General features: G+C 45.0%; 3 protein-coding genes across 6 annotated transcripts; 2 read left to right on the top strand and 1 right to left on the bottom strand.

Moving 5' to 3' along the window:
- Positions 1 to 31,132: 31,132 nt before the first annotated feature.
- Trip13 (thyroid hormone receptor interactor 13) lies at positions 31,133 to 71,419 on the bottom strand. Of its 2 annotated transcripts, none has more exons than XM_060380354.1 (13): positions 71,178 to 71,400; positions 70,088 to 70,253; positions 66,172 to 66,301; positions 63,747 to 63,802; positions 63,044 to 63,134; positions 61,324 to 61,396; positions 57,102 to 57,165; positions 56,258 to 56,344; positions 55,913 to 56,019; positions 54,802 to 54,955; positions 52,182 to 52,294; positions 51,306 to 51,375; positions 31,133 to 31,279 (listed from the first exon to the last, which is right to left on the bottom strand). In XM_060380354.1, exons 1-13 carry the CDS (start codon positions 71,267 to 71,269, stop codon positions 31,199 to 31,201), a joined length of 1,284 nt encoding a protein of 427 aa, XP_060236337.1. In that variant the 5' UTR covers positions 71,270 to 71,400; the 3' UTR covers positions 31,133 to 31,198. The 2 variants fall into 2 exon arrangements, with proteins under 2 accessions (XP_060236337.1, XP_021487072.1); XM_021631397.2 differs by lacking the exon at positions 31,133 to 31,279 and adding an exon at positions 46,743 to 50,187 and having other exon boundaries at positions 71,178 to 71,419.
- Positions 71,420 to 71,468: 49 nt separating this feature from the next.
- Brd9 (bromodomain containing 9) lies at positions 71,469 to 99,129 on the top strand. Of its 3 annotated transcripts, none has more exons than XM_021631415.2 (16): positions 71,469 to 71,626; positions 72,176 to 72,390; positions 72,591 to 72,723; positions 74,275 to 74,335; positions 74,838 to 74,982; positions 76,592 to 76,702; positions 77,340 to 77,452; positions 79,418 to 79,550; positions 82,097 to 82,172; positions 83,688 to 83,783; positions 85,987 to 86,119; positions 88,085 to 88,196; positions 92,069 to 92,107; positions 93,002 to 93,104; positions 95,529 to 95,696; positions 98,483 to 99,129. In XM_021631415.2, exons 1-16 carry the CDS (start codon positions 71,575 to 71,577, stop codon positions 98,581 to 98,583), a joined length of 1,791 nt encoding a protein of 596 aa, XP_021487090.1. In that variant the 5' UTR covers positions 71,469 to 71,574; the 3' UTR covers positions 98,584 to 99,129. The 3 variants fall into 3 exon arrangements, with proteins under 3 accessions (XP_021487090.1, XP_021487089.1, XP_021487088.1); XM_021631414.2 differs by having other exon boundaries at positions 77,337 to 77,452; XM_021631413.2 differs by having other exon boundaries at positions 77,277 to 77,452.
- Positions 99,130 to 100,435: 1,306 nt separating this feature from the next.
- On the top strand, positions 100,436 to 131,753 carry LOC110545380 (palmitoyltransferase ZDHHC11-like). The gene is made up of 9 exons (XM_021631441.2): positions 100,436 to 100,498; positions 104,697 to 104,918; positions 112,955 to 113,133; positions 113,870 to 113,971; positions 115,707 to 115,831; positions 117,768 to 117,923; positions 121,389 to 121,501; positions 123,942 to 123,982; positions 130,855 to 131,753. Exons 1-9 carry the CDS (start codon positions 100,436 to 100,438, stop codon positions 130,943 to 130,945), a joined length of 1,092 nt encoding a protein of 363 aa, XP_021487116.2. The 3' UTR covers positions 130,946 to 131,753.
- Positions 131,754 to 143,503: the final 11,750 nt, after the last annotated feature.

The following is a 143,503-nucleotide window of genomic DNA, read 5'->3' as shown; positions in this document are numbered from 1 at the left end:
CCCAGCACTTGGGAGAAGTATTAGGATCTCTGTGAGTTTGAGGCAGCCTGGTCTACACAGCTCTAGAACAGCCAGGGCTACAAGGAGAGAGACCTTGTCTCAACACTCCCTTGCGCTCCATCCCCACCACCCCACAAAAGGACAGGCTAACTGCCTATGCTCCACACTGTGAAGTAAGAGAGTGAGCTTGGAGCCAGCCCTGCTCCTGACTCACCAACCTTGTCACATGCACTATACTCAGCCTCAACCTACCCTCCAGAGCCCAGAGCACAGGGAAGGGGAGATGGCCTGTAAGTTCCTGTGGCCAGGGCTAGGAAACTCCGCAAATAGGATTCCTGTGGCCACCAAGACAAAGAACCACAGGCAGGCATCTCTAACAATGAACATTTATTGTCTTACAACCCCACCTTCAAGTCAAAGAACAAGGTGTGTGTGGGTCTGTCCCCTGAAGCCTGAGGATGTCTGGCCTCACCCTTCTCAGCTCCTCAGGCTTTTACAGCCCTTGAGGTCTTTGGCTTGTAGACCTTTAATTGACGTCAGTCTTCAAGCCCTGACCACTCTCCATCTGCAAGTCCATTTAACGGTATCCTTTTTACAAAGATACTAGTATACTAGACCGAGGTCACTCTAACCAGTTCACCTTGACTGAGCGTTCATTCTGAGATTCTGGGGGTGCATATCAGTCTATAACTCTCACACCATTGCTTTGTAGACCAGGCTGGCCTCTGCCTCCCCAAGTGCTGTGATTAAAGGAATGTGTCACCTCTGCCATTCTTGTTCTGTAAGACTCTTTCTTCTCCCTGTCTTGTCTTCCTTCTCTGTGTCTTTGTCTGTCTTTGACAGTTACTCTATCTTCTCTTTCTATCTCTTTGTCTTTCTGTGTCTTTTTCTGTCGCTGTCTCTCGGTCTCTCTGTCTCACCATATTTCCCTATCTCTGACTTTACATCTCTCTGCCTTTCCCCCCTCCCAACTCAAAATTTTGCTCCCTTGGAGGAAACAGGTATGGGCTTTCTCTAAACAGCCCTAAAGTGAAGGAAGTCACTCTGCTTCTGATGTCTCCCCAAGTTCAGGGGAGGGAGCCAGAGACATCCCTTTGTATAAAGAATGTTCATGAATTTCTGTTCCAGCATTTGTCAACTCTTGAGGACAACCGCCAAGCAGAGAGCAAGTAACCTTCCCTGCTGATCTCTCCTTCAGAGGTGTAAGAATGCTCTGAAGCCTAGGGCTGCCCCTAAAATAGGCTCTTGGCCTCATGAATACTGGTATTCATCTTCCTATAAACTGAGACAGCTTCATATGTGCTCTCTCACTGGCCCAAGAACAGTTTTTTTTTTTTGTTTTGTTTTGTTTTGTTTTGTTTTTGTGAGTCATTGGAGAACACTAGCTTCAGAAGCTGGAAATAAAAACAAAAAGACAGAAGCTACTTTTTCAAAATCCAGCACCTCACCCTGTCCCTTGTCTATGAACTGGAAATGATGAGCTATATTCAACATGTAGGTGGACTGCTAAAAGCTCCACATCTCTTTAGTACTGTCTACATATTACCTTTCCACCTCTCTGGCCAGTACCACCCAAAACTGTGATATGGACGGAATAGCAGTTTTCTTTTTCTGGGAGTATTTTTGGGAGATATTTGACTTGGAACAGATGACTTATAAGCTGAAGTGTCATGTGTGCTCACTGTAACCTGGTTTACAAATATATTTAAACACCAGAAACAGTAGATTTTCACCTGTGGAGAGTTGAATATGAACTGATCATGTCACTGGGACAGAATACTAATCAGCCTTTTAAAAATGGTCAGATCAAGATTGGTGTCTTAGTCACTGCTGTACTGCTGTGAAGAGACACCGTGACTGAAGCAGCTCTTATTATCAGTCAGTTAGGGGATGGCTTACAATGTCTGAGGTTTAGTCCATCATCATGGTAGAAAACATGGCAGCAGGCATGGCAGGCATGGTGCAGAACTAGTTGAGAGCTACATCCTGATTCACAGGCAGAGAGAAATAGAGAGAGAGACAGAGAGATACAGACATCTAGAGACAGAAAGACAGAGAGACAGACACACAAAAAGATAGATACATACACACAGAGACAAGACACACAGAGAAAGACAAACAGAGAGAGACAGAGTGTGAGTGAGAGAGACAGAGACAAACACAAACACACAGAGAGGCACAGAGAGAACACATAGGGAGAGAGGCACAGAGAGAGACAAATGGAGATAGAGGGACTGGGACTGGCATAGGTGTTTGAAATTCAAAGCACCTCCTCCCACAATACCACACCTCATAATCTCAAACAGTTCCACCATGTGGTAACTATACATTTGATTTTAAGAGACTACAGGCTTGCAGGGGCATCTCCATTCAAATCATCACACTCAGCATATCTAAATAACCATTTATTCTATCATGCAGTCAGTGACCAAAAAGATGCACATTGGACCATTAATGGAAGCTTATTTTAGAACTTGTTTTAGTTTTGAATTTGTAGTTATAGTAATACATCTTTTTAAAAGGTAAGAAGAAAAACCTCTTTAAAAATTAAAAGTCGTGTTTAATTTAATTTAAAAGACACACATCTTTAGCCCCAGCAATTGGGAGGCAGAAGCAGGAGAACCTATGTGAGTTCAGAGCCAGCATGTCTACATAGCAAATGCCTGGCCAGGCCAGATAGGGTTACATAGTGAGATCCTGTCTCAGGAAAAAAAAAAAAAAAAAAAAAAAAAAAAGAGTTGAAAGAAAGGCAGATGGCAAAGCATGCTGCTCACTCTGTGGAGTTGACCTGGGCAGAGCCCCAAGCCCTGCTCAGTCTGGTCAGATCCCTAGCTTGTGAGTCTTGGGCAGTTGCCTGAGTTCAGAGGTAAGAAAGATGGCTCCTTGTTTCCCAAAGGATGGGAAAGGCAGAGCTCTGCATCTTAGTTGTTTTCCTACTGCTGTGACAAAGCACCATGACCAGTTCAGAGACAGCAATCAATTTGGGGTTCATGGTTCTAGAGGGTAGTCTAGAGTCTATAATCACCAACAGGGAGCATAGCAGTAGGCAGATATAGCTCTGGAGCACTTGCTGAGCACTTACATCAGATCCACAAGCACAAGGCAAGGAGAGGAAGAGCGAGAACTAACTGGAATGGCATGGGCTTTTGAAACCTTGATGACTGCCTCTAATTACACACCTCCTCTAACAAGGCAATACCTCCTAATCCTTCTCAAACAGTTCCACCAACTGGATATCAAATATTCAAAATTATGAGCTTTATGGGAGACATTCTCATTCAAACCACTACAACCTGGAGGGCAAGGGATGCTTTGATCACCCGTCCATGGAATATGGGTGTTATGGCTGACATAATGTTCCTTTATCATTGATTCTGCTCTAAATGAATGAAGTAAGCACTCAGACTTACTTTTAAAAAGCCACATCAACATTTAGTTATATGATGTCATTACATTTATAGCACTGGAAACGAGGGACCTACCTATCTGGCCTTACTCAGCTGGACTTGAGGCTTCAGTTTTTCCTCTCTGCACCAAACCTGGACCCCACAGGCCAGCTGTTCTCATGGAAGGCACAGTGGGAAGGCGTGTGATGGGGGCAAGATCTCCAAAGCACAACCACTGGGCTTGGTCCTGGACATGGAGCTTCTGCAGCTGGAGTGGAGAGGAAAAGGGGCCTCGGGAAAGATTCTGGGCTGGGTTTCCAGGTGGTCCCATAAACCACCAGGAACAAAACACCTCCCTTTCTAAGCAAAATGTAGTGGGAAAAGTAGGTTTTTTTTTTTCCTTGTCAATAATGAAAAGGAAAAATAGTTTCTTTCTAACTTTGAAGATGTACATGGCACAGAGAAGAAAAGTGGAGGGAGAGGGAAAGAAAAAAAAAGCTTTTCTTTTGTTTCCTCTCCCTGGGATTTTCTTGTTTTCTATAGCTATGCGCTCAGAACCCAGGGCTGCTTTCCAGAAGGCTGATACAAGGACAAGTGCCCCAAAGAGAGACACTGTTTTTCCTGCTTGGCTTTGAAAGGAAGTTAATTAGAGACAGAAGAAAGAGGCTATGTCTAGTCTCTCAGACTTCTCAAGTCTCCAGGAAAAAAAAAGGCGCTTCCCCCCACCCTGGAAAATTTCAGAATAAAAACAGGGAAAACGAGTCTTCCAGTGCCAGTCTTGTCCTTCAGTAGTGGCTGCTCTTGCCGCCCTACTGTGGCAAGTGGCATGAGGGACACGGCTGGTGTCTAAGGACACAGCCCTTGGCCAACTGCTTTTTTTAGGCTTCCAGAAAGGTGTCTGACATCCCTAGAACCTTGTACTCATCAGCCAAAACAGTCTAGGGAAAATATACTGATGGAGTTCTCATGGAAGGAACTTCTTCCTCAGATATGTGAGATAGAATCTATCCCTCAAGGTTCCTCTGACAGCTGGGTACCAGCCAGTCCCCCTTTGTTCTCCCTCTTCGGGCTTCCCTTTCATCCTGATGGATGTGGCACTATAGATAGCCCACATGGCTGTGCTCTACCTTGACTGCCAGTGTCTCAGCCAGGAATGAGCAGTAACTGTGTCCTAAGACAGACATTGTATCAGTAACTTTTTCTTCATTGTGTCAGAATTACTCAGAGGAACCACTGAAAGGTTTATATTGGCTAAGAGGTGTTAGCCCATCATTGAGAAAGGAGTGGGAGAGCAGAGCAGAGAATGCCTGTACTCCCAGGCTTTCTCCTTTCTCCTCTTACTCTACCTGGACTCTGGTCTATGGATTAGTTCCACTAATATTTAGGCAGGTCTTTCCCTATCTTGGTTAATCCAATCTGGAAACAGCCTCACCAATACCTAGCGATGTGCTTTCCTAATCCCTAGGGCATCTCTCAATATGATAGTCAAGACAAACTAGAGTCTACACTCAGCACCCATGCATGCTACCCCCTGTTGCGGGAGCCACAGAATCTCCACGCCGCTGACTAGCCATGCGAACTATACCAGAGCAGGGCCTGCAGTCACAGCAATGCTTACATCATGTCAGTGGTGGGAGGATAGTGGCATGGCGCTATCCTGTGGCCCACAGAACTGCAAGAAGTTCCCTTAATCGTTAGGGGAGCTTGACTTAGGTAAAGCCACAATTTCAGAACAAGCAAAGTTGGGGTTTATTGAAAACAGAAAGGAGGGCACTCAGAGAACAGCAGAAAGAGACACGCTTGGCTGTTTCTATAAGAGTTATGTATAGGATGTTGGTGGATCCTGAAGCTGACATCTTTAAAGGGTGGCTAAGAAACCTAAATGAGATCACAGGATGACTTGGGAGGGTGAGGAGGTGCACTGACAAGGTTACAATTGAAATGGTAAAACTCTAGCTCAGAGAAAAGCAACAAGAGAGAATCTTCCACCGTACACAAGTTAATAATGATCTCCTACCTTAGATCATATACATTCAGGCCTTAAACCTGGGTCATTGCTTTTAAATATAAGATATCTACAGATAAAAGGAATATTGTCTGTATGACAGAAACTTTTACAGTGAATGCTAGTTGCGCTGGATTCTTTGATTTTCAGCTGGTAAAAAAGCTCAGCTGGACTTTGGAATGAGGACTCCTCCTCCTTCCAAATTTCTTGCAAATTTACTAGTCTCAGCCAACACTCAGAACCCCAACCTTCCTCCTGTCTACCCTACCCTTACTCCTTTTTTAGGGTACCCCACATGTAGCCTTGCCACACCTAGCCTCTTCTTCTGACCAGGCCTTCTGCCAAAGCCTTCCATCTCACAGCCTCCCACCCAAAATTACACCTATGCCTATTTGGCTCTTTCTTCCATCCACTCACAGTCTGTCTCACCCAAACCTCCAAGATGGGAAGGACTGAGTGGTAGTGAGGGTTCAAGAAATAGCATGATTCTACAGGACCATCATAGCAACTCCACAGTTCCACATGCATGTACATGAATGCAAATGTACATGTAGGTGCACACACATGCACATGCATACCCATAAATGCGCACACACACATACACTCCAAGCCCATACTTGTATACTATGCACAGTGAGTTTTCATAGTTCTGTTGGCAACCAGGAAGCAGTGGACACCTCCAAGCCTAAAAACGAGGACCCTACATTCTCCTCCCTAGACACTATATGGACAACTATCACACAAATCCAGCCCTCCTCACTCCCCAATCTCAAAAGCAAGAGCTGCTCCTGGTGACTAAGGAGTGAGACCCTGTCTACAGCCCAGGCGGAAGCATCAGTAACAGACAGCACAGCCCTGTTTTGTCTGGAGAGCACTGAACACCAGGTGTAGACAGGTCCCCAGAAGTCCAGACAAACCAGATTATTCCACATAGCATGCCTTCCAAGAAGCAAACACGGGCCTGTCCTAGAGCCTCTAGAGATCGCTCGGATTCCTGCATACTTACAGAGTCCCTGATGGGGCTTTCTGCTCAACATTGCTCTAGAAGGAGGAGACCTGCAGAGCAGTGCTCAGCAGGGCTATCGTTGGCTCAGGGATGGCCTTCTTTGTCCATAGCAGAAAGCATTATCCTAAGCCAGTTGGAAATGAGGTGTGGCCCCTGACCATGTAAGATCCTCAATGACAGTCTAGGCATCTCCACAGAAAGCACAGTCCCAACTCAGCCACACCTATAATTTCAAAAACAGGTCTTAGGATCTAGGGCCTGGGCACAGCACCAGTTTCTGGAAGGTTCCAGCCACCGAACACAGCCTTTCTGGGAGGTGCCCAGCAAGGACAGGGTTCCTCTGGCTCCAGCTCCCTGCTATCTCCCACTAGCTGTGAAGTTCCCTTAAGTAGATCAGACCTGATGAAAGACTTGATCCTGTTCCAGGCAGATGTATGAGCCAATGCCTGGCTTCTAACCCAGCGTTACTATGAGAGAGTATCCTGGAGTTTCTGTTACTCTCTCATCAGACCTTGATAATAATAATACCCTACAGACACCCTGAAAGGTGGCCTGGGCCTCGGGATGTGGACACGGGCCATGGCAAGGCTCTGGCCTTTCCCTGTGACTGGATATATGAAGCTATGCTTGAGACAAGGGAGAGTTGGGGTCTTGGGTCTGTCCTAGGGTTCTAAATGGCTAAGTCTCCACTATGGGACAACAAAGGAAGCCCGTGGGTGTGGTGATGTTTCCCTTCTAAAAAGGAAAGAGAATCAGTGTTCCACTTTTGGTTTTGACATGCTTCATATGTCCCAAGCTGTTCTTAAACTTAAACTTGATATATAACTAAGGATGGCCTTCACCTTCTGATTCTCCTGCCTCTACTACCCAAAGTACTGGAATTGTATGCATGCACCATCATACCCAGTTTATAAGCACTAGGAATTGAACTTTTAAAAACAGAACTTAAGCTAGGCCATTCTGTAGCAAGCAGACAGATCTCTTGAGATGTCTGAGCCAACCAGAAAAGACTAAAGTTGTTTAGGCAAGAATCCCAGTGAAAATGTCGAATCACAGTGGAGTGAGTGAGTCCTGAGCCTGGGTAGCTCAGCAACTTACAGTTTTACTCTCTTTCATCAAGGTTTATCCTTGATAGACTCTTAACACTGTATGTTCATTGTAAAGATAAATAAATAAATAAAGGGAAATGCTAGATGCCAACAAAAAGAAAATCACCTCATATCTTCATTCACTCAGACAAACAGTCTAGTGTCAAGTATTTGCTGCTCATCTTAACTCCCAGGCTGAGCTAGCCCTGAGCCCCCCCCTCTCTCTCTTTCTCTCTCTCTCTCTCTGTACTGGCTAGACTGATTGGCTAGACTGGGTGCCCAGTGAGGCCAGAGACCTTTCTTTCTCTGCTTTTTAGTGCTCAGATTACAGATATTAGCCACTGTGTTTGGGTTTTTGTTAGTTAATTTCAGCTGATGTTTAGAGTTTTAGCACTTTGATTTGATTAAAAAGTGATTTCAATGCTCCTGTGAAAATGTTGTTTTATTATCTACTGTGCATAAGTAAACCACAACAACTTAAAAACCATGTTTGGAGCATACAAGCTCTGTCCTTATTCAGTTTTACATCTAGAAGCTTATTTCCTCTTAGTGTTTTGGCCATTTGGTCGTGGCCTCATTGTAAAAGTCTGTATTTTGGGTGCTGTACATGGTTTTAGATGATGTCTCTCCCTTCAAAGGTGAGCAGATATACTTACAGGGCAAGACAAGCTCTTAGTAAAGGAAACTGCAACAAGAAATATAAACATCACACATGAACTAGAAGCTATGGCAGGTGAAGTGGCCATTCCGATAAAGGGACACAGGGTCCAGAAGAAGTGCATCACATTCCTCAAGGCGAGGTGAGGCTTAACAACATGAAAAAACGGGTACTCTAAAAAGAGAGCAACATGGAAATAGAGGGAGTAGACATATAAGAGTTAAAAGAAAGAACTATCTTAAGACACAATAAAAATATTCCCACAGGGCTTCAGAAGATCTGCCAGCAGAACCACAATGAAGCCTCCAAATAAAAAGAAAAATGAACACAGAAAAAGCTGTAAGACACGAGAAGAAAGGAAGAAAGATTAAAACAATATGAAGTTTGTTGTAGGCTTTGAAAAGGCCAAAACCACACACACGCAAACAAGGGTACCAGCCAGACTAACAAGCGGGTGGCAGGGAGTGGATAAGAGAATGGCCAAAAGTGGGTTTGGACCAGGGGGCCTCACAACCATGTCAGCCAAAGATGGAACACAAGAACAGGGAGGCAGGAAGGCAGAGCAAACCAGAGTTAAGGTGCAGAGAAAGTCCAGAGGCATTCAGCTTAGGACTGCTGGAGACCCCACAGGGACCACCTTAGAAGGAAAGGGCACCGATATAGGACAGGGCCTTTGTGGGGTTTGCAAGACACCTTTCATTCTGTCTCACATCTGCCCTCTGTGCTCCCAAGTCTTGTAGCCTGCTCTGCAATGTGGGTGTGGCTCAGAGGAAAGGCACTGCCCAGCTAGGTGAGGGCTTGTAGCCCTGGCAGTTTCCCTGGGACCCCAGATTTAAATGCGCAACTTCCCTGTGATATGCTTACACAGTCACAGAAAACACCTCCTGCCCCCACCTCCAGGGCTCTGCCCTTCTCAGGAACCATCAGCTGCCTCCAAGAGGGGATCCAGAAGAGCCCCATCCGTGCCTTGTTTTTACACTCCACACTGTGAGCTTATCCTTTGCCTCTGAGCCCTGAAGTATCCCATTGCAGAGCAGAGACTCCTGAACAAGTATGCTGTCTTAAACAGAAGGCCAAAATCGACCACTCCTTGCCCAATTACTCAGTACCTTCAGTCTCTCCCAGTAAGAGTCCTCCAGATTCCCTGATCCTCACTGGGCCCTGCAGGCCCAGGTCATCATGAAACCACTCAGTGTATGTTGTGTGTTATCATCAGGCTCCTGGTCCCATCAGCACTCACAGTTCTCACGTCTCACTACACAGCAGTATCTAGTGACATGAAAGTATGCTCCAACAAGGAGCCAAGCTGAAGTAAGTGGAACACTCTCCTGTTTCTGTACATTGTGAGACAATTCAAGGACCCCTACCCATCTCCCTTGGCCTTCCTTTCTGTTCCTGGGACCACCTTCCCAGATCCATTCTGTATCTAAGTCCTTGTCTTGGGATCAGTTAAAGATAGTCCCTGTCTCTCTGACCTGTACACATAGGTCAGCAATCCCATTTCCTCTTGAGACTTGGGACCTTAGTCACTCACTTCCAGAGGCTGGAGCTGCTGAGAAAGACTCTGTCTGCATATCCAGCACTCTGGTAGACAATGAGAAGGGAGAGAAGCAAGAAGAGAGAAGAGATGGAGGAGGATTCAGGGATGGGCCATGGGTTCTCTGATTTCGTGAAGGGCCAGATAGAAAGAAGGTCACAGTGGAGCTTGAGGCCAGGGTCATGTCTGCTGCTGCTGGAGTGTCTGGGGCTGCTGTTGCTGCGCCTACTGGACATGCCTGGAGGGAGGGTTTTCAGTTACTGTCCTGGCCCTAAGGTTCCAGAAACCCCAGGATGCTGGCTGGCTTTTAGATGACCAAGCACACAGGGTTGTGGAAACTTGTACCTAGGGTCCCATAGAAGGGCCCACAGCTGGGAGACTGGGGTTGAATTGGCTCCCACCATGACAACTCAACCCCAGCGGCTCCTTCATTTCTGCGTCCTCATATGGAAATGATATTAGCCTCATAAAAGATCCAGGTTCTTATTTCAAACTATGAAACAAACATTCTCCTCAGATAATACCATGTGGAGCCACGGTGAGGTTTTGAATTCCAGCTTCAAGGGGAACCTAAAATTAGTTCTAAGCCATAGCGTGTAAGTTTGTAATAAATCGGGGGCCATGCTCTGCTGCCAATTAAAAGTAACTGTTGGATCTATTTCTTCAAATGATTTGAATTTATGCTGATGGTATGCCCTTCAGAAACCCTTAAGTTGTGAACAAAAGTATAAGCTTCAAAAATAATTAATGCAATTTAGTGACAATAAATAAACTTCAAAGTCCTGAAAAAAGCAGTACTTCTTCATCAAAGCAGAAAAAACAACCATGCTTCCAGCTGCGATTTGGAGCCGGTAAATGCCTGGTGATTTTGTCTTGAGGGAAGGGATTGCGAAAGATTGTGGAATGAGGGTGTGTGGGCCTTGTTCAATGTCATTTTTTCCTCTGGACAATGAAACATTGTCATCTGCAGCCACCATGTCCCATCAAGTGCCACAGCTCTAATCTTCTAAAAGGGAAGTATGTTCTTCGACAAGGCCCCCCTGGGCCCTCCCAACACTTAGCTGTTTAAACTTTTGTTTTCACTGTTGCTATTTTTAAAAGCAACCAACTTCTCTGCTTTCAGAACTTTCTAGTAAACTTCAGCTCAGAGCCTTATGATTGACAACCACGCCTCCCTTGGCAGCCTTTGGAAACTGAAAACAAAAGATTCTCCAACCTGAGGAGTTTGTTAAAACACACAAAGATTAGTGTCAGGTGTTTACTTGAGCTTATGAAGCGTGAGCTTCATAAGGATAACAACCTCTCCATCCCATCTTGCAGCTTCCCACTATTCAAGAGATAATTTTATGTGTATAAATAAGAGCATTGTCCTATTTCTTTCGGTGACATCTGGCGCCAAAACCACCCAGCTTTCAGGCCCTCAGGATGTCTGTCTTCCTGACTTCTTTTTCCGGCCACAAATATGACTGCTCAAAACTGACCAAATAGAGTCTCCAGAGAGGAGAATAATGAAGCCTTTCTTGGAAATTTTTGTGTGTGAGCCCCTGACTGGAGGCCATTCTTGTGTGTCTCCATGACACCAACAAATGAAGTCAAATGAGGCAAAAATTGAATCATCGCCCCATTGTGTGTCTGTGAGGGGCTGACTAACTGGAGGCCTGCACACTGGTGGATGTGACATCACTGGGTAGGCATTCCCTTAACAGACTGTGGACCAAATTTGTTTCTCTGTCTTCCCTGGAGCTCAGGTACCCTGAGCCTTGGCACCCTAGTCCAGGAGGCCTGTGTTTCTCCAAGTCACTCAAGAAAGTGGACATACAGGCAGGTCTCAGTACATATGCTTGGATCCTGCAGGCCCCTACTCAGTTACCCCATTCTGGCCAAGGACAGTGTGGTGTAGTAAAGGGAATGGGAGCACGCTGAATTAGAAGACCCAGTTCCAGCTCCCAGAGACTGGGAGGTTCCAACAACACCATAAACATCCCTTACTCTGCCTCTTTTCCTTGCCATTCATCTATCCATCTCCATCCATTCATCTATTGATCTACCCATACCACCAGCACTTAATGAGTCCCTACTCTGTGCAGGTGACAGGGACTGAGAACTTCAGTTTGCTTGCTTCTGCTTTAAGAGAACCAGAAACTGAGGAAAAAAGAAAGTGACAAACAATAGCAGGATCCCTCACAGCCTCCATCCATTCTGTGGCCCTTTTGCCCATCTTCTTGGATAGGCCACCAGCTGAGATGCTGTCACTACCCACATCCCAGCATGGTTGCTGTTCCTACAGCCTCTTCTCCACGCACCAGGTGGAACAGACCTGCCGAGCGGACGGGAGCACCAAAACTTGATCCTTTTCGAGACAACTTTTTACACCAAGGAGACAGGAATGATTCTCTGTTGGCCAACTTTATTTCCAAATCAAAAGAACTTAAAAGTTGACAAAAGTAGGGAAGCAAGGTATGCAAGTCACGACTATGTGTGCATGTTTGTGCATGGATGGACATGGCCACTGCACTCATGCTTGCACATGTCTGAGTGTGAGTATGACTGGTATGTGCCTAGGGGGTGGATTTGTGTGCACATGGAGTATGCATGTATATGTGTATGGTGAGAGGGTGAGTACATGTGTATGTGGTTTTGGTGTTTGTTTTTATGTAAGCTTGTATTTGCAGATGTACAATTTTATAGTAAACCTGTTGTATTATTTTCATGAGACTTTCATCTGAGCACTACTTGATAAAGTTGCTGCCTTAAAAGCATGAGGACCTATGTTTGATACCCACCACACATGTAAAAAAGCCATGCGCTGTGGCACACATTTGTTATCTTGGTGCTGGGGAGGTTCAAACAGGTGTATCCTTGGGGCTCACTTGTCAGTCCATATAGTCGAAATGGTGAACTTAGAGTCAAGTGACAGACTGTGTCTCAAAAAACAAGGTAGACAGCTCCTGAAAAGTGACACCTTTGGCTGACCTCTGGCACACACACACACACATTTTCATCTAGACTTCATCTTCTCCCTTCATAATGGTAAGATATTCTGAGCCTTGGGCTTCTTGGCCCCTAGTAACATTAATCACTTGGCTACAGTCCCTTGGTGGCCCAAGACTGAGGTCACAGGCCCTATTACTCACATGGATTTGTGGAGCCTTTGGAACTCCTTCGTCTCTACACCCATCTGACTTTAGGGACTGCTTTTGATACCCGTGGTGCCCTGGGTTTCCACCCACTGCTGCCCATCAGTGTGGGCCCCTCTGCTTTCATTTCTCTGGGACCACAGAGGAGTATTGGTGTTCTGGAAGCGCTGAGGGATTACTGGCATTTGGAGGACATGGGGCATACAGCAGCGCTGCATGTAACAGTTACTACACTCATGTTTAAGACCTGGGAAGGTGAACTCTTGCAAAAGAATGTGGGATTTTTATTTAATAATTGTTTGAGAAAGTCTCTGAACCCACAGAATGATTTCACACTGAACCTGAGGGCAGCAGTAGGGAAGGGTGGAGCCAGTTTGCCAACTGCCTAGATCCCTTAAGGGTATATTCTGCCCAAGGCTCTAGGCCTGGTCTACTCCCAGTAACTAGTGACTATCTTGAGTCACAGAGGTACTGTTCTGCCCTCACTGTGTAGTACAAGGTCACCTTTAAAACTAGCACCATGAATCCCAGACCATCTGCTCAAACTTGAGGTCTTCAGGCCCCAGTGAGCTTCAAATTCTAGTCACATGGTCAGAGGTAAGTCTCTCAGTGATAGGCTTTCCAGCCTGGCAGGCACATCCATTTTGCAGAAGAGAAGATGGGAGTAGAGAAGGGAGCTACCGCCATGAATCATTGGCTTCTGCATGGCACTGTCCTTGGTTCAGAGGATAGTGGGATCTTTTGGTTGGAAAGATACAAGAGGACTCTCTGGCCCTGAAAAAATCATATTCCTGGCCATATAATTTTGAAGAATGTTCACTGGAAATGGGTGGGCATTCTATCCATATCCCCTGGTCATAGATCAGTCCTTCTTAAAAGTCCAGACCCAGCTGGTCATGGTGTACACCTTTAATCCCTGCATTTGGGAGGCAGAAGTGGGTGAATCTCTATGAGTTCCAGGACAGCCAGGGCTACACACCAACTAAGCAACCCAAGCAACCAGGCAACCAACCAAGCAACCAACCAACAAACAAACCCCACATAGAGGACATGGACACAGTTGGCAAGACTCAACCTAGCCTTTTTGCAGGTCTCAGCACCCTATGCTGCAGCTGCCCTATGTGAATCAGTAGAATTTGAAACTAAAAGGGTCTAACAGGTGCTAATATCTCCTTGTTCCCTTTTACTTGTCCCTGCTTTCCTCCTTCCTTCCTTCCTTCCTTCCTGCTTTGGCTCCCTCCTCCTTCTCTCCTTTCCTGTGACTGGGACCCCTCTAGGCCAGGCAACTTGCCAGAGGATCTACTTCTGTATCTCAAGATGTCTTGGCCACTACCAGGAGCCAAAATGCCAGCAACATTCCGGAGGGAACTGGGGGTGGGGATTCCCCGGTTGAGGTGGCGTGACAGCAGGCAGCCTGCAGCTTGAGAGACTTCCATGACTGTGTGGGACTCTGGGTCAGAACCCCTCAGTTGAGCTGCTCTTGAGCCCTGAGATGGCATTTGACAACTGAAGAAAATATCCATGTGCATGACTATTTATTAATTAAATACTTATTTGTTAGTAAGAATTAAATTCACCTTTCAGAACTACTCCAAGAAGCTGGCTAGAAGTCCCACCTGCATAACCCATTCTGACAGTTTTGCCCGTGGCAGCTCATTCTGCTCCAAGTTCATAGGTGTGGAATGTACAGGGTGGTTGGGGTGTCGATCCGCACTCATCCAGAGTCGCAAGGCTCTACCAGTTCTTAGCAAGCACCTCGCCTGCTGTGTACTCCCCAGCTCACAGGCTGCCTGGGGCTCCCCAAGTTGTTCTTCCTTGTTCCACCCCATTCTTTGGGATGCAGTGTGTCTGTCTGTGTGTGTGGTGGGGTGGGGCTCAGGACATGGGGTCCTTATTAGTGTGTCACTAGTCATTTACAGTTACTTTGCAAACCTAATGGGCCTGCGCCACATAAGTCAAAGTCTCTGGCCAGAGAAGGCTGAAAGGTGAGAAGAGGCATAAATTGGCTCAAACCACAGTCTGGAAGGTGCAGGATTTTCATAACTGAAACCTACTGGCCTCCTTGCTTTTCAGGTTGCTGTAATGCTCATGTGGATGTTTTCTTCAGTTCTAAAACACCGATAATCAGCATGGTGAATCTTTATTACCTCTTTCTTGTCATGATTACTTGTATTATTATTTGTTCCAATTGTTTTATTTGCTTTGTGCAGAGAACCTTGAGATCTTATTGAATTGCAGTGAGTTGAGGCCCTCAGGGTATAGAATAGGGTGAGTTGGTAGTTTCAAATACAGTAACCATAAAATCAGCTGCACATGGACACAAATCAAGTTTGCAGTTTGGTTGTACTTATGGCATATCCAGCCAAGGCAGTATAATCTGCTCACAGAACTGGAGGGGAAGAGGCTTTGTAGGGTAGCACCACTCTAAAAGGAAAGGCTCCCGGCTCCTCCAGAGATTCCTAGTTATGGAATGCCACCCACTGTTATTACATCGGCAGGCATTGTATTGGTTGGCTGGCATCAAATGCTTGCAACCACTTGAGCCCCAGAAGGCTAGGCATGTCCACTTTGATTATGTTGTAAATGTTCTGAGCTGGTTTTTGGCCATTGTCTGGGGCTGTACTCTGTCCCACATGCCACCATTACCTTGACTGGTGAAACAATAGGGTCAGATCTGCAGAGCAGCTGGTACCTGTAGGGTTCAAGAAGGCAAAGTTGGTTGTCTTACCAGAAAGCTGGGGCGCCCCTTAGGAGATTAGGAGTGTCCTGCTTATATTGTGAAACAGACTGATGTCTCTAACTTTCATCAAACACCTGTATAAAGATGGGTGGAGTCACCTGCCAAGCTATCTGAAGTCAGTTCTCCAAACTCTCAAGCTACACCAAGCAGACACTAGCGTAGACCAGGGCACAGGCAGGGACCCTGGAGCTGCCATATCCAGGCTCTGCTCTTGTTCTTGTTCCCCCTCTGCATGAACTGAACTTCCTAGAAAGGCCCCTTCGAAGCACAGGCTGCTTTGACGGAGATGAACCCAGGTGGTCTCTCATTTTATTAGGAGTATGGAACAGAGCCTGGGCTCTGCTTTCAGCTTTTTCCAAAGGGGAAACATTTACATCTGCTTTGTTCTTGCTACAGTGTATATATAACAAGAACCTTATGTCTGGCTGGCTGGACTACTTTCGTCTGGACACACTGGTCAGGGAGTAGCCATCTCCAGAAGGCCTTACTTGGGGCCAGGCCAGAGCTGCAGGCATCTGGATTTCTTCCCTGTAGCATGACAGCCCTTTTTCCTGTGGGAGTTTAGAAGTGGGAAGCTTGGAGAACAGCTGCCCTCTCTCTGGGAAGGTGATGTCAAGGTGCTGGGTCCACGTTGTCGGGTATGGCATATGTGGCAAGAGAGCAGGATGCTGTCTGGATGGAGTGTCCAGTGGACTGTATAGAGTCTTCTGGAGAGAACTATGTCCAAATAGCCACTATGCTACAGACAGGAAAGAGGGTGTGAGTCACTCCCATGGCAGGTAAGGCAACCAATGTCTCCATGAGATGTGGATATCAGGAGAGGTAGCTTTGTTTTCTTCAGTTTTGATCAGGTGTGTAGATGCTCTTAAGGTTTTCTCAATTTCTGACTAAAAAATAAGGGAATTTCTACTAGAAAATAAGGGATAGCACAAATGTTGAGTGTGTCCAGAACAGTGGTTCTCAACCTGAGTGTTGAGAGACCCTTTCACAGGAGTCACCAAAGACCATTGGAAAACACAGATATTTACATTATGATTCATAATAGCAAGATTAAAGTTATAAAGTAGCAACAAAAATAACTGTCTGGTTGCAGCACTGGGAAGACTGAGAAGCACTGGTCTAGAAGCCGTGTTAAAGCCGCAGAGAAGACTGGCTGGAGACTAACTCCTCACACAGAGCAGTGCTGACATAGCAGTAGGATATAGGAATTCATGGTCTGAACCACAACATCCCAGATAAGGATGAGAACGAGGATCCGGGGGAAGAAGAGACATTAAGGTGACTGTGCATAGGCTTATAGCAAATTCTTACAACAGAGAGGTGTCTGCCGGGCTCCATGAAATAAAGCAGCAACAGCCACACTGTTCAGTTATTTTAAAAATGACATGAGACAATGCAGATCAGAACCTGAGGGTAGCTGCAGATCCAGACAGATGTACGTGTCCTGGAAGCAGGAGCTGTCATTGAAGGGTGGGGGTGCAGAGCTGACCCTTCAGCTGATATCTCCTCTCCCATAAGGCCAATGGGGCCTTGGAAGTTTACCCCTTCAGCTGCAGGAGGGGTATGAAATGAGTGCAGCTTGCCATGGAGGTCTGGGTTCAAATGAACTCAAGTGAAACCAGAAATCCTCCTTGCTTCAGGAAGGCAGGAAGGAGGACCCCAAGACTGAAAGTACTAGGACACCCCAGTTAGACTCTGTATCCAGGCTTGTGGAGAAGAGGGAGCATCAGAGACTTAGGCAAAACCTTGAATTTACAGGGTGGCTGGCCATGATAGTGCATGAGATGTAAGCATCAAGGAGGCCTAGGGACAGTGATAGCCAGTGGCATTTCCTTAGAGCTAGGTGTGACCACAGAGCCCACAGTCACAGCCTGCCCTGGGGGCTTCATCAGGAAGTTGGTAGTGGAAGGTCTGGTACGGAAGTAGAAGAGCCTGAGCCAAGTGCTAGGCTCATACAGTAGACCTGCTATGCATGGCGGGAGAGGCTAGAAGGAAGGACACGGTAATCAGCTCAACAGTCCCTTACACCTGAGTTATAGTGCTGGCCAGAGGGCTAAGTGCTGCCCTTGGAAAAATGCCTGGCTAGTTATTCCAGGCTACTGTCCCTCCCCAATATGGAAACTCTTTGTCCACTAACTACATTTATCTAAATAAAATAAGTCTAGTCTATGTCATTTCCCTGAGTTGGGTCACCTGCCCACGGAGAAGGGTAGGGTATAGAACTCAACTGGACTTTGAGTACAGTACATGAGTTAGGTAGAAATGCAGCTGTGACTTGTCCCCTGTATTTTGAACACAGGACCCTTCAGATAGCAATGCTTTATGGTAACCAAGGGAGCCAAGATTACACTAGTCATGACAAAATGGTGGCTCAAGTTGCAGTGAGCTGCTTGGCAGCATGCTTCTGGCCACTGGCCCTCAGAAAGATTTACTTGTGGCCACAAAACACCTGGAGCCATGTTGCCAAGGCCAGCATAGCCTAAGTCATAACAAGCTGTCCAGACCTCAGCTACAGAGCTAAGCATGTACCTTCAACTATTTGGTTTATTTCATCATGAGTTTGGCTTTGGATTAAAGAGCATGTGACACCATCCTTGGCTTTGTGGTCCTTCCCTGCACAGGATCACATATTCCAGCAGCTGGGAAGTGTCCCCCAAGCCTAGTGAAGCCAGGTGTTGAGGACAGCAGTGGAAAATGCTTTATCAAGAAGGTTTCAGCAAACACAGAATAGTTGTTTTCTATTGTACAATGCCCTACCCCACAAAAACAAACTGTGTAGCTGATAGGAAGATGTTGAGCGGTAGGACCTTGGGTGGCTGAGATGTGATAAACTTTTGTGGTCTCCAAGAGATACCACTATGGTGTCACCCAGGTTAAGCCAGGGTGCCTGTCAAAGAAAGGCTCAGAGAAAGACAAACAGGTGAGCCTGCTGCAAACTATAGGGAGCCTCAACAGGGAATATTATCAATATTCCCTGAATAAACAGATACTCTGGAATAAGCAGAGGAATAGCCAGCATCCTGAAGCCATCCTCCGAGGGGTAAGACACTGAACAAGAGATCCCAGGGAAGACTTGTTTGTAGTACCCTATCGTGATATCAGCCCCAGGCCCCTATGGGGCTGCCCCAAGAGTGGGCATCATAGGACCAGGAAGCTTGTCTTATTTGGAGGGATCTGACAAGCGCCACAGTTCTATCATTTCATTCTAACATGCCACAGGAAAGAGGGATTGTGTAGCCCCAAATAAATGAAAAACATTCCAAGAATCTCAGCATCGCAGTTGTGTTTTCTCTTGGCTTTACAAAAGTTTGAGGAATGTGTAATTATTTACGAAATGCCATTGCACTGGCTGTGAGGGTACTGTTTGAAGGGATAGCAGGGTATAGTGGAGCCCCTCATGCTCCCAGGTCACAAGGGCTGTGGCTTTCTGCCTCACTGACCATGGGCAACAGCACCATCAAAGCACGCAGAGCTGGATCCACGCACTTGGTGCCTGATGTACATCAGTGCAGGCTGATGATGGCTCTCCTCCATGATGCCCCTGGTGCCCTCTGGGAACCCCACCCCAATGCATTACCTGCAGTCTTGAGCTAAGACTGGCAGACCTCAGCACTACTGAGCTTCAGTTGGGGTGGGCAGCGCTGGTTTCAAAGGATATTGGGTTTTTACAGGCAAGTCCAAAGATGTGTGGCTCTCTTCTGCCAGACCTCTGGGAGGCTCCTTCAGAGGCAGCTGCTCAGGGTTGTGACCCAGATGCAGCTGGAGGGAGCCATCCTGGGGTGAGCCAAGAGTGAGGCTAGGTGAGAAGCTCCTCAGCCGGTTTACCTCCTGTCCCTCCTGTCCCTCTCAAACCCTGGCATCATGTTAGCTTGACCTAACAAAGGCAACCTTGGCTTTCCATCCATGGTCACTGAGGGGACCCATTTTCCTGATGAGAAAGTGGAGATACAGAAAGAGTGGATGCAAAAGGCACTTTGTAACCATACCCATCTGAGTGGTGAGGGCTGCAGTGGGGTCACAGAATGACCTACTTCCTGGGGCCCACATTCACAAAAGGAAGAAGGAAAGCACATGACCACCCTAATAGACACAGGCCCACATCTGGGAACACTCAGCTTTCATTCATGAAAAAACAAAAAAACAACAAACCCTCAGCCAACTAAGAATAGAAAGGAATTTCCTTAGCTGAATACGAGTCTCTTCAAAAGGCCTTCCGCAAACACAGTATTAAGTGGGGAAGCAGCAAATGTTCCTATGTGACCAGGGCATGGTGAGGGCGGTTTCCTTCTGACATTTCAGGAAAGGCTACTCAGACTGTCATGCTAGTCAGAGAGGTGGTGAGGAGTGCTCAGGAGGACCCTGATGTCATACTTGGAAAAGATAAAAAGAAAAATGTTGTTTGGAAGTGGTATCAGTATACAATTAAGAAAATGAAGACAATGAGAGGAAATAATAAATATAAGAAAAATAGATTACCTGATGGAAAATCTAAATGAAATCACACAGATCTGGCACTGCCTCCTTTGAAGACTGCTGGATCCCGCACACATACACATCATGGCATATTTGTGCCAGTGACCCAGCATTGCGGCCAGGAAGCATGAGGGACTCAAGAACCTTCTTGAGGTAATACATACATTATCAGAGGCAACAAGGAGCACTAAAGAAGGAAGATGATTCAGCAGGTAAAGGAATTTGCTACCAAAATCTGGAGAACAGATTTGTTCTCGAGGACTACAAAAGTAGAGAACCAATTCTATAAAATTGTTTTTCAATCTACATGACCCCATGGCATGTGCATGCCCCTCCCCTCAACTCTATATACATCCAATGATAATACATAAAGTTTAAAAGAAGTAGCAGTAGCAGGATGTGGTGGTTCATACTTTGTACTCTAGTACTTGGGAGGCAGGGGCAGAGGCCAGTGGATTTCTGTGACTTCAAGGCCAGGAGGAAGAGGAGGAGGAAGAGGAAAAGAATACTGAATGCAAATCCAGTACACAGAGTCAACTCAAGTTTTATATTCCAGGAAAAATGTTCTGAAAATTAAAATTTTACTGAAAATAACAATATTGAAGGTAAACTTGTATGAACTCACTGAGCTAAGACTTAAAGAGGAGCTTTTTCTATAAAGACAGTCACACAACTCTCACCCCAATAATCATCGTTATAGAAAAATGACTGTAAAGTCCACATGGAGAAGCTAAGGTGAGGGCAAACCCCAGGAGGAAAAGTGACTGACTGGAGACAGGCCTACCTCAAAAGGATAGTGCAAAGAGACTCAAAGAACCAAATGAGCCAAAGGAATGAAGTGAGGCTGAGACAGACACACGTCCCTCAGACAGTAGCAGGTCATAAGTCTTGCTGTGGACAGAATTTACAATGACAGCTGAGAGAAAGTTAGTCATCTGTTAAAAAAAAATTAAGTTGTGTTTCTACTTCTTACCTTGGGAACACTAAAGGCCCAAATGATGCACAAGAAATTAAATAAATTAGAGATGACATGGGATGAAATGTCATATCCCTTGGAGGAATTTCTTAACTGGAAAAAAAAAAAAAAGCACAAACTATTAAAGAAGGATTGAAACATTCAGTCTCATTAAAATTGAGGCAGTCTGTACATCCAAAAACATCACAGGTGCTGGGGAGATAACTCAAGCAAGAATGAAGACCTGAGTTCAATCTCCAGCACTTACATTAAAGATAGATAGATAGATAGATAGATAGATAGATAGATAGATAGATAGATAAAATGCTGAGAATTTTGTCCTGTGCTTATAATAATCCCAAGCACTGGGGAGGCAGAAACAGGAAGGAAGATCCCTGGGGCTTACTGGCCACCCAGTACAGCCTCAAAACTAGTTTGAATGAGACTAGCCCTGACAGGCTCATATATTTAGATGTTTTGTTACTCATTGGTGGATTATTTGGGAAGGACTGGGAGCTTTGGCCTTGTTAGAAGTATGGCACTATGGAGATAACCTATGGAGAAGGTTTCAAAAGTCCATACTAAGCTGAGTTTCTTTGTCTCTATTGCCCTCTGTTTCCTGCTACTGGAGCAGATAGATGTAAGCTCTCAGTACTGCTCTAGCACCATGCCTGCCTACCTGCTGCCATGTTCTCTGCCATGATGGTCATAGACTTACCCTCTGACCTGAAACTATAAGCCCCAATAAACTCTTTCTTCTATAAGTTGCCTTGGAAATGGTATCTCTTTATAGCAATAGAAAAGTAACTATGACATAAAAATTAAGTTCCAAGGCCCACTGAAAGAGGGTTCTTTTGTTGTTTGTTTTTTAAAAGAGGAATAGAAGAGGTAGGAGAGATTGTTCAGTGGTTAAGAGCACTGGCTGCTCATCCTGAGGACCAAGGCTTGGTTCTCAGCACCCTCATGGCAGTTCATGCTGCATCCTATGCAGTTTGATCCTGGGAATCTGACTGGGTTGGCAAGGGAATGAAGAAAGAACAGATACACATACAGAAAAGCCATGGTCATGTGGGTTGTGTTCAGTCTGACGGAACAGCACTAACTACATAACAGTCTTTCCCAAAACTCAGCTCTTTGATTATGTGCAGCCCTGGGAGGAGAGCTTAGCTATTAATAGGAGGAGATCTGTGTAGGTGAGCAGTCTCAGGTTGCAATCACCTAGAAGAAGGAAACTGTGGCTTATTATTCTTACATACACTACCAACATTTGCAGTCAGATTACTCTGTTGTTTCTCTGAGCCTCACCCAGAGAAAGGCTTTTCCTTTCCCCAGGTTGGAGGCATTGGTGTCCTTGACACAGCTCTTGGCAAAGAGTATACAGTCATTTAGGAAACCTGCTCTTTATACATTCACTCAGGGGTTACCTGGCTCTCCAGAAACTCACACTCCAGGTCCAGGGAATCCAACACACCCTCTTCTGGCTTCTGTGAGCACCAGACATGCAAGTCACGCACAAACGTGTAGGCAAAATACCCACGCACATAAAATAAAATAAAATAAAATAAAACAAAACAAAATAAAATCAAGAGGGATGGCTCCAGTGAAATAAGACATTAAGCTGGCTTCTGGCCTCCTTCTATAAGCATCTGCACACACACATACATGTGAAACTGCACATTAACATATATACAAACGCACCACAGAGAGAAAAGAGCCAACCATAAAATAAAAAAGGGAAATGTGAAGCTTGCTATATTCAGAGTATGATAAGATGCTCAGCAAAAATGGCAAGCAATCCAGGATACATAAAATCTCCAACATTATTAGCAGTAACCAACTGAGAACAGTGGTTTTCAATCTATGAGTTGTAACCCCTTTGGGGGCCAAATAACCCTCTCACAGCGGTTGCCTAATATCATCAGAAAACACAGATATTTACATTATAATTTATAACAGTAGCAAAATTACAGTTATAAAGTAGTAACAAAATTAATTTTATGGTTGATGTCACCATAACATGAGGAATTGTATTAAGGGTTGCAGTATTAGAAAGATTGAGAACAAACGGACTCGAACATTGTATATAAACTACTTTTGTAAATAAATAAATAAAACAAACAATTCCAATTGCTTGAGGTGAGGTGGACCAGGCAGAGATGAAACTATTATAGCTGCTTCACAAAACCCCTAGTCACTGTGGGGTTGAGTATGGTGTGCTTTGTGGCCACGGCCCACTGTGATCAGAATACCACAGAGCCTTCCTGGCATGCAGAATTAAGCCCCTACCACAAGCTACACACACACCCCATTCAGTGGATGGGTCTCAAAATCATGATAAAAGTCACCACAGAGTTTAATTTCACATGTAGAGCAAAGTAAAGCAACACCTGTCTGCAGAAGTTTTTGATGTCCTGATGAGCCTCACCCAGAGGAACACTTTCCCACTCCCACGGGTCCGAGGCATGGTCACGTTCATGTCAAACAACGCAAGGTCAATAGGACTTCTATGCTCTTTACACCTTCACTCAGGGATCGCTTGACTTCCTTGATTAAACTGTGCCATTCGAAAGGTGTTTATTTTTACTTCAAGACAGAGGAGCTCCTGGAGAGGGCCACCTGACTCCAGGTGTGGCTCTGGTACCTTAGACACTGCCACTCTCTAAACTGTACACTCACATCTACACAGCTCTGTCAGAATGTTTTGCTCCATAATTCTAAAACCTCAGAGTGAACCTGGCACTCTGGCACCTGTTCCTGTCCTGACTCTGCTCTCTAGTCACTCTCCTTGGCCTCAAGTGGGCTAGCATGCACCCCCAAGTGTGAAGATTTAATGTCCCAAAGAAGTCTCACTTCCCTTCCAGGGTATCCCACTACCACCACCAGCCTACTCCCCCAGGACATCGGTCCCACCACCCTGGAATTCTGCTGGAAGCACAAGTCTGTTACTCCTCTCTGAAAATGTACAGGTCCGGGCTAGATGCAAAGCCAGATTCCAGCTCAAAGCTGCTGCCTGGCTCCCCCTTCCAATCCAATGATGAGGGCTTTGCAAGAATCACAGCATTTAACACGTGAACCAGCCATACCACTGCATACTACTTGCTCTGCACTAGGAATTGTTCCACATCTGTTCAGCATACTGCGCTGGCAGGAGGGGACATTTTCACGTTGATCGGAGTATCTGCTGTGCAAGCTGTTTTCAAGACTTTTCTTCCTGGGCTGTTCAGAAACTTTTAAGTGGCCAACTCACACAGCTGGCTCTTGATGAGCTTGTAGTCTCCTGACATCCTCATCTCTTTTCCCCAGACACTATCCATCTTGTCCTTCTTGTTCTTCAACTTTTCACTCAAACGTGTGGCTGGTGTTTCTCTACACCATACCTTGTTAAGCTAAGTCTTATACCCAGGAAGAATCTCAGCCAGACGTGATCTCCCTGTGCATCCATCAGTTCTTCCTCCTAGCTTCAGTTCACTTGCATATGTAGTCAGTGGGATTCTTGGATATTTACCCAAGTGTGCATAAATGGCCATATCGTGTGGACTTCCTAAGGCCTCACTGGGGAGCTGTTGTTAGGTAGCCATTTGGGTCTCAAAGACTCCAGGCTGCTGTGCTGGTGATGCCTGGGAGTGGGGGTGAGGGACAGTGAGGGGCACCCCAGGGGAAAGCTGGAAGGCTGATTCTCACAATTAAGGGGAAGGTGAGAGTGTCTTCTCCTACCAAGCTATCCAACAGAACAAGGAGGTCCTGGGGCTGGGGTGGGCAATTGGGCAACAGAAAGGGATTACATGTATTAGCAGGGAAGAAATAAAACACTTTGCAGATGATATGATCTTTTAGGCAGAACATATTATGGAACCCAATGAATCTGGCAGAACTTAAGCAAACGTTTGTTTGCTTTGAGTGAACAAATTTGTATGTGAACTATGTATCAGGAGCTTCATTAAATCCAAGTGTTCTGGAATGCCAACATGACTCAGCATGCAGGGTAAATTTCCACTACGTTCCTTCTCTTATACTCACATGATAGAAAGCGAATCAACTCTCAAAAGTTGTCTTCTGACCTCTGCACATGCACCATGGCATGAAGTTACTCAACCCCCACAAAATAAACAAATAGGCAGGCAGCTGACCCAAATGTCTAATGTCCTGGGCCATTGGCTGTTGCTAGTACCCACAGAGCTTGGGCTTAAGGTCAAGGGTCATGTTTGTGGCCCAAGGGCATGGGCAGGCACTCCTGAGCTTGGAGTGACTTGGAGCTTAGGATGACTGTGTCCCAGAAGCATAAGGTGATCTGGGGGTAGACAGACTATTGATGAGGAATATAGAAGTCGGTTTACCCAGTCTCCTTGCTACACCAAAGTAAGGGTACTTCAGAGAGTCTGATGGTTCTAATGAGAATGTCCCTTTGTCTTTGGTCTCCAGTTGGTGGCACTGCTTCGGTAGGTTTAGGAGGGGTTGCCTTGACAATGGAAGTATGTCCATACATCACCGAGGATAGGCTTTGAGGTTTGAAAACCATTCCCAGTTTTCTCTCTTTGAGCTTACAGTTCAAGATGTAAACCCTCAGCCTCTGCTTGGTCATTAGGGAGTGCACTGTCAGGAAGTGTGGCCTTGTTGGAGGAAGGTGTGTCACTGGGGTAAGCTTTGAGGTTTCAAATGTTCAAGCCAGGCCCAATGTCTCTCTCTGCTGCCTGAGGATCTGGATGTAGAACTTTCTTATCCATCTCCAGCACCATGTCTGCCTGTATGCCACCATGCTTCCTGCCATTCTGACAATGGACTAAACCTCTGAACTGTGAGACAGCCCCAAATAAATGCTTTCCTTTAAAAGAGTTGCTGTGGTTATGGTGTCTCTTCATAGCAATAGAAACCCTAACTAAAACAGATAGTAAAGGAAAGAAATGCCTAATTTATTTACAAAAGAAAGAACAGAAGATTGGCTCCAAGTACTTTAATAACAATCTTTTACTAGAAAACAGTGGAGAAACAGCTTAGAGACTCCAGGGAAGAAACTTTGAGCCAAGAATATTGTGTGCAACCAAGCCATTTATCAAGAACAAAGTCATAAGCAGTCATAAATATACAACCACTCAGGGAATACTGCCCCTACAAGTCATTCTTGAAAAATTTGCTAAAATCTAAACTTCTTTCAACCACAAAATAACCAGAAAAGCTACAGAACTATCTCTGGGGACCAGCCCAAGATATATCTAGTTGTAGGACTGAAACCAGTGAATATGCATTGGATGATAAAACAAAACATAAATAATACATGCTTTGAAATGTAAAGCTGATGCAGGGAACAAATATCAAATTAAGCATTGCAATCACCACATGAACACGACTAGGGAGGTCTCATGTACTAGGCACATCTGAGGCAGAAGTACAAGTTGCTTTAAGGGTACACTGGGTAACAGTGAAATGGCAATGCCTGAGCCCAAACAGTGAAATTTGTTAAACTAAAGTGAACAACCACACGCCATGGTTTGGACTGGCACCCTGTATGAATTTCCAGGGAGTTGTTAAACAAATGCCTACCTCAAAACTGGGACAGAACCAAAAGACCAGAATGACTCAAACCAGTTCAGCAGAGCACTGGATGGCTTGCAGGCATCTGTACTCACCAAAGTTGCCTTCCTTCCCTATTTAATAGAGCTCTAAGTTTGTGTGGTACTCAGGAGAGGGCATAAGAAAACAAGGCCTATGAAGAAATTGTATTTAGGTGTACTCCATCCATATTCTTATTAGAAAGTCCAGGGTCTCGGGGAATCATTGTCAGAGAGGGAAGGACGGCCTTGTTTTATTGCAGTCTGTCACACAGCCTTAGTGTACAGAACAACTAAATGGAGGCTTCTCAAAATGACATTGTGTGGCTAGGATTGAGAGGCCCGTTTCCCTACCCATCCTTAAAGGTCCCTACCCATGCTTGGTCCCTAGAGCATGCTAATGGGAGGTTGTAGACCCTTTCAGAAGTAGTGGAAGGTCTTTAAGTCACTGGAGTTCTGGGTCCATCATCATTCTCTTTTCCTTCCTGGCCACACCATGAGCAATTTGATGCACCATGGGTGCCTTGTCTTTGCCATCTGACATCCCCACCTGCTGATCTTGAGCTAAAAAGGTTTTGAGCCAAAACAACCTTTTTTTTCTTTATATGTTAATTACCTGAAATATTTCATTATAGAGATGGGAAGCTCATTACCACACTAGGAAATGACTAAATAACTGAAAAAGAGGTAGGAAATAAGAAGGAAGACAATAAAAAATAAAGAGGAAAAAAATAAACCAAATAACAAAATGGTGTCCTATGTCCCAATATATGAACAATTAAGTCAAATTTAAATACTCTTAAAAATCCAATGATTAATAGAAGTGCTGAAAATGGACTTCGAAAAATTACCCAATACATGCTATGCCAAAAAACTTAATTGATGCTGGGCAGTGGTAGTACCCACCTTTAAAACTAGGACCCAGGAGGCAGAGGCAGGCAGATCTCTATGAGTTTGAGGCCAGTTTGGTTTACAGAGCAAGTTCCAGGACAGCTAGGGCTACAACAGAGAAACCCTGTCTCAAAAATTTAAAACCAAACCAAACCAAACAAACAAAATGGAAAACTCTCACTTGAAATTATAGTAATAGAGGAGATTTAAAATTATTAAAGAGACATACACTAAGAATACAAATCAAATAAATGTTGGAGTGAATGTGTTAAAATCAAACAAAGACATTCTCACTAATAAAGATGGACAATACATCATGACCAACAAAGAGAAGAAAAATAATTTAACAAGAAGACATAATCCTAAGCAAGAGAGATTCAAAGCACACGAGGCAAAAATGAATAAGCCAAAAAGAAAAACAGACAAAGTCATAAATGTGGTTGATGTGTCAATACCACACTCTCAAAAATTGGTAGAAACAGTGAGAAGAAAGCCAGCCAAGATAGAATAATAAACATCATCAACGGACTGGATCTCACGGGCACTTGTGGCCACTCCATGCTACAACTACAGAAAGCACATTCCTGAGGCACACATCTTGAGTCCCAGGAAGATCTCAATGCACAAAATTGACCTCAGACAGGTGTGTTCTGGGTGCAGCTGGAAGCCAGCGACAGAGAGATAATGCCCACATTTCCTAACACTAGACAGCACCACACCGCAGTGGGCCAGTGTCAAAGGGTCTGTGTGTGGGTGTGCACATGCATGGATGTGCACGTGTAAGCAGGTATCAGGAGACACCTGGCCAGTATTTCTCAAGATGAGGAAAAATAAGGGCAGCCTGGCATACTATCACTGTGGGGCACAAAGGGTTAAGACAGGGTTGGGATAAGAAAGGGAAAACTATGGAATGTGAATGAGGCAGATTTCGGAGTTCAAGGTCAGCCTGGTCTACAGAGTAGGTCCAAGACATCCAGGGCTATACAGAGAAACTCTGTCTTGAAAAACCAAACAAGTGGGGGAAAAGGGGTGTGGGTCAGATGAGTGGATCCTTTGAACCTGTCCAGCTTTGACCCAGGTAATTCAAAATGACTATTCTTTCTCCATCTTGCCCTGGGTTGTAGTCTCTAATCTCTGCAGGATCACACTCTTTTACAAGTTCAATTAATGATACAGTGACATCATAACCATCCTCATATTATTGTCAATCTGAGAAGGAACAGTGCCCCACACCCAGAGGCTGATGAGAGCAGATGGCCCTGTACTAATCTCACTTGGCATTGATGCATGGGGAGAAGCTTTTGTGTGTTCTTCTAGTGAGTCAAAGAATAGCTAGGAAGACCTCCAACCAGTGCTGTGGAACCTGTCTTCTCTGAGCTTGCAAGATGGGTCTGGCACTTGACTCTTTAGAACACGTTTTTGGATAGGAATGCATTAGCGCAACCTTTAAGGACCAGGGTCTCCACATGTATAAGCCTTGGAAGGCAAAAGGCCACCTGTTCACAGTTATTTTCCTGGTACAAGCAGAAGAGAAACTTTCTTTAAGAATATTTTTAGATTTATTTTATGCATGAGTGTTTTGCCTATATGTATGTCTGTGCACTATGTGAATGCCTGATGCCTGTGGAGGTCAGAAGGCAGCAGATCTCCTGGAATTAGAGTTACAGATGGCTGTGACCTGCTATATGAGTGCTGGGAATGGAACTCAGGTCTTCTGAGAGCAATAAGTACTCCTCACCATCTCTCCAACCCAAGGAGAAAGACTTTATGACAAGGCAGCCAAGCACTGCAGAGAAGGTAGGGAACAGGCTCAGGGAGAGGAGGAGGAACAAGAGCTAGAAAGGAGAAAGTGGAGAATCTCAGGGGTAGAGGGAAGGTGAGGGAAGGAGGAACAGGAGTGGGATGAGCAGGAAAAGAGGAGGGGGAAAACAGGAAGGGGAGATCATGTGTTAAGAAAAGGAAAAAGCAAGGGGAAATGGGAAAGGGTGACAAAAGAAAGGGATTAGGAGGAAGTTATGGAGTGAAGAATGAGAGGAAAAGGGGCAAACGGAACAGGGATCAGGGGATATCTTATTTTTAATTCCTATTGCTATGGCAAAATATTCTGAAAAAAAAAACAATTAAAGGAAGAATAGGCTTACTTGGCTCACAATTTTGGTTTACTGTAGAGCACTGTAGTAGAATCAAGGCAGAAGGAAGCAGTCAAGAGCAGAGAGCAATGAATTAATGCATGTGTGCTTATGCTCAGCCTGCCCACTTTTTTAGTATGGGGCCTGGTCCATAAAATGGTGTCCCACCCTGAGGAGGAGGAGGAGGATGAGGAGGGAGGTAGTGAGAGGAGAAGAGTGGGATTGCAGGGAGGGAATCAGGCCAGGGGCAGAAGAGAAAGAAGAGTCCAGGGATCAATGAAGCATGGCCATGCCTTTCACACATTCTGTGTCAGCGTCTTTAGTGGACACAGAGCTCTGCCTTGGAGAATCTGCTCACTTGCTCCAGGCAGTCCTCCATAGCTCTAGCTCTAGCAGTCTCTCCAGATATAGGGGACATTCCTTGCCTGCTAAGTGACCCTTAATTCCACTTAAACATTTTGTGAACAGGGCTGTGTTCTCTTTTAGGTGGCTAGTCCCCAGAAAAGGAATACTTATGATGCACACAAATTTCTTTCATAGACTCCACCCCGACTCCACTGTCTTTGCCTTTCACTAAGCTATCATACCCTGTAACTACTGAGAAGCCCAAACTTCTGCTGAGGGACTAGCCGACTCCTTCATCCAACTTAAAAAACACAACTTGACTTTGGGCTGTGTGAGTTCTAAATTGTCTTTTGCTTTGTCCAGGCATTGAGAGGAGGTAAAGGCACTGGGGACAGGATTGTATCTGCCCAGGTACACTGCTCATGCTCATGCCCCAGGAACTTAGATTTCAGGTTGTGTAAAAATAATGGAGAAATGACTCCTTTTTCAAAATAAACCCATTGATTTTTTTTTTTTTTTTTTTTGGTCTTTACAGGAACTACACAGCTCTTAGGTTCCACCTGGCTCAAACTCCAGTCTCAGCTTGGTGCCTAGTGCCCCGTCCCCTCCACACATATTTTAAGGAATGTGGTTTGTTTCTAGCCTCTCACTCCTAGCTGTTCTCTGGCTTGGGTCTTTGAAGCCTGGCTCAGAGTACCCAGGAAATGAAGGATAGATACACACACATACAGAAATGCCAGGATGGGGTGTTTTGGGCTCAAATGGAGAAACCGCAGCAGCTTAGAAATTCAGCATATTTATTATATCCAGTTGAACATGGAGGCAGGGTTAGCTAATTTTTGTAGGAGCAGTCTCTGTAGGGGCATAGTCTTTAGGGGGTGACTATAGTGGACATTTTCTGCACATATTGTCAACATTTGAACTTGGGTCAGAAGAAGGCTTTGCCATCTCCACTCCTCTCCCCCCCAGCCCCCACATACACACAAGGCTCACCTGGGGAAGGTTCCGCCACTCCCAGGGGTCTGTAACATTCTACTCCCCCCCCCCCTCCACATACACACAAGGCTCACCTGGGGAAGGTTCCGCCACTCCCAGGGGTCTGTAACATTCTACTCCCCCCACCCCCCACATACACACAAGGCTCACCTGGGGAAGGTTCCGCCACTCCCAGGGGTCTGTAACATTCTACTCCCCCCCCCCCCCACATACACACAAGGCTCACCTGGGGAAGACTCTGCCACTCCCAGGGTCTGAAACATTAGAGTCCTTGACATAGACATATCCTTGTCAACAACACACATTTACTCAGGATTTCACTTGTTCTCTACAAGCTCTCATACCCAGAAGGCTGATGTTTGCCACAATGGGAAAAGAGCTAGAAGAAATCTAGAGGAGAAAAGAACAGACAAATGAGATTTGTGGAAGAAGCCTGTACATGGCCCACCATGAGTCATTCTGAAGATCTCTCCTAATCAGGAATTTGAGAGTAGTATCCCCCTCTGTCCAGGGAGCCCCTGGAGCCCCCTCCCTGTACCCCATCTATCAAGCAGTGGCCTCTCACAACAATATGAGTGTCTGAACTGGCCCTTTCCCACTTCACACTATGGACTGTGACAGACCCAGGAGCACTGCCTCTATGAGAAAAATGACATGGCTAGCTGTCAGCTTGGAGAGGCAGCTACAGAAGGTCCTCAGAATGTGAACTTAAGACTTAGAAAACATCTACAGACACAGGAAGCAGAGAAATAGCCTAAAGCCACAGTATGCTGGATGGCTTGTATAGCATATTCCTAGAGCATTGCCCATCAGTGAGGAAGGATGTCTTCTGCATCCCCATCCCCATAAGAAACTAAAGTCAGACCAGAGCCTGTCTTATTCCAGGGAAGTTTGCCATCTCAGTGATGCAAACAGCGATATTCATTTTCTAGAGACTCAGGCTAATACAAGATGCATCCAAAAAAAGGTGGTCACAGTGGAAGAACTCAGGATTAGCCAGAGAGTGGCAAATCCAAGGATTAGAGAGAATGAGCATGAGAAGAGCATCTCCCACGGAACTCATAACAAGTTTATGGTCCTAGTGAGCTTGCAGCCTTGCAGTCACCTTCCTGGGAATCTGATGGACAAGGGCTAAGCGTTTGTTTTAATGTGGTTAAAATCTAGCATTGTTCTCAAGCTCCCAAAAGAAGTAAAATGTCAGTCCACTGTGTAGGGTACCACATGCCTCCTTGCAAGGCCTTCCAGAAAAGGAGATTAAAAAAACTTAGTAGCCTGCAGTGGAAGTCCTTAGAAACAGCAGTCCGGGTACAGTTTGTTAACACAGGAAGCAGAGTCCATCAGTGTGTGAGGGGAAAAATAAATGGGCATCATGTGCTTTCAGACATGTAAAGGAGACTCAAGAGCAGTTAAAAGCAAGCAGAACCTGAAAATCAAAACCAGGAAATTAAGCAATAACTGAAACCTAAGTCAGTGAGACATTCAGTATTATGTTAGACACAAGACAAGAACTTGAGACTTGCAGGAAGTCATGAAGAAACCATCTGGAATGAAGCCCAGAGCACCAGGGAAAAGTAGGGTGACAGTGACATTCAGGACCAGAGCCATCAGAAAGAAGAGGGAGGCTGACAGCCCAGAGGCTCCCAAAGTGGACTGAGGCTGTAGCTCCTTGGCCCAACAGAAGAATCCTCCCAAGACAGATGAGAAGGACTCCACCTAGATGGAGACATGGCTTGGCCTTGGGGCAGGTGACTTAAGGGAGGAGACACAAGTAGGCAGCAGGCAGCAAACACACTCTAAGGAGGACAACATAAAGATATTCTAATACAGACAGGCAGTGGGGCTAATACAAGAGCCACCATGTGGGAAGAACTGGGAGGGCGCTGTTGACAGAGAACCTATGTGAGGCATGCTGGGAGAGGAGGGAGGAAAATACACAAGGTGGTGAATCAAACTAACAAATGGGTACAAGTGAGAGCATAATGTCTGGTGGGGCCACCAGACCAGCACTCCAGAGGAATGGTAGACAGGACATTTAGACATTAGGATATTGAGTTTGTTATACTTCAGAGAAGCTCCTACAGAGCAGGCAGGATATATAACTTCCTTTTGAGTTAGTAAAGTGTATAATGTGAAAAATCCCTAAAGGAAGAAAAGAAGACTATACCATGAGTTACATATGTCATACAAGTGTCATGAAAAGGGGCTGGCTGGAACCTTGGGACTAAAGTCCAAGCTAATGGTCACATACACATCGGGCCCAGGAGCAGAGAAAAATAAGTAAAAAATGGGATACAGAAAAACTAGTACCTAGCAAGTTTTCAGGATAAAAGCGAAACTAGATTGACTAGATATAAGGATCACTGAGAAGACTAGTAAAGGTCCTCACTACAACCACTGTAAGAAAGCTTTAGAGATCAAGGTCCAGGAGGAAAGAGCACACTACTAGAGGAATGTAGGTGGAGAGCAGAGCCAGGTGAGTAGACCCATCTTCATCACGAACTTTATACAAGCTACTACAACAGCTCATATACAAAGGCACCCTGGGACATGAGCCTCATGGACATAAAGAAACCCCATGTGAAGAATGCTGGTCATGTAAAGACTGAGAAGCTGATAGGAAACAGTTTCAAGTGTGAACCCAAAGCTAGGGCAACAGAAGAACAAGGATGAATATGTGACTTTCACATATACTGGAGAAAGAGAGGTCCCAACATGATAGCAGAAAGGGTCATCAGGAAGGCAAAACATGAGGTGTTCCCAACATGATGGTACTTGGGGTAAGCCCCTACTGCCTAGCTGTACCAGAAGGAAGAACCCCAGTCTGCTGCAGGCCATCCCTGATATCTGTGGCAAGCACAAAGCCTCCAGAAGAGATTCTGGATACTTCTGCCCTGAGACAAGATAGTTTTCCAGGTGCTCAAAATCCTCAGCAAACAGGCATTGGCGGTGTTGGTACTGAGTGGGGCAGTCGCCTTTTGCATCTTTGCTTGAAGTTCTGAGTCCTGGGGGCATTAGTGTGAGTGGCTTTGTCCCCAAGCCCCATGCTAGCCCTGGAATGGCTCCTCCTCTGTACTACTGCCCCTCTCAATGTGATGCTGTAGCTGTTTTCACTGTCACTGGTAGGATGGAGTCTATGGCCCGAGTGTATGCAGGGAACACTGGGACCAGTTTGAGTGCTACCACAACCCATCCAGGCGGCCTGATGTGCTGCACTACACACTTCCTGAAGTACCTTCCTCAGGTCACCCGTGAGCTCAGAGATCAGCCACTTTCCTGTCATTATTTTCCTCAGGGGCGGGAAAGGAGTCAGGCAGGCTTTGGAGGGCCAGAGCAGCGTTCTTCTGTCAGGTGCAGTGCTGTTGGGTGCTGTGAGTGATTCCCTACACCGTCTGTCTGGGCAGTGTCTGGACTTGTGCATGGCAACACCTAGCTTCCTGAGGACCCTGAGGACTAACGCACAGAGTGCTGGCAACAGGCATCAATTCCAGTTCCCACAAAGAGGGGATGAAGGGTCTGACTGGTAGTCATCTACAACTGTAAGATCAAGGCTTTTGATCATTTAAAACTGATAGCTTGTTATTGGTTGTCTGGGAGTTGAGATCCCAGAAATTAAATTCTCTTCTTTCATGTAGACAATGTGCATTTCCTCTCTGGAGGGAGAAGAAGTGAAAATATACAAAGACAAAGCATTAGAGAGAAAGGAGGCCGCCCTGTCATTGGTGGCTTGTTTCTTGTCAGAAGTCCTGCCTCCCTTTGCAGGCTGTGGCACATTCAATTTCTCCATCTGCTAGGCCAAGTTCAGTAATAGGTGGTGCTTCATTTTCACTCTAAAATTTGAGCCAAGCAAAAACTGGCCAGAACACTTGGGAGTTGTTCTACAAAAGTGAAATACAAAAAAGCATTTCTCTCAGCAAAAAACAGTCTTACTCTGAATAAACACTAGGTCTAGGAATTGGCTTTCTGTTGGCTTTCAGGGGGCTCTGACTTTGGTGGGCATAGAAAAACCTGAGTTCTGGTCAACCAAAGTCAAGAGTAACCTGAGCCCTGTTCCTCACTGGCAACACATTGTAGCCAGAAGTGGAGCAGCCAGCAAGAGCAGCTTAGAAGGAAGGGTAGATGGTAACCATTGGCCTGTTGTCGTCTGATCTTCACTTTTGATTCTTATCTCTGCCTGGGACATAGACAACAAGGTTGAATACATGCAGACAAGGCCCTATCAGCCTGGCTGATCCCCATTCCTATGCAGATGCCATGTGCAAATGCTCGAAGTGTGCAGCAGTGTAGGCATGTGACTCACATTCTGATAGTTCAGCTACCCTTACACCTCTGAAGAGAGGAAAGGTGGCTGAAACACACTACAGACTCAGGACACAGGACCAGAGTGAGTGCTGTGGTGGTACTATCTCACACCCAATACCTCACCACAAACCCAGATACATGAGGCCCAAGGGACTCTGGTCTATGCCAAGTCCATCAAAAAGAAAACAGATGGAGCTAACTGGCAGGTCATTGTCCCTTACTGCACTCAGCTGCCCTCCCAGAGAGACTTTAAAAGCCCCCCATGGAAAAGACCCTCTTAATGGAATACGGCCTATCTCCAAACTGAGCGTGACCTGAAGCTTCCAGAAAAAGTCAGACCTACTTCCAATACGGTATAAGAATAACTGGCTAATTTAGAATTTTGTGATTGTGGAAAAGCTGGAATGTTGAAGATCTCTAGAGTAGTGGTTCTCAACCTGTGGGTTGCTACTCCCTTGGGGTCAAAGGACCCTTTCATGGGGGTTGCATATCAGATATCCTGCATATCAGATATTTACATTATGATTCACAACAGTGGCAAAGTTACAATGATAAAGTAGCAACAAAAACAATTTTATGGTTGGGGTCACCACACATGAAGAACTGTATTTGGATGCTGAGAACCACTGATCTAGAGAAAAATTACACTGGGCATTCTTTATAGCCCCTCATTGTCCACTACTGTGTCTGATATAATATCCTTGTGACTATCAAGTAAAATCTTTTGAAATGTAGTATCTTAACAAGTCACTAGCTTCTACCAATGTCATCACTGCTGAAAGCTAAGAATGTGATCAGATAACATGTGAGACCTACAGATGAGACTTCCTTTGCTAACCTGTCCAACCTGATGTTTCAACCAATGGATTTGAAAAAGACCTTGATTTACAGCTTTAAAAAATTCTGTAAGCATAAAAAGTTGGTAAAATTGGTGGTACACGTGATTTTTTTTGGGGGGGGGGACAGAGGGCAATTTGAATTGATGTTCTTGGGTCATGGTTACTCTTGCTTCGCTCAAAAATGAACTCTTATTCCTTTTCATGTAAAAGCTGTGTTTTGTATCAATATGAGTGATCTGCTTTAAAAGGGAGGATTGAACCATGTGCTTTGCTGATGTTTTTCTACCCAGGAAAAGAGCTAGTTCCTGAAGTCCACATCCTGCCTTCAAGACTTAAGCCCACTTGGTATAGAAGTGCTTGACAATGGCTTGCTGTTTTAATGCTGGGGAGAAGCCTCTCCTGAAGTGTGGATCAGGCAGCCTTCTATCTCCTTTCACAACACAATGTGAAGGAGCTAAGACAATGCACCTCAAAAAGTGCTGCTCTGGATGTGGACAATGGTAAGCAGAAATGGCAGGAGTGAGCAATAGCATCACTTTCTGATGGTCCCATTCTAAGAAGTAGGAGGTGAAATTACATGGGAGGAAATGCCTAAACCAGAGGCAAGAATTTATTTTTTAATCAACAAGGACCATGTCATTCTGTTATCCTTTAAGATCTCCTACTGATCTAATTTGGCACATGGGTGGTCCACTAACTGGCTCTATTTCTTATGAAGGTTCCTATGCTTCAGGACTCTAATGAATAAACTTGTGTGTGTGTCCTGGTCATTCCCCGTAAACTCAAGTCTCAAGCCACCTGAGACTGTGTCTTTAGGTAAGTGCATGTGCAGGTGCATGTGCTAGTGACATTTCCTCTTAGACATGCGAAGTTCACACTCATGAGTTCTAAATAGTTTTAGAGTAAACATCATTTCTAGACACCACTGACATTAGCCAGTGTCCCAGGCAAAGCTTCTTCCAAGCCACTGGTTTTCAACCTTCCTATGCTGCAACCCTTAAATACAATTCCTTTAATACAATTATTTTGTTGCTACTTCAGAACTGTAATCTTGCTATTGTTATGAATCATAATGTAAATATCTGATATTGCAGAATCTCTGATATGTGACCTCTGTGAAAGGGTCCTTCTACTCCCCAAAGGGTTGTGGCTTCTTTGAGGTTGAGAACTATTGTTCTAAGCATATGGACATGAATTATGTAGTTCATAGGTGCCTATAAGCAGAATAAAAATTTAAGATATTTCAGTGGAGGTTGCTGGTTTTAACACATTAAAAAAACCTAACAAATCAACATAAAATAACATATTAGAAGGACTCATTAGCAGCTAAACCAACTTTGGGCAGTTTCTGTCCCACAAGAAGCCAGCCGCCACTCTGGCTCCCTGGTAAATGAGTGCTTGTGTTGGCAGAATGAAGGAATACATGAAGCAGCCAGGAGGAAGGGGTGGGAACAGCATATTGGAACTGAAGTTAGGTCTGCTGCCCACATGCAGAGCACATCACAGCTGGCCATGAAGAGTATCACCAGCTGACAGGATACCTCAAAGTCATTGGTGGCACCTGCTGCGCCCACCATGGGATGTATCAGCTGAGTCTGCCATCTCCTCTGGGTGGCTGATGGGACTCCTACAGAGTTTTCTGACCAGAGTTTTCTGGTCAGGGTCAGCAGAGAACCACAAGAGGTTTGTATCTATCCAATCCTAGGGATGTGAGTGTCAGGGCTACGGAGGTGCCTGAAACCCAGGTTCTGTGGTCACACCCCAGGAAAGGCTGAACAAAGGATCTGACTCTAATCTGCACACTAAGCTGTCCTCGGTGAGTTCTGGGAATGAAGAGAATGTGGAGTCATCAGAGCCCAGATATGTAGCCACTAGAGGAAGGAAGGCCAGAGAGAGGAAGGCAATATGTGTCATTGGGGAACACCTGGCCACCAGGAATGGGAGCAAGAAGCAAGGGGCAATGGTGCAGGCCTGTAATCTCAGTACTCAGGAGGTAGAGGCAGGAGGATAACTGAATTTAAGGCCAGTCTAGGCTACATAGCGAGTTTCAAGGCAGTCACAGCTACACAGCAAGCTCTTGTCTCAAAACAAACAAACAAATAAAGGCAAAAATAAGTGAAATGAATAAAGTGCTTTGTGCCTCCGAGAAGCTAGAGACCTACTGGTCCCTGAAGCTAAGAGAAAGACAAGACAAGCACCCTTCTACCTAGCAATGGTTCCCAAATACAGAAACTCCTTTTACTTGAGAAATATGATAGACAGTGGACCTTCCCTGGGCTTTGGTAAGCTCCTTCACAATTCACGGTGGAATCTCAACCGTAGGCATTTGTTCTGGCCTCTTAATGGCTCAGCTGTGAGGACTGGACAAGGTCCTCAAGAGATAGGGATGTCCCTGAGCAGCTGGTGTAAATTCTGCGCTCCTGAGTGGGATGCAAGCAACCGATAAGGAAGGGTAAGGACACTGGCATACCAAACTTTTATTTCTATTTTAAAAGATCATTCATTCATTCACTTTACATCCTAATCGTAACTCCCTCCCTCCTCTCCTCCCAGCCCCACCCTCCATCCTCCCTCCCCCATCCATCCTCCCCTACTCCTCAGAAAAGGGGAGCCTCCCCAGCCCCCATCCCAGCACATCAAGTTGCACCAAGACTCCTCAGTGGCCTGGCAAGGCAGCCCTGCCAGAGGGAAATGATGGAAAAACATGCAACAGAGTCCTTGGCAGAGACAGCCCCGGCTCTCCTTACCAGAGAACTCACATGAAGACCAAGATACCAATTGGGTACATATGTGCAGGGGGCCTAGTTGAGCACATACTTGGTCCTTGGATGTTGCCTCAGTTTCCACAAGCCTCACCTAGGGCCCAGGTTAGTCGGCCATTTTGGTCTTCTTGTGGAGCTCCTGACCCCTCTGGGTCCTTCTATTCTTCCACCCCCACTCTTTCATAAGGCTCCCTGTGCTCCAGTGATAGGCTGTCTCACCAACCCTATATCCAACAGCTGGCTCTCCACATCTGGTTTTCACCCTCATTTCCCTTAGCACCCCCCCCACCCCCATTCCCTCTCTTCAAGTACTTCCTCTGGAATGCTAATCAGCTATTAAAAATGAGGAAATCATAAAATTTGCAGGCAAATGGATGGAACTAGAAAATATGCTGAGTGAGGTAACCCAAACCCAATACACACATGGTATGTATTCGGTTATAAGTAAATATTAGCCATGTGGTACAGGAATAACCATACTACAATCCACAGACCCAAAGAAGCAAAGTGACAAGGAGGGGCCAAAAGAAGGTACTTGAATCTCAGGAGAAATAGAATAGACATCAGAAGAAAAGGAAGAGAGAGAACTAGGTGGGGGGTTGGGGGAGGGGCACAAGGGTGGGGAGAACAGGATGAGAGGTGAGGAGGCTGGGAGAGAGAAGAGAAACCAAAGTGGGAGGCATCTCTGGGACAAGCTGCAAACCTTTAATGGGGTAGGCTCCTGGGAAGTTATGGGGTTGACTCTAGCTATGATTCTATCATCTTGGGGTATGGAGACTGAAGTTGCCACTTCCTATAGCCAGGCAGGTCTTCCAGGAGAGGACGGAGACATCAACCTAACCACAAAACCTTCCACCCAAAAGGTACTCTGCCTACGAGGTGTGCAGGGATAAAGATGGAGCAGAGATTGTGGGCATGGCCAACCTATGACTAGCCCAACTTGAGACCTACCCCATGGGAGAGAGCCAACCCCTGACACTATTAATGATACTCTGCTATGCTTACAGACAGAAGCCTAACATAACTGCTCTCTGAGAGGCTCCAACCAGAATCGGGTCAAAACATGCTGAGACCCACAGACAAACATTAGGCAGAGCTCAGGGAGTCTTGTGGAAGAGTTGGGGGAAAGAAGGACCCAGAGGGCACAAAAACTCCACAATGAGATGTACAGAGTAAACTAACTTAGGCCCATGGGGGCTCAGAGACTGAACCACCAGCCAAAGAGCATGCATGCACTGGACCTAGGCTCCCTACACATATGTAGCTCATGGGCAGCTTGGTCTTCATGAGGGTCGCCTAGCAATTGGAGTGGGCGCTGTCTTTGACATGGACTCTGCTGCCTTCTTTTGAATCACTTTCCTCTATCTGGGCTGCCATGTCTGGCCTCAGTAGAAAGGATGCGCTTAGTCCTGATGAGACTTGATGGGCTGGGGAATGGTGGGGGTTGTTGTTGTTGGGGGTCCCCCTTTCTGAGGAGAAGGGGAGGAGGGAAGGGGAAGAAGGTGGGAAGGTGGAACTGGGAGGAGAGGAGGGAGGGGGCTACAGTCAGGATGTAAATTAAATAAATAAATTAATGATTAAAAAAAGTACTTCTGTTCTTGCAGAAGACCCACTTTTAGTTCCCAGTGCCTATAATGTATCTCACAACTGTGGTTTGAATATGTTTGGCCCCTATAACTTATGCTTGGCCCATAGAGAATGGCACTATTAGGAGGTGTGGCCTAGTTGGAGTAGGTGTGGTCTTATTGGAGAAAGTGTGTCACTGTGGGGGCAGGCTCCTATGCCAAAGCTCCAGCCAGCATGGAATTCCCGTCTCCTGCTGTCTCCAGCTTCTCCAGCACCAAGTCTGCCTACACACTGCCATGCTTCTCACCATACTAATAACAGACTAAACCTCTGAAACTGTGATTAAACCCAATTAATGTTTTCATTTAGAAGGCTTGCCTTGGTCATGACGTCTCCTCACAGCAATGAAACTGTAACTAAGACAACTGTAACTGTTCCTGACAACCTGACACCTTCTCTGCCCTTTGCTGGCAGCAGGCATGAGCACGCACGCACACGCACACACACACACACACACACACACACACACACACACACACACACACATTGACTATCACACATACACATAAAATAATAATAAAAAAATAATAATAAACCTCAGGGTTCTGCATAAGACAGATTAACCAGAAGAAATTATGCAAGTTTAGTAATTTTTTTTTAAATGAGGCATTGGGGTTCCACTGATGCAAAACCCTCATGCTTTGGAAGCAAGGTAGACAGATAGAGGCACTGCTTGACGTAGTCCTGTGCACATTGGGGAGGTAGAGACAAGCAAATAGTTAGGGCTCAACAGTCTGCCAGACAAGTTGAATCTGTCTATTGTAGGTGTCTTAGTCACTGTTCTATTGCTGTGAAGAGACACCATAACCAAGGTAACTCTGAGAAGGAAATCAATTAACTGGAAGCTTGCATACAGTGAGAAGCTTGGTTGTATGTAGAAAAGTGCTGGAGCAGTAGCTGACAGCTACATTAGGATCTGTAGGCAAAGCGAGAGTAAGAGCAAGAGAGAGATCAAGAACAAGAGAGTAAGAGTGGGGGACGGAGGGAGAGAGGAGGAGAGGGAAGATGAGCAAGCCTAGGCTTGGAACGTATTGGTCAAAAGCATGTGCTTATTATGAAGGGATTGGTTGTAACTAAACTTGAAGAAATGTTGAGGATGTTTCACAAGAGACCATGAGGGTGAAGGGCTGGGGGAGTCTGTGGCCAAGGGAGTCTGTGGACACAAGAGCCACCTATCAAGAAGACCAAGATGACTGAGTTTCTCTCTAAGAAACAGCATACTCAGATCTTATTGAACCCAAGAACTCTCAGGTTTGTACAGACCCTCTGAGGCTTGCAGAGAAATTTTTATTCAGGTCATGGCTGCTCTGGCAAGAGATCACATCCAAAGGCCTTCTAGGTCTTCGTGATCCAACTGCAATACAGACATGCCTTTAATCCAGGAGACAGAGGCAAGCAGATCTAAGTTCAAAGCCAGCCTGGTATAGAGCAAGTTTCAGGTAAAGAAAAGCTTAGTCCAGGTGTGATAGTACCTTTAATCCCAAACAAAGAAGGTGAAGTTAGTTTGTAGAAGGAAACACTCATGCTTGAAGTAATGTCTAACTGAGTAGCAGAAAAGGTGACAAATCAGAGAAAGATTTGACAGAATAGGATATACCCAACTCTCATGAGAAGAGAGGAAATGGAAACTACTTAATGAGCAATGTAGAGGAAAAGAGGTACTTTCACAGGGATAGTAATAGAGAGACAGGTTGCAGAAAGAAAGAGAAAGAGAGACAGAGACAGAGAGAGAGAGAGAGAGAGAGAACTCAGGTGAAGACCAAATGAGCCAGAGATGAGAAGCCAGGAGATTAGAGCAGATTGCTTGAGTTAGTTTGAGGTCAAGCAGAACAACTCAGAGGCCAAGAGAAAATAAGATCGAATAAGATAGTTGGGAGAGGAGTTTGAACCAACACTTGAGTTAAACCAGGCAGCCCAGAACTCAGTAAGAACAAGAAAGGGTGAGCTTATCAAGCAATAAGTCTCAGAGGCTGAAGGTTAAATGATATGGAGGGTAGAAGCTTCCAGGTCTAGGCACAGGTTAGCAGACAGAGGCAATAATCCTCAGAGACAACAACTGAAACAGGTGAATAAACGTTCCTTTTACAGAGGCTATTAAAGCATCCCATCCCTAACACAAGTAATAGGGCTAATCACAGCACAACTCCACAAGGATCCATTGGACTCCCATGAAAGAGTGAGGATCTCCTGGCTGAGACCTGTGGACACCAGCATATCCCAGCAGGTCAGCATGGCCAGGGGCAGTGTGGGTCTCCTCTTCCCTTGGGGCCAACATCTCACAAGGGCAGGAAGAGGGGGAAGGCAGGAAGGAATGATGGACTTCCAGGACCAGCTGCAGGGAGGCAGATTAACTTTACTCCAGGGCTGAGAAAAATATATATGAAAAGGGAAGCAGCTAGGAGGTATTCTGTTTGGTGCTCACAGTGTACTTCATTTGCATGAAACAGGATGGTCCTATCAACTATGCAGGGGTGCACTATCTAATTATATGGCCAGGGGTCAGAAAGCATTCTGCAGGAAGTTGTGTCAGAGGTTAGGCAAAGAGTAGGAAGCCCCACTAGGGAAAGGGAGTCCTCCATTTTGTGCTGAGCTCAGAGAACTGTCCGATCATTGAAGCTGCAACCATCAGCAGCAGGGCCCTCCAACAGGGCAGAGCTGTGAAACAGCTAACAATGGCCATGGAAGATTTCAGGACTAGATGGTCTTGAGGGGCATCCCTGGCCTAAGTATACAATTGGGATAAAGTCACCTAACGCTGTAATGCTGCCATTCTAGTACGACAGTCCAAGTGGGAAGTCTAGAACTGGTCTGCTAGGATGGTACATCAAGCACACAAGGGGTGTGAGAGGCAGGAAGGTGATCTTGCTTTCAGCTTAGAGTGTGGGCTATTTCCAACTCACCATCTGACCCCTGCAGAAAAGAGGTAGAGTGACCCAGTCCTACACTACTATGCCCTGGGATTTGTGGCCCCTGATTTGCAGGTCAAGTCTTATCTGGCTGAATGGTGACCATGTTCAACTACATCTTTCTCAGAGAGCTCTTATGCTGTTCCCTGAGTCAGCAGACTCCTAAGGCCACTTGACTATCCATTCCATTAAGGATGGGAAAAGAAGGTTATTGACAAGCAGGGGGCTCCACAGGTGTTTCCAGATCTACGTACCTTTCTCTACTGACCATTACAGGCTCCTCAGAGGCAGGTCCCTTTCTCATTTTGATGGGTCACCAAATTCTGTGTGGAGTCTACAGAGTGATGCACTGCCTGTGGAACGTTCTCAGAGCCAAGCTCATCATGTGGAGAAAACTGTGGGCCGTAACCTTTCAGAGATCCCTCCTAGGTCAGGCTTCTGGCTGTCAAGTCCACACTAGCTCCATCACAAGTCTTCCACCCCAGACTCAGGAAGTCACTTCTGAACTTGAAAGATTATGCCCATCAAGCAGGACCTGCAACAGCCTGCAAGAAGCTCAGGCTCTCTCCAGTGTGGGATCCAGGTAGCTGTAAGCTACCCTGTCTACCGTTTTTTCCCCTACCCGTTGGCAGGGTCCTCTGCTGTTCTATAGCTATTTCTTCCAAATAGAAATTCACAAGCAGGATGCTCAGGCAACATACAAGATTCTCAGATTAATTACTCAGTTTACACAAGCAACTGCTAGTGGGGGAGAATCTGCAGTGGAGCTGCCGGCAAGCTGCTCAAAAAACTCCAGTTATAACAGTTTCATAAACTGCCAGCCATGATGGAGTGTGGCTTTTAACAGTGATGCAGCTGTCTAAGACACAATTTTTCTGTAAGTTATCCCCCAAAACAGATTTCCAAAGCTGTATTTAGATGAAATAATTTCTTTGGTCTATCATCATTGCCCTATCTGAGGTTAAAAGATGTTGGTGTGTATCTCTCAGGAAAAGTTATACAATCCATATAGATGTTCATACACATCCTTGTACTGAACATACAGGACCAGAAGGAGGAAAGGGTTGTAGTTGATGGCTGGGCTGAGAAAAACTCTAGGGGCAATAGACCCTCCTCCCTGGTCCATTCTGGATTTGCAGGATGATATTGCCCTCTGCTGGTCAGACTGAGACTGTCAGACACCATCTTTCCAGAGGGGCTCTTCCCTATTTGTGCCTCCTTATCTCGTCCTTGGTTTTCTGTCTGGGTTCCCTCCACTCTATACAGTCACATCTTAACCTCCTTCTTTGTAACTCAATTCCCAGATCACATCTTTTTACCTGGACACTTGGATGCTGAATATCTTAGTAGTTTGAAGATGGTTCTTGCACACTCTAAATCATGAAGTATGAGCATGGTGTACCTTCCTTCACTCTTTCCTGACCTTTGTGCCTTCATGCCCCATTCATTATCTCAGGTTGTGGGGTCCTGTCTACAGGAGTAGGGTACATCATAAAGGCTGGCTAGAATGGGAAATGGAGGGGCAACTTGCATGCAACAACACAGGGATGAGGTCACAGCCACACACACCAGAAATGCTAAGTCTCTCCATGTATTATCTGCATTTGCACAGGTTACCCCTATAATTCACACCAGTTAACCTACAGTCATTAAGTATCTGCCCATTAGTATAGGTATTTACCCTGAGTCATATTCAGAAAATTTCCTTGTCTTGCCAGGTAGAAGCAATCACCCTGAACACTCTATTGGGCCTACGTTATAGGCAGTCTTGGGTCCTGAGGGCAAGAAGGAGCAGTTCAGCAGCTGGACTGCTGTCTTAGTTGAGGAGTTAACCTAGAAAGGCCACCAGGGTTAAGATGCGTGAATATCAGTGAAGGCATAGAGGCAAAGAAGAACCTGAAGGAACTGAAAAGGCACCAGTATCTATAGACTATTCTGAGAGCTTTACACAAAGTATAATGGGATGAGGGCAGTAGAGGCCTTGGCCCACCACCTCGCCAGATATTTAACAGACTCAATGCTAGTTAGTACTAAGAAAAAAGAAGACCCATTACTGCTTTCTGCACTGGAACCTGCCTATGTTGGTCATCCTCACATGGCTGACATCCATCATGCCTTGGCACTCAACATATACACATACCTGGCACAGACCCATACAGACACACAAAAATAAATCTTTTGAAATATCAGAATCCAAATAAATAATGCACCTTAAGATCAGGCCAAACCCAAAAGCAGTAGGCAGAAATGAAATAATAAACGAAACACCAAGGGGATCCTGCAATCTAACTGTTGGCCTGTACTTTTAGATTCTACCCAGCAGTAAACTATTCTGGAGAAGAGAGGCTCCCGCAGAAACTGAATGCTCTTCTGGCCCTGGGCTACCCTGTCCTGACAAGCAGCAAACCACAGGTAGCAAGGGGGCATCTCATGTGTTCTGATTTTGCAACCACACTCTTCTGCAGGCTGCTGGCTCATCTGCTTCTCAAGTAGGGTTTTGGAATACCTTTTCCTAATTTATCAATATTAGCAAAGTGTATTAGTGGGGAGGCAGCCTTAATAGACCACAGCGAAAGACAATGCAGCCAGTCCAGATGAGACCTGATAGGCTAGGGTCAGATGGAAGGGGAGGAGGACCTCCCCTATGAGTGGACTGAGGGAGGGGCAGGAGAGAAGAGGGAGGGAGGATAGGATTGGGAGGGGCTAAAGCTGGGATACAAAGTGAATAAATTGTAATAAATTTTAAAAATTGCTGGGGAAAGGGTATCCTGACACACAGGAGGGGGGTGGTGCAGAGAACTCAAAAGGACTGAAATGTCTTATAGACATGGCATAGTAGTGACTCAGAAATTCACAGCAGCTGAGATTGCCTGCAGAGGGTCTGTATAAGGCTGGGCCCCTGAGCATTCAGTTATGGATGGAGGAGGGGCTCATATAGCCCAGCCTTGTCCAGGAGAGCTAATGAAATCAATGGCTGAGGAAGAGGAAACCTTTGTCCTTAGTGGTGTGGACACTGATGAGTTACTTAAGCACCAGTGGTTAGCTTTACACTTATGCCCATGAAGGTGACCCTAGTTAAGCTCAGTGGTTCAAGAAGTAAAGACAAAAGAAACAGACAGACATAAAAATGGAATGAGTACTTGGTGGTAATAGGGGAACTGTGTGAGAAGGAAGATGAGAGTGGAGGGATGAGTATGATCAAAAGGTCATTATATACATATATAGAACTTCCAATGATTCTTTTTTAAAGTAAAAAAAAAAAGTAAATTCAAAACAAAACCAACATGAAAATAACTTTAAAATCTAGGAGCACGAGAGATAGCTTTGCAGTCAAAAGCCCTTACTATAGTGTGGACACACAGAGGCCCACCTGCCATGGCACAGGCAGGTGGAAGACACACAGAGACCTGCCTATCACCACACAATGCAGCGCAGGAGGGGAAAGAAGTCCAAAGACCTTCCTGTCACCATGCTATTGGGCAGGCTGTAGATACCTAGAGGCCCACTTACCCATGGGCAGAGAGGTTACCCGGAGGTCCAAGAGCCACATGGCCTGCCCATAGCAGGAGCCACTACCATGTGCAAGTATGTGGTGGACAGATAGGAGAGAAAAAGAAGTGGTATAGTTTGAGCATTGTGAAGGGAGATGGCACTAGAGATGCAAAGGTGGAGAGGAACAGCCCGTCACCCAAGACCATGGTGAAGTTCCAGTCTGTGTTGTTGTCACTGAGGACCAAGTCTCGGTCCCTGACCATACAATGGCAGGAGTTGGTGTTGATGTCCATGGCTGATATTACCACTAGAGACTATGTGAACCTCCCTGGTCTGCGTAGCAGCCTAGGACCACGTAGATGTCCAAGGGCCATGTAGAACCAGCCCCATCCCTCACTGGCTATAGCACTCTGGAGAGCCGACCCTAGTGGTGGGGTGAGCCAGCACTGAGGGTGTGAGTATGAGAGAGCTGGGCCTGTCAGTGGTATGCTGTAAAGTGGCTTAGGTGTGGGGGTGATGGCCTCTACCCCCTTGCCACCTGAGAGCTGGCCCCAAGGCTACAAGAGTGGGAGAGCTGGCCCTGCACCTCATCTGGTCAGCACAGTAGAACTGGCCCTGGTGGTGAGGGTACCATTTGAGGTAGCCCTGAAGGTGTGATGTGAGGTGGCCTGGGCACAGAGTTAATGCCCTCCCCTCACCACCTGTGGTAGTCAGGAGAGCTGGCCCCAAGGTAATAAAAGCATGAGAGCGGACCCTGTCCCTTATGGGCTGCAGCATTTGGGCAAGTGGGCCCTCCATCTCACTAGGCAACACAGTGAAATACCCAAGGACAACTCAGCTACCATCCAGGCCCAGATCCAGGGCTTTGAGTTGGCCCACCTCAAAATCTACCTCTTGTCGGAGAGCATGAAAGAGTCAGTCTTGCTGATCCAAAGCTGCAGGATCTATGACACAGGGTAACAGGATAATCAAAAGGAGTCCTGGTGAGGAACCAATACTGACGGTGTAGCAGAAGCTAGAGGCCTTGAACCATACCAATGACTCATTGCAATAAACATTTACAAGTGAAGATATATGGGCAAAAGGGTAATCTGTGAGACACGCTGCAGTTTACACAAAGAGAGACTTTCTATGCTTTGTTTTACTTTTTTTGTTTTTTATTTTCTTTTGGGGGAGGTTGCAAGGGCAGAGGGCAGATACAAAGAAACAGGAATATAAGTGGGACTGGGATGCATGGTGTGAAACTCACAGACTCAATAAAAAGTTAAAAACAAACAAACAACAATAAAAACAACAACAAAACCCTTACTAGGTAGTGAAGAAAATCAGAGTCCAGATCCTACTATCCACATAAGAAACTTGACATGATTGTAACACCAGCTGTGAGACAGGAAGATTTCTGGGATTTTTCAGCTAACCTAAGCAAGCCTCAGGTTTAAGGAAAAAGTCTTCCTTAAAAAAAAAAAAAAGGGATCGAGGAGGATGATACTGATGTTTCCTTCTGGCTACCATGTCTATGTACAGGCATGTACACCCATATACGTGTGCATATCTTACAGACATGCATGCAAATAAATAAACCATTAAAAAAAAAAGCTAAATATGATGGCACATGCCTTTAATCCCAGCATTCAGAAGATAGATCTATTAGAGGCCAGCCTGGTCTACATTTTGAGTTGTAGGACAACCAAACCTACACAATGAGAGCCTGTCTCAAAAACCAAAACCTAGAAATAAAAGTCCAGGGAAACCCTGCTTTGGTTTATTTTTGTTATTATTTTGTTTGTTTTTTCCCCATTGATTTCCTAATACTTTGTGAAAAGTTTTGAATATATATTCATGAGAATTGCTGATGTTTTTCTAATGTCTGTTTTTGTGTCAAGACTATGCTGTTCTCTTTTTAGCTGACAACTTTCTTTTTCAAGAATTTGTGTAGAATTCTTGTTAACTTTTTTTTTTTCCTCTTCAGTTTCTTAGAGATAACTTCTAAGGTAAGAAAATGGATTAGAAGTTTCTTCTGTAAGTCCATGAATGAGAATAGTCAGAGCAAAAGAGACAAATTTATTCCAAGCAGAGGAATACAGGGAATCATGGAATCATGAAACAGAGGTCAGCTGAAAACTCTGAAAAGCACAGACTGATAGAAAGGATGCAGAGAGAAGCAGGAATTGGTCCACTCCTTTAGTCATAGTTCTAGCCCTAGCTTCCCAGAGGAAAGTGAAGCCAAAGCACCCACGGGAGCCCCAGGAATCAGAGGAGGGTAAAGTAGAGTAGGCAGTAGCCATGGCCTGCAGTGTCTCAGGGGTACTGCTCCCAAATAGGACTGGCAGAGTGGGTATGTTCCTGTCAATGACTGTATTGTGAGATCCTTGGAACATAGACAATTTAATGTTGTGTGAATACACCAATCATTATTAGTAAAATTCAGCATTTGAAGTAGACATTGGAATAAAAATAAAAGCATTCTGAAAACAAGTTTAATATTAAAAAAGTTCTATGAAAAAACAGCACTCCTTTTAAAAGTAGCTTCATGTACAAAGCATTAATGCCAAGATGACATAAAACATGATATTCTGTGAGGTATAACACTTATTAACTTATATTTGGCAACATGCATTTTCACTTGAAATATGAGTAACATTAGTGGAGAAACAAGACACACATTGCCTGCTTCACTTGGCTGTAGAAAGCATGCTTTGTTCCTGTGAACATGACATCTGATCACTATCAAAGAAGTCCTCACCTGCACCTGCATTCCTTTGCTCAATTTCTGTATCACAGGAACATGTCTTTCTCATCCATTATATAACATCTTGTGCTAACTGAGGCACAAGATATTATGTTGTGCTAACTGAAGCTAACTGGTCCCTTCTAGCTTGAGCGAAGGATCTATCCTTCAGTGCTGTAACTGCATCCTTATTTAGCATTATGCCTCTTGTTCTGTGATAGCTGTTTTGAGCTCCCTTTATTTTAAACAAATTTTAACATCTTGTGTCTGACAGGCTAGAGTCAGGATGGGAATCAATATTTAGATGGGTCTTTACATAGATGCAAACAGAATTGGAACTATTTTTTTAAAACTGAAAAAGACAGGGAGTTTGCCTTTAAATATGCATTATAAAATAACACAAACACAGTCCTTCCTTCTTTTGACAAAGTTCGCCATCCCATCTGTCTGCCTTGCAGACCTACATTGTTTAGAATAATCTCTGATGTGCACTGTGAGGTAGGTGTTATCACCTACTAGTTGTCCATTGAAAACCACAGATAAGGATGTCTGGGATCTAAGCTGAAAGCTTCTTTTTTTCCTCAAACTGTTTGTCCACTGCCAGAGACAGGGCCTGGAGGAAACCCTCGATGGTGACGCTGGGTGCCTGAAAAGATATATGGCCATTACTGAATGGAGCGGGGCTTGAGTAGGGCTACCTGGCAGCTACCATCTGTATATTTGTGGAATTAGGAAGAGGCTCAGATCTATGTATAAACAAGCCCAGGACCAGATGATGTAATTTGCTATTTCCTGTTGGTTAGAAATGGCTACCAGAGTAGGCAGGTAAGACCAGTAGTCATCCATCTGCTAAGAAGAAAGAGAAGCTGTTGGGAAAAGAATGTGGGACCTTGAGGCCTGCCATTTTGGAACCTTTCCCAAAAGGCTCACCCGATGTCCTGGAACCATGAGGAGCAACACTTGATGCTTTATAACTGAGAATCACTACAGCTCAAAACCAAGCTCTCCCTTCTGTGCCAAAGCACTCATACACATGGCCCATGGGTGTTTCTTTGGTACTGAAGACCACACCTACACAGCAGCTGCCACTAGCCAGGTAGAATATCAGATAATGGATTTAAAAGAACTGTGTGGCTGACAGGCTTGTGATGGGGGCCTGGCCCTGGGCAGGTAAGGGAGTGACTCCAGAACACCGTTGGTATGAATAGAACCCAGACTCATAGGTCACAAGTACTGAGGAGAATGAAGTTCCTGAACCATGGAACATGTGCCCGAGAATACTGCACGTGTATGTGTGTACTTATGAACAGACACCTGAAGAGCCAATTCTTCCCAAGTACCCCTTGCTTATGATGGATAGTGTTGTCAACCGGACAGAGCCTAAAATCACCTGGGAGAGAGGCCTCTGGGCATGTCTTTAGAGAACTATCCCAATTATATCAATTAGGGCGAGCAGCTTACCCACTGTGGCAGCATCACTACCTGGTTGGGGCCCTGGACTGTATGAGTGGAAAAGGGAACTGTGCAGCACCATTTCCTCACTATCCATTCTCTGCTTCAAGTTCCTGCTGCTTTGACTTCCATACCATGATAGCATGTACCCTTGAACTGAGAGCTAGAATAAACTCTTTCTTCCTTTAATTGCTTTCTAAGGAATATTTTATCACAGTAACTGGAAAAGAAACTAAGGCACTACCCCAACTCCTGTGAACAGGGTGTGTGAAGGACCTGGGTATCCAGTACACAGGGCCAAGGGAAGCTTACCTGAATGTAGAGCGCATGAGCCAGGAAAGGGAGTTTCCTCAGGACCCGGCCACTGAGACCCTCACTCTTCCTGGTATGAAAATAATCATATTCATGGATGTCAATCTCATATACAAATCTACACAATTCAGGGATAATTTCCCTCTTTATGGTGAACCAGAGCTCAAAGCCTGGCCAAGGTAACCCAAAGCACAGGACTCTGAGTGACCCTGGCTGCAGCTTTAGCCTCAAAGACTGTTGTTCCCTCTCCTCCCCAATACCATCTGTTATGTACTGAACCAAGTGCCCACCTGGGGGCATACGGTGTGGAGTAAGACATTGTGGCACAAAGCTGCCAGCAGAATACCCAATCAGGCTACCATGTCTTAAGTTATTATAGACATCTGTGAACTGTGTTCCTCTTCTTCATTGATTTAAGCCTCTTCTCTAGCAACACTGCATTCTTATGCTAATCTTTCACTTAAAATCTTCCACATGCTTCATGGCTTCTTTAATGAGGTAAAATTGGCCAGAAAGTGAAGTTCACAGCAGGGACCCTCTGCCTCTCCAGCACTATCACACTGATCTGTGGGAAAAAATCTATGAAGATAGCTGCCAATACATTGCCTAGCCACTTCCTGGGCAACTATATGCATAGTCTATTTTCTTAGGCTCTGTATCAAACTCCTTCTTGCCTTTCACTCTGCCTTAATCACAAAAGTTATTTCCCTTCTCACTTTCCTTCTGTAAGTTGCAGCCTCTTTTGCAGACATGCCTACTTTTGCAGTTCCCTGACTGCTCACCTCCAGAGCCTACTCGGACCTCTAAAGAAAATCACAATACCTAGTTACCTCAGCAAATGATTTTTCTTGGATTAAAAATGACATCAGTTTGTACCTTGAAATTTCACTCAAAAGGAGGCTCAACTTTGACACATTATTTTCAACGAAGCCAATCATTTCCAGCTCTCGAAGGTTCAACAGCTGCTGACGAGGATATATAATCTGGCACTGGGGGTCAAAGGCAGAGTAGTTATGACAGAATCCATATAACACAAAGTACAAGCACCATGAGCAAAAGGGCTGGTAATTCCAGGGCTATCAGAAACTGTCATGACTTGGTATGAGTCCAAAATAATCACTCAAATATAGACACTAGAAAACAGCTCTGCACACTTTTAACATTCTTGCCTGACATACCTGTGTTTCTTCAAATATCAGTTTGCAAATAAACATGGCTCAGGAACCAGTCGAAAGCCATATGCTGAATTTCTAGCTAAGATATATCCTGGCTTCCTGTCAGGGCTAGGGGGAGTGGGTAAGGAGCAGTAATGGTATGAGCTGCTGCCTTAGTTACAGAAATATGTGTCAAACCTAGAGGAACAGAACTGGAATGCAAAGCCAAGACCACAGCTGTCTTCAAAAGAACATTTCTCCCCCTCCCCCTTTGGGCATGACTAGTTTGGCAAAGTGACAGGCAAGGCAGTAGGTCCCTGACTCTCCTCATGGGTCACTTGCCTAGAAGCCAAGGTGTTCTCGAGGAGCTGCACTAAGCTGCCAGGGTGGCACCAATGCACCCACAAAACATCCTCTGTGTACTCTGAAGGTTGGTGGCCAAAAGGAGACAGGCTTCTGTTTGGTATTCTCACCTTTCAGGTCCCCACAGCCAGGGAGGTATACAGGCAGGCATACATCACAAGAGGCAAGATTGCACTCTCCTGATAGAGTGAGACCCAACTACATAGTGTCTGCCTTCAGGACCAGCCAAGGTTCACTACAGCACCTGCCTATCTTGTTCTTTCTTTGTATGTGCATGTGGTGTGTTTGGCCAGATGCTGCTGTCTTTCTCATTAGCTTTCCACCTTATAGAATAAGGCAAGTTCTCACTTGAATCCAGGGCTCACAGATTTGAGTAGTTAGCTAGCAGGATTGCTCCAGGGATCCACCTCCTGACTCCAGGGATTATAGATGGGTGTGCCACGTTTATGTGGGTGCTGGGATTATAGATAGGTATGCCACATTTGTGTGGGTGCTGGGAATCAGAACTCTAGTCCTCATGTTTGGGTGGCAGGCATTTTATCCAACAAACCATCTCCTCAACAAGATCTTAATTTTTCACAAAAGGAACAAAGTGAAAATCTCTAAGCTAAACTTCAGAACATTCCAGATTCATGGTGTGACAAATGCCCCATTGTGAGGGCTGAAAGACACACCAAAAGTATCCTTGGGCTCTAATATACCCAGCTTCCTCACTGGACCTACCCCATGTTAAACTCTTTGGCAGTAGTAAAGAATCTTCACAGAGGACCACTCCACACCCAGAAGCTAGACCAGGATGCCAATGCCAGAATAATGCTAACTTGAGCATGCTTATTGGGCTCCTGGCTGAGCTGGCTCCCTATTCCTGTCCCAAAGTGACCATGCCATCCTTGGCAAGGAGCGCAAGGCCCAGCAAAGTAGTGACTTTATGAAATGTCAGGCAGGATCTGTGAGGATAATTCCATTCTGCTCACTAAGGGCAACGATTCTACCATAATCATTATAAATACCTACTGTTATCTTGCTTCGTTACTGCCTAGGTTCCTTACACTCTAGACTCAAAAGTATGTACTGAAGTGGAAGTTTCTGGTTTCTTTGAAAACTCAAGTTTTGTCCCTACTCAGCAGGAAGTTGATAAAGGAGGTTTACAGCCGTTTTCCCTACTCATCTTCTATCTAATGTGGTGGGGGGAGGGGAATGAAAGCAAAGTAAAGTAGGTTTGGTGAAAAATCTAAGCCTACAATGTTCTTGCAGCATGAGCTGTCAGATGCCAGTCTAAGAACCACAACTTTCAGTCAGTCATAGTTCTGTGAACTATGACCTGCAGTTAGTGTAATATGTGAACTGTAACTTTTAGTCAGTTGGTACTCTGAGAAGTTTGGCCTTCAGTCAGTATATCCTGTGAAGAAAGACTTCCATTGTCCTTTTCATAGGCTAAGAGACTGGTAGCTTTTATAGTCCGTGGCTGGTTCAGAACTAGGAGGTGTTTCATCATCTGCCTACAGCCCTCTCACGAGCCTTCTACACATTGGTACCTTAATACTGAAAATACCAGAATACCTAATACCAGAAGAACAGAAACATAATGAGCATGGTATATACATACATACATACATATATACATAATGAGCATGGTATATACACACACACATACATACATATATACATATATATACATATATACATATGTATGTATATATATATATATACACACACACATAAATACACACACACATGTGCTATACTAAACTATTAGTTTACAGGCTAAATTCAAAATTTGTTTTTTTAACTTTTAAAGGAAATAAAGATTAAAAATACTGAGTTAGCAAACATAATCTAGATGCAACATAACTATAATTTTCAACGTAAGATGCCTATGTTAAAATGCCTATTAGAACTAGTGTACATTAAGCTATGCCAATTAACTACTAGCATGTAGAAATCTAGTAACGGTCAGGAGTGAAAATAAACAAAGGCACCTTCATCAGTTCTTCTAAACAAGAGAGGTAGATTCTGAAGATGGCTGCTGCAGAGGGGGGGCCAATGTATTGCTTGATGTCAGCTCTGTCCACAAAAGCCACGTCAATCTTCTCAGTGATATTGGAAGTGGTTAGAATCACCACATTGGAATGCCTGTCATAGTGAATAGGCAAGAATCAGGTACAATGTGCTTTAAACACTCAGTCCTATTCTGCCCCATTTGAAAGGCGCATGGGTAGGAGAAACAATAGGTCCATGAGTGAAAGAGCCTAGCTAGCTTTATTTGGGTGGTTGTGCTTCATGCCAGAGTGACCTTCCAACACAGCTTGCATATCCTGAGAGCACTGATCTCTAGTCAGGGAGTCTCCCTTGGCTTGCAGCAGGTCTATGATCAACAACACTCCCAAGGCCTTTGCTTCTAGAAAGCTGTGGTGTCTATTAGACTTCTCTCACCTCCTTCAGCTTTGGGGAAGATTAGTGCAACACCCCTGACCACCCCATCTATACAGCTTTAGTGAGGAACCTGTGGCAATGGAGACTATCAACTATCAGCCTTGAGTATAATGAAGGCAAATGGGACACCAGGAGAGGCGTCCTTTTGACTCCACATTACCTTTTAACTAATGAAAAGAAGACGACTGCCTTGTCTGGCAATAGGGGGGAGGGGGGAGGCAAACAACATAACAGGGTACTTACTCCAGGAAGGCAGGTGGGGGGATCTTAAGCATTATTGGGATCTTGGGCAGGCAAGTGGGAAACCAATCAGGGGACTTTGGGAAGGAGAGTCTGTTAGTATGACAGAGATCCTGGGTAGTAGGTTAGAAAGCTGACCAGTTAACACAGGACCTAGGCAGAAATGGTTTGGGGCTTAGTGTTCACCTTGAGTCTTAGTGTTTATCTGGTTTATTATGGGAACTTGGCACCCAGAACAGGGAGTGATGCTGGAAGAAAGGCTGGTGAGGATTTCAGACAGGCTGTGAAAAGCACCTTCCTTGGAGACCCTGGCAGCAAAAGCCAAGGTGAAGTAAGTGACTATAAAGTCATCAAGCTGCCCGAGAGCAATTTTAAAGCTATTTGATCATCATATTTCTCCATCACTACTCACGTTACCTTTTAATCTGATCAATTTGAGTCAAGACGGCATTGACCACACGAATAGCATCTGATGGCTCTGCACCTGCCCTGCAAGCATTTCGAGCAGCGGTAAGACTCTCCACCTGTGGAGAAAGAGCAACAGGTCAAAATGAAGAGAAACTGGTACTTCATAGGCAGCTAAAGATAGCGTCAATTAAAACAAAACAAAACTGAATGTATCTATGTGTGCTCCCTGTTCCTAGAAGCTCAATGAATGGTGTGTTAGGAAAAGATCCACAGAAAAGAGCTTGCAACACAGCTGACCAAGTGAGAGAGATCAGGCAGTGGGAGCAAGAGGCAATTCAGGCAAAGACTGACTACCTCATCGATCAGCACAAACACCAGAGCTTCTTTATCATCAATCAAGTCCTGAATCTTCTGGAACATCTTAGTTACCAACTTGCCACTCTGAAACAAAAGCACTCTTGTTAGTGATGCTAATTTGTAGTCAACTGTTAGGGAAGCAAAAAGGCACCACAACTGTGGCCACCTCTCCTGATGGTCCCTCAGAAAACTCCCAGCATCAGACAAGATACAGAGATGGTTCTAGACATCACGCAGACACTACTGCATTCCAGGACATGGAGCACTGAGACTGCGTCTGTTGTTGCTCAGGGTGGCACAGTGCAAGTGATCCCACTGATGATTACTTGTGAGCTTACTCCCCTGGGAACAAGGCAAACCACTGATAGCAACAAAGAAGCTGATGAGGGAAAATCACAGGCACTTTGTTCCCAGTTGCCTACACCTACCACAAGAACATACTGAAATGAGATGCCTTGGGCATCCAGGCTTACAGGGGTTAAGAGCACCCACAACATTGTACTGGGGTAACCTCAATTCAGATCCAGATCTGGTACATGAGCATGAAAGTTTCTTGGCAAAAAAGCGCAGTATTTGGTACTGTTTGAACATGTGGTGGGTGTCCTGTCCTGCCCAATCAGAGGTCCGGGATATGACCTTGGAGGGTTTCTTTCCTCAATTTAGTCTACCCCCAAGTGCTCTAGCTCTGGAGTCCATCTCTGACCACAGTCAGGTACTTTGTTACTTCCTCATTTCATCTTCTTTCCAGAAGCATCTGTGTTTGGAATGTTTAGTCAAGACAGAAGACACTGTTTTCCAACTATGTCTGACAATATCAGTAATTAAAACATTTAACACTTACTTCTGAAAACCACTTAGAAAAGAGGCTGTGGCTGTTTATTTCAATCAGTTGGCCATACCGGTACCTAAGATGATAAGAAAAGAGGTAAGGAAACTACAACTAATCCACTGCCTTTGACACAGCACTCCTCCATTGTCACATTCTGAAACTGACACCCCACTCTTAAGATATGCAGTTCCATATAATTATGGAGTTGTAGAAAACCCAATATGTTCCAATTAACAGGTCCAGATAAGAGTAAAACAAGTCTTCTCATATCCTCATTTGAATCAAATAGCAAAACCTCTTATTTATAACTTTTATTTCCAAAATAGCAAATAAAACAAAATAAAAGCACCAAGAAGTTTTGGCAGGATCGATACATTTTTTTCTACAACAAACCCCAAAGTGTGGTGATTCCTTTTCCTGGAAACCCAAGCCTTGGTGTACTTACAGGGTTAAAGCTCACTAATGCTGCTGATCAGAGAAAGTCTAAAATGGTAGTGCCCTCTACTCAGAAATAGCACACACTCAGCCTCACTAAGCAAAGGGAGAGGAGCAAGTTCCTAAAACTACCTAAGTATCTCCCCACCCGCCCAAACACTCTTTTGAAGCACAGTCTATATAGCTCTGGCTTTCTTTTCTTTCTTTCTTTCTTTCTTTCTTTTTTTTTTTTTTTAGGTAGAAAAACAGTTTATTGGGGGACAAACTGCTGGGCTGCATCTGGAATAGAGCAGCAGCCTGGGGGGAAGCAAGTGGATTTTATGATAGTCAGCAAGGTGTTTGAGCTGGTGCACGCTGTTTGGGTTACGTGGGAACTAGATGACATTGCCCCATCAGTTGTCATCAGAGGCAGAGACAGGAAGTAGTGGCTTTCCTGACAAATAGAAACCTAAGGAAGGCTGAGTTTAGATTTCTGTTTACCCAATCAGAATCCTTCTGTTTACCCAAAATCCAGCCTGAGTTGGGCCCCAGGCTATCATCTTAGGACACTGTTATCAGCACTGCCATTTTGGGGCCTGTTTTGCAAACTAACAACAGGTAGTTGCTGCCCGATAAAGGTGCTGAGAATCAAACTCAGGTCCTTTGGGAAAACAATACACACTCTGAGCTGTTCTCCCTAGCCCCACTGGCTAAATTCTAAACACTACATTCTTACAGCCATCTTCTATAAACCCATGTTTTTGTGTCTCGATGAAAATCTGGTGCAAGTGTTCATAGAATTATTAAACAGGATTTATTTACTTTTATTTTCTGTGCATGAGCATTTCACCTGCATGGACGCGTAGTTCTCTGGGAGGCCAGAAGAGGGCGTGGGTGCTCCAGGTCAGCACACGTGACCACTTGGGTGCTCTGCAAGTACTCTTGACCTCAGAGCCATTACTCTAGCCCCAGAGTTTTTACTCATAACTGTAAAACTAGAACTAGTTTGGTGGAAGCTGGGATACAACTCAGCTGTTAGTGTAGCTCTGGCTTTCTTAGAACTCTCTATGTAGATCAGGCTTCCCAGACTTCATAGCTCTCAGGCCACAGGTCCACAGAAGAATTTCTTGTTTTTAAGGGCCAGCAGTGTTCCATTCTAAAACCACAGCACTAATTACTTTTACTGCTTACAAAGCGCAGAGAAGGGTGAGGGTGTTAAAAACAACGTGACAAAGCAAAGAGATTGGGGCAAATATTAAATAAAATTAATTATAAATCACAATATTGGGTTGGAGAGATGGTTCAGTGATTAAGAGCACTGGCTGCTCTTCCAGAGGACCTGGGTTCAATTCTCAGCATCTACATGGTAGCTCACCATGATCTGTAACTCCAGTTCCAGGGGATTAAATACCCTCACAGCCAAACATGCAGGCAAAACACCAATGCACATAAAGTAAAAATAAATACATATTTTTTAAAAAACACTATATTTAACATAGCAGGAAGGAAAAATAATATTATATGTGTGTGTGTACGGCATTACTAACTCACAAGATAAATATAAATTCTCACATTTTTCTAAGTGAAAGCTAGATTCTTAAATAACATTTTACCTTTCTGGTGTTCTATTAAATTTGCTTTTGGAGGCCTTTAAAGAAAAGATGCAATTTAATCTATTAGAACGGGGCAAAGTTGCTAAACTTAACTGGTCAAAATAAAGTATTCCTTGTATATAAAAATACTAAGACATCTCTCTAAAGAAACAATACAGATATACACCAGTGTATCTCATAGGAATCTTGCTCATACTGGACTTAGCGGAAGCCAAACTTACCCTTTTTCAGGCAATGAATCAAAAAATATGACATTTGGTAAGGATTTTGTTGACTAGACAGGGGAAGAAGGTAACTCCCAAATGAAAGGCTCTAAGAGCTACCCTTGGTGTCCATCCAGGCCTCTTCCAATTAAAATCCAAGGGAACCTAGGCATTGTGGAGCTGAGGAAATAAAGGCTGGTGTTTGAGGTGAGGTATCTGTAGACTTTGGCACAGAGTTCCACAGGAGAAGAGAAAATGAGGAAATAAACCCCTGAAACCAGCATGGGGACCCTGTGTCTTTGCTGAATACCAAGGCATTTGAGCAGGGAGAGTCCACAAAGCTTGAAGGCTGTTGAAGCTCATACAGGTTAGAAGAATCCAAGCTCCTATGGCCCAAGTGGAAAGAGTATTGTCTTAACCTTCCAGGATCTCCTAGCAGAGCACACACCAGGACAAAGGCAAAACTACACCCAAGCCCTTTCCCCAGAACGCTGAAAACAAACCTCAGAAAGACTACACTAGGTTATAAGTAGTTGAAAAGGCTTCCAGAACTAAGCCAGCAGATTTAAAAGTAAGATATAAAAATCCAGATACTTTAACCACAATGTTTAGCATTTGTGTTAAAAAAACAAAACAAAAACAAACAGCTGACAGGAAGAATTAGTTGTTTTCATCATTATGACCCAATACTTGACAAGAAGCAAATTAAGGTAGAAGGACATTGTTGTTGCTCAGAGTTCAGAGAAACACAGTCGATAATGGAAGGAGAGGCATGATGGCGGGAGTGGCTCGGCCCACAGCATCAAACAGAAGCAGAGGAAACGGAATACTACGAATCAGTTTGGTTTTTTTTTCTTTTCCCTTTCTATTCAGATTAGGACACTAGCCTAATGGCGTCACCCACATGTAGGGTAGGCTTCCCTTTCTTTGTTAAAATTTTCTGAAAACTCTCTCAAAGACAGACTGACAGTTATACTTTCTAGATGATTCCAAATCAATTCAGAGTGATAATAAAACAACACACATACCAAGAAGGAGAAACATGTGGCTCATAACTAGAAGAAAAGACAGTCAATAGAAATAACAATGCAATTGATATGAACACAAAAAAGAATCAAAAGAAATCTTCAGAGAAAGAAAATACTGTGAAGAAAAAAAAAAGAACTAATGACTAGGTGTAAAAGCAGACCAGACACTACCAAAAACATGCATGATCTTAAGGATGTAGCAAGAGAAACTGTTTAAAGTTAAGTGCAGCTATTTTTTTAAAAGCTGAAAAAAGGAGAAATGGAGAGATGGCTCAGAGGTTAAGAGCACTGACTGCTCTTCTAGAGACCTGGGTCTGATTCCCAGCACCATATGGCTGGGTTTCACAACTATCTGAAACTCCAGTTCCTTGGGAACACCCTCTTTTGGCTTCTCTGGTACCAAGCACACATGTGGTGCACAGACATACACGCAGGCAAAATACCCATTCACATTAAAATAAAATAAATTAAAAAAAATATGACTAAAAAGCTGAAATAAAAGGGCCAAGTATATGGGTGGTCTGTCTAACAACACTCAGCAAAGCAGTCTAACATGCTGAAAAAACAGATTCCCAAGTAATGAGTTATCATCAATCAGTCTTCAAATTGAGGAAAACCGAGACCACGAACAGCAGAACTCAAGGAAGAACAGGTAAGTCCACAGGGACGTCAATACTCTTTCCTTAGTAAATGGTGAAAGCACACAGACAGAAAACCTGCTCAGTGTCTAGACCTGCTGCCCGTGAGCAGAAACACCTTCCTTCCAGTACCATGCATGGCGCAGTGCCAGGCTGCCACCATTAGCCTCAGCGTACTTTATAAGACTGAATCAAACTTGAGACCATGCTGGGTATAGAGGAATCAGTTGACCTACACCCAAGGAGAGAGACCCAAGAATCATGACTGAAAATACAACAGTTTCAAATGTCACAAGTCCTTTGCCTGCTACTCTCCTTTTTGCTGTCACCAAAGTTACCTGCTTGACAGTCTGATGGTCAGTTTCTGGGCTAATGCCTTACAAAGGGATGTTTTTCCAGTTCCTGGAGGACCTGTAATAAAAGCCAAGGAAATACATTCAAGCAGGTGCTATATTACTTCTAAACACAGTTAAGTACTATTACTGTTATCACTACAAGTATTAATTGTTAAGTTGTAGCTTAAAAGCTTTAGAGTCTCAGTATATAGCCATGACTGGCCTTCACCAATGTAGACTCTCCTATTTTTGGTCTACCAGCTGACATACTGCTCCTGACTCTTCTCTAGGCATACTGAATATACACCACACTTCTTGGTCCACATCTTGGTGATAGCAGCCCTTCTTTCTACATTTCCTCTATGAAGTCCACACGCATCACGGTACTTTTCAAAGGCCAAATACACTTTCTTGGTAAACAGAGACATAGAGTGCTAGCTCGTTAGGACCATTCCTGCAGCGGCATCTTTCACTGTAGGTACCTCAACGTGGCCCGCACCCTCATTAGACCACAACAGTAGTATTAGTTTAGACCTGGAATGTCATTTACACCCATTTGTTAAAGGTATGGTCCCCAGGGTGGTGCTATGGGGTGGCTGCAGAAAATGAGAGAAGTGAGGTTTTAGGTCATTGGAAGTATGCACCTGAAAAGGATAGAGGGACCTTGGTCTCTTCCTTTTTCATTCTTGGCTATGACGTGATGGCTGTTCTCCTATGTCTTCCCCCATGATGTGTCCACCATAGACCCAAAGAAATGAATTTATCATGGATTGAACCTCTAAAACTGTAAACCAAAATACATCTTTTTTCTTCAAGAGAAGGTCTCACTATGTAGCCCTGGCTGGCCTCAAACTCTGAGATCTGCCTGCTTCTTCTGTCCTCTTAGGGCTGAGACTAAAGTCTACTATAGCATACCCAGTGTTTTGTTTTTTTTTTTAAGATTTGTTTATATTTTATGTGTTTAAGAGTTTTGTTTTTACCTGCATGTAAGTGCACCATGTACACACAGTGCCTTCAGAAGACAGAAGAAGGTACCCAAATCCCTACGAACTAGAGATACGGATGGTTGTGAATTGCCCTGTGGATGCTGGGACCTGAATCCCAGCCCTCTGCAAGAGCAAGTTTTCTGAGCCATCTCTCCAGCCTCTTAAGAGATACTTTTTAACAGATGTTGGGCACTCCAGCAATCATAATTGGCAGAAAGAGGCTAATTGTCCCAAACAACTCCTTTGCTACAATGTAGGTATTATCTTTATTTTGCTCCATCTCTATGAAGTAATGGGGGTGGACTGGGTACAAATTAACAATTTCCTTCTAAAAAGTACCTGACAGAATTTCTTTAAACAACATGGCTTCTGTTGTCCACTCTCATGAAGTGAAGCAGAGACTATTATAAAGAAAAAAAGAAAAAAAAAAAAAAGAAAAGAAAAGAAAAGAAACTTGTTCTATCCTAAGCAAATATGTTCAGTTAGGAAAATGGGTAATCATTTAAAACAAAACAAAACAAAAACTTAGAAGGAAGTAAACAAATTGACCCCAAGAGAAAAGCAAGCTAACAAATCTACCAGACTTTAGTGAACTGCATCAGCTTCACAGATAATTTCCAGTAGCAATTCTGACTCTTTCAGAAAATAACGAGCTATCACATTGTAAAAGGGACATAAATTGTTACAAATCAATTTCAGGCCATTCACTTTGTCACATGAAAACCCGCCCACCTCACCGTGCAACAGCACCACCCGGTTCCAAGTGATAAGGTTGCTGTCCACATTCTTGTCTGAGAACAGTAAGGTGGTCATCACATAATCAAGGAGCTAATATGGAAAAGCAGAAAGGCAGATAAAGCACCTGTAAGACAAAGGTTCCCAAAGCCTGCTGTGGAGGCCTGCTTCTGGAGAAGAAAGGGGCAAGAACAGTTCTGAAAGGACTATCACCTCCTGACACTCAGATACTATCTCCCATCAGTTGCTATCATTCTAAAAGGCATCTTTAAAAGGTGATAAGGTAAAATACTTGTTGGTACCATTCAAGAGAAAAAAAGTCATTACTTTTACTTAGAATGAAAACATCTAATAAGATGCCCAAGGTACTTATGAGATAGAAAACTCCCTCCTTGAACACAACAGAACAGGTAGTGGGGAATGCACATAGCACATCTGGCAGGGCCTGAGGAAGTACCTTGCAGACTCCAAGTGAAGGTTTCCTAGTTTGTCCCCAAAAGAGCTCACAGGAAGAATGTAATCCAAAATAAATTCCCATCCTCTTCTAGTCTCTGACCATTTCCTATCTAAAGGATCAGTTGGGGGAACTGCTGATGGACTGGCATTCAGGATGTGGGTTTCCAAAAGCGTACTTGAAGCTAGGGACATGGAGAGGCTGGAGAGCAAGACAATATCTACATTCTGAAAAAACGTATAGCAACTTACATGTGATTTGACCTCCACATCATACACGAGGCTATCCCAAAGCCCGTGAAATTCAGCTGTCAAGAGAATAAGACAAAACCTCAATTTTAGGAAGACTTTGTGCCCAATGCTTTCCATTGCTTCCAAAGGGTCAAGACGGATACAGCAAGTGCACAGTGTGGAGTCGTTTTATTTTTTTTCCCAAAGTTCAACTTCTCTTAAAAGTAAAGATCCAAAATAAATGCCAGGCATATAATTTTGAAAGATAAATGAAGTAAAAGGATTATTCTTACCAAGTCTGGCAGCTCAAGCCTATTAATCCCAGTGACTTGAGAGGCTAGGGGAGGAGAATCACAAGTTTAAGCCCTGCTAGGGTTAAGAGTGAGTTCAAGTCCAGCCTGAGTGAAATTCTATATCAAACAAACAAACAAACAAACAAACAAACAACAAAGAGGATCTAGCATGGAGCTCAGAGACAGACTACACATCTATTTTATATGAGGCCTTGCATTTAATCTCCAATATAAGAGAGAAAATTAATTACTCAAAAAAAAAAGAAAGAAAATTAATTACTCTTTCATTTTTTGGGGACTAATGCTTTTAGAAATGAATTCTCCCCACCCTATTGGCTGGCTTTCACAGTGCTAAAAGGTTCTAAGCATGGGATTGCAAGAGATAAGTAATCAACAGTCTTACACAGCTGTAAGCCCTGGAAACTTCAATAATGACTGGCCTGGCAATATATGCCCACAGGTGCATTAATGGACCAAACATTACAGGAGTAATCAACCACTTTCTGACTGGCTTTAAAGCTCAAATCACAGGATGCAACTCAACCCTGGTATCATTAACTGGACTAAAACTCCATGGCTCAGCGATCATCAAGGAAGGGAAAAACATTTTAAGAGCTAGAATTAGTGGATGTTGCAGCATAACAGTATTTGTTGGATATGGCTCATGAAATTCCACCCCTGTCTCTGAACTACTGGCAAACTGATGGCTGCTAGGGGAAGGAGAATCAGTTTTCTTCAGGACTGCAGGTCCAGCAGATACAGCACAAAGAGGATCCAATGGGGTGGGGGGGGGAAGAGTACATGATGTTACGAGGCAAAAATGATGGTGAGGATAGGGGAAGAATAGAGGGAAGGGAATGGGAGTTGATTTGATAAAAAAACACTCTGGACATGTAAGAAATATCCAAGCACTAAGTTTTTCAGAAAAAAAATTTCATTGTTTCATAATTTTGTTATTTCTGTTATATTCTTTTAGTTTCTCAGGGCTTATTATTATTATTATCATTATTATTATTATTATTACTATTTTCACCAGTTCCCTGTTTCTAGAAGAAAAAGCCCAGGCTTACTGGTCTATTTATTTTGAATACAAGCCTATAAATTTCCTTTTTGGGCCAGGTATGGTGGCACACATTTTTGATCCCAGAACTCAGAGAGGCAGAGGCAGGCCTGGTCTACAAAGCAAGTCCAGGACAGTCAAGGCAACACAGAGAAACCCTGTCTCGAAAAAAACAAAACAAAACAAATTCCTTTGGGGCTAATCTATTTCCATAAATATTAGTACACTGTATTTTTGTTTTTACTGAGTGCTGCAATTCATCTTAGACTTGGCTTTTAAGCTATGTATGATATAAAGTGTGTTTTAAACAAAACAAAAAACAAATGAGCTCTCCTTACACAGCAAGAACCATAAAATTTTGGGACTAAATTAATAATCCCTGGAGATCACCTGTTGGAACTCAGTAGCAAAGTCCCCAGAGAAGCTATAGCAGACAAGGACTGCCCACTAGGGCAGACCAGTTAGGCAGGGATAAGGAATGCATGTGACATCCTTAGTCAGATACAATCTCTGAGGTACTTGTCTAAAGGAAGTCTCAGCCCAGAAATGTGTTCCTTCCTTTGCAGTCACCATCAATCAAGTCTGTAGCATTCCCTAAAGGCCCATGTGCTTGATCATCAGCATGATACTCCTGGGAGGTAGTAGAACTTTAAAAGACAGGGACTAGGAGGAGGTTTAAATGATGTCATCCTTAAAGAAGAGAGTGGGACACAGGTCTCTTGCTCTCTCTCCAGCATCTGGCCATGAAAAGAATAGGCTTTCTCTGACACCCTTCCCTCCCCTAATATTGTGCTTTGCCTTGCTAAAGGCACAAAGCAATGGAGCCACTCTTTCATGAACTAAAACTGTGAGCCAAAACAAACCCTTCTTATAGGCTAACTGTCCCAAGGATTTATTATAATAATGGAAAGCTAACACAGAGATATCCTTTTCATTTATTTCATAAGGGATAAAGCATCCTAAAATCTTACAAAACCAAAGAAACAAATCTTCTCATTAAGTGACTTGACATATCCCAGGTGTCTTAATCTTCTGACTTGGGCCTTCCTTGGCTGCCTCCCTCCACCACTACCCATCCATCAGGAACAGGTACCTGCAGGCAGAACCCAGTGACTTGCTGCAATTATGTTTTCTGTTTCTTCATCCAAATTTTCACTGCTGGGTCCATCTTCATTCAACTGGAAGATGTGAAGTGCAATGGTGCATGTACTCAAATCAATGGGCTGTTGATGAGGAAAAAAAACATCTTTGCAACTCAGAAAACACCTTCTTTACTTCTGTGATATATGCTGAAGTTCAAAGTAAAGACCAAAAAAAATACTATTGTTAAAACTAGTTCTCAGATTAGATTAAAAGTCTAGCATTTCACTTCTGATCTAGAATTAGCTCTTAAGGGATTTATCAATTTCTCTCCTGTAGGCTGTGACACTCCCTGACAACATCCTAAACAGGGTTTCACTACGTAGGGCTGACTGCCTGGAACTCCTTATGTATACCAGGCTGGCCTCAAATTCAGAGATGGAACTGCTTCTGCCTCACAAGCACTGGGATTAAAGAGATGTGCTCCATCATTTCCAAAACACCTAATTTTTAAGTGATTTTTTTTTTGCACTATTATAAAGTTAACAGGTGAGGGAAATGCCAACTATAAAGAAGAAAGTCCCCTACAACCAAACTCAGAAGTAGTACAGTCACTCATATGGGCCTGAGCAGAAATGGCTTTCCATGCATCCATAGTTTCCTTTTTATTTCTTTTTCCAGTAGGTCATCTTTATTTCTGACCTTTATTTAGAATGGCCAAATCCTCTATGAATCGGAGCAGTCTCAGTTTCAAAATTAGAAATAAAGTGCAATCTCACCATGACATCATGTCAAGGCAAGGATCCACACATTGTGACTGACAACTTCAGCCTTCACCAAGGTAATGCTGTCAAGTATGGCTAGTATCTTCCCTTTTCTAGTTTACCAGTTCAGTGTTACCTAGTTCAAAGTGGGATACTAAAGAAGTTATCAGCGGAGGACTTGGGTGGGTGGGAGGGATTAAATGCTGTATCTTGAAGGAAACCTACAAATTTAATGTACAAGTATCTTACAAAAAGTATTTCCCTCACTTGCTCATTTATTATTCACTGTTACTGTCAGTGTCCTAGATTTGGACACTGGGAGAAAATTCAGATTGGCTCTTGTTTTCATGTGACACATCCCTGTCTTTTTGCTTAAAGTAATGTTCTGTCACTACAAGCTAACTCAGTCTAATTTTGTAATTTGTCTTCCTAAATCTGGATTTAACTATGTAGCAAAGAAACCTAAGTATTTATAGCTGGATAGTATCAGGGCATTATCAATGGGAAGCTCAGCTTCCACCCCCTCACTCTACCAACAAGACAGTCACTATGAGAAGGACTCAGCAGGTCCATGAAGACCTGGATGTCCACCTCATCAAACAGCAGCAAAGGGTTGGAATGGCCTACCTTTTCTTTCCCTCTATAGAAAATGGCCCAATGGGGGCTTGATCTTACACTTCATTTAGAGGTAAATAGGCTATGCCAGTCTGTGCCCCTTTTGTAGGATAAAGGCCATGGAGCTATGATGAAAGAGATCTGCATTTTTACATTAGGCCTTTACATTACAATGTGAGCCAGTGCCTTACTTTATGTCACACCAATAACCAGGAAAATAAATTAGGAAAGGCAACCAACAGTTGAACAAACATGGACACTGAGGTGAATGCTATGTTATGTGAAAGTTGATGGCTACAGTAGTCTTATAAGATGGGTAAGTTGTAAAACTGTTTTTAACATATAGTTTTCAAGGTTATCTGTACTTTTTTATTATTAGCCTAATTTATTCCCTAAATCCCTAGGGCTAGTTAGTAATTCATTCAACTGGCAATTTCTTATTTAAATGATCATGTTGTATTTTCCTTCTGATTGTTCATAGACATGACAATAGTTGTGTTTTGGGTCATTCTGAGACCTTTATAATGTATCACATTATGGTCAATACTCCTCTGAAACTGAGGAAAAGATAGAACCAGAAGAATTTCTAAGCTTTGGGCAGGTGTTCAAAAGATATTATGGAATATTTGGTTTCCATTAAAGTGACTGATGTGGCAATCAAGAGAACTCTAATATGACAGAAGTACATAAAGAAAATGTGGTCTGTGAAATAGTCTAATGCAACATCATTATTAATAGTTTCTTTAAACTAAGGATCTGGGATATTTTAAGCAATTTTTAAAAATTATTTTTGGTTTTTCACGACAGGATTTCTCTATGTACCCTAGCTGTCCTGGAACTCACTCTGTAGACCAGGATGGCCTCCAGGAGATCAACCTGCCTCTGCCTCCCAAGTGCTGGGATAACCCAGACTAAGTGCTTGCTAAAAGTGATGCTGTAGACTAGTAAAGAGTAGGGGTCTGGAAACCACAAACAGTAGTCTAACTGGGCAGCAACTAACTTTAAAGTTAGCTGTCTAACTAATTTTACCTATTATAACAGACATTTAAAAATTACTTTATTTTTATTTTTTATGTGTGTATTTTGCCAGCATGTGCACACGTGTGTGCGCACATGCACACACACATATGCTGGTGCCCTCTGAAGTTAGAAGAAGGCATCAGGTCCCCTAGAACTGGAGTTTCGGATGGTTGTGAGCCATCATGTAGGTGTTGGGAACTGAATCTGTGTCCTCTGCAAGAGTAACAAGTGGTCTTAATGTCTGAGCCATCTCTCCAGCCAAAGCTTGGAGACATTTTACATTAGGAAGTAGAATCTATTTCTTCTTTTTAATGATGATATCATGTTTGCTGTACATGTATCAAACTTGTTTCATCAATCGGATAGACAAACTATCTCTGCCTTCCATAGCAGCATTGAATCCTATCCCAACAATTCCTAAGCCCCAGGCAAATCAAGGACATTAGATTTTAGTATTGATAAAAATAGACAATATCCAAATATTTCTCTTAACAAATAAATGAAGTCTAGTCATATAGCCCTGACTAGCCTAGAATTCCCTATGAAGACCAGGCTGGCCTTGAACTCTCAGGGATGTGCCTGCCTCTACCTCCTGAGTGCTGAGATTAAAGGCAGGTACACATGGCAGAAACAAAATTTTAGGCCTAGGGCTCATTTTTAAAAACCAATTTCCTACTTAATTTCTGTTTATGTATTTATTGTCTTCCTACAATACTAAAGACTGAACTCAGGATCTTGTGCAAACTAGGCAAGAGCTTTACCACTAGTTATAGCCCAGCCCTCACAATCAGTTCTTTGTGAGCCACACTGTACTCACTGAAGTTTCTTCCTTAGGGATACATTTCCAAGTGTTTGTATACTAGTGATAGATTGTCTTCGTGTACTGACATATTTTTTTGCCAACACAAAGCTCCCAATTTCCTGTAACTGTAATCAAAAGATAGTGGGCAAGTCAGTCTGTATACAAGATGAGATGAAGAATGTCCATAAAGCAGGCCCATCTTAGTGGCACACACCTTTAATCCCAGCACTCAGGGAGGCAGGGCAGGTCAATCTCTGTGAGTTTGAGGCCAGCCTTGTCTATAGAGTGAGTAGCATGATAGTCAAGGCTACACAGGAAAAAACCTGTCTACACAGAGAAACAAAAAACCAAAAAAGAAAGAAAAAAAAAAAACCAGAATCATCTCATTTCCGTAACTTCCACATAACCTACTGTCCTAACATACTCTCAAGCACATACCTGTTCATCGACAGAGTGGGATACAGGTAGTCAGACATGGCCCATTATTCTATAGCTCTGTTTTCCAACTGTCAGATTCCCATTCCTGTTCCTGGCTCTGTCATGACCATCCTGACCCACAGTATCCTTACTCTAGCATGTAGCTCCAGTACACATAGTTAAAGCTTGGCTAGCTACCCAAACCAACAGATAGGGAAGTACCTGCTATCAAGGTCAATATTAGTTATTTGTGACAGTTACCTCATATTCCCTAAAGGCTCATTTACCAGCACTGTGACCTAGGAATTTACCTGAGGGTCTTTAAGCTTTAATTCTGTGTCAACAATAGACACAGACTGAACATTTCTTGCCAGAAAAGGCTCATCAAACTCAGTCCACGTGTAATCTCCAAACACAACATTATGCCTGTTGAGCAGCTTGTAAACACTCAGCTTTATGTCTTCTTTTTTTGCAGTGCTAGAAAGACAGATAAAACATACACAAGTTTTATTTATGTATAAGAAAATTATTAAGAAAACTTAGGTATGTTGGGGCGCAATTCTAGCATGCAGGAAGCTGAGACAGGAGAACTTGTTTCAAAGAGACACACACATATATCCCTCAGCCCTTACACGTACATAAGAAAAGTCAGTCAAGATGATGCTGTTAAGTGGACTGTCTAGAGATCAACTGCAGTCACACCATCAGCCTCCCTCAGCGCATTAGAAAAAGGGGCCACTAGTTCTCACATTCAGTGTTCGGGACAAGCCTAAAACATAACAAGCATTCAATCTATGTTAGCAGCCCTGTTAAAAAGGGCTGAAAGTGCACAGCTGTAGGGTCTGACCTGGAGAAGCACATCTTGATAACCGGAAATCCACTACCAGATTCAGGCTTAGCAAACTAAATACTTATTCACCTTGTTCCACTGACACTCTATTTTCTCGAACGCCTGACTGGAGATGACCTCTATCCCTCGGCAGGTGCAGTCCTACTACGTGGAGTTCATCATATCTTTGTTAGACCGTGCTCCACAGGCTTGTCACTTGAGAGCTGTGGGGTCTTGCCAGATCGCATGGGATGGTGGTAGGGTCTGGATGGGATATGCAGTGTTGTGGGGGGTGCAATTCAGAGTAGTGTGTGGTGGGACGGAGTCTCGTGTAGGGTATAGTACGGTCATGATGTTCCGTTCGGGTCAACTGCGGTGAGGTGGAGTCGAGTCGGGTCATACCGGGTGGGTTAATGTCAGGAGGCTCGGGTCATGCGAAGTGGGGCCGTGCTGAGGGGTGAGACGCCGTGGGGTGGGATCCTGAGAGGCAGGGTAGGTAGTGCCGTTCGGAGTCACGCGTGGTAGGGTCGGGCCAGGTCTCGCCCCGCGTGGTCGGACTCCACATAGCTCACCTTTCGCTGCGCTGCAGAACTTCCACATGGATCGCGGGTGACTCGACAACGCAGGGAAGCGCTTGTTTCAGGTCGCCCACAGCTTGGTCCATGGCGCCGCCGCCGGGAGCCAAGGGAATGCGGCCAGAGTGAGGCCGCGGTCGCCGCCCCGCGCCCCGCCGAACAGCCTCTTTCGCAGTGGGAGGATCCACTTCGGCGGAGTCCCGCTCTGACCCACTTCCGCCGCCCGCGCCGCGCGTCGCAGCCCGCCCCACCCCGCCAAGCTTCGAATCTGCCGCGCGCCGCGCACCGCCCCCTGACACCGGAAGCACTCGACTGTGGCTGGGCGGCCACTTCCGACTGGCGCAGGTCTGGCTACCGACGGCCGCTTCACTCCGGATCCGCTGCCATCGCAGCCATGGGCAAGAAGCACAAGAAGCATAAGGCGGAGTGGCGCTCATCGTACGAAGGTGCAGAGCCCGCGGGCGGGGTCTAGGCTGCCGCTACTGGCGGGGAAAGGCCTTCCAGGGGAAGGGCGTGGTCAGCGCTGGGCGGGGTTGTGGAGGAGGTGCCTGAGGCGGGCAGGTCCCGTGAGAGGGAGGGGCTTAAAGCCAGGCCACAGGCCGTCGTGGGAGGAGGCGGGGTTAGGCTCTGGATCACTGGAAGAGGCCTTCGGCTTCTTGGGTCCCATAGCTCCTGTGTAACTCCTGTCTGGCACCAGGAAGACTGCAGCAAAAAGAGGGGCTTCTACGAAGGAGTTGGGTTTTGGCTCTCAGGTCGGGTTGATGTACTTTCTCCTGGTAGGAAGGACCCTCTGAAAATCCTCAGTGATGATTATATGGTTTGAAAGAGAGCACTGAACACAGCCCTGTTAGTTTGAGATTCCATCTTTTCCCGTGGTTTTGACAACCCCTTGCCATCTAGCTTCATTAAGATCAGGCTCTCACACTTGTGACACCCATGGGGGTGCAGTAGTCTCACCAAGCATTTTGCAAGTTTGACCCACAGTCTGTGTGCAGATTACACAGACACACCACTGGAGAAGCCTCTGAAGTTGGTGCTCAAGGTGGGAGGAAGTGAAGTGACAGAGCTCTCAGGATCTGGCCACGACTCCAGCTACTATGATGATAGGTCAGACCATGAGCGGGAGAGACACAGAGAAAAGAAGAAGAAAAAGAAGAAGAAGTCAGAGAAGGAGAAGCACCTCGATGAAGAGGAGAGGAGGAAGCGAAAGGTAAAGGTGCAGCGGCCCAAGATGGGGCCCTAATCATCCTGGCCGTACCTGGACCAATGCTGCAGTGCTGGGTTTCCAGGGAGTCATCGGGTGATGCCTGCCAAGTGTGGGTCTGGGGAAGGCAGAGGTGTGCAGGGCCTGCAGCACCAATCTAAACGAGCTGTGGCTGTTCTGTGCCTCTGTTCTTTGATATCCAACAGGAAGAAAAGAAACGGAAGCGGGAAAAGGAACACTGTGACTCAGAGGGAGAGGCTGATGCCTTCGACCCTGGAAAGAAGGTAGAGGTGGAACCACCCCCAGATCGACCAGTGAGAGCCTGCCGAACACAGCCAGGCAAGACCTTGTTCCTGGGCATGTTTCCTACATTGTCTATAGCATGGTCATTCAGTTGTTGGGGTGTCTTTCAAGCTAAGAATAGGTAAATTCTCTTGAAGAGTGGTAAAACAGAAACAGATGCCATAGAGAACGGCTGTCCCACAAAATCGACACTATTTTTATTTGGTTGGTTGGGTTTTGTTTTTGTTTTGTTTTCCCTGAAGACAGGGTTTCTCTGTATAGCCCTGGTTGTCCTGGAACTCAATCTGTAGACCAGGCTAGCTTTGAACTCCGAGATCTACACCTGCCTATGCCACCTAACAACTGGAATTAAAGGCGTGCACCACCACTCCCAGTTTACCTACAGTACTTTTTATCTGGTTGAAGTTTACCAATTTTTAGTCTGGAAGTTTGGCTTCATTTGCTTTACTATTCCAAACAGAACCATCAGGTTAGTGGCCCTATATATGAGTCACATAAAAAACACATATATCATGGAAACATGGAAACTTGGGACAGAGAGACCCTGACATAGGCTCTCATGTTCAGTGTGGAGTTATTTAAAATTACCTCAAGATGACATGTAGGAAGCTAGAGGTTTTTGTTAAATTTCTCACCTAGGTAGCCCTTGCCAGGGATGACATTTCAGGTATAGTCTCATTCTTGGCTCTTGGATTCCTTGGTTACAAGCCTCCCTGTATAGGACTATAGACTACATGCAGAGAAACTGAGGAGGCTGGTGTTGCGACATGGATTATCAGAAAAGCTAGTATTAAAATCAGTTGCCATGTGATTGTGATGGCTTACAAAAGAAGTGTTCATGCCGCCTCAATCTCTGTGGTGATGTTTTTCTCTTTAAAATTTCCTCCTTTGATTGTGGATTTGATCACCCCTGTTTTAGCAGGGCCCCTTGAGCTATCTATTGTAGTCCTTCTGGGAAAGGGTCCTGTTTGCTAGTGCTCCTCCTGTGCAGCTCACTGTCACAGTAGCTCTCCAGGAAACAACAGCCAGGGACTGTCTTCAAACGGGCAGACCTCACTGTACCTAACTGACAGAGTGCAGTCATTGTGGCCTTCAGAGGGATGGAAGAGGTTAGCGCTGCTTTGGGCATTCCCCAGACGGTCAGGAACTTTGCTATCAGACTGATGTGAGCTCAGAGACTCAGTTGATACCCACAGTGCTCATGAGATCTGTGCATATGTATTACATGTCTCTCCTGCCTAGCAGATAAGAAACCAGGTACAGATAAACAGTGAGAAATCTCAAGTAAAGTGCTGACCAGGGAGTTCAGGATCAATGTACCCCACACCTTTGTTTCTTCCTATCTTGTCTAGTGTACTAGACTGGATTGTGGTGAGAACTGGAAACAGCCTGATCCATCTTGAGACATGCTGTGTATCTCTCTGCGGCCTTTGGATGCTGCCTTTGTTGAGGGAGCTGTGCCCAATTCTTGTTTGGGCTTCAGATACTGTGAAGATCCACAAGCAGATGAACATGGAACTTTCTAATGAAGCAAATGAAGTCGTGATGTCTGATTTTTATTTTCTTGCTTTCTCTTTATAAACTCAGCTGAGAATGAGAGCACACCCATCCAGAGGCTTCTGGAGCACTTCCTCCGCCAACTACAGAGGTAACCCTGTGTCCCACCTGTTACCTGGCACCTATGAAACAGACACCCCAGCTTCTCTAGAGGCTCTAAATCCCATGGTCCACCTCCTGTCCCACACAGGATACCACCATTTTCTCCCTGTCTTGAAACAGTTTGAGCCTTGACTCCCACCCAGTGCCACCCACAAGATGGACACTTCCCCTTCTCTAGGCATCCCCAGTTGAGCAGGATGTGGACAAGCCGGGTGCTTGTATGCTGCATTCCTCTCTCTTCCCCTCTGAAGGTAGTGCTGTGCTGCTGCTTGCAGAGCATTGCCTGTCAGGAAGAGCTGGGGCAGTGCTGCTTTTATTGTATGTAAAATATGTGTTAGAGCCTTAGAAAGGCATACATGTTTTCCCTGAACTTTTAAGAAGGAAGTTTAAATTTTAGTCAGTAATATGAATTTTTGGATTATAAAAATTTTATATCACTTAGAAATTTAGACTTTTTGAGTTTTTTACTTCAAAGCTGTCTTTGCTTTCAGAAAAGATCCTCATGGATTTTTTGCTTTTCCTGTTACGGATGCAATTGCTCCTGGGTATTCAATGATAATAAAACATCCCATGGACTTTGGCACAATGAAAGACAAGATTGTAGCTAATGAATATAAATCAGTCACAGAATTTAAGGTAAATGAGTTTCACTTTGCGAAATAATGTTTATAAAACTGTATGTATGCATGGTCGCATAGTAAATACTGTACCACAGGTCATTTTTATTTGTTTTTATCTCTTCTAGATGTATTTTAGTTCATGTGTATTAATGTTCCATCTATTTATCTGTATCTATAATATCTATCTATCTATGCTTGGCGCCTTTGGAGGTCAGAAGAGGGCATTGAATCCCCTGGAACTGTACTTACATATAGTTGTGAGCCACTGTGTCAGTGCTGCAGATTCAGACCCGAGTCTTCTGCAAGGACAACAGGGTTTCTTAACCTGCTGAGCTATGTCTCTGGTCCCCTCAGGTGGTTTTTAGTTTCAAGTGTGCAGAGGGGGGCCCTGGGTAGGTGACTGTTTGCTGGTGATAAGGGATTGCCAGCAGAGATCTGGAAGCGGGATTAGATGCTGTATGATGTGAATGTGTTCCTTTTTATGTTGAAGTTTCTGTACTGGCATAGACAGACGTTTTTATGGACAGCAATGTGTCCAATTTGACTTAGTTTGAAAGTTGGTGTTTTTAGAAGCATGTTTTCTTCCTAATTCTTAGTTTTGTCCTTTATTTTTGGAATTTTTGCATCTCTTAAGTGCTTTGCTTTTAGTCCTTTGCTTTTTGATTTTGGCTCTGTGAGTTACAAATTACTTAAATTGGCGAGCAGGGAAAATAAGAGTGATAGGATCAATATGTAAGAAGGAACATCACATTTCTTTCTTGGTTTTGGATAACTCTGAAAAAGTTTGATTTTCTGTTTTTCATGCAAGATGATTTCTGACTTGTTTGCTGATTTAGCTACAACAAGAGGGACAGAAAGAGTAGCAAAAGGGGTCATTTCTTAGGAGAGACGTGGGTGAAACCAGAGGGTGTATCTTTTAAGTGATCCACACCCTGGTCTTCTCCATTGCCAGCTGTGGCCCCCGTAGAGTAGTCACTGAGTGGCAGCCTGAGATGAGCCATGTCCACACCATCTCTCCCTGGCCTTGGTGCTGTTTGGGGACATCGGCACAGTGATATGGAGAAGGCATAGGTGGTATATTTTTGGTAACAGAGTTATGTTTTACATGGGTGTCCCTATCACTTATGGGAGGGATGTGCTGAGGAACAGCTAGTAAGTGCTAGTATTTCCAATAGATTGTTCAGTGCAGCTTTCACTATCTGAGGGGCAGTCTTTCTCCTTACAGCTCTAGCAAATATTTGTAGACAGAATTTTAAATTCTTTTCTGAGGCAGAAGATAGGCTATACCTACCCTTCAATCCATATCTCCCTTCTGGATAAGGAACCAAACATGTGGCTTCTTATTCCTATTTATGTCCATGTTCCTACAAGATAGGAAGGAAGGCTCATAAAGTCCGCATGTTAATATACAAAAGGAAATTGGAGACTTTGGCCAGCTTTTCACTTGGAAATTTCTCATACAAATAAAAACTCATGGAGTATTATGAAAATCTCCTTGAATAGTTAAAGATCACTTCCCAAGTATGTTTTTTGCTGAATTTCATTCCTTCCCTTTGGTATCATTTGACAAGAATGGAGAACTTTACTGTTAATTGTGTGGCAAATTACTTGTTTTTTCTTCTTAGGCAGATTTCAAATTAATGTGTGATAATGCGATGACATACAACAGGCCAGACACCGTGTACTACAAATTAGCCAAGAAGATCCTGCACGCGGGCTTTAAGATGATGAGCAAAGTAAGAAACCCACTAGAGCAATGGCACTGAGCTGAAGTCTTCTAATTCTCTGTGCCTAACAGGCTCACAATGAATGACACGCTTCATCCATCCGCCACTCCCAGGTGCTGACCCCTGCTCTAGACTGCCCTATCCTCCAGGCACTGCTCCTGTCTGCACCGCCACACAGCTTAGAGGTGCTGTTTTATGGGGCTGGTGAAAGTTCTGGATCTAGGGTCAGTCTTGCTGGATCACAGCCAGTCTTGTGATTTTGCTTTGTGGGGCAGCCTCACTGACCCTCAACAATACAAGCTTATCCTTTAGCCATTCCAAGTGGCTTCCTAAATCTGCACTGTAAGCCAGGCTCTATGAGCCTCAAATAGGCAAGAGACACTTGCTGGGCTCCACCATTCTCTCACCACCATCTCTGGGCCATACCTTGAATGCTGAGCCCTCGCAACCATTCCCGCTGCAGCGTCTGGGAAGGTGGCGATTAGGCCAGGTGAGACCGTGGCCATCCCATGCCATCCCATCGTCACGGCTCCGTGGCTGAGGGAGAGGTAAAGTCCTGCTGCTCTGTCCTTTCTGATTCTAGGAGCGGCTGTTAGCTTTGAAGCGCAGCATGTCGTTTATGCAGGACATGGATTTCTCTCAGCAGGCAGCTCTCTTGGGCAGTGAAGACCCAGCAGTTGAGGAGCCTGTTCCTGAGGTTGTCCCAGTGCAAGTAGAAACTACCAAGAAATCCAAAAAGCCGAGTAGAGAAGTTATTAGGTAAGGCTCTGTGGGAGGTGTTTGCTTATGGAGCTGCTGCCTACAAGCGGGACTGCAGTGCTTTGCCCAAAGAAGGGCAAAGGGGACCTGTGGAACATCTCAGCCTGGATGGAGGAGCATGGCCTGTTAAGGATTTGTAGGTTCCACGTGGCCCCTTGGTGTGGCCCCTTGGTGTAGCCCAGAGGCTTCGAACTGGATGCCTTCTGGGCACTGGAACTTGAGAGGGAAATGGCCACTGTGTTTTGTTTGCCCTAAGAATGAGGTGATTGTGCCATGTAGCTGATACAGCCTATCACCTGAGTATGTTTGCAGAGTCTGGATCCTGTAGGGCAGTTCTGTTGGGTAAGAGAGCCATTCACCACATGCTTTCTTGCTACCATCACAACAACCCATGCTACTGATAAATGGGATGCAAGGGGACTGCAATCTCCCTCCTGTGTGCCAGCCACATGCACTGGCATCCACGGGCCCATGTAGTACATTTTATCAGCTTGTCATTACTATCTGCTATACATGCTGTTTGCTAATATTCATGCCTTTATCATTTGCCCTCCATACATAGCCCCTGCTAATGACCTCTGTTCAAACCTGCAAAGCACAGTTGCAGTGAGCCCACTCTGGTCACCAGCACTCAACAGGAGACAGTGTCTGTGAGCTGACTTCTGTAGTGCTATTGGGAGTTGGGTAGCCTGGTAATAAGCATCAGGAAGGTTGGAGTGCCTGAGACATAGCTCCCTGAAGCTTTTTTCCTGTCCATTAGTCCACAACTAATTAAGGGACTTTCAGAGGACCTTATCTGTATCCTGCACCAATAGGGGTTCCATGGAAGCTGGGCACTGAGACTGAGTTGATGTTACCCCTTCAGTAGCAGACCCCAAAGAGCATTTAGGCAATCATTGAAAGTTGGAGCCCTTGTGTTTTTTAGCTTTCTCATTACTGTCCAGCATGTGGCTGTCCTGACTATGTTTTGAGCTATGTTGGGGAACTCACCTGAGTTGCTCGAAGAATGAGTACCATACAAGTGCTGAGTGGGAGGTCTCAGCTATATTTGTGCCATATACCTCTCTTAGGGTTAGCCCAGCCTGTGGCCTGGGATCATATGAGGCTGAGAGAAAGGCGTATTTTCCCAAGGCAGGTTCCCTTGCGTAGACAGTGCGTTCTGGTGTCCTTTCTAGGGACACCTGCTGCCCTCTTTTCCTTCAGGGTCCTTCAGGTTGCCTCAGACTTGCCAAGTTTCTAGCTAGTAGCCTTGGTGTAGATGGTCTTGTCACTAAGATTTTACCCTTATTTGCAGGTTCCATGGCTTTTAGATAGAATGGGTAGTTGTGCAGTGTTTTTCTGAATTCCCAGATTTTAAAGTGAGTTTCCATACTGAAGTTCATTAAATGTTCGACTGTCAGTGCCAGTGCTGTAGAACTCTGATAAGGGACACCGTATCCGTGCTTGATTTCCAGGGAGCAGCTGTGTTGGCTATAGGGCTGTCCTCTTGTTGCAACATCTCTTAGCCATTGTGCCAGGGCAGAGAGGAACCTGTCTACCTGTTTGTACTGTCTGCAGGGGACAGACCCCTCCCCCAGTGCCAGGACTTCTCACTTTGAGAACTATGCCTCCATGTAGAGCCAGGGCTTCCTGCAGCTCTAGCTTACTGCAAATGTGACACTCCACACAAAGGGGACTTTGTCACATTTTCTTTAATGTCTATGCAGTTTTTGTCACTTCTGTTTGTAAGAAGACTTAAATGTCTTCCTGAGAGCTAGAATGCATAAGGGGTTCTATTTGGTTTGTGCTTTTTCACTCCAGGTCTAAGAACATGATTAGAACACATAAGAATGCTGTGAGAAGTGGAAGGATTAAATTTCACCCAGAGCTGCCCTGCTGGCCTCTGCAAGGGCATTGTTCATAAAAGCTACTGATGGGAAGCAATAGGCAGTGCCTATGATAACACTTGGTTTTTGTGCCTTACAGCTGCATGTTTGAGCCTGAGGGGAATGCCTGCAGCCTGACAGACAGCACTGCAGAGGAGCATGTGCTAGCCCTGGTAGAGCACGCAGCTGATGAGGCTCGGGACAGGATTAACCGGTTTCTCCCAGGTAGCAAGGTAGTATCTGTGGCCCTCCCCTGAGGGCCATGCCACTTGGCCTCAAATACTCAAGTCTTTGCAACCAGGTATCACCATCAACATTGGGAGTATTAGGGTCTGGCCAGAATACCTCCTGGGTCCCATTGGCTCAGGCCGGAGTCAGATTAGCTCTTTGGTTTTCTTGGTCTTTTTTCCTCAGAAGGGTCTGGGACACTATACTGGCAGGACCACTATGAACGTGGAATGTGGTATGCCCCCATAACATCCAGCTTGGGTTGGGGCCACTTGTGACTGACCTATTGGTTAGGAGAGGCCCTGAGCTCTAGGCTTCCCTACAGGTAAAACCCACTTCATAGTAAGTATTCACAGGGTTGGTGTTAACATTGCCACCTCTTTGTTCATCTGTGACTGTCCTTTTTGTGAGCCATTCATAGATTGTTGCTGCCATGTCCTAATGCAGCTGTCTGCAGTCCCGCTATGGCAGAGGGATCTACCTGTCTATTGCCTGCTTCTCTGTAGAGCAATATGCTACCACTCTCAGGGCACTGTTCCTAGCACAAGGTGACCTGGTGCGGAGCGTTTTAGGTTATAACACAAGCCCCTGAAACAAGAATGAGAGCACATGTTAAGATGAGCCTGTTGTGTTCCACTCGACCTGGACATAATCTAAATCTTACTATCTCAATGTAAGGTCTATATTAACAGTAGTCAGGACTTTACATTCTATGTCATAGAAAGTCTTCCAAATGTGCATTACATTTTAAATACTGAATGTTGAAATGACAACATTTTGGTCCCTCCAGTTATAGAAAATACCTTACGCTAGTTAAAAGATAATGGCTCAATGGTAGAGCTCTTGTTTCGCCCACATAAGACTCTAGGTTCTCTTCCTAGCATTGTAAGAAAAACAAAATTAAACAAAAATTGGTTAACACCTTAAAGTTAGTTTTGCCTGTTTGTTTTTGTAAATCTGCCTATTACTAGGCTCAGCATCAGCTGTGTAACTCGCAGGCAGTTATGTGGGCAGCATTGCCCTATGCTCCTGCTGTGTTCTACCCTGGAATTGGCTATTTCTCTGGAGAGCCATGGTTCCTCCAGTGGGAAACCTTATTTAGAAATGGATATTGTCTTAGTTAAGGTTTCTATTGCTGTGATGAAACACTATGATCATAAAGCAAATTGGGGAAGAAAGGGTTTATTTGGCTTATACTTCCATATCACTGTTTATTGTCTAGGAAGACAAGAACACCGCTCAAAACAGGGCATGAGCCTATAGGCAAGAGCTAGTGTAGAGACCATGGAAGGATGCTGCTTCCTGGCTTGCTCCCCATGGCTTGCTCAGCCTGCTTTCTTATAAAACCCAGATCACCAGCCCAGGGATGGCACCACCCACAATGGACTGGACCCTTCCACATTGATCACTAACTAAGAAAATGCCTGATAGCTGATTTTTTTCTTTTTTAGATTTGGTGTTTTTGGAGACAGGATTCCTTTATGTACCCTTTGCTGTCCTGTGTACTAGCTCTGTAGATCAGGCTGACCTCGAATTCAGAGAGAGACACCTGCCTCTGCCTTCTAAGTGTTAGGATTAAAGGCCTGTGCCAAAACTTCCAGGCTATAGTTAGACGTTATAGAGGATTTTTTAATTGAGTTTCCCTCATTTCAGATAACTCTAGCTTGTGTCAAGTTGACATAAAACTAACCAGGACAGATATCCATGTGGTAGGTAAAATGCTGTCAGAGCCAGGAAATATACCTGTGTATGTATACACCAAGTAATTATATTGAGAACTGTGTTTGCATATACTGAAATCTGCTGTCTGGTGAAACTTCCTGTACCCTCCAATACCACAGGGCACTTCACGTCTCTTTTAGCAGTGCACTGAGCAGCCTGGCCCTAGTACCCCGTGTATATTGTTGGTGTCTTCTATCCAGGATCTGCCATCTCTCCTGCTTCTGCTTACTTGTTACGTTGCTTTCTGACATTCTCCCAGTGGCCTCTGCAATCACAAGATCTTACTCTTCCTGCATTTGGCCAGTTCCTTGAATATGTCATCTGTGCATGTACACCTTCCAACCCTGACATACTGTCCCTGCATGAGACTGTAGGTGACTGGAAATAGTCAAGGCCTTTTGTGGTAGATTTTTAGTGGAGTCATGTTTCTACTTGCCTTAGAGATGGAGATAGAGACCGCTATGGTATGGTATGATGCTTTTACCTAGCTGGCATTCTTTATCTCATTTTGTTCAGGCATATAGATGGTTTTAAATACTTGCTTCTAGGTCAAGGCTTTTGTTTCAGAAACTCTTTGGAAGGGGTTGTGTGCCTAAATAATGCCCTGACCATATCTGGGTGTCTTCAGTCATAAGCAGGTATGGTTGATCATGAGCGGTTACCCTCAGTCACAAGCAGGCCAATCTTTAATACTTGGGCATGTGAGAGGGAGTCTCTGGTGCTTACTCATGAAGAAACTAGTGGAGATGTGACTAGCATGTCACATGTCTCTAGAAGATGGCACAAGGTTTGCCCTGGGAGATGACACTTGGGTGCTACTTCCTTGCAGATGGGGTACCTGAAGAAGCTTGGAGATGGAAGTCTGCTCTACAGTGTGGTGAACGCAACTGAGCCTGATGCCGATGGTGGGTGCTCTGTGCAGGGCCTCGATGCTTGCACGTTGTCCTCTGAACTTTACATGCTTGAGCTATAGAGCATGAATCACACATTTACATGTTACCACCACTGGTAATGAGATTGGAGAACAGTTGCCTGTCTTTCCATTTCTGTACATATCCTTGGTGGCATGTGTGTGCATAGTAGAGCCTATGTTATGCATGGAGCAAAGATGTCATCGGGCCTTTATTGGGCTTCTCCTGATGGTGATAGATTCTTAAGGGCTAAATGTCATTGTTGATATAGGAAGGTTTTTGTCTCTTGAATTCTACCAGCATTGCTTCCTCATGGGCTAAGTGCTGACCTATACACTTGAAACTCAGATGTGTTCTTGAAGGAAGGTTGGATGATCATGTCAGGGTAGGCTTTAGTAGAAACATGAATGCAACCAGGCGCACCAGCCTGGAAAGATATTTCATGCATTAGAACATCTTGAGAAGGTAACAGCTGTGCCTGTAAATGATTCCCTGAGATTGCAGCGTGCCCACAGACATGTTTGAAGAGGATGAGACTTGGTGAATGTCTCTTTCCTGCTTTGCTTGAGTCTCTCCTGCACAGGTGGACATTTCCCTCAGCTCTTTGGATTCTTGACATTCTTCTACCCAGCCCTCAATCAACAGAATTGTTTCATTTTCTCTAGAGTGTACAGGATAGACTCTCTGATTTTAACTGTTAGTGGAAACAAATTTCTGTGGTCTTTAGGAGAAACTAGATGAGGTAGCCCATGCTTGGGCTAGAAAGTCAGTGTGGAAACCGAAGTTCCTGACAGGAGTGGAGAAATGATGTGCATGTAAAAACCATCAGCTGATGTGTAGCCAGATGAATATGAGGAGGATGGCCAGCAAGAGTTGTTAACAACCACATGTAGGTGGTGAGTGAGCACATTGCAAAGATGAAAGCGTGCTGGCATAATTAGCTCCCAGACATGACATTGTATATGTGCACACATGAGTGCATCTATGCCTGCACTCACACACGCCCATTTGGGGCCAGAGGACAGCCTCAGATATCATTTGTTAAGCGTCATCTACCTTTTTTTGGATGTGTGTGTGTAGAAAGGTCTCTCATTGGTCTGGCACTTACCTGGTAGGGTAAGCTGAGCCCCAACAGTCTTTCTCTTTCTACTTCCCAACACTGGGATTATAAGCATGCTTCATTGTATCTTATTTTAATTTATTTATTTAAATAAATACAGATTTGGGGGATTGAACTCAGAGACTCATGCTTAAAAGGCAAACAAGTTGTCAGTGGAATCATCTCTCTGCAGACATTTTTTTCCATGATGTTGACTTTCAGGCAATTAGAAAATCAGATTGAAATGGTGTTGGTTTTAGGAATTATATCTTGCTTTTTCAAAATAATTTTTAAATGGCATAGCATCTCTATGCCCCGCCCCTTTCTGTCTAACGTGCTATAGAGAAGTTGCTCATCACTGCTGAGGCCAAGCCTACCTGATGATTCCCTGTCTCCCGTGTCTTCTGCAGAAGAGGAGACACTCCCTGTGGACCTGAGTTCACTGTCTAGCAAGTTGCTCCCAGGTTTTACGACATTGGGTTTCAAAGATGAGAGAAGAAGTAAAGGTGAGTGCACTGACTGTTGGGGAGCACTCAGGAGCTGAGGGTGGCTTGGCTAGCAGTGGGAATGATGAAATCACCTGTTCCTCCTCCATGATTTTTTTTTTCCCGTGGTTTTGTTACTATGTCTGGATGCAGATTTTTAAGACAAATGAAGTTTAGATCCATTAAAGTAGGTGGATTAAAGTCATACTTGGTGGAGAGTTCCTGCTTGCATTCTGCTCTCCACAGAAGGTGAGTGCAGACTGAGCTCACAAGCTTCCTCTCACAGCTGTCATTCCCTTCTTCCGCAGGAGCCTTGGTTCAGGCTCCTTCTGGTTCTTATGGAGGAGTTCATTTATTACAACAGACTTAATTTTAACCATTTGGAGAGTGATGGTCCTATGTGGCAACCAAGAGACCTAGACAAGGTGGTTGTGGGTGGCAGCATGGCATGAGGGAGGGGGCAGGTACATTTGTGTTTGTGGGATCTACATTTAAAATGGGTCTACTAGTGTGTTTTGGAATGTGTGGTTGTATATGTGTAGTAGTATGTGTGTTTGTGTGGTTATAGGGCTTCCTTTGACCTGTTCATTTGTTTTAGTACATATGTGTGTCAGAAGGCTTGCTTTGGTGTGTACATATCTATATGAGCACAGGTTTGTGCTTTAAGACTGGAGAGCATTCAAGCTGATGCTTCTTTGTGGGGCTGAAAGAAATATCACTTTCTTTCTTCATCCCTAGTCTGAGCCTAGATGTGCTATAATGACATTTCTTCTGCCTTTACTGAAGTGCCGAGATGCTTTAGAAACACAGAACACTTTAGCATTCCCTTTCTCTACTTGGCATTTCATTATAATTTCCTGTCTCTAGCTATTCCTTTCTTGAGTGGTGGGGCAGGGGCAGGGGCAGGGGCAGGCCTGGGATTATCCTTTTCTGTGTCATTGCTTCTTCTTTGTTGCTCCCTGTGGTCCTTACTTTTACTATGGCTCTTGAGAACCAGCTCAAGTCACCTCTGCACCATAAGCTTTTACCATACTTCCTTATCCCCTTCAGTCATGCACACCATCTGCTTTTCTTGGTATTCCTTCTTGGTACAGCTCACTAGAGGGTATTTTCTTTCTGGAATGATATTTTCTACATCTCTGAGTATTAGAGATTTTACTAGCTAGTTTTGTGTCAACTTGACACAAACTATAGTCATCAGAGACGAAGGAGCCTCAGTTGAGGAAATGCCTCCAATGAGATCCATCTGTAAGACATTTTTCTCAATCAGTGATCAGTGGGGGAGGGCCCAGCCCATTGTGGGTGGTGCCATCTCGGGGGCTGGTGGTCCTGGTTTCTATAAAAGCAAGCTGAGGAAGCTACAGGGAGCAAGCCAGTAAGCAGCACTTCTCCATGGCCTCTGCATCTGCTCCTGCCTCCGGGTTCCACCCTGCTTAAGTACCTGGCCTGAATTCCTCTAGGGACAGCCTATAATCTGGAAGTGTAACCCACATAAACCCCTTTATCCCCAACTTGCTTTATGGTCATGGTGTTTCTTTGCAGCAATACAAACCCAAACTAAGAAATCAACCTGCATTTGGACCTTCTGTTAAATTGTACCTTCTGTGTTGTGTGATCTGTCCATACCTTCCTCCATCCCAGCCCCTCCCTTAATATTGTTCACACTTTGCTTTTGAGTTGTTGCTTGTGTTTGGTCCCAGGCTCAGCAATTTTGTCCCTAGGAGGCATTTTGATTACAGGGAAGAGGAGTGTGTTCAGCTGTTGTCCAACAGGAGAGAGAAGGAATGCTATAGCACATTCAGGACATGGCATAACCGCCACCCATAGTGGCTGCTAGTAGAGGTTGAGGAACACTGAGCCAGATATAACCTGGTTTACTGTTATAACCCTGGGCAAGAGTGTATCCTGTATTGGCTCAGCTCCTGGTTCACCAGAGAGGTTTATGGACTGGTCCCAAGAACCACTTCTTCTTCAAGCTCATCTCTATGCAAGGGTCAGTCTTTGCTTTGTAGTCCGTGGCTCACAGGTATGAAATGGGTTGCTGGGTGGACACTGCAGTTACCCATGGGCAGTTTCTACTATTGTATTGTCCCTAAACAGGAAGAAAAAAGGAAGAACCAGTCATGGACACAGGTCGTGGTCACCTGGAAGGGAAAATGGCTGTTGGCCATGCTGGAAGTGCATTGAGCATGACTCTGCCCTTTCCTCTCTTCCTTCTCTTTAGTCACATTCCTCTCCAGTGCTAGCACTGCACTTTCAATGCAGAACAACTCTGTGTTTGGGGACCTGAAATCAGATGAGATGGAGCTTCTATATTCTGCCTATGGAGATGAGACTGGTGTGCAGTGTGCCCTGAGGTAAGCCAGGTCACATACGTGGGTGAGCGCTCTGGGATAGAGCTCTGGCAGAAGAAACTACAGCATTATTTGTCACTCCTCTGCCGTAGGCCTATCTTGCAGTTCAGCACAGTTTGAAAAAGGCAACAATCCAGGCGTTAACGGGTGTGTGTTTAGCAAACTGTGTATACTTGCAGGGAGTTCTTTTTCATAATTGTTTTTGAGGTATACTAGTGACAGTCAGCTGGAGCTACAATAAGTTCCAGCACAAAGGCCTCACTGTGCTGAAGGCAGGAGGTCGAAGGCCCAGCTTTTGGCAATCTTGGTTTAATGCAGACCCTGCCTTCTCTCCTGTCTTCACACAGCCTTTCCTCTATCCTGAACTCCTCTTCTTATGACAATACTTAAATTGGACCAGCAGCTACCCTACTGACTCCTTTTTAATCACTTCTCAAAAGACTCCATCTTCAAATACAGTCACATTCTGAGGTGCTGGAGTTAGGACTGCAACTGATGAACTTGGGTGAGATGAAGTGGGATGGTGGAAGAAAAATTCAGCCAATAACAGAGCCTGGAATGTAGAATTAAAACTGCAATTGTGAATCTAGAGAGATGGCCTCGTGATTGAGTGCATACTGCTCTTGCAGAGTTCAGTTGCCAGCACCCATGTCAGGTACCTCATAAGTGCTGTAATTTCAGTCCCAGGGGATCCGACTCCCTCTTCAGCAGGCACCTGTACTCATGGTCATGTGCTCCACACAGACATGAGTGTGCACATATAGCTAAACAATAATGGTTTTTAAAACAGATGCAAGGATGCATCTCCACATTGTCTGTATTTTGTTTTACTATACAAAATAGAAGTGGGTTATCTTTGTAGAATTTCATTAGATTTTCGTGGATAATTAAACTTTGCTAGCCTCTAAAAACTTCTTTGAAAAACAAAACAAAAGAAAACAGAAAAATCCCATTTAGAAGTGAAAGAAGGGGTTTCCTTCAGGAGAGAAAAGTGTGCTAAGTCAGCAGGAAGGGCGAAGTTCCATAGTCAGAGTACTTGCTGGCTAGTAGACGCCAATCTTTCGTGTCACCTGTTCTCAGTTTTACTCCTTGAGGGCAGTGGGAGCACTTGCCCTCACACCGTTGGCATTCTACTATCCTCCCCAGGTGTGTGCTCCTGGAATGTGTTCAAGTTCCACAGGTCACTGAGAAACACTGGGTTCTAGGTGTCACAGAGAACTACCTGAAGATGGCACCACCTCACAGTTGCAGAGGCAGTACAAAACAAACAAGCAGGACTGTGGGGTTGTCAGGGTCTATCTGTGAGCATCCCAGGTCTCCGTCCTCAAGAAGTGCTCTTTGTACACATGGTGGTGGTATTCCAGATGGCGGCCTGTGTTCTGTCAGCAGGTGGGCTTCTCTAGTGTGGCTCTAGGCCAGCGGGCTTGCTCTCTCTCTGAAGGTCTACAAGGTCTAGGAGCCTTGTGAGGCTATCCTTGATGCTTTAGTCTAGGGGTTTTTGTTCTCTACTATTATATTTTAAGTTTTATTTTTATACTAGTAGATTCATATGGTTCAGAAATCAAAGCGTTTAAATGTGTGCCTTGAGACCACCACCCCTTCTATGTTCCATGCTGCCTATACTTTAAATGTCAGACTGGCAGATACACACAGCCTTCTCTAGAGACTAACCAGCATGTCTTAGGATTTTATGTGGATTGGGTACCCGCATGTGTTATTGCCTTTGTTTTTCCTTTAATTTCCTGGAGATGTATATCCATGTGTGTGTATATATATTTATTTTTGCTATGAACCGCTTTAAAAATTGAGAGATATGTCTATTTTCCCACACATATCTGGGAAACTCCCAGAGGACTGAGGAGAGGTGTTGGCAGTGGACTTCTGGAATCAGAATCATTGTCACTGTTGGTGGCAAACCTTGAAATTGGATGCTTTTTCAACACATTCTCTCACACACTCTCCTTCTAGCCTGCAGGAATTTGTGAAGGATGCTGGGAGCTACAGCAAGAAGATGGTAGATGACCTCCTGGACCAAATCACAGGTGGAGATCACTCAAGGATGATCTTCCAGCTGAAGCAGGTGGGCTTTGCAGTTAACTGGTGAGCTTTTGCAGGCTGCTTGGTGCCACCCCTGTGCAGAGTGCTCGTCCAGCACACTAGATGCCAGGGAGGCAAGCTCTTGAGGTCATTGCTGGCTGCTTGGCTTGTTGAGCTTTACATTTTGCTTTTAAGAACTTACAAAAAAAAGTTTGGCAGTTGCTTATCTCTTCCTTAACCTATGCCCATGTTTCTTTCATTGGCTATCATCATTATTCCTTCTAAAGAATGTGCTGTTCCTTTTTTTTTTTTTTAACTCCTGAGAAAATTTTTGTGACTCCTTTTTTTAAAAATTTTATTTCTGTTTATGGGTGCTCCTTCCCTCCTGATCCTCCCAATCCCCCATTCCCCTCCTTCCTCCTTCCCCTCTCCCTTTCCCAGAAAAGGGGAGGCCCCATCTCCCCATATCAACCTTCCCCAGCACATAAAGTCACATCAGGACTGAGCATATCCTCATCCCCTGAGGCCCAGCAAGGCAGCCCTGTCAGGGGGACGTGATCCAAAAGCAGGCAATAGAGTCCATGTTAGAAACAGCACCCCCTCCACTTGCCAGGCACCCAATATGAAGACCAGGCCACCCACTGACTACCTGTGTGCAGGGGGCCTAGGTCCAGGTCATGCATGCTCCTCAGTTGATGTCTCAGTTTCCGAAAGCCCCCATGTGAACGGGTTAGTTGTCTCTGTTGGTCTTCTTGTGAGGTTCCATCTTTTCCCCAAAACTTCCACAAGACCCCCGGAGCTCCACCCATGCTTGGCTGCAAGTCCCAACATCTGTTTCAATCTGTTGCTGACTGGAGCCTCCCGGTCAAGTTAGGCTTCTGTTTGCAAGTATAGCAGAGCATCATTAATAGTGTCAGGGGCTGGCTCTCCACCGTGGGGTGGGTCTCAGGTTGGACCATTATCGGTTGGACATTCCCTCAATCTTTGTTCCCTCTTTATCCCTGCACTTCTTATAGGCAGGGTAATTTTTGGACCAAAGGTTTTTTCCATGGGTTGTTGTTCCCCTCCTTCCACTAGTCCTGCCTGGCTAGGAGGTGGTCACTTCAGTCTTCATGTCCCCCCTGTTTCAGTCTCAGCTAGAGTCACACCTACATCCTCCCAGGAGCCTACCCTGTCACAGGCCTCCAGCTTGACAAAGAGATGTCTCTACCACCCCTAGTTTCCCTTTTTGTTCCCCGCCCTCTCACCGCCCCCATTCTCCCCACATCTGATCCTCATCCTTGTTTTCCTCCCCATTCCATCTCCTGCCTAGTTTCCTCTGTTCATCCACTTCTGCTGTCTATTCTATTTCCCCTTCTGAGTGATATTCCAGCACCCTCCCTTGGGCCCTCCTTGTTACTTAGCTTCTTCGGATTGTAGTATGGTTATCGTGTACTATAGATCTAACATTAGCTTATAAGTGAGTATATACCATGTGTGTCTTTCTGGGTCACCCCACTTGGGATGATCTTTTTTAGTTCCATCCATTTGTCTGAAAATTTCATGATATCCTTGTTTTTAATAGCTGAGTAGTATTCCATTGTGTGAATGTGCTGTTTTCTTACAGTATAGATTTGAAGGCTGAGCTCTTCTCAGCTTTTGTGTCTGAAAGTCTTTGCCTATACCTTTGAAACTTGTTTTCTGTTGGCATGAGTCTAGGTGGACTTTTCCTTCTATTATAACAGAGACTAACATTAATTGTTTCTGAGGAAGCATCTGTGTCCGTTTGTGTCTTTGCTTTCTGTTTGTGATGTCTGCTTGTCAAGACTAGGCCTGACATACCATAGCCTGAGGCCAGCTCAGATCCACAGTGTGTATGTTCACAAGCCATAAACAAGATGTATTTATGTTCAAATTAGACATGTGTGTACAATGTGTTTCTGCTGGACAGTGCTGGTAGGATTTTTTTCCCCAGTACTAAGGATCAAATATGGGTCTTTTTACATTCTAGACAAGTGTTCTACCACCAAGGCATACCCCAGTCCATGGGTGATTGCGGTGTGTGTGTGTGTGTGTGTGTGTGTGTGTGTAGTGCATATGAGGTAAACCTTAGATGTTGTGCCTCAGGCACTTAATTTTGGGTTTATTTGGTTGGTTTATGTTTTTTTAGATAGGGTCTCACTGGTGTGGAGCTAGCTGGATGGGCTAGGCTGGCTGAGCAGCAAACCACAGGGATTCACCTGTCTCCATCTTCCCAGTGCTGGGCCTACAAGTGTACACCATGTCCAGCACTTATTTGGGTTCTAGGGTCCAACTCAGGTCCTCAAACTTGCGAGACAAGTACTTTACTAACTGAGCTGTTTCTCAAGGCCATAAGATTTTGTTTTCTTCATTTGAAGAGCAGTGAACTTCATTTCGACAGGAAGGTGTTACTTGTGATCTTTTGCCTAGGGCAGCCATCATTCAAGGGCTCTGTGAACATAATACTAAAGAGTGATATTGCTGGGTCTTCTCAAGGCCAAAGTTCCCCAGAGAGTCTCTGCTCTGGCTAGGTGGAGTTCTAAAAAGTGTCTTTCAGCATTAGTTCTGAGGTTGTTTTGGCCCATGGTTCTTTGTCTGGACTGATAGCCTCTTTGTCTGAAGAGATGGGACTCATCCAGAAGGCAGCCCTATCAGCCATGTGCTTGGCACCTCTGCAAGGTTGCATTCTCCACCTGTGTTTGTTTCCAGGTGGGAGTTAGGTCAGCGCAAGTCCTTTATTTAAAGCCCTTTCTTACTACTTTGTGGGCGTGTAATATCTGATGCACATAAGAAGAAAGGACAATTTTTTTTTGTTTGTTTGTTTTTTTGTTTTTTTTTGTTTTTCAAGACAGGGTTTCTCTGTGTAATCCTGGAACTATTCTGGAACTCACTCTGCAGACCAGGCTGGCCTTGAACTCACAGAGATCTAACTGCCTGTGCCTCCCAAGTGCTGAGATTAAAGGTGTGCGCTACCATGCCCGGCCTAAAAAGAGGACAGTTTTTGAGTTAGTTCTCTTTTTCACCATGGATTCCAAGGTAGAACTCAGGTTGTCAGGCCTGAGCAGCAAGTGCTTTTACCTGATGAAGCATCTTGCTGGCCCACCATAGTCCATTTCCACCTAACTTTGTCTGGTATGAAATTGCTCCTGTGGCCCTGAAATGAGGTTGTGCTGTTGGTGAACTCTAGATTAATTGACTACAGGTGAGTTCTTTCATTAGGGTTGAATAATTTTATATGTACAGAAGCAGTAACACTGCCACTAAGCACTCAAGATATAATGCTAAAGGAGTCTTCTGCAAGGAACAGATGGTAAAATAAAGACCATATTTCTAATTAAAAGTTGGTAAAAAATAATTGCATAACTAAATCTCAGAAACATTGGGACCAAATTCATGGATGTAGAAGGGGCCCTTTTTGAGGAATGTGCACACGAGTAGGATGTTTTTAAGGTCCTCTTGCCAGAGCACAGGATGAAGGTGTGGGTAGTTCATCCGGCTGCAGCAGTGGAATGGATGCCACTGCTGCCTCCATCGTGCCACATCCCGTCTCAGGTACCTGTTTAGGTTCTAGGCTAAATAGCCAGGCCTGTTTTTTTCAACTTGCCCATTTTGGTTTGTTTTAAATATTGGCTTTGATGTAAATTTGGGGAGTCTCTTACCCATGTCCTTCTTCACCCCAGCCATAGCATGGTATCTGAGCGCTTGCCTGATGTGGAATGAGTTGGCTAGCCGTGGTCTACCTTCACTGCCACCTGCGAAGAGTCCCGTAAAACCCCTGGTTTAGCCATGGATGTAGTAAGGCTATAATGAGCAGAGCCCCAGGGCAGTGAATGAGCCACTGTTAGTGTAATGTGAATGAATTACAATGTCAAAATTGCACTGGAAAAACTTGTTTCCTATCTTGTTACTTTGCAGAGGCGGAGTGTTCCCGTGAGACCTGCAGATGAGGTGAAGGTAGGTTTCTTAAGCATGTGAGTAGAAGTGCAGCTTTGGGGTTTGTGTGATGACTGATGGTCCTTAGCCATTGCAGGGAGTGGCTGGACAGCCTCTTCTTTCTATTTAGGAGCTTCTAGTTCCCGATGAGGTACTTCAGGGTCACTGCTTTTCCTCATCTCCTTAGCGTGGTGACCTGAACAGAGGGCTGTAATCTTCTAAGCTCAGAAACAAGTTCAAAGCACTGTCCTCAAGGGGGGTGGGGGCCATTTCCCTGTGTGTGTGACATTGTAGGCAGCACCATGAAGTTATGCCACAAAGTTTATCCACTGGCCAGCAGTGGCCTGTGTACCTGAGGTGATCAAGTGTGGGGTTGAGTCTCAGTTCACAGGGAATACTGTGAGGTCTAAGTATGGGAACATGAGCAGAAGCTGGGCAGCAGGAGCTCCAGAGCCCTGGGGAACTGCAGTCCCACCCTTACTGAAAGAGAAAGCTTTGGTTTTGGAATCTGTCACATTGCTCCTAAAAAGAGTGGTGGTGGGCCCTTGAGTTCCACGTGTCTGTTTGGCCTTCCTGTGCCTTACCTCCCATATTCCCATAGTGCTAATGAATTCCCTAAGACATTAGCAAAGGTTTGTTTTTTATTTTTTTTTATTTTTTTATTTTTTTGCTCTTAGTAGAGAGGAAAGTTGTCAGAGCTATGTTGATCTGAACAGGTCTCTGAACATGGATTTACACTTCCATTAATAAGCTTAACATTCTATGTGCCTTGGATTGAAGCCCCTAGAACAGTGCTCATTTGTGTCACTTACTGAGAGATGGGCTCAAATTTAGCACATCCTATTGACTTACAACAGCTGGCATCAGCTGACATTTGTACCATTTGTTAGTTGGTATTTTTCTCATCTTCTGCAGGTTGGGGACCCACTGGGAGATAATGGTGGCCCTGTTCTGGATTTCATGTCGATGAAACCATATCCTGACGTCTCCCTGGATGTGTCCATGCTCAGCTCTCTTGGTGAGGCATCCAGGGCACTATTGTATGTAGCTTCTCACATGGATTCCATTCTTACCTGTGATGTTAGAAGAAAGCATCATTTTGGTTTCTCTGTGTTCACAGGCTGCCCTGGTAAATAGCACAACCCAGGAGAACCTGTGGGGAGTCAACTTAGCACTAGTCAGAACAGGAGCTACCCTGGGCTGTGTTAAGGCCTATCTATACCCTCAGCATATGGGCCCAGATGTTGTCTCCAGGGAACAGCGTGAGACTGGAGGAACAGGACACCCAGCTGATAGCTGCTGGTTGCCCAGTTAGTTAGAAACCCTGGTGTCAGAGAAATATTGTGCAACTCAGTGGTGGAGTGCTTGCTTAGCATGAATAATGCCCTGTGTTTCATCCTCTTTACCAAAAATACCAAAAAACAGACACACAAAACCCCAAATAAACAAAGCACCAATATACAACATTGGTTTATAGGAGACTAGGAAGTAGAAGTGATGTGTGTTTTCTTCAGATTCCTTTGGTTAGACTGTCAGGCGTGGACGGAAGTGACCTTTATCACTGACCCCACACAGTGGTGCATGCCACTCTGAAGAGAAGCTCCAAATGGCCCTGGCCATGTGCTCCTGGGCCTTTCTTACTTAGAGCTGTACCTGTTCAGTAGTTGAGATGCTTGGTGCTAGTCATGTGCACAGTACGTCAGCCATGTGTCAGCATGCTCATATCCTGAAGGATGAGCTCTCTGCTGCTAGGAAATGCCGTCTTCCATGAGGTGTGGTGTGTTTCCTTCACCTAAGGACACCTAGGATTGAGGACTGCTCGGTCCCTTGACAGTGTCTTGTGTTGTGCCCCTTCCTTGCTTCTCTTTGCATGTTCTTGATTAGCCTGTGGTCCTCCTTTAGAGCAGCGCCTGGGGCCGTTTTAAGCTGTTGCACGGAGAGGCGGCACATCTCATAGTGAGGTGGCTCCAGAGCCAGCAGTACCGGGTTGAGAGCGTGGGTCTTTGTGAGCATTATAAAGCTAACGCAATGAAGTTGTACATCCTCACACCGCCTTTGGCTGGAGTCTTTGTGGGTAATTTGTGTTTAATAGTTTTTAGAAATCAGGTTCATATCTGCCATCTTTCTATTCATTGTCTTTTGTCAACTCTGTTTTAGTCCCTAAGACACCCCAGATGCCATGACCTGTTGGGATTCAGGGCTGGGATTTTTTTTTCTTTTTATACTATTATATTTTATTTTATAACACAAACAAAGCAGTCATTGGAGGGAAGGGGCACTAAGAAAAAGTCCAGAGGGAACCAGATGCAAGCCCCCAAGGAGTTAGAGGGCACGTGCTTCAGTCCTTCAGTGATTGGTGTCGGCAAGCTTGATAGGTTCTTGGCACCTGGGTGTTGATTGGGTGGAGGCTGTCCAGGTGCCACGACGTGCACCCTTCCTGGCTTGACCCCTGGGTTCCAGACGCCACAGTAGAAGATATGGCTCATACTCTTCATATACATAGTGTCTATTAGTGGTGGGGACTTCCTGCCCCCCTGAAATAAATAAGACTAAATACCAGCGTTCCTAGGAACAGTGGCCCAGGCCACTTAGAACGCTTTCCTGCATACAGACTTTGTGTTGGCACTTGTAAGATTTTTCTTTCCTTTACAACTTTTAGAAGATATATGTAACCTGTTCGGTCCATATAGTGTTACCTTGTGTGTATGTTTCAGGGCTGACCATCTGTCATTGAACAACCAGTTGGTGTTCTCTTTTTTGGCATACCTCCCTTTCCCAGCTTTCTGTAGTTGCCTATTGTTCCTTATGTGGGGTTGGGGCCTCGTGGGCTTTTCTCCTGTGTTTGCATGACCATTGGTGTTATCCTTGTTCAACTCATGTTTGGGCAGTCAGGCTGGTGAGACTATGAGTATAGTTTCTGCTATTACTAGGCGACACAATCTCACAGAAAACTACCTGATTCTCTGGCTCTTACAATCTTTCTGCCTCCTCTTCCGTAATGTTCCTAAGGCCACTCTTCATACAGTCAAAGGTGGACTCCTAGGTCCTCTGGCTAAACTATGTACTTTCAAAGGTTCAAGGTAGTCCTTTGCTGAGACAAGACAACACTGGATCCTGGTCTGCTTTTAAGTTTGGAAGCTGGGTGGAGACTCTGTTCAGTATCCTTATTTGTGTACTCTGTCCTTATTCTGTTTATGGCAGGAGACCAGCATCAGACACAAAATTGTCCATAGTGTTGGTGCATTGGGTGGCTGAGATTCAGTGTAGCATTCTGCTTGAGTGAGAGACGCTGGGTCTGCTTCCTTGCCTACAACCAGCCCTTGGCCTATCATCGAATGGGGTTCCCTCTGCTGTGAGCCCAACCAGCAGCGCTCTTGCAGAACAGTTGCACTCTGCCTAGTTCATGTGCTGACTACATTTACCAGCATCCTTTTTGTCACAGGGAAGGTGAAGAAGGAGCTGGATCATGATGATGGCCACTTGAACTTGGATGAGACAACCAGGCTCCTGCAAGACCTACATGAAGCACAAGCAGAGCGAGGAGGCTCCCGGCCGTCCTCCAATCTTAGCTCTCTATCCACTGCCTCTGAGAGGGAGCAGCACCCTCCAGGTAAGGGCCTCACACAGGCTAGTAGGAGGAGCCTACACTGGGGCCGGGATCAGGCCCACAGACCCTGGCACAGGACGTCTCTCTACCCTTGTGCATCCCTGGGGACCAGGATATTTGTTTCTGTAAGAGATTTGTTGCCATCTGTCCTCTGCCATTCCATATTTTATTCCTTGAATGTATCAACCAAGGAGTGTTCATTTTCTATTGGGAGAACATGTAACTGTCCCTGGCGAGAGGTTTCTGTTTTAAGGAGAGATGAGCCATACCACTAACATTCTGAGTATTCCAGCCACATGTAGGATTTCACATGTTGTCTCTCTAGCTTCTTAAAAATGCTTGAGCCGTGCCATTTCCCCGGATACAGCACCGACAACAGCCCAGAGAAATAGTTCTACCCAAGTATAGCTTAGTGACCCAGAGAGATTTTTTGAGTCAGAGGAGCATAGGGAAGTCATTCCTTCTGGCTCTTCTTTCGTGATGTTCCTTGGAGTGAGTGATAGGACTGTTTTCCTCCATCTGTGACCAAGCATTGGACCACTATGACACATCAGCAGTCTTTCTTACTTAGAGCTGGGGCTGACAGAAGTAGTTCTCTGTGGGTGTAAGCACAAATGGGTTTCAAAGGCAGATTGATAAGACATATCGTGTCCATTTAACAAAACAGCAGTAGTTACTTTCCTACTGAGGCCAGTGACCTCCCCAGTCACTGTCCTTTACCCTGGATTACAGTACTATATGTGAATTTCTTCCTGTGTTAATTCAATCAGAAAGTGGGTTGTTGAACATAAAAGTCATGCCACTGTTCTATCACCAGGCACACCTTATGTGGTATGTTAGTTACTGTTCTGTTGGTGTGAGGAGACACCATGACCAAGTCAATTTATAAAACAAAGCACTTAAAATGCCAGGCATGGTAGTATATACCTTTACCCTCAATACTCAGGAGGCAGAGACAGGTGGCTCTCTGAGAGTTTGAGGCGAGCCAGGTCTACATAGTGAGTTCCAGGATAGTCAGTGCTATATGGAAAGACCTTGTCTCAATAAAGGGGGGTGGGGGGGAGTTGCTTACAGTTTCAGAGGATTAGCCTATAATCAGCATGGTTGGAAGTTGGTGGTGATAGGCAGGCAGTCATGGCACCAGATCGGTAACTAAGAGCTTACATCTTCATCCAAAGGCAGCAGGCTGGAAGAGAAGCACATTGGGCTGGGCATGGGCTTTCGAAACAATAGGCTGGACCTTCCTGCATCAATTAGCAATCAAGAAAATGCCCACAAGCCAGTCTGTTCTTCAGTTGAGGACAGAAACTAGCCAGCACAGTGCCTTCATTCAAACTCTTTTAACTGTGGCTTTTACCATCCTTTCAGGTCCATTTTCAAATCTTTATGGCCTCAAACTTTTTTCCAGAGTAGAAAGGTCTACCACTCTCCACTCGAAACAAGTCCCGTCTGGTTTTGGATGGCTAAAGAGCAACTAAAAAGGAAATGTTAGCAGGGTCTGTACAGCATAGCACAGTCTCACCGTTTGTGTTGTTTCCCCAGAACGGTGCTATGGGGTAGCATTGATGTCTGAGACCCCACCCTTTCCAGACTTCTACAAATGGCTGTTTTTCATGAGCCTTCACCTCCCTCACCTGGAACACTGTTGCCACCACAAATCCACTGTGCATACCCTTGTCCCACATGGTCTTGCTTGGGCCAGCTTGTGTTGCTCATTCTGGCATAAGACCAAGAGGAAGCAGGGCTGCACTCCGGCGTGCCGTGCCTGCCACTGCGGCTGGATACCTAGTTAGGACAGGCTCTGGGCTAGCACCACAGCTCTTTCCTTTCCCTGGCCATACTTAACTGTTGAAAGAACCAGGTCTAGATAAAAACAAAACAAAACCCCCACCCCAAGTGTACTTTTTATAGTAGAGAAATATATACAGTAAACTCAGGGAGGGAGGGAGGGCTGGATAACTAATTTGATTACCCATTTCTAGGACAAGCTTAATGTTTTTCGTTTAAGGTTTTATCACTAATGTCTATGAACTGTTGCTCAGGCTTTAAAGCCTTCCAGGAGCTCGCTAACATCACATTTGACTTTCTGTAAGCTTTTTTCCTTGTGAATTTTGGCTTTATGCAAATCTTACCCTATTTGCCTTTGAGTGGCCTGGACAGACTGCTTTATTTGGTTTTCCTTTTGATTGCTTTTACACTTTAACATTTACATGCTAATATAAGTCATTCACATCTCATAGAGCCTCCTCTTCCCACATGGATCACATCCTACATGGGACCCAGCAAAGCTATTACAGACCCTTATCAGTCCTAAGATCCCTGCTCAGTCAACTTTCCTATGAGCACATTACTGTTCAGTCTGTGACTGCAGTTCTTTCTTCAATCATGTCTGTCTTTTCTCAAGTCTGCTTAACCAGAGCAACTGAGCCAGGCCTCTGAGGAACTGCTTTCCCTAGCCTCCATTGCCATTTGTTCTCTTTTGACCTTACATGCAGTCCTGAAGTAGTCTGTACACAGTGAATCCTGATCCCTTCAAAGGTAGCCTGGCTACAGCTGCCAGAGGAAAAACTAGAGTTGTTAGTTACTGTGATCACCTTGTAATCGGGATATTAAGCAGAACAGAGCCCGAGAGGGTTGCAGATGTCCCTGATGCAGCTCGGATGAGAGCGCACCTGCGTGTACCGCCAGGGAGGACATTTGTCTCTGTAAATGCCAGCCACAGATGTTGTTTCCTGAGCTTTGCAGTGCTGTTTGGTATGCTTAAATGCCATGTCCTTTCAAACTTACAGGAAGTCCTTCTCGCCTTAGTGTTGGGGAGCAGCCAGATGTCACCCATGACCCTTACGAATTCCTTCAGTCTCCAGAACCTGCAGTTTCTGCCAAGAACTAACTTGTGGGTTTTCCAGATATTTTAATTTTTTTCCTAAGTTTTATTTGATACACAGTTCTTGTCACAAGACAGAAACTTGTCTCATCGTCTCTGGCATGTAGCAGCCTGAGGAAGATGGTGGCTTGTCTGTACTGTCATGTCTGCAGCACAGGCCCAGCAGTACCATGTCCCATAAGTTCTGAGCAGTGACAACAGAACACAATGGGGTTACAACCAGATGGCTCAACTCTGTGGACTCTTCTGAGCACCAGAAACCAAGCTTGCTTACGATAATGTCGTCATTCTACATGAGTTCTGCACAGCCTCCCTGCAGTTCTTGAAGGGGAGCCTGCAGAACAGGCCTTCAGAGGGTGCTTCTGTTTTCTGTGTGGTCACTGAGCCAGAGGAGGGAGTTGTCTCCCTGACAAATAATGAACCAGCCTGCCTTTTAGAATGAAGTATTCACAGCTATAAAATGTTTCAAAACTGGATGTATTTGCTGAGTACCTGTTTATATTTGCAAAATACGTGAACATGGGTCCTAATAAAGAGATGCCTAAGGTGTGACTCTGTATGATCATCCCTTCTGCTGTGATGTTGGGGACACCTGGTGTATCCTGTAGACCAGCTGTGCACCCTGCTCCTTTTCAGGAATAAAGAAAGCAAAGAAGACCCGACCTTCACAGGCCAGCTACAGATGGAAGTTCAGTTTTGAGGGGAGAAGGGCCACGGCTAGAGAGGTGGAGTAGGTGGCATGCTTGGCACAGGCAGGCAGTGCTGGAAGCAACAGTGATATATGGACGTCCTTGAGATTTGCCACAGTTATTGGCAAAGGCCAGAACATCCCACAGCTAGATAAAGCGTTAGTAAGGGATTGCAGCTAAGTCTGGTCTGAGCCAGGAGAAGCCCTCGGGAAAGGACTGCCTGTTTCCTGGGACCAGAATGTCTTGGCTTTGAGATTGCTGTCTCCCTGTTGGGGCTAACTTAGCTCTGGGCCAGTGCCCCCACGGGAAGGGAGAGTGGAAAAGCTGATTCCGGGTCTGCAGCATCATGGATGAACTGTGCTGCACCGAGCCTAGGCAGGCTGGCGGCATATCGAGTGGCAACCTTGGAGGAACACAGAGCTTTTCTTGGGGCCTCTTTCTCCCTGGTACTCTACCTTAGGCCCTCTACACATAGCCAAGGTGGCCTCAGTGTGATGAGCTAGAATGGGAGCCTGGGCTAGCAAATGGCATTTGGACTGTACTCGGGAGGTCCGTGTTCTGTGGTCCCCACAGAACACGAAGGACTGTACGTGAGCCTTGGGAGATACTGTTGCTTCTTGGGCCATAACCTGAGCTACAGGTAGAGCCATGGGTACGTGAGCTGTTTTTGACAGTTGGGCATCCAGGCACCTTTTCAGAGGAACGGAGGAAAAACTTAACCAAGTGCCTTCACTGTTGAAAGACCTTTTCTCTTTAATTTGATGAAATTAACTCTATAAGCCACTTACCGTTTAAATTAAATAATTGATTTGATACCTTTCTAGTATTATGAAGCCACTTACACACACACACACCCATTAAGTTTCAGAACATTTCATCACTCTGTAAAGAAACTCCATGCTCACTGAAGTCACTAGCTAATTCTCTGGACTTAATAGTTCTGGGTATTTCACATTAGGATATTGTGTTTGCCTTTCACTGTTACATCTTGGAGTTCAGCCTTACTTAGGTGACCTCCCCTCACCAGGTACTGCAGCTTGGCCTCTGTTCAGTATGGGTACTGAGGAGGCTGTGGAAGCCAGACATTTCCTAAGCCAGCCAGAAACTCCTATCAGCTGATTAGATAGTGTACAGGGTAAATCTTGAACCTCACTGGCTGGATGTCACCCATGGGCTTGTCCACTACCTGCTTCTCAATCCTGGAAACCACCATTGTCCCGGGAAAGGAAGAGGTGAGGTGAAGATGTAAGATATCTTTTAGACTGGAATGTGTAGAGCACAAGTCAAATGAGAGGTGTTCAGGTGAAGGCATGTACAGGCATGTGTGTACAGGTGAGGTAAGTACTGGAACACTTCCAGGTGGAGATTACACAGGGGAAGGCATGCGCCACTGTTTATGTGCAGATGAGGCTGTGTGACTGTGGAGTGTATGTACAGGTGTGGGAGTGAGCAGGTGAGAGGGTGGAGATGGGAGGGGGAGGGTGGGGGTGGGAGTGAGTGGGGGAGAGGGTGGGGGTGGGAGTGAGCAGGTGAGAGGGTGGAGATGGGAGGGGGGAGGGTGGGGGTGGGAATGAGGGGGGAGAGGGTGGGAATGGGAGTGAGCAGGTGAGAGGGTGGAGATGGGAGGGGGGAGGGTGGGGGTGGGAGTGAGTGGGGGAGAGGGTGGGGGTAGGAGTGAGTGGGGGAGAGGGTGGGGGTAGGAGTGAGTGGGGGAGAGGGTGGGAATGGGAGTGAGCAGGTGAGAGGGTGGAGATGGGAGGGGGGGAGGGTGGGAGTGGGAGTGAGTGGGGGAGAGGGTGGGGGTGGGAGTGAGTGGGGGAGAGGGTGGGGGTAGGAGTGAGTGGGGGAGAGGGTGGGGGTAGGAGTGAGTGGGGGAGAGGGTGGGAATGGGAGTGAGCAGGTGAGAGGGTGGAGATGGGAGGGGGGAGGGTGGGGGTGGGAGTGAGTGGGGGAGAGGGTGGGGGTAGGAGTGAGTGGGGGAGAGGGTGGGAATGGGAGTGAGCAGGTGAGAGGGTGGAGATGGGAGGGGGGAGGGTGGGGGTGGGAGTGAGTGGGGGAGAGGGTGGGGGTGGGAGTGTGCAGGTGAGAGGGTGGGGAGGGGAGGGGAGAGGGTGGGGGTAGGAGTGAGTGGGGGAGAGGGTGGGGGTGGGAGTGAGCAGGGGAGAGGATGGGGGTGGGAATGAGGGGGGAGAGGGTGGAGGTAGGAGTGAGCCGGGGGAGGGGGGGGAGTGAGCGGGGGAGAGGTGTGCAAGGAGAAGTCTACAAGTGGGCCGTTCTGTGTATGTACACAGGGTGGTTGTCTCCAAACCTTTGGAAGGAAAGGAGTAAAGAAAGAACATTGGCACAACCATTCGCACTAACAGGGACAGTCACTGCAGACCTTAGTGAATACTGGCCAGACATTGGGGTTCAGCAGGAGGCAGCAGTATTCATTGAGAATGAGGACGTTTTACCAAGACTACTCCAGTCCAGCCCTGCAGAGAGGTCACGAATAGGTGGAGGGATCCCAAGAACCACAGTGATGACATGAGGGGAAATGCATTCTGAGGGGCTTCCTGTCACCCTTGAGAGCCCAGCAGCACATGAAGAAACTAGCTCACCGCTCACTCCTGCAGCCCCAGCCTGTCCAGAGCAGAGTTGCGGTTGGTGGCACAGTAACAGGCTGGCCTTCCCTCCCTGCATGCTCCGCCATGTTCTCGCCCTCCCCCCCACACTCCAGTGTGTTCCAGTTTCTTAATCACCTGCTCCCCATACACTCTCCACAGTGACTCCAGCCCCTGGGCTGTGTGGGCACCCAGCAGCACAGCAGCCATTGCAACATACTGCCTGCAGGTGGCTTTCTAAGGGTGACGCATGCCACCAGAGGAGCTGTGAATGGAAAGGAATGTATCCTGTCCCCCTGTTCCAGGGATGCATCAGCAGTCAGCCCACACTGGGAGCATCCAGATATCTTGGGAGCCCACACATAGGAACTAAACATTTAAGCTAAAATTTGAGACACTGACTAGTACCGTGTTTGGAAGTTCTCAGGAGAGCATGGGGCTTCATCAATTCTCCGCTCAGCATCCATAGTATAGGAAGCATCCCTGGGCCACACAGCCCATGGCACCAGACAGGAACAGTCTGCAATAGTGGTCAGGCTTAGAGCTTTGTGTTTCTCTATGAAGCATGTGCACCTCAGCTTCTGCCAAAAAAAAAAAAAAAAAACAAAAAAACAACAAAAAAAAAACCATAAGGATCAAGTGTAAAGAAGTTGGAGTTGGCTGTTCATGTCAGAGAGACCCACACACAAGCTGATGGCCTTCATTAAGAGACTACAATAGTTTCCCAGTCAAAACTCATGTAAAAATTCAAGTATGGGTGGTGAAGCTGGGCTCTGCCCTCAGAGTCCCACCTGTGGGACCCAGCTAGCCCCCCACTCCCACCTCCTATTTGTGCTTCCCATTGTTTCCCATCTCTGTTCTGTTCCCCGGGCACCAGCAGGTAATCTTGGTTGAAGGGGCTGTGGCTTTATGAGCTGTGGAACCTTTCTTTGTGAGGTGTTCTAGATCTGCTTTGTACATGAGAATGTTCCACTACTGTTTTAACATGTCAGCACTGAGCAAGAGGTGTCTGACCTGTGCTGCTCAACCTGATGAGAAAGGTGAGAAGGCGGAGTAGACATTGGCCAATGGCAGAAGGGTTTTGTCTCATAACTCCCTGGGCCAAAGCCTCACGTGTGGAGACTCAGCCCACTGGAGACCCCAGCTATCATGTGACCTCTCTAGGCTCTTGGAGCTAGCAGGATTTCTGCCTTATGAACATCTCCATGGGGACATACAATGAGAGGGCCAAGACTGGGAAGGCTCCTCCTGAGAAATGGAGGCACTGATTGGAAATCATGAGCAGGATGAATAACAGCAGGGTTGGACAGTTCAAAGAGAATTATGGGAGGCCCCTAAAGCCAGATATAAGGACAGAATTCATGACTGTAATATGCAGAAAGTTCTGGGAATGTTAGCTATAGCTATGTTAGTACTGATGGCAGAATCCCACACTGGAACCTACAAGCAAAAGACCTAAGCCAGAATAGATGCCAGAAGCTTCCAGCACCACTGATTCTTGAATTTAAAGTCACATCTCACAGCTTTCCAGAGTCATAAGCATCCTTAGTCCTGACATTTTGAAAGTATCAATTTCACTATTATGAGCTGAGTGAATGAGGGGCTCCAGTTCAGATGGTGGGTGTAACTTGGAGGGAGGCAACCCCGGGTGTTGGCAAGTAAGATGCCAGGCAGAGAAGACAATGTGGGCATGCGAGGTAGCAAGAGGAGGAGTCCAGGGTCCTCAGAATTGTGTGGTGCTCATGCATCAAGTGGAGAGTGGTATTCTGTGTGTATTGTGGAGAGTGGTATTCTATGTGTATTGTGGAGAGTGGTATTCTGTGTGTATTGTGGAGCTGCATATTCTGTGTGTATTGTGGAGAGTGGTATTCTGTGTGTATTGTGGAGCTGCATATTCTGTGTGTATTGTGGAGAGTGGTATTCTGTGTGTATTGTGGAGAGTGGTATTCTGTGTGTATTGTGGAGCTGCATATTCTGTGTGTATTGTGGAGAGTGGTATTCTGTGTGTATTGTGGAGCTGCATATTCTGTGTGTATTGTGGAGAATGGTATTCTGTGTGTATTGTGGAGAGTGGTATTCTGTGTGTATTGTGGAGCTGCATATTCTGTGTGTATTGTGGAGAGTGGTATTCTGTGTGTATTGTGGAGCTGCATATTCTGTGTGTATTGTGGAGAGTGGTATTCTGTGTGTATTGTGGAGCTGCATATTCTGTGTGGTGTGCATGGTGCAAGGATGTTCCTATACAGCCACTATCAAAGGTGAACTTTGGGGCTGGTAGGAAGATGAAGGCTCACCTTGTTGGCTCACTGCTAGGTCCCTTTTCCTGTGAAATCAGGGCACTGTGCTCTTCTCTTTGTCCCAGGCTCCCTCTCTAAGTGCTTTCCCTTCACAGCAGCACCTTTCTAGAAGGAAGTGTACCAGGCGGCAGGGCCCTAGGGAAATGAATGCATTTGGGTTCTTACATAGAAAGACCTCAGTATTCTCTTTACGTCATGTCTGATATTTGTCACTTGAGCACTCAGGACAGAATTGTGTACAGGAGAGATGTGGCAGTCCAGTAGAGCTAGCCCAACCAGGGGTCTATTCATGGGAAACTGGGATCACAGAGATGGGGTAGACATACCTTGTGCCCACTATCTTGGGGACTGCAAACCTACCTGTCATGATAGGGATCTCCTGCCAACCCTAGTCAGCCAAGCCAACCTGCTGTATAGATAATCAGCTTTTGGCCCAGGTCCTGGTGACTCTCTGACAGTGGAAAATGGTATTGTAGGCCACTCATTCTATGCCCAGAGACAGACAGCTTTGTGCCCTTTTTATCTCTCAGATGAACATCTGTGGCATGAAACAGAACCGGGTCCTCCCAGAAGCCCAGGCCAACAATGTGAAGAAGATCCTACCACGCCCTCTGTCTAGGGTGAATGGCTGGTCACCACCCCTCCATTCATTCCAGGCAATATCCTGGACCACCTACCTGGCCATGTCCATTGTCACCTTTGGGATCTTCATCCCCTTTCTACCAACTAGCTGGAAATGTGCTGCCTATGCTGTATCCTTTGTGCTAGTGGAGTGGGCCCCTGGGCTGTCTATCTCTTGGAGGTGGAGGGTCTTCTGAAGGTCTTCAAGAGAATTGCCCCTGAACCCCATCATGCCTATGCAGTGGGCTCTATCCCTGCCTAGACTACTTGTTCCTGTGGCTCTGAAGTCAGCCCTATGACCCCACATTGCCCGATAGAAGGGGCTCTTGCTACTGTGAATGTAGAATCTACTAGATACATGGTGACAGTAGGGATCCTGGAAGTGGTGACCCAAGGAAAGGGAACCCAGTCACATCTTCTTACAGTGTGCAGAGAGGCCCTTCTCTATTGCTCTAGCAGAGTAGCTAGATAAATAAGGAAGGACCTCAGAAGCCACAGACCCACAACCTTACTAACATGCTTGTATAGTCCTAGAGAGCCCAGTCCTAAGGCATGGAAAGTGTATACAGGATCTCTGCTCCTGGACAGGCCTTTAAAGATGGTTCTCCAGGCAAGTGGGAAGACCTATATTGTTACTCCTTTCCTTGTGGAATGGTGTATATATCAGGGTGGGCATCCGAGATCTACCATCACACTTGGCATCTGATCAGGGAAACCAGGCCCTTAGGGATGGGTCCACATTAGAGCTGGTGCCAAGCTGGTGCAAAGTGGGCCTATGCACGCACAAACTATAGATGATCCCTAGGTGGCCTTTATCTTAGTGAGGACATACTCTGGCTGTAGGCGCTATAAGGCATTTTGCTTTGGCTGATACTCTGCAGGTCCTAGGATTCAGGAGAGCCAGGTATATGTGTGGTGGTTAGGATGGAGGTGCAGGGCAAGACACAGGATCGAGTGACTGTTACAGGAGGCAGGGAAGATACTGTCACATCTTGAGGGTCTGCTTTGCTGAGATGGGATCCAGTAGCCTCAGTCACACTTTTCATCAGTCAGGGCTGGCCAGTCTTTCATTTTTCATATGCACATTTAAGGGAGCATCTTTAAAAACCTCAGATGTTCAAAACTATCACGTGTAAATGCTGTGGTTTAATATCAGAGCCTGGTTTTTATGCTTATAACCACTATGCTATTATCTTTTGGAAAAACACACAGCTCTATTGCTCATTTCCTAATATCCCATTGCCAGTCCCCCTATTTTCTTTATTATTTTACAGTGAGTACTGGGGATTGAACTGGGCACTTACTGTACCATAGCTTGTAGTTGCAGCACCCTGAAGCTTCCCACAGTGTGGCAACTCTAGGACTTTGGTTGAAGAAACTGGAGGAGAGTATCTCCAAGTTCTGCTGTGGCTGGTTCTTTTCTTCTCAGTGGTAGACTTCTTTGTGGGAAGGCTTTTGAGAATGAATTCAATGTAACAGGTAAAAAGTTATTCAGGTTTTCTGTTTCATCTTATGTTCATTTTAGTAAGTTATATTTTTCATGAAATTTGAGTATTTCTTCTAAAATGTCAAATTTCTTGGAATAAAGTTATTCACAATATTTCCTATGCTTTCATTTCATCTCTAAAGGATACAAACTTTTTTGGATGGGATTTTCTGTGTAGCTGTCTGGCCCTGACCTGTGACCCTCCGGGCTCAGCCTCTCAGAGCTGGAATTAGATGTGTACTATGCCACCACATCCAGGTTCAGGACAGATAGTGACATGTCTCCTCTGGCCGCTCCGCTGCACTGCCTGCTTGTGGGCAGGCCTTCCTTCCTTCCTTCCTTCCTTCCTTCCTTCCTTCCTTCCTTCCTTCCTTCCTTCCTTCCTCCCTCTCCCCCTTTCTCCCTCCCCTTCCCCATGCTACATCCCCCTTCTATTTTCCTGAAATTGGATCAGGTAAATAGAGGATCTGGTAAATAAAGGCCTGGGCTCACTGTGGACTCCCAGGCCCCCTGCTGCAGCCTCTTAGGTGCTAGGATTGCAGGTGTGCATCGCTGCCCTGGCTTTCTTGTAGAGAACCACCTTTGTATTTATTACTTTTCACTACTGTTAGCCTCTTTCTATTTTTTAATTTTCCAGCTTTCATTTTTATTATTCCTTCTTTCAACTTCAGAATTATCACATTTAAGTGGAAATGCAGGTCACTGGCTTCCTCACCAAGGACTTAGAGTTCAATCTCTGGACTTTAAAAAAAAATGTCTTATGCTACAATGTTTTTTTTGTTTTGTTTTGTTTTGTTTTTCGTTTTTTGTTTTTTTCTGAAAGTCTGGGCCCTGTGCTGGCTAGTTTTTGTGTCAGTTTGACACAAACTAAAGTCATTTCAGAAAAGGGAAGCTTAATTGAGAAAATGACTCTAGAGTAGTGACCCATAGGCAAGTCTGTAGGTCGTTTTCTTGATTGACAGTTGATGTGGGAGAGCCAAGCTGACTGTGGGCAGTGCCTTCCCTGGGCCAGGTTGTCCTGGCTGTTATAAGACAGCAAACTGAACAAGCCATAGTAAGCGAGACAGTAAGCAGTGTTCCTCCATGGCTTCTGCTTCAGTTCCTGACTCCAGGTTCCTGTCCTGCTGGAGTTCCTGCTCTGACTTCCCTCAGTGATTGACTGCTGCCTGGATATGTACAATGAAATAAACCCTTTCTTCCCTAAGCCGCTTTTGGTCATGATGTTTTTATCACAGCAATGGAAATTATAACAAAGACAGGCCCTCCACTGCCTGTACTTCTGGAGCAGGCCAACACCAGGTGACCATGCAGTCTTGCTAGTTAGTTTCTCTCTTATTTTTAGAGCGAAACTAAAAATGCCATTGTCAGGTCAGCACATGCCCTGGGGCTCACATCATGAGCACGCATACCTTGGAAACTTGCATTCCATGTACAAACACCCTGATTATATGTACATCCTAATACACACATCACAGGCACACATGCATCCTGAGCAGACACACACACTTCAGATGAAAACATCCTGGGTACACATATCTGAGGTACACATGCATTCTGGGAAGACTTCCTCCATCTTGTACACCGATTCTAGGCACACACGTAGCAGGGCACACACATACCCCAGATACACATGCCCTGGACATAAATACATCCCAAGCACACTTGCATCCAAGAATAGCCCCACTCCTGGAACATACACCCTGAATATCTACACATCCCAAGCACATACATCCCAGACACGGGAACCCTGGACACACTTTTACTCAATCCGTCTTGCCTCTGTTTGGGGGAGACAGGCTGAGGATGACCTGCAGACATCAACCACATGTGCAGTGAACTTCAGATTCCTGGCTGCCTCATACCCAGGATCCAAGAGGAGCCTTTGCTGAAGCCCAGATTCTATCCAGTCACCAGAATAGAGTGGGTATTTGAGCCATGCAAGACTAAACTCCGTGGCAACTTAAGTGTCCATGAGAGAGAGGACAGAAAGGTGTAGCCTTATGAATCATGCAGCACTTCGTCAGCCTTGTTCCCTCCTTCCCATTAGGGTGACAGGTGCCAACTCTGAGTGGTGGTCCACCTCACCACATCTAGTATGGATTCCACAGACCCTTCTGTACCCTCCTTGATCCTCCGGAATCTCCAGGCCTTGGTCTACTGAGCTTCCACTGTGTCCTGGCACCCAGGCCCTCTGTCCTCCAACAGCATCTATCTGAGGTGGTCTCATCTACCCAAGCGCCCTTAAGCCCCCTAGGTCTGCAGAGTTGAAAAGCAGCGTCAGAGATTACCGTGTGCTCTCCAGTGTAGTCTGTTGGCTTCCTGAGCCACAACCATGATAAGAGATGATACTGAAGTCATCAGTCCCACAGCTCAGTGCCCTGCTCCTTCTGTCCATACAACACCAGATGGGCAGCCTCACTAAGTGCCCATCATAGTAAATGGGCGCTTTACTAAGGATGGGTAAAAAAAACAGGCAACAGTTCAGCAATTTCTAATGTCTCCCAAATGTCCTTTAGGAGAGTTTTTAATGTCCAGAATAGAGTCATCTCTGAGTCTTGAACATGGCTATAGAGCTTCTCTGTCTTCCTAATGGAGCGTGACAACTGCCACACTGCACTTGGCTGTAGCATTTCTGAGATGTCAGGTAGCCTGTGGCCTGTCAGGTTGGCCAGGAAGTTTCAGCAAGAGCGTGATCCAAGTGTCAGCACAGCCAGCTGCCATTAGTGTGTAGTACCCTCAGGGGCACAGCTGCAGTCAGTGCTACATCTCTACCTCTGCTGTTCTCCCTGAGCTTGCCCACCTACGTCCCATGAAGGAGGGCCTTTCTTCCTTCTCCCTACCTTCCATCTTGCTTCCTTTCTCTCGGATCTGTCTTTCAGTAGTGTGGAATAATGTGTGTAAGACCTATGGCTGTCCTAACAGAGCTACTCAAGATGTCTTAAGTGAGAGATAATGTTTTTCTCTTAGTTCTGACATAGCAATTTAAAATGAAGGTGACACGGGTCCACGATCTTCTGAAAGGCACCGGGGTGGGGGGAGGATGTACTTTGTCACCTGGTCCTTGGCATAGGGATGCAGTCTTCTCCCTGTGCTTGCCCATCTTCTGCCCTGGCAATTCAGTCTGCTGTGTTTCTCATAAAAACATTTAGTATTTGTGTGTTTGTGGGCCTGAGTGTGTGCATGTGCATGCTCCAGTGAGAGAGAGAGAGAGGGAGAAAGAGAGAGAGAGAGAGAGAAAGAGAGAGAGAGAGAGAGACGTGCACCATAGCATGTGTGTGGAGTGTGTGGAGTTCAGAGGACAACCTTCAGAACTCAGTTCTCTCCTTCTACCACAGGAGCCAGGTTGTCAGGCTCACACAGTTCTTTCAGCAGCTGAATCACCGAATCACGTTGTTGGTCTACAGGTCCCATCTTTCTAAGGTCTGTGATCCCAGTGGATCAAGATTGGTCCCAACAGCCTCATTTCCCTGGTTTGTGATGACTCCATTTTGCAAGTGAGGTCTGCCAGTTTTGGTGCTGGGACATGGATACGTCTAGGAGATGTGCACTGCTTGCTTCTTTTTATTTCCAACTTGGCCCCTGCTTGGCCCTGGATCTTCTCAGGTGATTCTGTGTTCTGTGCAGTGGGCCTGAGTTCTACCTGCCCCATTCCTGCTTGCACAGGAATGCCTGACCTCCGTTTCTTCCTAGAGCCATGCCACACGCATTCAGTAGCTCAGTCGCCAGCTAGTATCCAGAGACGCTGCAGCTCCTGCAGCTTCCTGGGCCTTTCAGGTCTGGAATCCTTTTACTAGCCTGTCTGGCCACACTGGCAGTCTGTTCAAGCCACAGCACTTAGTACTAGTTTGTAGTCACTAGAGGGCACCAGCCAAGCACTCTGAAGGGCTGGAAAGCGAGGGTCTGGGCTAGGAGAGCAAGGACTTTCTGTGGAGGAAACCTGAGGGAACCCTGAGACCACAGAAAAGCCTGAAGATCCTCCTTGTGGTTCAGAAGAGAAAGGGGCCTGAAATACTGGTGGCTTGTGAGGATCTTGTCACCAGTAGGACTTCCACCCTGCTGTCAAGGGAACAGATACACAGCTTAGCCAACAGGGCCCACTGTGCAATAGCAAACCTTTAACCATAACCTTTAATCTCTTTTAGAGTCCTGGCACTTAGGTTGTGCCAAGGCAATGTGAACTAGGAGGTATGGGGGGGGGGGGAGTATAAAGCAGGGTGTCGTAGGCTGCTGTTGTAGCTCATCCACAGAATTTGCCCTGGAGGGATCATGAGCCCGGCAGCACCAGAATGTTGGCTTCTCCTGGGCCACCCCTCTTCCTGCGGAAACAGGACGAGGGAGAGGTCACTAGTTCGAGGAGGCTGAGGAGGGTGGTGTCCTGAGCTGGCGCCCTTCCTTTGTTTGTTTACTAAACACAGATTGTTGCTAGGTAATGTTCCAGCCAGCTGCGGTTCTCATAGGCTTTCACATGGAAACTTCCAGAGGGAGTTGGAGGGAGGCCTCCATGGAGGATGCCTCACCCTGCTTCTTTCACATTTAGCTATCCACTGAGACAGGGCTCTAGTGAAGGCAGGGGCAGATCCTGAAGAAGTTTCTTTTCAGCCCTTGGGAATGTCACTTTGGTGTGTGGCAGGGAGTGGCCAGCCATGCCATTTGGGACAAAATATAGTTTAGGAAGGTCGTCAGCCTGATTCCTGTGAGTGACAGGGGTATCCTTGAGTGGCACCCAGTTTGCTGGTGAAGTGTGACTGGACAATCTTCACACAGGAGAATGTGATAAAAGATGTGCTCCATGTCATAGAGGGACAGATGAAGCCTATCTGAGATCTGAGCCCCATTTAACCTGAGCCCTTTTGTGCCAAATATATGCTTTTAGTGTGGCCTCCTGGAAGGAACTGGTTGTCCTTTAGGGTCTGTGTGGCAGGTCCAGGTTCAAGGAAACCTGGCTCAGTTGTACCCTGTGAACTACTTTGCTGCCAAAGTCTCCTTGTGATCAGCCTGTGTCCCAAAAGTCCCCAACAGTGGAGCTTACGTGTGTGTAGAGTATAGATGCTGGTGGCTTAGAGGAGAGGTCAGGGTAGCACAAGGTGTGGTCACAAAGGACCTGGGTAGTTTTCCTCAGCCTTACCTCATTGGTTCCTCGAAGGGCCTCTTGGGCTTCCTACCTGCCTACTGGTTTCCATCAGACCAGGTCTATCCAAGTGTTACAGGAAGTATCAGCACTGAGGCAGTGTAAGACTTCCCCTGTCCTCAGCCCTCAGGCACCAATGTCCCAGGCTCTCAACACACTCTTCACTGTGCATCATCAGAAGGGCAGCACATTAGCCCTCAGATCAGCTTCAAGGAGTGGGAGCAGCTGCTGGACCATGCTCTCGGTCCTAATAATATCAACAGCTGAGAGTGACAGTGACCCTGTGCCCAGCTCCACGGGCTTCTACTATAACTGCAATCTGTTCTGCAATAAACCAGTGGTGCCAGCCCCTTCTGTCACACACTTGCACCAGCTCCTACTCTGGTCCTCCTGAAATCTTTGTCTTCCTCACAGTCACTCTCTATGCACCGAACCTGCTTCTCAGTCCATGCCCAGAACCCTGGACACTGTCCAGCTCACACAGGAAGATGGGGTGAGCATCAGGACCTGCATCAGGGTTTGGATCAGAATACAGGTCTCTCTCAGACTTGTCCTACATCATTGATTCTTTTGAGAACTTCATTAGGGCTCCCCCAACACCTATTGTGCACAAAACCCAACCCTAGCATAGAGGGTGGTGTTGAGACTCAGCACTGCAAGCCAGGCCAGTAACCCTGAACCTTTAGAAGGGCTGGAGAAGGGGCTTCTTGATGAGCTAACCATTTGTGTCCTTTTAAAATCCATGCAGAGTCTCTTGTACATGCCCATGGCCTTTGTTTTGCCTGGACACAAAGTAGCCTGTCTGCGGGCACAATCTTAGGCTGTGGTGCACAGGCCCCTGTTGGCTCCCTCTAGAGATTCTGTAGATTCTGGCCCACCTGGCCGAGAGGCAGGGCCAGAGATGGGAGCCCCTGGGGTCAGCACTTCCTTTTGTATATTATCCTAGGGACAGGAGGAGGAATGGAGGAAACAAAACCTTTCCTCTCGTGGTCATGTATGCTTAGATGGACAAAGCCCAATGGTTCCTGAGAGTCTGGTGGCCCCTGAAGCTCTAACTCAAGCTGAGGTTGGGGAGTACCCTCCAACTGCTGCCTAGTCTTCATGTTTCTGGTGGACATAGCTTTATCCTGTATTGTGACCCACAGTAACTCTATTGCCAATGGAACTCACACATCTTGCATGGCCTGGCCTGGTCTGGCCTGGTCCCACTTTTATATCCATGGCTTTTCCCCATCTGGAAAACACCCACTATCAGGCGAACCACTTTGAGCCCCTGAAGCTATCATTCCAAGATATAAAGTACTCTTTTCCATAGCTTTTCCTTGTCCTGGCCACATAGGTATTTCAGGGCGTGTGCACACAGTGGCCAGTAGTTACTGGATTGGCTGTGTCTCCAAAGGGAGTGTCTTTAAGGGACCTGCCCTCACCTGCTATAGACACCAATGACTAGGAGCCCAGGGTCTTCCCTTGGTCCCCAACGCCGTCTGTCCTGCTGGGAGACACCTTGCACCATGTCAGCCAGGCCCAGGGCTGTGTGTTCCTTGACAGCCAAGGTGATGGGTGGGGTGTTCATATTCCACCTCTTCGTGCACTTGGTCGCAATTACCATCGATCCAGCTGACACCAATGTCCGGCTCAAAAAGGACTACTCGGAGCCTGTGCCGACCTTCGACCGGTCCAAACACGCACATGTGATTCAGAACCAGTATTGCCACCTGTGTGAGGTTACTGTGTGAGTGGAGTAGGAGTTTGGGTATAGGGTACTGCTTGACCCATGGCCCTTCAGTTGCCTAGCTGAATCTGCTGTTACTGGGCACTTGCCCTTCCTGACACTCCATGGGAGGCTCGGTCCTGTGCTCTCAGCCTCCTCGCAGGCCACACTGTACACACTGCCCTGCCCTGTAAGCTGACAGTCCTGCCTTCTGGTTCCCAATACCTCTCTCCTTCGGTGTGACAAGCTCTAGTTTGAGGTCCAGCTGTGTCAATCTCAGGTCCTCTTGTACACACAGGCCCTTCTTTGTGGTGGTGGTGGTGGTGGTGGTGGTGGTGGGAGGTTGGCAAGTGTACCACTTCTTTGTGGTTTTTCTGTTAAACCTCGCATCCCCAACTGGGGAGGAGGGAAGGCAATTTCAGCTGATGCCTGCTGGGGTCCAAGGTCTCCAGGACCTGAGGAGGGCAGCACACTGACTTGGCTACAGGAAAGCACTGTACGCACTAGGTGAACTACCAGCCTTTGACTCCTGTATAGAACTTTCAGGCTCCCATCTAACAAACAAGCCTACCCAGGGAAGTTCAAGGTTCACCTTCCAAGAACAATGCCCATGGGCCCAGGTGGCCTTGTCTTTCCCACAGACGTGCAGTCCCCCACTGATTTCAGATGAAGGCCCCACCTTCCGTTTCTTGGTAGACACTCAGTTCCCATGGTGCATTTGGGGCCAACAGGCTGTTTCTATCAATTTTTCTTCCAGGAGCAAGAAAGCCAAACATTGCAGCTCCTGCAACAAATGTGTCTCTGGCTTTGACCACCACTGCAAATGGCTGAACAACTGTGTGGGCAGCAGAAACTACCGGTGAGGCATTCTTGGGGTCAAGGCTGTAACTAGGGGAGGGATCTGGTGCCTGGAATTTGCAGCAGGTGGCAGGTGGCAGAGTGGAGAGGGCCGTAGACTCTCAGGGACAGCACAGGGAAGGGTGACCTCTGAGCTGTAGTTCTGTTTCTAGCTATGGCGGAGCTTCAGGCATTTATGCTTCTGGTTCTGAGAAGTGTTTGGTGGGGCTGTTCCTAAACATGTGGGTCAAGTTCACACTCATGAAGCAATCAAAGTCACACTCAGTGGATCAATCAAAGCCCAGCTGAGCCTCCCAAATTTACTGTTTCAGACATACCTACCTTCTCAATGCCACGGCCACCAACCCAAGAGCAGTTTGCTAGACCCTTGAACACAGGAGTGAGCACCTAGGCCATCCTAAGGCATTTTCCTGGTCATGAGTACAGAATTCAGAGAGCTGTTGGGCACCAGGTCAGGGTGTAGGTCAGTGACCCTTCCTCATGCTTACAAACCCTTTAATACAGTTCCTTATGCTGTTGTGACCCCCCACTATAAATTAATTTTGTTGCTACTTCATAACTGTAATTTTTCTCGTGTTATGAATTATAATGTAAGTATTTTGGTTGATAAAGGTTTTCCAAAAGGGTTTTGGCCTTTGTATGCCAAAACTGGAATCAGAGGAAGAGGAAGAGCAGAGGGTGAGAGGTACCACCCATTCTCACTAGATAGCACTGATTCTTAGCATCTTTGCTTTTCTTCCCCTCATTCTCCAGGTCCCCCCCCCCATAAGAACATTTAAAAATTTTAAAACATAAGAACATTTTTAAATTTTTTATTTCTATCCCATGTATATGGATGTTTTGCTTGCATGTATGTCTGGGCACCTCTTGCCCTCAGAAACCAGAAGATGTCATCATATCCTCCTGGAACTGGAGTTACAGACAGTTGCGAGCCACCATGTATGTGCTGGAAACTGAACCCTAGTCTTCTGAAAGAATAGTCAGTGCTCTTAACCGCTGAACCATCTCTCTAGCCCCTCAATGATATTTTGATATACTTTGACCCCAGAGTTGAACAGATGCCCTGAAAGAGAGCCCCATGTGTTTCAGTCCTAATAAATAGGAAGCCACTTGAGTCTTGCAGAATGGGGTACGATGAAGGCTGAAGGAGCTCATCCCAGTGCATGGGAAGACAGTGAAGGAAGGTGGAGGAGGAGAAAGGAGGAGGAAGAAAAAAGAGGGAGGAAAAGAAGAAGGAGGAAGGAAGAAATGGAGGAGGAGGGGAGGAGGAAGAAGAAGGAGGAGGAGGAGGACAAGAAGGAGAAAGAGAAAGAGAAGGAGAAAGGAGAAGGAGAAGGAGAAAAGGAGAAGAGTGGCAGTGATTCCTGAGCAGCCATGATTAGAGCATGCTTGTTGAAAGACATTCTGTCTGCCTAGGTGTTAGTCTGCCATCGTGGGGATTCATTTTTCCCATTGGATGGGAATGGCATTCTTGTCCATATTGCAGAGTAGAAGGACATGGGGCCCAGGTAGAAGGCTGTGGCGAATGTGGAGTGTGATCAATGCAAGCAGGAGCCAGCATCTGCCTAGGGAATGTGAACGACATGGTAGAAAGAACACAAGAAGGAAGGGTCCGGAAGACTCCAGCAGACTTTGGGCTCTGCTTTCATATTACCTACACCAAACTTGTGTGTTGATCTCACGTGCTTGGCTGGGTGTAAGTCTGTCCTGACCCCCCACTTGCTCCTCTCATGCAGGTTCTTCTTCTGCTCTGTTGCCTCAGCTGCAGTTGGGCTTCTTGGCGTGATGGTTATCTTGTTGTACGTCTTGATCCAGTACTCTATCAACCCCAAGGAGCTTCACACGGACCCCCTGTATAAAGGTACCCTTCTGATGCTCAGGGGCTGCTTCTGCCTGTTTCCCATGTGCCAAGCATTAGGCTTCCCAGCCTCATCTCCTCCCATCTATGTTCCCTCACTCTTTAGTTGACCTGAGATCCTCTGAGGCCTAACATCCAGGAATTAGAGTGAGGTATACCCTGACCCTTGAGTCAGTCTTGAGCATCTAGACAGAGGACCTTTTAGCAGTGCTGGATGGAGAAGGCAGAAGCTTATGTTGTAGGAGATAATTGCTTGTAAAGAAGAGCAGCAGAGGGTGGGGTAATTAAGCTGAGCCATATACTCTGAGGGGAAGCTCAAAGATCCTATGATTAAATAGGTCCAGAAGCCCAAGCCCATGACGTAAATGTCTGAAATAAGCAAGAAGGAAAGGAATTGGGCTGAACATGGCCTCAGAGATATGTCCAAACCCTGACCCAGTAATGAGATAGCACATTATTTGGAAAAAGAGTCTCTGTGGATATGACTATGAATTCTGAGCTAAGGAGCCCATCCTAGCCTCCCCATGTGCTCAAATACAATGCCAATATCTTCAGGAGGAAATACAGACTTGCAATAGACCTGTGGAGGTAGGGTCCAGAGGCTGGGCAATGTGACCACCAGCCCAGGAGGGTATGTGGCACTCATAACAGGAAGAAGATAGAAGGGCTATCTCCTGGAACCTCAGAGAGAGGATGCTCTGATTTCCTGCTTGTGGCTTACATATATGAGAGGATTATTTACTGTCTAAGAGCCACCAGCTTATGGTCATTTGCTACAATACAGCCCCAAGATACTGATGCAGGTGACTGATGAGATGTTCCATTGCTGATTATCCTATGGGTCAGAGGGAAGCCACCCCATCTCTGCTAAGCATCATAGGCATCTGTCCAAGCCTTGCAACAGCAGAGGTTAGGACCTGTATGCCACTTGTCTTGGGGCATCCCTGGAGCCAACATGAAAGAATGTTTTTTAAGAAAAAGCTTTGTGAGTTCTGTGTGGAATGACCTCAGATTTCGCACCATCTGAAACCACTTAGGACGTCTTGGTACTACTCATGAGCACTCTCTAGAAACCACCATGATGTCCTCTCCATTAGTAATGTTACATTTAACTAAACAATTGATGTGTTGAGCAAGCAGAGAACGGGAAAAGGAAAGCAAAAGGGAAGGAAGAGGAAAATTTGGAGTGGTGACCTGAGTGGGGCCGCTAACCATGACATTAGATGAGGTGCAGGGAAGCAGATCATGTCTCTCCTAGGAGCAGACTGGTGGTTCTTTGAGTGTTGGGTCGAGGTCAATTCCAGGCTCACCATTCCAAAACCCTACAGACTCCACAGCCTGAGCTCAGTATCTCATGGGCTGGAGTTCATCTTGCCATCACTGAGTAAGGGCATCCTATGGCCCAGCCCAGAAGGCAGCATGTAGTACCCCCTTTTCAGATAGCACACATAGGAGTCCATTCTAGAAAGAGCTTAGCACCATTCTAGAATGTGATATGGGTCCAGATGCTTGGGTTTCACTGTCCTACCTGCCACACAGCCTGGGAAACCCCTTATCCACAGTCTTGATTTTGAGGTCCATGGTGGACAGTGCTCAAGAAATGCATAAAGAGGGCTTGGTCTTCATTGTCTATCTGGTGATTGATGTGAAACAAAAGATCAAGGCCCCAGGGAAGGGCAGGAGATACTGGCTCTGCATTCCAGTATTCAGGAACTTCTTTCTGTCTATCATCTTAAATACATGAAGTAGGGACCATAGGGCTAGACACAGCCGGTGTGCCCACGGGGACCCACAGGAGATCAGGGCAAATGTAGGGCAAAGCACACCCCTTGGCTGGCTGTCCTCACTCACCCTAGCAAGCACTGTCCTTCTGCTTACCTGACTGCAGGTGCTACAGTTTGGACAGGTGCTGGATGGACATGTCTCTCTGTATCCATAGAGATCAGCTCTGAGAACATATGGCTGCTGTTCCTCCCACTGTGCCCTGTGCCTGTGAAGACCCCCGTGGTCCTTTCCATCGCGGTGTTGGTACTGCTGCTAGCCACTGCCAGCTTTGTGCTGCTCGGGCACCTGCTCATCTTCCACTTGTACCTGAGTATGTACCCACTCTAGTCCTGCCACTTTCCTTCACCTGTCTTGACGGTGCCTTGGGAAGCCTTGCCAGAAATGAGTTCATAGGAAAAGGGCAGACTTTGGGAAGGAGATACCGAAAGTAGGCCAGCGAGTTCAGCAAGCAACTGAACATGAATCATGTTGAGAAACCCGCAGAAAGCACAGGAGAGAGCTACAGGAATATGGCTACTATGCAAGAATAGGACAGTAGGGGAGTAGGATTTAACAAAGCAAAAAGTAGAAATTATAAGGTCAAGGGACTGGTTTCCCTCATCCAAATAGAGCCAAAGAGGAGGCATAGTATCCACAAATATGTGTCAGACACCTGATTATGCTACTAAGATCAGCTGCCTAAGAGTGCTGAGTTAGAGCCACCTCTTCTGAACACGTGGTTTCTGCTGTGAGGAACTGGCCATGAAACTTCTTTGGTCTCTGGAAGTGGGAGGCATGGCTGGAGGGCAGCAGGGCCACTCCTCCAGTGCTAGTTTCCTGAAGCTTGACTTATGCAAACCTCAAGGGTGGCACAGAGCCTGCCCGTGCCATGATGATGGTGGCCGACAGAGTGCTGGCCTCCTTCAATGGAAAGAGCTCACTCACAACCGGTGGTCCTTTCCAGCAGCGTAACCATAGACCTGTGAGTGTGTTTATTAACACACACTCCTGACTTCACCATTGTGATTGCTTGAGACTTAGATTCTTCTTCTTCCTCCACCGCTCCTCCTTCTAGGATAGTGAAGACCCCCGGATTAACTCTTGTTGGTGCAATTTGAAGTTATGTTTTTTAGGTTTTAGATAGGAAGGAACTGGCTTGTTTCCGTTTATTTGTGTTTGATGGATTTGTGGAGTGAGAGAGGACTTCAGCTGAGCTTGTATGTTTACACAACACTATGTGCTTCTTTATCAGTAACAGGCTAGGAAGGCAGATCACATTCCCTGAGACTTAAACCTCAGAACGATGCATCCTTTTGAATTACTTTTAAATTTCCCTACTACTTTTATAAATAGGAATTTTAAAACAGCACATTATTTTTTAAGCTTATCTGGAATTTTTTCTCATGTCTCAATGCTTTCAGATTTATCAGTGGTTCCGTACTTGCTAGCACTTGACCTCATGTAGGACTCCTTTCCTTCGTTATCTAGATGCCAGGCACACCATGGTCTGCTTTGCCCCGCCTGTGCCATGTTATGAGACACTCAGCAGCAAAGACCCAGCAGCTATCGTCTGTTCCTGTCTATACTCTTTCACATAGACGCTTTTAGGACTAGGCTCTGGGACTACAGAGTCTTGCCCACACACGAAGCTGCCTAAACTGAAGCTTCAGAGCCTAATACCTGCACCATTCTCACTTCTTCATCCAATACCCCCAGGAGGCCAGACAGTCGTTATCATGACTCTTAAAGACTCACTCAGAATTTTTGGGGGCCCTAGATATAGCATGCTTCATTTGTACCAGGAGTGTTGTGTCATTGACCTTCAGAGTACCAAACCCCATAGAAGAGACACATGCTTCCTGATTCCAAGACCTAGTCAGGATGCTGGCTCCCAGTTCTTTCATCTACTACCACCATGCCTGCCCTCTCAAACTAGCTTCAGGGACAAAGATACATCATAGCAGCTTTTGACAGGACCAGAAAGAGCAAGGAGGCCTCACATGACCCAAGGCAGACACGTGCCATGATGCGCCGTAGCTGTCCATGATGTCTTTACCCGGCTCTACAAACATAGACCCCAGACTGAAAACTGCAAAAAACCAAGGGCTTTGTGCAGGCAGAACTCGCAGATGGAGAGAGGGGTATGGTACAGAGAGCCCCGAATGACTCTCTACCGCCTGGGCCCACACATGCTAGATGTACTTCTTGATAGCACTTCCCGGCTCCAAGGCGTAAGAACTGTCCACCTACTAGCATTATGGACCCAAGATCCTTGATGCTAGAAATGACTTGTTCTCAGTACTCAGGGTAAACCAGGCTTCGTAGGAAAGGGTTGTGATGTGGGCATCCCAGCAAGGGGAAGGTGGCAGAGGCCAGGAGAATATTGCTTAGCCCTCATGCTGAGAGTGATGTTCAAGTGCCCCCAACGAGCTGCTTTTTCCTTCCAGAACTAGGACTTGCTTTCATCTCTCCTCTCCAGAAATGTAACCAAGGTGTGTGACGGCCAAGCTAATCCCTCTGGTCAGCTACTCTGAAGCCAAAGGCCTGTGAATCGGCTGGATATGTGTGTGGGGTGTGGCCACAGTTCTAGCCTTCTTGTAGCTGTGCATACGGGTTGCCTTTTTGCCCATGTGACACAGTATGCCTGCTCTGTCCCTTGTATGATGGGTAGGGGATCCATAGTGAGCCATGGCACTGTATTTCCTGAAGAATGGCACGATTCCTTTTGCAGCCCTTGAGAGAAAATGGTGCTGAGAGGGGCCTACTGTGGCCATGAGAGCATTGCCGATTCAGGGCATCCTCTGTGGCCCCAGGGACATGCACAGAATTGGTACCTGAATTACTCTTCAGCGGTGTTCAAGTGCACTGTGGATGACCCTGCATCTGCTGCTCCACACCTGGAGAGCAAGCGGGGGGTAGCCGCCACCATGATGACTCATGACGCTCAGGATGGACTCCAGGGCTGAGAACAGGAACACCTCCTACTCGAGCTACAGATAGTGCCATTGTGTGGCCCTGCAGTTTCTCAGAAATACTTGCAAACCACCTGCTCTCGCACGTGTTGGTTCTGAGAAGTCAGACCCCTTCCCCAGCAACATGGGGCTGGAAGAGGCATCTGCAGCTCTTTTCTCAAAAACACATCCACTCTTGTTATCGCAAGGACCGAAATTGCTTCTGCTAGGTATGGTTGCCAAACTCTCAACCTGTCCTAGGGTTGCTTGCCATGTTCCTCACTTGTTGGTAGCCCTGTGTTCTCTGTGTAAGAGAATCTAGGGTGAGGTGGCTGCATGGGGTCGGGGGAAGCAGGCCTGGAGAGGATAGGTAGCAGGCAGGATCAGCTCAGGGATCCAGTACTCCTACAAGCAGGACTTCTATTGCCCCTAGGTAGATATTTCCCTGAAAATGATAGGATAGGCTCCTAGAACCCTTGGACAGAGTAGTTTTTCTGAGCCTGGCCTCCTAGAGCCATCCCAGAAAGTTTTAGAGAAGTATGTTGTGATGCAGAAAGCAGGGTACCCAGGAGAGGTGCCACAGTACAACTCCTTCAGAACACCCCAGCTCTGTGCTAAATTAGCTTTTCTTTTTCTTGGGCAGCAGGGAACAGTCAGGTCCTGTCTCTCATCAAATGTGCAGAGCATTGCTTGTCTGGCCCAACATACCTGGTCCTCCTTCTGGTCTTGGGACACAGAAGGCAGGGCAGCCACTCCCTGGGAAGGTGGACTGTGCACGTGGGGGGCTGTGTGACATTCTGCATGGCTACTGAGTGACCCTGCCCTCTCTGCCCTCCCCTTTGCAGTCGCCAAGAACCTGAGCACATTTGACTACATGATGCAGACCCGATTCCAGAAGAGTCCACATTCCTCAGAGAAGAAGGAGCTGCCTCTGCGGAAGAAAGCAAGCCTTCCTCAGGTATGCCTGTCCCTCTGTGTCATGCCATGGAAGGGGGAGCCATCGTGTGGCTGTGCCCCACACAGGGGCCTCCCAGCTTCGCACTGAGTTTCACCGTTGATGCTGTCCTGGAGCTCACGGGAGTATGTGGTGTGTAGAGTGTCTGTGTAATGTGGCACTTTGTGTGTATATCTGCACAGCGCCTAATGTGCATGTGCAAACGTGAATGTGTTCATGTACAGTGTTTCTGTGTGTTGTGATGTATGTGGTACATGGTGTGAGTGCAGTTTGGCTATGTTCATGTGCAATATGTATGTCTATGTATGACATATAATGGACATATGTTATGTGTGTAAATATGATATATGGTATATGATAGGTCTTTGTGGCGTGTGATGTTTTTGTGCAGTGCATAGTGTGACATATAGTGCATTGTGTGGTATGTCTATATGTTGTATGTGGTGTGTGTCTATCTACATCTGTGTGGTATGTTTGTATCTACAAGTTGTGTTTGTGTAGTATGTGATGTGTATGGTGTGTGGTAGGCCTGTGCAGTGAGTGGCGTGTGTGGTGAGTTTGTGTGATAGGTCTGTGAGTTTGTAAGATGTGTCTATGTGGTCTATGCACATGTACAATGTGTGAGGTGTTGGTGTGTTTGTGTGATGTTTCTATGTGGTGTGTAGTGTCTGACTGTGGCGTATGGCATGTGTAGTGTGATGTGAAGTGTATTATGTGTTTGTGCGGTATGTCTGTGCGCAGATACTGTCTGTGGTGGAGTATCTCTGTGTCACCCAAACCCCAGGGCACGCCTTATTATCAGGAGTAGTTAGCCAATACAAACCAGACTCCATGTTTTGTGTGTGTGTTTTATTTTGTTTTTGTTTTTTAAGAGAGAGAAAAAACATTGTGGGTAATCTGGGAGAACCTGCGGGGAGAAAAGAATATGATTTAAGTGTGTTGTATGAAATTCTCAATAATTAAATAAAAACAAGAAGTGGATAAAGAGAGGAAGGAGGAAGAAGGAAGAAGTTGCACACAAACTCAGATCACAGAAGAGGGAGTAATCCATTGAGTAACACCAGGATTAACTTGATACTAAAACCTGAAAACACCAGCAAAGCCAAAGATATTCAGGAAACACAAGCAAAACACATAAAACACTAGCAAACCAACACATATAGTGAATGCATACGTAGGATTGGTTGTACACCATGAATACGCGATGTCTGTTCTAGAAATGCATTTGGTTGGCATCAGTAAATCAATTATTGTAATAAAATACTAATAAAATCAAGAACCTTATCATGTCAACCTATTCAGAAAATGAATGTGCTAAAACCCCATTTCTGGTTAAAAAGACAACACCCACAGCTCAAGAATAAAATGAAAACTATGAAGAACTCACTAGTCTGTCGCTTCATGATGAAAGACTGACCTTCCCTCCCCCCAGAGCTGGGAACAGGCAAGGACATTCGCTCTCAGCACCTTTGACATCATAGTACAGCTTGTGCAATGGCAGCTTAAAACATAGAGTGAACAACAAGAAAATGTTTATAGGCAACATAATCCTTGAAAATGTGTAAACTAGTAGCTTAACAGCTTTACAACAGCCTTGTACCAGACGAATGAAATTATGCCTTTCACTTCTGAAAGATAGCAAGGTTAACTAGGAATAGAGCTTCCCGCTGGCCCTGAGCTGACTGTGCCAAAGCTGAAAACCGTTTGGAGTTCTTCCTATTCTGACAGGAATCCAAAGCCAACCACAGGCCTAAGTTTGAGAGTGAAATTATAAGACTTCTAGAGAAAACAAAATCTTCATGACCTTGGACTCAGAAATTTCCACCAATATAGCATGTGATCAATGTCTATATAATTGATACAATGGAATTTAAATTAAAAAATTGTCATTAAGAAAATAAAATACAAGCCATTGTCAAGGTGTTTCTAAACCACATACTTGTACCATTAGTACAGCAGACTAATGAAATGGTCCTAAATCTTGTAAAAATCCTTTGCTAAGGAGCCTGTGGATGGTAAGGAAGCCTATGGAAGATGGTAGACAGCATTTGATAAGACCATTATAAGATACCCACATATTCACCAGCCAACCTCCACCAAAATGTCTGACAGTACCAGTGTTAGTGACAAGGCAGAGGGAGGGACCAGAAGGCTTGCCCCAAGGTGCAGAAGGTGAACTGTGAAAGCTGTGAAAGCAGTAGGCAGCCCTTAGAAGGCTGCACAAATATTACCACCTGGCCAGCTGCCACCTCTCCCACCCAGCCAGGGAGAAAGGAAAATACGTGTGCACACATAAATGGTTTTGAGGAAGAGTGTCGTCTGAGAAAGGGAAGTCCTTTCCAGCTGCTCTCTCTCAAACTGGAGATGGGCTCTAGCTGTGAAGAGCAGGCAGGAAGCCCACCATAAGTAGCTTCTCTGATGTGGGTTTTCATTTGCTCCACAGGAAAAGAGTAACAACACAAGCTGGTCTCAGTCCTCACCCAGGTGAGTGCTAGTTTCCTGGTGACAGTTTATCTGAAAAACAGCTATAGCCTCTCCTTAGCTCAAAGGGCTTTAGAAAATAGTCCATCTGTACTATGATGTTTTAAATGATGGAATGACCTAGTATAAAGTACAGTTGTTTTGCTTAGCTTACTGACATTCACAGATGTGGCTAAACAACTGAGGAATTTCCTTCACAGCTGTGCTAGCATTAGTGAACATAAAATAAGACTGCTTTGTGAGCATGTGTGCTCATGTATATGTGTTTCCATGTGTATGGAGGCCAGAGATTGCTGTCTTCCTTGGATGACCCAGTGTCTCTGTTCCTCTCTTTCTCTCTTCTCCCCCACCCCCACCCTACCGGGTGCTTGCTGACCTAGTTAGGCTGGCAGGCAATGAACTCCAGGAATCTTCCCATCTCTGCTTCCACAGTGCTCGGATTACAGGCATGTGCCACCACATCCAGCTTTTTACATGGTGCTAGGGATGAAATTCATGCCCTCATGTTAGCAGAGCAAATGCTTTATCCCCGATCTGCTTAGTTTATACATCCTTGTATAGCCATGTGGGAAGCTGTGTACCTGTCGATCTCTGACAGTGTTTGACTTAGATTATAAGATCCCAACAGTCAGATCTTGTCATTCAATTCATTCTTGAGCCAAGGAGGTATTGAGTAAGAGTGCTTTGCCTGAGAGCAACATACAAGCCACCAGACCACAAGACAGAAATTGGCCACAACACAGAGGGGGGACATTTTATAGTGTACTCTGTTCTCATGAAAAAAAAATGTTTTTTGTATAGCCAAGAAAACTTGTAATAGAGACATGGTTACACAGTGAGTTCAAGACTAGCCTGGATTACAGAATGAGACCCTACCTCAAAAAGAAAAACAACAACAACAACAAAAATCCACCCTGTCATATATAGGCCATCATAACTAGGATGGCTCAGTGGTTAAGATCACTTGCTGCTCTTGAAGAGGACCTGGGTTCTCAGCCTCCACACACATAGGTGGTTCACAGCCATCTATAACTCTAGTCCCAGGAAGTCTAATGCTGCTTTCTGAGATCCATAGGTATCAGCCTCAGATGCTGTACACATACGCACCTGTAAGCAGAACATTCATACACTTAAAATAAATCTTTTAAAAAATCATATAGAAAAATGTCACTCCTACACAAGTCTGGAGCTTCCCCCTTACTGTTTTCAGCGCATACCACAGATGCCCCTTCACTAGACTATATAAGGATACAGTCTGTTTTGGATAAAAGTCCCCACCCTCCCACACTGTGACGACAGCACGGTGTTGTGTGAGCCATCGCTCCTAGTATATGTTCAGGCTGTGTCTGGGATTGACTTTACAAACACTTGGATGAAGCATTACCTGTCAGGCAGAGGTAATGGAAGCTTGGAAGATGTCCATTCTGAATCTGTCCATGTTTTTTTCTCATTCTTCCCACAAAAGTCAAGCAATTCATATTCTTTTCAGCTCCACTCTTCAGCTGTCAAAAGACAGAGTGCTGACCCATCTTTGCAGGTCTTTATCAGTTTTGACAGGACGCTAGTCCAGAAAGGCTTGGTTGCAGTTGTATAGTCATGTGGGCAGCCCTTGGCACCTGACTGGCCTATGCTCAGTTGAGTGGTCACATGTGTTCTTAGATTACACTTGTTCTTACAATACACACAGTTTGCTCTGGGCCAAACATTATCACTTGAGTATACAGACAAATATATGCCAAACTTTATAAATACTAACAGTATCATTGTTACTTTTATCCAGATAAAATGTGTAGTACATATCATTTTATTAGCAACGAAGACATTGAGAATGAACTGTCATGTCTCTCACCGTAACTCTCAGGCTGGCCTCAAGCTTCTAAATTCAAGGAATCCCTGCATTTGCCACCTTAAAAGTGGGGTACAAGGCCATGTCACAGAGCCTGACTCAAGAACAAACATTTTTAAAATCAAAGATGGTCGGTTAGCCATTTTTTTCCTTGGTTAACAGGAAAGGCACTTTTTCACTAATGAAGCAGTAGATAATTTTCAAAATGTGTTTATTGTGCCTTCTCATAATGCAGAATCCATAACATTTTGGAAGCTAAAAAATTTTCTTCTGTTTTGCTTTTAAAAAAAAACATCCTCACCTGAGGCTGTAAAAACACTTTCTAGTACACTTTGCTAATACTTTCATAGTTTTGTTTAATTTTTTTACATTTTTGTTTTTAATTTATCTTAATATTTTTTGATAATACAGGAGATAAGATTATCTTATCACTCCAAAATAGCTACTAGTTGCCACCTCATTACAAATACACATTTCCCAATACTCTAGTTCCTCACACATGGGCCCACAATTCAGCTTCTGCTGTTCATCTGTTCTCTGTGCTTTGTATCATAAGATTTCATTTTCCTGTTTTAATCTTTAGTGGACAAATTTCTCTCCTAACACTTTTCTCTACTTTTGGCAATTCTTTCACACTTATTTCTTCCATGTAAGCTTTAAAATCACTTTGCTTTGCTGAAAAACATGAATTTTGGACTGGGGTTGCGTTAAATACTCCTTTTTCTTAAAATCTAGCATTTATACAGAGAGGAATAGCGAAGACCCCAGTGGCCTATGAAGAATAGCCTGGCACTCTGACCCCTTCTTGTCCTCTGTGCCCAGGAAGTTTATAATCTTACAGAACTTTCTGCCCATCAGCCCATTTCTCCCTGCAGTTCAGAGTCAGAGGTACTCCTATGTCTTAAAAACATAGCTGAAGGTTCACACTTCATGCAAATACTGAGAGTTGCTTTAGGTTTTTCCATTCATTGGTCAGTGAGCATAGCTTGTTCTGGGGGAAAATAATTTTCTTTTAAATAAGTATTTTGGTCTAAATTGGCTTTCTTAGAAACTTGATTGGCAATGCTATTGTGTAACCAAACTATTATGTCAAACTGAATGTCAGTTTGAAATGTTGTCTAATTCTTCAAGCACATTTCCAGAGTGTTCTCTTTTTCCTTCTTCCTGAAAGGCTGGCAGAATCTAACCGTGGCCAAGGTTATAGCACTACTCCAAACCCCAAATCATTTCATTCTGTTTCTGACTACAGAGTAGATCTACATTATAAAAAAATTTTGAAAATTGCAAAATTTTCTAAGTAAAACTAAATGTCTCCTCACCCAAGCCTCCTTCCATCAGAGCCCATTGCTGGCATTTCCAAGGTCTTGTTGTTGTTGTTGCTCTTTTTCATTGGATATTTACTCCTCTTAATCAAACTACAATCATACCTCTTGCTCTAAGAGCCTACTTTTGAATTGCTGAGTAGTATTCTATTGTGTAAATGTACCACAATTTCTGTATCCATTCTTCAGTTGAGGGACATCTAGGTTGCTTCCAGATTCTGGCTATTATGAATAAAGGTGCTGTGAACATGGTTAAGCAAATGTCCTCATTGTATGCTTGAGCATCTTTTGGATATATGCCCAGGAGTAGTATAGCTAGGTCTTGATGATAATAGTTAGCACTATTCCTAATTTTTCTGAGAAAGTGCCAGATTGATTTCCAAAGTGGTTGTACAAGTTTACATTCCCACCAGCAATGGAGGAGGGTTCCCCTTTCTCCACAACCTCTCCAGCAAGTGTTGTCACTTGAGTTTTTGATCTTAGCCATTCTGATGGGTGTAAAGTGGAATCTCAGGGTTGTTTTGATTTGCATTTCCCTGATGACTAAGGATGTTGAGCATTTTTTTGGTTCTCTGCCATTCCACATTCCTCTGTTGAGAATTCTCTGTTGAGCTCTGTACTCCGTATTTTAGTTGAATTATTTGGTTTGTTGGTGTTTAACTTCTTGAGTTCTTTATATATTCTGTATATTAGCCCTCTGTCTGACATATGGTTGGCGAAGATCTTTTCCCAGTCTGTAGGCTGTCATTTTGTTCTGATAGCAGTGTCCTTTGCTTTACAGAAGCTTTTCAGTTTCATGGAGTTCCATTTATTGATTGTTGATTTTAAAGCCTATACTGTTGGTGTTCTGTTCAGGAAGTTGTCTCCTGTACCAATGAGACCAAGGCTCTTCCCCACTTTTTATTCTGACAGACTTAGTGTGACTTGTTTTATGTTGAGGTCTTTGATCCATTTGGACTTTACTTTTGTGCTGAGTGATAATAAAAATAAGAAAATCATGAAATTTGCAGATGGAAATAAAAAAGATCATCCTGAGTGAGGTATCCCAGAAGCAGAAAGACACACATGGTACATACTCACTTATAAGTGGATATTAGTCATATACTATAGGATAAACATGCTAAAATCCATAGCCTAAGGAAAGCTAAACAACAAGGAGGACCCCAGGGAAGAAGCTTAATCATCATTCAGAAGGACAAACAGGATAGACAATGGAAGCAGGAGAAGACAGGGAGCAGGTCAAGAGCCTTCCACAGGCAGCCTCTGAAAGACTCTACCCATCAGGGTATAGAAGCTGATGCTGAAACTCATAACCAAACTTTGGGAAGAGTGCAGGGAATCTTATGGAAGGGAAGGATAGAGGACCTGGAAGGGACAGGAGCTCCACAAGGAAACCAACAGAACCAAAAAATCTGGGCTCAGTGGGTCCTGCAGAGGCTGATGAATCAAGTAAGGACCATACACGGAGAGGACCTAGACCCCCTGCTCAGATGTAGCCCATGGGCAGCTCATTCTCCATGTGGTTTCCCTAGTAAGGGGTGTAGGGGCTGTCTCTGTCATAGACTCAGTGGCCAGCTCTTTAATCACCTCTCCCTGGTAAGGTGGCCTAACTAGGCCATGGAGAAAGAGGATCCAGACAGTCTTGATGAGACCTGATAGGCTAGGGTCAGAGAGTAGGGGAGGAGGACCTCCCCTATCAATGGACTAGGAGAGGAACATGGTGGGGGAGAAGAAGAGAGGGTGGGAGTGGGAAGAGACAAGGGAGGGGACTACAGCTGGGATACAAAGTGAATAAATTGTAATAATAATAATAAAATAAAGAAAAAATTAAAAACAGCCTACTTTTTAATCTCCACATATTGTCAACATTGTTAAAGAAGAATAACCATGTTTTGTGGATATAAATAACTTCATCTTTGGAGTTACATGTGCCTCATTTCTGAAATATTATTTTTCCTTTATAGTATTCTTTTCCAGCATAGTAATGAGTTTACCTTGTATTGGAAAGGTCAGAGTGTGTGCGCACATGACAAGACAGTGCATAGTCACCACTCTCAAAATACAATGGTCAATATAATACTACTTGCACGTTAGTGCCATGTCCAGCATGGCTGCAGAGACTTTGGGCATGGTGAAGTAATGAAGACAAGTCAAGCACAGGCAGGCACACAGAAAGCCAGCCTCAGGTGGTGTGGGCTCTCTTCTGGAACAACCACAGCCCCCCAGGAGCCCAGGGTGTTTCTAACATAGAGTTGAACAAAAAGGCAGGGTTATTGCGTACAGCCAGCTAAGGAGACAGTATTACTATGTACAGGCAATAAAGGAGGCAGAGTTTATGATACACATCTGGATCAAGGGGACAGGCTTGGATAACATCAGCTGGCACAGCCCCTGTGGGGTGGGTGGGCAGTCTTCAGGCCACAGACATCCAGGAGGGAGGAAGCTATAGTGGACATATTCTGCACACACTGTCCACATTTGTTCATGGGCCCCCGAAGAACACTTTGACATGCCTCTGAACCTCACTCCAGCATGAAGGCTTTGCCATTACACCACGGGTCTGAGGCTCTGGGGTCCTTGACATGGCTGGCTTGTTGTCAACACACACATTTACCCAGTACTTGACACACTCAAGGCTTTCTTGGGTCCCTATATTTTCAGATACAGAAACTGTTTCTATGACAACCTAACAGTGTGGATGTAGATAATAAACAGACACTGGTCTGCTTTGGCACATCACAGCCCAAGTTCCGGAGACCATGGTTACTGTCTTAGCCCTATGTGACACTGCATCAGTCACAAACACAAGGAAGTGCCCATGGGGTACAGGTATCAATTACAGGTGTTGGTTAGTGGAGAATTCTGGTCCCTTCTTCACAGAGTACTTTTTCTAAGTGTTTTTAGACTATTTACTGGAAACATTTCCTCTGGCATCTGTATCTGTTGTGAAATGTTCCATGAAATAGATGGATAAAGATAGGAAGAAAACAGGAACAAAGACTGGGATTTCACATAGGAAGAATGTTCTTGTCTGATTTTGAGGGGTTCCGGTCAGCTGCTGCCTGCCTTGTGGCTTGAATTGGTTTTCTGGACCTGCAGAAGACATTAGCACAAAGTCATTGTCTCCACACACAGCTGGGCTCTCCAGTATCCCACGGGCAGCATTGCCTCTTGTCAGTCAACATTACCCAGAGGATTGAGGAAGAACCTGACTCAGCGCACTCAGGAAGCTTCTGGAATTCACTTTCCCCAAGATTCCTGCATTCACCCTCAACCCTGCAGGCAGCATAGCTAGCCCTGGAGTTCTCGTATTTGAGTCTCTGAGTTTTTCTGCCTTCTACTTAATGTGATTACATCAGAGCTCCATGGATGTTCCAGGCCAGCTTCCTACGTTAGCTTTCTGGATCTGCTGCAAGAAATTCCCATGAGTTGGAGATGCTGGAGGGTGCATGGTGTGACCTTTATCCATTTGCAAAGACTGAAAATTACATTTGGCAAAAGAGGGGTCTGACACAGAGCTCAGTGTGAAGATGTATCTTTCTGTGTATACCACTGACTAGAAGTTGGGGTCTATCATATTAGAATCCAGTCACGGCTTCCCATTATGCAGTACACATGGCTACTGCCCCAGGATGCTGGTATCTGAGATTCTTCAGCTTCAACTGTGGGGTCTTTCCCAAGCTGATGTATCTGTCTTTCCTCTTCAGAGTGGAGTCCCAGAAGTTCCTGCTGTCTACTCTTCCACAGCAGTCAAATGCATGTTTCCTGGCTACAGATCCAAAGACTCCTCCACAGTAAAGGTGAATACAGAAAGTTGACTGGGTTTCTAGGACAAGGCTTAAATTGCGTCTAGGTCCACACTGCCCCCAATCTGAGGAAAGCAATGCACCTCACTCTTCTTTGACTGATATTAAAGTTTATAGTTGTGGAATGGTACTCAGATAGGAACAAAAGTAAAAAAACAAGGAAAACTGAGGGATAGAAAAATCTTAACCATGAGAGACTGGAGGGGGGTGTGGAAAATGAAGCACAGAAATGAAACTACTAAAATTGAAGCAATAGTTGTACATGTTAGTGAAGCACACTGAAGCCTACAATTTTAACATACACCAAGAAATAAGATTTGTAGTTAAGTGACTACAAATGACGAAGAGACCAATAATGTTCCCTGTTGTAACAGTGCCACTTAGAAGGTTTTGGTTTTGCTATGGTACAAAAGTCATACTAGAAAGCATACTGTTAGTTTAGAATTTTAATCTTTTCCTGGGCTAGTGACAAGGATGAGCTTCTCTCAGGATGGACGGTATCAAGCCGTCGGCCCAAGATCATGAGGAGACGTTTCTACTCTGTGGTACATGATGCTGCTGAGCCGTGGCCTTCAGAAGAGCATGTGTAGCATGTGTATTCTGGACTTAAGATGTTCTCAATTTGTGATGAGTTCCTCGGAATGCAAACCCCACTGTCTTTCAAGAATCATCTATGTAGAAAAATGTTAGCAATGATAGAATCTAGGTGTTAAGTACGTATGCATTTTCACTTTCAAATTTTCTAGATGTTTGAAGATTTTCACAATAAAATGTTGAGGTATGACTTGGTAAAAAATAAACATGGCAAAAGTTTTATGTTTTCTCTGTGTTATGTTGTATGTAAGGGTGCAGTGTATGTGCAGTTACTTTGTGTGGTATGTGGTAGGCGGTACCTACGGTACCTGCTGTATGTGCAGTCTGTGGTGTGTGGCACATCTGTGATGTGTTTGTGTGGCATGACTGAAGTGTGCTAAGTGATGTTTGCTGTGTGATATGTGTGCTGGCTATGTCTGAGCTTTGCGGGCCATCTATGCCGCATGGGATATGCCTGTTGGAGTGTTATGTGCGATGTGTGTAATGTGCTGTGTGTGACTTTTTGTTGTGTGATGCATCTGTGAAGTGTGAGGTATTTCGTGTTGCATCTGTGTGGTGAGTGATATGCGTGGTATGTGGCATTTCTGTGTGGTGTGGCATGTAATGGTAAATGCATCTTCTGCTGTGTCTTTGCACTGTTTGATGTGCGTGGTGTCTCTGTGGTATATGATGTATATGATGTGTTGGTGTGTGTCTGTGTGGTGTGTGGTATATACATAGTGTATAGTGCTTACATGTGTTGCAGAATCTCACTTCTTTCCTTGTGGAACAGGCCAAGAGAGTTGACTGGGTCAGGCCCATTTGTGCTCTTGCTCCACCTCGGAGCGCAGCTGCTGGTGGGCTTCTGGTGCTGAAGAGGTATTAATTTTGAAAATGTTGAAGGTTACTGGGGCTTCACTTTTGTGGGAAGAAATTCACTTTGCTCCAGTCTCTGATGGCTTTGGAGAGAGTGCTTCCTAACTTACAGAGGGCTCCTCAGCTGTACGAAGTTACCCCGAGGCTGGAGCAAAGTCTTCATGGGGTCTTCCACGGTCACTGGGAAGGGCATGTATGTAGAGGACAAAAGGTTTCACTGGGGTGTGAGGAGTCTTCCTAACTCTGAGCTATACCTGAGCAGCACTTGCAGAGCTAATGTTCACAAGCATCTCCCTACTCATCTAGTTGGGTAACCGCTGAAACTGTCCCTTAAGGCCATAGTTCCAACCGGTTCTGCTGAGTGTGGCAACCAACTGCTGAGAAGCACCAGTACAAGTAGGCTCTGTGTTCCTCAGAGCATCAATAAACTGATTGCTTTTTCCTTGGAGTCTCTCAGGCCATTAGGAGAGATGAAATCCACCTAGGAAGGACATGCCTGGCCTGATAAGTTTACTCTGAAGTACTTATTCTTGTATCCAGAGCAAGTCCAAAGTAGGATTGAATGTGACTAACCAAATCCTAATACACCCCCTTAGCCTGTTGGAATCTGACATGATCTCCCTGTTACCAGCTGCTCTTGGGCTCATCCACTGTGAGGACCCTATACCTTCTACTAATGGAGCCTCAGCTAGACCAGACACTGGAAAGACCAATGTAGTGTTCTTCCCAAAGCACAGGTGCAGCTGTGGTACCTCTAGCAGCAATGAAACCCAGAGCTGATGACCCTGCCTTTGGAGGACCTGTCAGAGCCCATCTGCAGATAGCTTCCTCAGAGTCTCAGAGGGGGAATTTTGAGGAAGCAAATGACAAGACTGACTTAGCTCACCTATCTCACTTGCATCCAGATAAGCTAACCCAGATATTCCTCCGCGTATTGATCCCCAGTCTCATCTGAGGTGTACATTGCCTGTGTGGTCACTATCTGCCTCTTGCTTGTCTATTGTCAGGTATAATTCTGATAAATCATATGAAAGAAGCTCTATTGCTGCCACTGTGGTGGTTGGGGCTAATTGATGAGACCTATTGTCTTAGGGTTTTGTTGCTGTGAAGAGACACCACGACCATCACAACTCTCATAAAGAAAAGTATTTAATTGTGACTGGCTGACAGTTCAGAGGTTCAGTGCATTATCATCATAGCAGAAAGCATGGCAGTGTGCAGGCAGACTACAGTGCTGGAGAAGGAGCTGAGAGCTCTACAGCTTGATCCTCAGGCAGTAGAAGACTGTGAGCCACACTGAACATAGCATGAGCTTATATGAGACCTCAAAACCCACCTCCACAGTGACACACTTCCTCCAGCAAGGCCACACCTACTCCAGCAAGACCACACCTCCCGCAGGCCAAGCATTCAAACACATGAGTCAGTGGGGCCATTCCCATTCAAACCACCTACCTACCTACTTGGAAAAAGACCCAAGAGCTCACACTTTTCATCCCACCTGCTGTGCAACAAATTTTCATCTGCATTTAAAAGCGCGAGTGCCAAGTACAGGCAGCAATATGCTAAGGTGGGCGCAGTGATGTCAATGGACCCAGCCTCATAAATCTCTATCTAGTTCCAAATCTTTCCAAGTTAATATATGCCTTCTAACCGACAAACACAAATGATTATTGCAGGTTCAATAAAATATAGAAAATCTTGTTGTTTATAGTAGAAAGCCCAAGTGTGGATTTGAATTTCACCCAATGATAGTTCTGACTTAGTGACTTGACTTGTGAATTACACAAAACAAAAATTTAAGCAATAATACTTTATAACAGCCTTTTTCAGGAAACGGAAAAGAAAGAAAAATACTCCAACTCATTCCATTTCTGCCTGACACAAAGACTCTGCAATGTGGTCATTGAAAGTGCCCTAAGTCAATATTTTTAATAAAAATACCAATGAAAGGCTGTCTCCAGTGAATGCTACAAAGACAAATTCCTGAGAAGGTGGTGAGTGTGGAAAAGCTTTTTCCAAAAGCCACACCTCAGCAGGGCTCACTGGAGTCACACAGGGGAGAACCCGTGTGTGTGGTGAGCGTGGGGACTCTCACTTGTGTGAACATTAGGGGAGGGTCATGAATTGAGGGTTACGTATTTCCTGCTGCACTCCTTTCCCTGCACTCCTCAGCCTTCCTTTATGTGGTCAGTATCACATACTGAGCTTTGTCAGTGTGTTGTAGACAGAGTGATACCATCACTTCCAGGTCATTCTCCATAAATGTCCCCCCACTTCAATCCATATCCAGGGAGACTCAGGATGGCTCTGGAAATCATTAGTAGAGAAAGGTCACTGTGACTTAAGACAGAAGGAACTTTCCATCTTTAACCCATTTGTGTTTTACAGAAATGGAAATGTCAATGCTATTTCCACCTCTAACTTGTTTATGCTTTACCTGAATAGAAAACTTCAAGACTGTTGAAAAAAAAAAAACAAATTAGGAGTATCTTGAGCCTTTATAGCACCATAAATACACCATTACATTTCACAACTGATTAAAATTTATTCCAGAAATGTAGCATTGTCTTAAGATACTAAAAAATAATTCTGAGGCATGGGGATCATTGATTTCAAGGTCAGCCTGGGCTCTTATCTAGAGAGAAGGGAGATTAAAGCAGTGGGAGTTACAGTAATCAGAGTATCTGATATTGCCAAAGAACAAACTCAATAATAGTCATTTAAAAATGAGATGCCATCTCACACCCATTAGGACGTTACATATTTAAAAAAATAATAAAGCTTAGAAATATATCAAATATTTGTGGCAATGTGGAGAAACTGGAAATCTTGTGCTTTTGACTTGTTCTCAATCATTTTGGCTACTATAGATTCCCATATGCACTTAGGATAGACCTCAGTTTTACCTTTAAAAAGCCTAAAGAGGATTCAATGGATTGTAGAAAGTCTACCGTTTTAACAATACTTTATGTTCTATTCCAGGAACTATAGATAGATGTCTCACTTCTCTAAGCAATGATTTTTAGATTCTGTACATGTTTTGTGCTAGTTTTGTTAAGTCCATTGTTTTCAATGGTACTGTGACTTGAATAATTTTTGTAATAATTTTTTCAGTTTTTTACTTAGTATATACAAATGTAAATTAAGTTCTGCACACCAATTCATCTAGAGCCTTGAATTATTTTATTATTATTATTATTATTTGATGTTTTTTGACACAGGATTTCTCTTTGTAGCCATAGCTGTCCTGAACTCACTCTGTAGATCAGGCTGGCCTCAAACTCAGAGATCCACCTGCTTCTGCCTCCTGAATGTTGGAATTAAAGGGTTTCACCACTGCCGCCTGGTGCTTTATTATTAGTTTGTTAATATTTTTATGTCTTTTTGGATCATGTTGGCTGGGGTAAAGGGTAGTTCTACTTTTTCATCTGTAAGTCTTCAGTTTATACTATTGTGGGAATGTATGGAGGAAACTGTCACAGATTGCTCTGTCACAGGCTGATCAATTCCACTTATCTGCCTTTCTCAGCTGTTAAGATGGTTCTACAGAACTATCTGGGAAGGGAGATACAGGATATTTGTGGTTTATTGCTGCTATGGGGTTGGAATTTATTCACGAGCATGTATTAGTGACATAATTTTTTATGAACACGTGGATGTCATGTAAGATGCCGATGAAGCAGCATGTGTCAGCAAGTCCGGGCATCCGAGCACAGGTGTTGGGGGCAGAACCCACACTATGAGAAAAGGACAGGAGCAATGGGAGCATGAATGCTCACAATCAGGTGGCTGAGATGCTTCTGCTGGAGAAGCTACAGGCAGAATTTCAGAAACACCTACTTATTAAAACCTTTCCTGACATCAGCAAGCCCAGCTGTGGCCCTGAAGCTGGAGGCCATAGTCACTGAGAGTGAAAGTAGAAGTTGGTCAGAGCCCCAGGTTCAGTTCGTATCTAATTCAGTTGCTCAAGGTCCCCAGCTGCTCCTGTTCACCCAGTTCTGGAGCTTCTGTGCTGGAGACTGGTGAGTACAGGCAATACCCATGGCCCTGGGTATCACAAAGACCTCACTCCAGGGATGTCTGGGGAAGGTGTCATCTACAACCTCAAGCTTCTGAAACTTCTCTGGGCTCCTATTTCATCAGGAAATAAAGGGATGTTGCAGTCAATTTGAGAACTGGGTTGTGTGTGAGACACAAAAGGGATTGGGAATGCTGTTGCAGCTCCTCTCTCGTATTGGACTTTGGGCCCACAGAATGGGAATTGCAGTTTTGGTTGGAGACAGCCTCTGGGAACAACTTGCTTTTAAATAGCCCCCATGTTCTAGCTACTTGTGATGCTATTCCTGGTAGTCAGCTTGACTGCATCTGGAATTAATTAAAACCCAAGGGGCTGCGTACACTTGTCAGGGATTTTTAAATTAAATAACTTGAAGTGGGAAGATCCACTTTTAATACGGATCTTTTGAGGTGGAAGATACATCTTTTATTCTGAGTCACACCTTCTGCTGGCAGTCGATATAGGAACATGGAAGAAGAAGCTTGTTCTTTTTGCCTTCACTGGCCTTAGAACCTACTTCTTTAGGAAGGAGGCCTATACTGAAGACCAGAGGAGACATGGAGCCACATGGACTACTGGATTCTTGGATTTCCGTCAGACAGCCATTGTTGGACTAGCTGGACCAGAGCCTGTAAGCCATTCTAATCTAATAAACACTACATATACGTATAGAATTTATTAATGAATATACATCCATTCTATAGATTTTATCCCTTTAGAGAACCTTGACTAACACAGTACTTATTTCTGATAACGGAAGATGTAGTGCTTTCAGCCTGGAGCTGAAGCAGGCTCCAACGTGGGGTCAGCTTCTGTGGCCTGCCTTCTTAGACTTGTCCACTTTTTTCTCCTGTGTTCCTCTTGCTCTCATTTCTTAGGCCTTTGCATATATTCTTCAAAAAGGGACATATATGTAATTCACTGTTATGTAATGTTATGAATATTTGGAAAATTGTACTTTTTACTTAATACCAGATTGCCAAATCTTGCTGTGCTTGACATCCTGTGGTCCCTTTCCTTGGTGACGGTGGTATGGCCTCTGTATTGTTGCTATCAAAATATGCTGCCATGCTAGATGAGTGGCGGCTTCTCCTGGGTCTGTTCTTGGCAGTCAAACTGCCAAGCTTCTGAATGTTCAGCTCTGCAAAGGAGGCCAAACTATTTTCTAAAGTGGTCTGGCCATTCATACTCTGATGGCAATGTGCAGAAAGCCCTGACGATTTAGCACACCTCAGCCCTGCCAGTGTCGTGGAAGGTAACTACTAGGCTATCCTCCAGCATTTCCATCATCACTCAAGAGGCCAAACACTTGTCAGCTGAGTTTTCTCTTCTGTGAAGCGATTGCTTCTGTTTTGAGCCCATTTTTCCATGGGTTCTTGGTGGTTTTTTTTTTATTCTTCTCTTTTTTCCCCTGCTCTCATTTCATTCTTTTTCATTTGAGACAATTTCTCATGCTCTCAGGCTGTCCTCAAACTACCCGAATGCTGAGGTTATAGGAGTGCACCACCACACTTGGCTTTTGCTTTAATGATTCTGGAGATCATGAGACACACCCTTTGTCAGGTGGTAAACTACAGGTAGAGTTTTCAGGTGTGAAACTTGACTGTTTATCCTTTAACACCATCTAATGAACCAGTCCACAAATGGCAATACAGCCACACTTTAGCTTACCTTATAGATAACACTGTTTTGGTCTTAATTAATATGTCTTTCTACGCAGATACCTGAAAGAACAGCAATCATCTTTTATGCTAACACTTAACAAAAATTTTTATGTGGCTTAAGTCCTTTCCCCATGGTCCATTTAGTTATGGGCTATGAAGTAGGGAGCTGCCTCCCTCTGGACCAGATCTCCATCTTGTCCTGTTCTTTCAGTGTATAGTCCTCCCCATTCTACTCTATGAGCAGTTCTGTTTCTGCCCTCTTTGATCAATTCCACTTATCTGCCTTTCTCTCCCAGCTCTAGTTGTCCTATATTCCAAGCCTTCTAAATTCTGGTGAGCAAGAATCTCTTCCAGGAAGGTCCCTCATCTCCAGGATTGCCGTTTCTGGTCTCTTCTCTGTGGTGCCTCCCTTTGTTTAGTGTCCTGATAGTTGTGGAGTTTCCTTGTTTCCCATGGTGTGGAAGAGGCTGTCTGCTAGGGTCTGCTGAATATTCTGCATGGATTCAATGGGCCTCTACTCCTGGACCTGTGCTCAACTGCACATATCCCCCCATCCCTCATTCTTCACTCCTACCCCTGCTGTCACTCTGCTCCTAGGTCTGGACCCTCTCTTGTTCTCTGTGACAAAGATGATTGTCCTTGGTTAAGGATCTGTCTCTGCTTGCAATCCTGTGTCATCCTCTCCGTACTCCAGCCTCTCCTCTTATAAAGTTTTCCCCTTCAAAAGTGTGCTTGATACGTTCATCTGTTCTCTTTGCCTCCCTGACCTTGTATCACCAGCATGATATAGTGTTTGCTGCTGTTTCTGCATATCTCTGCAAGGACTGTGAACAACTTTGTTCTGAATGCATGTTCAATTTGAAGCTGCGTCACCTATTTATTTAAGTTTTCTTCTTGGGGTCTGGAGAGAGGGTTCAGTGGTTAAGAGCATACACTGCTCTAGCAGAGGACCTAAGTTCCCAGCACCCATTTCGGGATGCTCACAATTATCTATAACTCTGGCTCCAGGGCATCCAGTGCTTCCGGCCTTCAGAAGGGCTTTATGCGTGTTATACCTTTTCATTAATGATTTCTAGCTTTATTCTACTATAATTAAAAAAGTGTGATTAGTGTGATATACAGTGTTTTAAATGTACTGAGGGTTCTTTTGTGGTGGTGTGACTTTGCTATGGTCTGCTCTGGAGAATGTTCTATGTACCACTGTTTGGTACATGCCTGTTGGGTATATAATTAGTTTATGGTGTTCTCAAGTTCTTCTTTTTCATTTTGATGAATGTCTGATTGCCCTGTTAATTAATGAAAATGGTATTTTGAAGTCTTTTATAATTATTGCAGAATTGTCTATTTCTCCCTCTAACTCTGTCCATTTTTTTGCTCCACATATTTTAGAACGATGTCTTTAGGTGTGAAAATTGAGCTTTTTATCAATAATAATTAATGTACTTCTATGAACAGTTTTTTTGTTTGTTTTTGGTTTTGTGTGTTTAAAGATAAAGTAGAATTCAGCAGATGACCAACAGGATGTTACATGCATCTGATATAATTACTGTTAAGAAGACTTCATGGTTTTTACTATTTTGTGATTGTCTTGGATTATATTTATTCATTACAGTAACAATCATTTGGTATTGTTTTATGAGTTGTCTTTTAAACTATATAGAAAACAGAGGGCTTGAAATGTAAGTATAATTCTTGAACTATTGTTGTACTTGTATGTAATTTGTTCTCTTTATTTCTCACAGCTTTGTATAGCATTGCTTTGTTCTGAAGAATTCCCTTAGCAGTTTTTTAAAGGCTAGTTTTACTGGTAACAAATTTCCTGAGTTTTTTTTTTTTTTTGTATTAGTTTCACCTTCATTTTTGAGGGATAGAATTGCCAGATGTAGAAAATATTTTAGCTTTTTAAGTTTCTTTTTTTTGTTGTTTTTTTTAACTTTTATTAATTACACTTTATTCACTTTGTATCCCCCAATAAACCCCTCTCTCCTCCCCTCCTAAACCTGCCTTCCCTCCCCCTTCTTCACACATGCCCCTCCCCAAGTCCACTGATAGGGGAGGTCCTCCTCTCCTTCCTTCTGATTTTAGTCTATCAGATCTCATCAGGAGTGGCTGCAGTATCATCTTCTGTGGCCTGGTAAGGTTGCTCCCCCCTTAGGGGGAGGTGATCAAAGAGCAGGCTAATCAGATTATGTCAGAGGCAGTCCCTCTTCCCATTACTATGTAACCCACTTGGACACTAAACTGCCATGGGCTACATCTGTACAAGGGTTCTAGGTTATCTCCATGCCTGGTACTTGGTTGGAGTATGAGTCTCTGGAAAGACCCCTGTGTTCAAATTTTCTGGTTCTGTTGCTCTCCTTGAGGAGTTCCTGTCCTCTCCAGATCTTACTATTTCCCACTTCTTTCATAAGATTCCATGCACTCTGCCCAACAGTTGGCCATAAGTGTCAGCATCTGCTTTGATAGTCTGCAGGGCAGAGCCTTTCAGAGGCCCTCTGTGGCAGGTTCCTAACTTGTTTCCCATTTTCTTCTTCTGATGTCCATCCTCTTTGCCTTTCAGGATTGGAATTAAGCATTTTAGTCAGGGTCCTCTCTCTTGATTAGTTTCTTTAGATGTACAGGTTTTAGTAGGTTTATCCTATGTTATAGGTCTATATGAGTGAGTATAGACCATGTGTGTCTTTCTGCTTCTGGGACAGTTCACTCAGGATGATCCTTTCCAGTTCCCCACTTTCTCCGTATCTCTTCAACATAGTTCTGGAAGTCCTTGCTAGAGCAATAAGACAGTTGAAGGAGATCAAGGGGCTTTTTAAGTTTCTTAATTGAATTTTTCATGCAATATATTCTGATAATGCTTTTCCATTCTCCTAGCTCTTCTAAGATCCTCCCCCTCTTCCCACCACCTGATGAATTCCATTCCCTTTTTCTATCTTTAAACAAAACAAAACAAAACAAAATACCCCAAATCAAAATGAAAACACACACACACACATACACTCACAAACAAACAAACAAACCTAAGTTTTCTCCAGTGTCATCTCACTGGTTATATCAACCACATTTCAAGATAGGTCGGATGCTCAATAGCAGATGATGCTCAATAGGAGATGATGCTCAATAGGAGATGATGCTCAATAGCAGATGATGTTCAATAGCAGATGGCCAGCACAAAACAAAATCAGTGGTATTTTTGTAAACTTTTAGCCTCATCTTGCCTTGTTTGAGCATTTCTTTTCTTTTCTTTTCTTTTTTTTTGGTGAGTGTAGAACTGGCTCTTGTTGTCCTTTCTTCTCCTTTCAGAGGTTAAATACCTTAACCCCTTGCTTTTGGCAATGAGTTTCTGACATAAAATCAGTTATTAACCTCATTGGGGGTCCCTTTTTTGTGATTAGTCACTTTTCTCTTGCTTCTTTCTAAATTCTTTCATTATCTATGTCTTGATAATCTGAATGTAGTGTGTCTTGGAGTGTATTTTTTCTAGAAGTTTTAGATGTGGAATTTTTTTGTTTTTCTGAGACAGGGTATCTCTGTGTCCTTGGTTATCCTGAACTCACTCTGTAGACCCGGCTGTCCTCAAACTCACAGAGATCCTCCTGCCTCTGCTTCCGGAGTGCTGGGATCACAGGTGTGCAGCACCACACCCAGCTATATGTGGAAATTTATGACTTTGATCTGACTTGGAAATTTTTCTTTCACCCATCATTTTTTTTCTGTGTCTTTCCCTCACTCTTTTACTCCTAAGACTCCTATAATGTATGTATTGATATTCTTGCTGTTTCGTGGGTTCCTGGGAGTCTGCTTTGTTTGTGTTCCTCCCTTTTGTTTCTTTAATAATTCCAGTTGTATTTGGGCTCTTATTTCTTTCCTCTTCTCAAATCTGTTGAACTTCTTGAGTGAATGCTTTGTTTCAGTAATTAATTGTACTTTTTTAGCTCATGAGTTGTATTTGTTTCTTTCTTTCCTTTTTTTTTTTTTTTTTGTAACTCCTCTTTGTGTTAGTATTTTCACAAACTGGCCTGTGTTTTGTTTCTTTGTGTGTTTTGTAATTTTATGTTGAGAACTAGATAACTCCAAGCATTAAATTGTGGTCTCAAAATTAAATTGGTAATTCCAGAATAGGGATTGTGAATTTTCATTTGTTGACAGCTAAAACCATCTCTTTGTGACTTTTCCCAATGAAATTTAAAAATGTGTGTTACTAATATTGTAACTTTTCTGTCATTATCAAGTCAGGGATAAAAAAAATTCCTTAAAGGTCTGTCAAAATTTAAAGTAACAGGCCACTTTAAATCTTAAAAGTCATTTCAAATCTTCCAGTAGCTGCTGCTAGCGAAACCAACATGCTGCGAAGAGCAACAAGAGAAGGCAGGTGCTTGTGCTGGCCTTCGGGGTATTCCTTAGCAAACCCAAATGCATCATATAAACTTTTGGAGAACAATGCCTTCCTGCTATCAGCCAGGGACCTCGTGGATGGAGGTGTACTTCCCATAGCTGCAGAAAAAGAATGGCAAGTAGTGGCTGGCTCACCACAGTGCTCACTGAGGAAAAAGCAGCAGCCTCACTCTCCTTCACGCTTACCCATTGTTTCACATTCCAAAATCCAAACTGTCGATCCAGCTGCTGCTCATAGCTTCAGGGCTGCTGTGGTGTATTTTTTTTTTTCCTGGGGAGACACAAACATCTGTTCATCCCAGACAGATGACCTATGAAAGAAAGAAACTCTATCCAAGACTATCTTAGTGAGCCATTATAGCTTACTGTAGTTACTTACAAAAACATGAGAGATTGTTTACAGGGGCATTGATATAAAGCCCATCCCAGCATGGGTGATGACTCACAAAAGTTGTATCTTTAGAATTCTCCTCAGAACTTGCAGCCAATTCAGCTGTCTGGAGAATCTCTCAGTAGCAACTGTTTACTGCTTTATAGCCTTTCTGGAGGGGCCTTTGTGAATCTTGTGACTTTCTGGTTTTCCAAAGTTTCATGAATTTCATGAGCTTCCTAAACTTTCTAAGTTCAGTTAGCTTCCTGAGTTTTAGGAACTTCCTTTCAGGAGGAATTGTTTCAATTCAAAGGAAATAGCTATAAAGCAATAGCCTTTCTCTAGGGCTTTAGGAATCACAATGCTCCCCTTGGCCACATGATTTTTGGGTTAGATTCATGCACGCAAATGTATTCCTGGTAGAGCCATCTGTAGTCTTTTTCATAAGCCCTCACTCCAGTCTTTCACCATATCACCTACTCTGTTTCCACTTCAAATTACTAGTACATTTTCTTTTTATTCTGATTTTTTTTTGTTTTCTTTCATTTTTCAAGGCAGGATTTCTCTGTGTACCATGGCTGTCCTGGAACTCACTCTGTAGTCCAGGTTAGCCTC

Source organism: Meriones unguiculatus, chromosome 3 (genome assembly GCF_030254825.1).
Source record: "Meriones unguiculatus strain TT.TT164.6M chromosome 3, Bangor_MerUng_6.1, whole genome shotgun sequence".
Lineage (NCBI taxonomy): Eukaryota > Metazoa > Chordata > Mammalia > Rodentia > Muridae > Meriones > Meriones unguiculatus.
Note: the sequence above shows the minus strand (reverse complement) of the source record. Positions and strands in the feature narration are given on the sequence as shown.

Bases quoted from the DNA above. Each gene is read 5' to 3' on its own strand.
- LOC110545380 (XM_021631441.2), top strand. From the start codon at position 100,436: ATGGGCTTGTCCACTACCTGCTTCTCAATCCTGGAAACCACCATTGTC. The intron at 113,134-113,869 runs GTGAGTGGAGTA...TTTTTCTTCCAG, and splicing joins CACCTGTGTGAGGTTACTGT to GAGCAAGAAAGCCAAACATT. The intron at 123,983-130,854 runs GTGAGTGCTAGT...TTTCCTCTTCAG, and splicing joins TGGTCTCAGTCCTCACCCAG to AGTGGAGTCCCAGAAGTTCC.
- Brd9 (XM_021631413.2), top strand. From the start codon at position 71,575: ATGGGCAAGAAGCACAAGAAGCATAAGGCGGAGTGGCGCTCATCGTAC. The intron at 74,983-76,591 runs GTAAATGAGTTT...TTTTCTTCTTAG, and splicing joins AATCAGTCACAGAATTTAAG to GCAGATTTCAAATTAATGTG. The intron at 92,108-93,001 runs GTAGGTTTCTTA...CATCTTCTGCAG, and splicing joins GACCTGCAGATGAGGTGAAG to GTTGGGGACCCACTGGGAGA.
- Trip13 (XM_021631397.2), bottom strand. From the start codon at position 71,269: ATGGACCAAGCTGTGGGCGACCTGAAACAAGCGCTTCCCTGCGTTGTC. The intron at 63,803-66,171 runs GTACCTGTTCCT...TTCTCTTGACAG, and splicing joins TCACTGGGTTCTGCCTGCAG to CTGAATTTCACGGGCTTTGG. The intron at 56,345-57,101 runs GTAAGTGTTAAA...CTTTTGTTTCAG, and splicing joins TTTCTAAGTGGTTTTCAGAA to AGTGGCAAGTTGGTAACTAA.